Here is a 139,598-nt window from a genome sequence, read left to right on the forward strand (position 1 = left end):
TCCGACATCACTTTTGCAATATTTTGAGGTTCGTAGCAACACTTACTACATGACTGTCAGCATCACTTTGAGGTTATTCGAAACTTTCACTCCATTACTGTTAGCATCATTTTGAGTTCATTAGCAATTCTTACTACATCACTGTCGCATCAGTTTGAGATCATTAACAATTCTTTTGACATCACTGTCGCATTATTTTGAGGTTCGAAGCAACTCTTACTACATTACTGTCAGCATCACTTTGAGTTCATTAGCAACTATCACTGCATTACTTTTAGCATCATTTTGAGGTTAGAAGCAACTCTCACTACATGACTGTCAGCATCACTTTAAGTTTATTAGCAACTATCCCTACATTACTGTTACCATCATTTTGAGTTCATGAGCAATTCTCACGACATCACTGCAGCATTGAATTGAGTTCATTAGCAACTCTTACTAAATGACTGTCAGCATCACTTTGAGGTTGTTCGAAACTCTTACTACATTACTCTAAGCATCACTGAGTTGATTAGCAACTATCACTACATTACTGTTAGCATCATTTTGAGTTCATTAGCAATTCTTCCGACATCACTGTCGCAATATTTTGAGGTTCGTAGCAACTTTTACTACATTACTGTCGCATTATTTTGAGGTTCGTACCAACTCTTAGTACATGACTGTCAGCATCACTTTGAGGTTTTTCGAAACTTTCACTCCATTACTGTTAGCATCATTTTGAGTTCATTAGCAATTCTTACTACATCACTGTCACATCATTTTGAGATCATTCGCAATTCTTCCGACATCACTGTCGCATCATTTTGAGGTTCGTAGCAACTCTAAGTACAAGACTGTCAGCATCACTTTGAGGTTATTCGAAACAGTTACATCACTGTAAGCATCACTGAGTTGATTAGCAACTATCACTACATTACTGTTAGCATCATTTTGAGTTCATTAGCAATTCTTCCGACATCACTGTCGCAATATTTTGAGGTTCGTAGCAACTTTTACTACATTACTGTCGCATTATTTTGAGGTTCGTAGCAACTCTTACTACATGACTGTCAGCATCACTTTGAGGTTATTCGAAACTTTCACTCCATTACTGTTAGCATCATTTTGAGTTCATTAGCAATTCTTACTACATCACTGTCGCATCATTTTGAGATCTTTAGCAATTCTTCTTACATCACTGTCGCATTATTTTGAGGTTCGTAGCAACTCTTACTACATGACTGTCAGCATCACTTTGAGGTTCTTCGAAACACTTACTACATTACTGTAAGCATTACTGACTTGATTAGCAACTATCACTACATTACTGTTAGCATCATTTTGAATTCTTTTGCAATTCTTCCGACATCACTGTCGCAATATTTTTAGGTTCGTAGCAACTTTTACTACATAACTGTCGCATTATTTTGAGGTTCGTAGCAACTCTTAGTACATGACTGACAGCATCACTTTGAGGTTATTCGAAACTTTCACTCCATTACTGTTAGCATCATTTTGAGTTCATTAGCAATTCTTACTACATCACTGTCAAATCATTTTGAGATCATTAGCAATTCTTACTACATCACTGTCGCATCATGTTGAGGTTCGTAGCAACTCTTACTACATTACTGTCATCATCACTTTGAGTTTATTAGCAACTATCACTTCATTACTGTTAGCATCACTTTGAGGTTGTTCGAAACTCTTACTAAATGACTGTCAACATCACTTTGAAGTTGTTCGAAACACTTACTACATGACTGTCAGTATCACTTTGAGGTTGTTCGAAACTCTTACTACATTACTGTAAGCATCACTGAGTTTATTAGCAACTATCACTACATTACTGTTAGCATCATCTTGAGTTCATTGGCAATTCTTACGACATCACTGTCGCATTATTTTGAGATCATTAGCTATTCTTCTGACATCACTGTCGCATTTTTTTGAGGTTCGTAGCAACTATTACTACATTACTGTCAGCATCACTTTAAGGTTGTTAGAAACGTTCACTCCATTACTGTTAGCATCATTTTGAGTTCATTAGCAATTCTTACTAAATCAATGTCGCATCATTTTGAGATCTTTAGCAATTCATCTGACATCTCTGTCGCAATATTTTGAGGTTCGTAGCAACTTTTACTACATTACTGTCGCATTATTTTGAGGTTCGTAGCAACTCTTACTACATGACCGTCAGCATCACTTTGAGGTTATTCGAAACTTTCACTCCATTACTGTTAGCATCATTTTGAGTTCATTAGCAATTCTTCCGACATCACTGTCGCATTATTTTGAGGTTCGTAGAAACTCTTCCTACATGACTGTCAGCATCACTTTGAGGTTATTTGAAACGTTCACTCCATTACTGTTAGCATCATTTTGAGATCATTAGCAATTCTTACTAAATCACTGTCGCATCATTTTGAGATCTTTAGCAATTCTTCCGACATCACTGTCGCATTATTTTGAGGTTCGTAGCAACTCTTACTACATGACTGTCAGCATCACTTTGAGGTTCTTCGAAACACTTACTACATTACTGTAAGCATTACTGACTTGATTAGCAACTATCACTACATTACTGTTAGCATCATTTTGAATTCATTAGCAATTCTTCCGACATCACTGTCGCAATATTTTGAGGTTCGTAGCAACTTTTACTATATAACTGTCGCATTATTTTGAGGTTCGTAGCAACTCTTAGTACATGACTGTCAGCATCACTTTGAGGTTATTCGAAACATTCACTCCATTACTGTTAGCATCATTTTGAGTTCATTAGCAATTCTTACTAAATCAATGTCGCATCATTTTGAGATCTTTAGCAATTCATCTGACATCTCTGTCGCAATATTTTGAGGTTCGTAGCAACTTTTTCTACATTACTGTCGCATTATTTTGAGGTTCGTAGCAACTCTTACTACATTATTGTTGCATTATTTTAAGGTTCGTAGCAACTCTTACTACATTACTGTCATCATCACTTTGAGTTTATTAGCAACTATCACTACATTACTGTTAGCATCACTTTGAGGTTGTTCGAAACTCTTACTACTTGACTGTCAGCATCACTTTGAAGTTGTTCGAAACACTTACTACATGACTGTCAGCATCACTTTGAGGTTGTTCGAAACTCTTACTACATTACTGTAAGCATCACTGAGTCTATTAGCAACTATCACTACATTACTGTTAGCATCATCTTGAGTTCATTGGCAATTCTTACGACATCACTGTCGCATGATTTTGAGATCATTAGCTATTCTTCTGACATCACTGTCGCATTTTTTTGAGGTTCGTAGCAACTATTACTACATTACTGTCAGCATCACTTTGAGGTTATTTGAAACGTTCACTCCATTACTGTTAGCATCATTTTGAGTTCATTAGCAATTCTTACTAAATCAATGTCGCATCATTTTGAGATCTTTAGCAATTCATCTGACATCACTGTCGCAATATTTTGAGGTTCGTAGCAACTTTTTCTACATTACTGTCGCATTATTTTGAGGTTCATAGCAACTCTTACTACATGACCTTCAGCATCACTTTGAGGTTATTCGAAACTTTCACTCCATTACTGTTAGCATCATTTTGAGTTCATTAGCAATTCTTCCGACATCACTGTCGCATTATTTTGAGGTTCGTAGAAACTCTTACTACATGACTGTCAGCATCACTTTGAGGTTATTCGAAACTTTCACTCCATCACTGTTAGGATCATTTTGAGTTCATTAGCAATTGTTACTAAATCACTGTCGCATCATTTTGAGATCATTAGCAATTCTTCCGACATCACTGTCGCATTATTTTGAGGTTCGTAGAAACTCTTACTACATGAGGTTGAGGTTATTTGAAACGTTCACTCCATTACTATTAGCATCATTTTGAGTTCATTAGCAATTCTTACGACATCACTGTCGCTTCATTTTGAGATCATTAGCAATTCTTCCGACATCACTGTCGCATTATTTTGAGGTTCGTAGAAACTCTTACTGCATGACTTTCAGCATCACTTTGAGGTTGTTCGAAACACTTAGTACATTACTGTAAGCATCACTGAGTTGATTAGCAACTATCACTACATTACTGTTAGCATCATTTTGAGTTCATTAGCAATTCTTCCGACATCACTGTCGCAATATTTTGAGGTTCGTATTAACTCTTACTACATGACTGTCAGCATCACTTTGAGGTTATTCGAAACTTTCACTCCATGAATGTTAGCATAATTTGAGTTCATTAGCAATTCTTACTAAATCACAGTCGCATCATTTTGAGATCATTAGCAATTCTTCTGACATCACTGTTGCATTATTTTGAGGTTCGTAGCAACTCTTACTACATCACTGTAGCATTATTTTGAGGTTCATAGCAACTCTTACTACATGACTGTCAGCATCACTTTGAGGTTGTTCGAAACACTTACTACATTACTGTAAGCATCACTGAGTTGATTAGCAACTATCACTACATTACTGTTAGCATCATCTTGAGTTCATTAAAAATTCCTCCGACCTCACTGTCGAAATATTTTGAGGTTCGTAGCAACTTTTACTACATTACTGTCGCATTATTTTGAGGTTCGTTGCAACTCTTACGACATGACTGTCAGCATCACTTTGAGGTTATTTGAAACGTTCACTCCATTACTGTACGCATCATTTTGAGTTCATTAGCAATTCTTACTACGTAACTGTCGCATCATTTTGAGATCATTAGCAATTCTTCCGACATCACTGTTGCATTATTTTGAGGTTCGTAGCAACTCTTACTACATGACTGTCAGCATCACTTTGAGGTTATTCGAAACTTTCACTCCATTACTGTTAGCATCATTTTGAGTTCATTAGCAATTCTTACTACATCACTGTCGCATCATTTTGAGATCTATAGCAATTCTTCTTACATCACTGTCGCATTATTTTGAGGTTCGTAGCAACTCTTACTACATGACTGTCAGCATCACTTTGAGGTTCTTCGAAACACTTACTACATTACTGTAAGCATTACTGACTTGATTAGCAACTATCACTACATTACTGTTAGCATCATTTTGAATTCTTTTGCAATTCTTCCGACATCACTGTCGCAATATTTTTAGGTTCGTAGCAACTTTTACTACATAACTGTCGCATTATTTTGAGGTTCGTAGCAACTCTTAGTACATGACTGACAGCATCACTTTGAGGTTATTCGAAACTTTCACTCCATTACTGTTAGCATCATTTTGAGTTCATTAGCAATTCTTACTACATCACTGTCAAATCATTTTGAGATCATTAGCAATTCTTACTACATCACTGTCGCATCATGTTGAGGTTCGTAGCAACTCTTACTACATTACTGTCATCATCACTTTGAGTTTATTAGCAACTATCACTTCATTACTGTTAGCATCACTTTGAGGTTGTTCGAAACTCTTACTAAATGACTGTCAACATCACTTTGAAGTTGTTCGAAACACTTACTACATGACTGTCAGTATCACTTTGAGGTTGTTCGAAACTCTTACTACATTACTGTAAGCATCACTGAGTTTATTAGCAACTATCACTACATTACTGTTAGCATCATCTTGAGTTCATTGGCAATTCTTACGACATCACTGTCGCATTATTTTGAGATCATTAGCTATTCTTCTGACATCACTGTCGCATTTTTTTGAGGTTCGTAGCAACTATTACTACATTACTGTCAGCATCACTTTAAGGTTGTTAGAAACGTTCACTCCATTACTGTTAGCATCATTTTGAGTTCATTAGCAATTCTTACTAAATCAATGTCGCATCATTTTGAGATCTTTAGCAATTCATCTGACATCTCTGTCGCAATATTTTGAGGTTCGTAGCAACTTTTACTACATTACTGTCGCATTATTTTGAGGTTCGTAGCAACTCTTACTACATGACCGTCAGCATCACTTTGAGGTTATTCGAAACTTTCACTCCATTACTGTTAGCATCATTTTGAGTTCATTAGCAATTCTTCCGACATCACTGTCGCATTATTTTGAGGTTCGTAGAAACTCTTCCTACATGACTGTCAGCATCACTTTGAGGTTATTTGAAACGTTCACTCCATTACTGTTAGCATCATTTTGAGATCATTAGCAATTCTTACTAAATCACTGTCGCATCATTTTGAGATCTTTAGCAATTCTTCCGACATCACTGTCGCATTATTTTGAGGTTCGTAGCAACTCTTACTACATGACTGTCAGCATCACTTTGAGGTTCTTCGAAACACTTACTACATTACTGTAAGCATTACTGACTTGATTAGCAACTATCACTACATTACTGTTAGCATCATTTTGAATTCATTAGCAATTCTTCCGACATCACTGTCGCAATATTTTGAGGTTCGTAGCAACTTTTACTATATAACTGTCGCATTATTTTGAGGTTCGTAGCAACTCTTAGTACATGACTGTCAGCATCACTTTGAGGTTATTCGAAACATTCACTCCATTACTGTTAGCATCATTTTGAGTTCATTGGCAATTCTTACGACATCACTGTCGCATGATTTTGAGATCATTAGCTATTCTTCTGACATCACTGTCGCATTTTTTTGAGGTTCGTAGCAACTATTACTACATTACTGTCAGCATCACTTTGAGGTTATTTGAAACGTTCACTCCATTACTGTTAGCATCATTTTGAGTTCATTAGCAATTCTTACTAAATCAATGTCGCATCATTTTGAGATCTTTAGCAATTCATCTGACATCACTGTCGCAATATTTTGAGGTTCGTAGCAACTTTTTCTACATTACTGTCGCATTATTTTGAGGTTCATAGCAACTCTTACTACATGACCTTCAGCATCACTTTGAGGTTATTCGAAACTTTCACTCCATTACTGTTAGCATCATTTTGAGTTCATTAGCAATTCTTCCGACATCACTGTCGCATTATTTTGAGGTTCGTAGAAACTCTTACTACATGACTGTCAGCATCACTTTGAGGTTATTCGAAACTTTCACTCCATCACTGTTAGGATCATTTTGAGTTCATTAGCAATTGTTACTAAATCACTGTCGCATCATTTTGAGATCATTAGCAATTCTTCCGACATCACTGTCGCATTATTTTGAGGTTCGTAGAAACTCTTACTACATGAGGTTGAGGTTATTTGAAACGTTCACTCCATTACTATTAGCATCATTTTGAGTTCATTAGCAATTCTTACGACATCACTGTCGCTTCATTTTGAGATCATTAGCAATTCTTCCGACATCACTGTCGCATTATTTTGAGGTTCGTAGAAACTCTTACTGCATGACTTTCAGCATCACTTTGAGGTTGTTCGAAACACTTAGTACATTACTGTAAGCATCACTGAGTTGATTAGCAACTATCACTACATTACTGTTAGCATCATTTTGAGTTCATTAGCAATTCTTCCGACATCACTGTCGCAATATTTTGAGGTTCGTATTAACTCTTACTACATGACTGTCAGCATCACTTTGAGGTTATTCGAAACTTTCACTCCATGAATGTTAGCATAATTTGAGTTCATTAGCAATTCTTACTAAATCACAGTCGCATCATTTTGAGATCATTAGCAATTCTTCTGACATCACTGTTGCATTATTTTGAGGTTCGTAGCAACTCTTACTACATCACTGTAGCATTATTTTGAGGTTCATAGCAACTCTTACTACATGACTGTCAGCATCACTTTGAGGTTGTTCGAAACACTTACTACATTACTGTAAGCATCACTGAGTTGATTAGCAACTATCACTACATTACTGTTAGCATCATCTTGAGTTCATTAAAAATTCCTCCGACCTCACTGTCGAAATATTTTGAGGTTCGTAGCAACTTTTACTACATTACTGTCGCATTATTTTGAGGTTCGTTGCAACTCTTACGACATGACTGTCAGCATCACTTTGAGGTTATTTGAAACGTTCACTCCATTACTGTACGCATCATTTTGAGTTCATTAGCAATTCTTACTACGTAACTGTCGCATCATTTTGAGATCATTAGCAATTCTTCCGACATCACTGTTGCATTATTTTGAGGTTCGTAGAAACTCTTACTACATGACTGTCAATATCACTTTGAGGTTATTTGAAACGTTCACTCCATTACTGTTAGCATCATTATGAGTTCATTAGCAATTCTTACGACATCACTGTCGCATCATTTTGAGATCTTTAGCAATTCATCTGACATCACTGTCGCAATATTTTGAGGTTCGTAGCAACTTTTTCTACATTACTGTCGCATTATTTTGAGGTTCATAGCAACTCTTACTACATGACCTTCAGCATCACTTTGAGGTTATTCGAAACTTTCACTCCATTACTGTCACATCATTTTGAGATCATTAGCAATTCTTCCGACATCACTGTCGCATTATTTTGAGGTTCGTAGCAACTCTTACTACATGACTGTCAGCATCACTTTTAGGTTGTTGGAAACAGATACTACATTACTGTAAGCATCACTGAGTTGATTAGCAACTATCACTACATTACTTTTAGCATCATTTTGAGTTCATTAGCAATTCTTACTACATCACTGTCGCATCATTTTGAGTTAATTAGCAATTCTTATGACATCACTGTCGCATTATGTTGAGGTTCGTAGCAACTTTTACTACATTACTGTTGCATTATTTAAAGGTTCGTAGCAACTCTTACTACATTACTGTAAGCATCACTTGAGTTTATTGCAACTATCACTACATGACTGTTATCATCATTTTGAGTTCATTAGCAATTCTTACAACATCACCGTCGCATCATTTTGAGATCTTTAGCAATTCTTCTGACATCACTGTCGGATTATTTTGAGGTTCGTAGTAACTCTTACTACATGACCGTCAGCATCATTTTGAGGTTATTCGAAACTTTCACTCCATTACTGTTAGCATCATTTTGAGTTCATTAGCAATTCTTACTACATCACTGTCGCATCATTTTGAGATCATTAGCAATTCTTCTGACATCACTGTCGCATTATTTTGAGGTTTGTAGCAACTCTTACTACATGACTGTCAGCATTACTTTGAGGTTATTCGAAATGTTCACTCCATTACTGTTAGCATCATTTTGAGTTCATGTGCAATTCTTACTACATCACTGTTGCATCATTTTGAGATCATTAGCAATTCTTCCGACATCACTTTCGCATTATTTTGAGGTTCGTAGCAACTCTTACTACATGACCGTCAGCATTACTTTGAGGTTATTCGAAACTTTCACTCCATTACTGTTAGCATCATTTTGAGTTCATTAGCAATTCTTACTACATGACTGTCGCATCATTTTGACATCATTAGCAATTCTTCTGACATCACTGTGGCATTATTTTGAGGTTCGTAGCAACTTTTACTACATCACTGTCGCATCATTTTGAGATCATTAGCAATTCTTCCGACATCACTGTCGCATTATTTTGAGGTTCGTAGCAACTCTTACTACATGACCGTCAGCATTACTTTGAGGTTATTCGAAACTTTCACTCCATTACTGTTAGCATCATTTTGAATTCATGAGCAATTCTTACTACATGACTGTCGCATCATTTTGACATCATGAGCAATTCTTCTGACATCACTGTCGCATTATTTTGAGGTTCGTCGCAACTTTTACTACATTACTGTTTCATTATTTAAAGGTTCGTAGCAACTCTTACTACATGACTGTCAGCATCACTCTGAGGTTTTTCCAAATACTTACTACATTACTTTACGCATCACTGAGTTGATTAGCAATTATCACTACATTACTTTTAGCATAATTTTGATTTCATTAGAAATTCTTCCGACATCAGTGTCGCAATATTTTGAGGTTCGTAGCCACTTTTACTACATCACTGTCGCATTATTTTGAGGTTCGTAGCAACTCTTACTACATGACCGTCAGCATCACTTTGAGGTTATTAGCAACTATCACTACATTACTGTTAGCATCATTTTGAGTTTATTAGCAATTCATAGACATCACTGTAGCATTAAATTGAGGTTAGTAACAACCCTTACTACATGACTGTCATAATCACTTTGAGGTTATTCGAAACTTTCACTCCATTACTGTTTGCACCTTTTTGAGTTCATTAGCACATCTTACTAAATCACTGTCACATCATTTTGAGATCATTGGCAATTCTTCCGACATCACTGTCGCATAATTTTGAGGTTCATAGCAACTCTTACTACATGACTGTCAGCATCTTTTTGAGGTTATTCGAAACTTTCACTCCATTACTGTTAGCATCATTTTGAGTTCATTCGCAATTCTTCCGACATCACTGTCGCATTATTTTGAGGTTCGTAGCAACTCTTCCTACATGACTGTCAGCATCACTTTTAGGTTGTTCGAAACAGATACTACATTACTGTAAGCATCACTGAGTTGATTAGCAACTATCACTACATTACTTTTAGCATCATTTTGAGTTCATTAGCAATTCTTACTACATCACTGTCGCATCATTTTGAGTTAATTAGCAATTCTTATGACATCACTGTCGCATTATGTTGAGGTTCGTAGCAACTTTTACTACATTACTGTTGCATTATTTAAAGGTTCGTAGCAACTCTTACTTCATTACTGTAAGCATCACTTGAGTTTATTGCAACTATCACTACATGACTGTTATCATCATTTTGAGTTCATTAGCAATTCTTACAACATCACCGTCGCATCATTTTGAGATCTTTAGCAATTCTTCTGACATCACTGTCGGATTATTTTGAGGTTCGTAGTAACTCTTACTACATGACCGTCAGCATCATTTTGAGGTTATTCGAAACTTTCACTCCATTACTGTTAGCATCATTTTGAGTTCATTAGCAATTCTTACTACATCACTGTCGCATCATTTTGAGATCATTAGCAATTCTTCTGACATCACTGTCACATTATTTTGAGGTTCGGAGCAACTTTTACTACATCACTGTCGCATTATTTTGAGGTTCATAGCAACTCTTACTACATGACTGTCAGCATCACTTTGAGGTTATTCGAAACACTTAGTACATTACTGTAAGCATCACTGACTTGATTAGCAACTATCACTACATTACTGTTAGCATCATTTTGAGTTCATTAGCAATTCTTCCGACATCACTGTCGCATTATTTTGAGGTTCGTAGCAACTCTTAGTACATGACTGTCAGCAACACTTTGAGGTTATTCGAAACGTTCACTCCATTACTGTCAGCATCATTTTGAGTTCATTAGCAATTCTTTCTAAATCACTGTCGCATCATTTTGAGATCATTAGCAATTCTTCCGACATCACTGTCGCAATATTTTGAGGTTCGTAGCAACTTTTACTTCATTACTTTCGCATTATTTTGAGGTTTGTAGCAACACTTACTACATGACTGTCAGCATCACTTTGAGGTTATTCGAAAGTTTCACTCCATTACTGTTAGCATCATTTTGAGTTCATTAGCAATTCTTACTACATCACTGTCGCATCATTTTGAGATCATTAGCAATTCTTCCGACATCACTGTCGCATTATTTTGAGGTTCGTAGCAACTCTTAGTACATGACTGTCAGCATCACTTTGAGGTTATTCAAAACATGTTCCACATTACTCTCAGCATCACTTTGAGTTTATTAGCAACTATCACTACATTACTGTTCGCATCATTTTTGAGTTAATTAACAATTTATCCTACCTCACTGTAGCATTATTTTGAGGTTATTAGCAGCTCTTACTACATCACTGTCAGCATCATTTTTAGGTTACTCGCATCTCGAACCACATGACTGTCAGCATCACTTTGAGGTCATTCGAAACTTTCACTCCATTACTGTTAGCATCATTTTGAGTTCATTAGCAATTCTTACGACATCACTGTCACATCATTTTGAGATCAATAGAAATTCTTCCTTCATCACTGTAGCATTATTTTGAGGGTTATTAGCAGCTCTTACTAGATTACTGTTGCATTATTTTGAGGTTCGTAGCAACTCTCACTACATGACTGTCAGCATCACTTTGAGGTTGTTCGAAACACTTACTACATTACTGTTAGCATCCTTTTGAGATGATTAGCAATTCTTACGACATCACTGTCGCATCATTTTGAGATCAATACCAATTTTTCCGACATCACTGTCGCATTATTTTGAGCTTCGTAGCAACTCTTACTACATTACTGTCAGCATCATTTTTAGGTGACTCGCAACTTTAATCACATGACTATCAGCCTCACTTTGAGGTTGTTCGAAACACTTAGTACATTACTGAAAGCATCACTGATTTTATTAGCAGCTATCACTACATTACTCTTAGCATCATTTTGAGTTCATTAGCAATTCTTACAAAATAACTGTGGCATTATTTTTAGGTTCGTAGCAACTCTTACTACATGACTGTCAGCATCACTTTGAGGATATTTGCAACTTTCACTACATTACTGTTAGCATTATTTTGAGTGCATAAGCAATTTTTACTCCATCACTGTCGAATCATTTTGAGATGATTATCAATTCTTCCGACATTACAGTCGCATTATTTTAAGGTTCGTAGCAACTCTAACCACATGACTGTCAGCATCACTGAGTTTATTAGCAACTGTCACAAAATTACTGTAAGCATCATTTTGAGATCATTAGCAATTCTTACGACATCACTGTAGCATTATTTTGAGGTTATTAGCAACTCTTACTACAGTACTGTCAGCATCATTTTTAGGTTATTCGCAACTTTCACTACATTACTGTTAGAATCATTTTGAGTTCATTAGCAATTCTTACTACATCACTGTCGCATCATTTTGAGATCATTTGCCATTCTTCCGACATCACTGTCGCATTTTTTTGAGGTTCGTATCAACTCTTACTAAATTACTTTTGCATTAGTTTGAGGTGAGTAGTAACTCTTACTACATGACTGTCAGCATCACTTTGAGGTTGTTCGAAACACTTACTACATTACTGTAAGCATCACTGAGTTCATTAGTAACCATCACTACATTACTGTTAGCATCATTTTGAATTCATGAGCAATTCTTACTACATCACTGTCGCATTATTTTTAGCTTCGTAGCAACTCTTTCTACAAAACTGTCAGCATCATTTTTAGGTGACTCGCAACTTTAATCGCATGACTGTCAGCCTCACTTTGAGGTTGTTCGAAACACTTTGTACATTACTGAAAGCATCACTGATTTTATTAGCAGCTATCACTACATTACTCTTCGCATCATTTTGAGTTCATTAGCAATTCTTACGAAATAACTGTGGCATTATTTTGAGGTTCGTTGCAACTCTTACTACATGACTGTCAGCATCACTCTGAGGTAGTTCAAAACACTTACTACATTACTGTAAGCATCACTGAGTTTATTATCAACTATCACTACGTTACTGTTCGCATCATTTTGAGTTTAATAGTATTTCTTACGACATCACTGTCAGCTTCATTTTTAGGTTATTAGAAACTTTCACTCCATTATTGTTAGCATCATTTTGAGTTCATTAGAAATTCATGCGACATCACTGTCACATTATTTTGAGGTTCGTAGCAACTCTTACTACATTATTGTTGCATTATTTTAAGGTTCGTAGCAACTCTTACTACATTACTGTCATCATCACTTTGAGGTTGTTCGAAACAGTTACTACATTACTGTCAGCATCACTGAGTTTTTTAGCAACTATCACTACATCACTGTTAGCATCATTTTGAGTTCATTCGCAATTCTTACGACATCACTGTAGCATTATTTTGAGGTTTGTAGCAACTCTTACTACATGACTGTCAGCATCACTTTGAGGTTGTTTGAAACACTTACTACATTACTGTAAGCATCACTGAGTTTATTAGCAACTCTCACTACATTACTGTTAGCATCATTTTGAGTTCATTAGCAATTCTTACGACTTCACTGTAGCATTATTTTGAGGTTTGTAGCAACTCTTACTACATCACTGTAGCATTATTTTGAGGTTTGTAGCAACTCTTTCTACATGACTGTCAGCATCACTTTGAGGTTGTTTGAAACACTTACTACATTACTGAAAGCATCACTGAGTTTATTAGCAACTATCACTACGTTACTGTTAGCATCTTTTTGAGTTTCATAGCAGTTCTTAAGACATCACTGTCAGCATCATTTTTAGGTTACTTGCAACTCCAACAGCATGACTGTCAGCATCACTTTGAGGTTATTCGAAACTTTCACTCCATTATTATTCGCATCATTTTGAGTACATTAGCAATTCTTACTACATCACTGTCGCATCATTTTGAGATCATTAGCAATTCTTCCGACATCACTGTCGCATTATTTTGAGGTTCGTAGCAACTCTTACTACATCACTGTAGCATTATTTTGAGGTTATTAGCAACTCTTACTACATCACTGTCAGCATCATTTTTAGGTTACTTGCAACTCCAACAGCATGACTGTCAGCATCACTTTGAGGTTATTCGAAACTTTCACTCCATTATTATTCGCATCATTTTGAGTACATTAGCAATTCTTACTACATCACTGTCGCATCATTTTGAGATCATTAGAAATTCTTCCGACATCACTGTCGCATTATTTTGAGGTTCGTAGCAACTCTTACTACATCACTATAGCATTATTTTAAGGTTTGTAGCAACTCTTACTACATGACTGTCAGCATCACTTTGAGGTTATTCGAAACTTTCACTACATTACAGTTAGCATCCTTTTGAGATGATAAGCAATTCTTACGACATCACTGTCGCATCATTTTGAGATCATTTCCAATTCTTCTGACATCACTGTCGCATTATTTTGATATTCATAGCAACTCTTAATACGTTACTGTTGCATTATTTTAAGGTTCGTAGCAACTCTAACCACATTACTGTCAGCATCACTTTGAGGTTGTTCGAAACAGTTACTACATGACTTTCAGCATCACTGAGTTTATGAGCAACTCTCACTACATTACTGTTAGCATCATTTTGAGTTCATGAGCAATTCTTACGACTTCACTGTAGCATTATTTTGAGGTTTGTAGCAACTCTTACTACATCACTGTAGCATTATTTTGAGGTTTGTAGCAACTCTTACTACATGACTGTCAGCATCACTTTGAGGTTGTTTGAAACACTTACTACATTACTGTAAGCATCACTGAGTTTATTAGCAACTATCACTACGTTACTGTTAGCATCTTTTTGAGTTTAATAGCAGTTCTTAAGACATCACTGTCAGCATCATTTTTAGGTTATTCGAAACTTTCACTCCATTATTATTCGCATCATTTTGAGTACATTAGCAATTCTTACTACATCACTGTCGCATCATTTTGAGATCATTAGCAATTCTTCCGACATCACTGTCGCATTATTTTGAGGTTCGTAGCAACTCTTACTACATCACTGTAGCATTATTTTGAGGTTATTAGCAACTCTTACAACATCACTGTCAGCATCATTTTTAGGTTACTCGCAACTCAAACCACATGACTGTCAGCATCACTTTGAGGTTATTCGAAACTTTCACTCCATTACTGTTAGCATCATTTTGAGTTCATTAGCAATATTTACTACATCACTGTCGCATCATTTAGGGATCATGAACAATTCTTCCGACATCACTGTCGCATTATTTTAAGGTTCGTAGCAACTCTAACCACATGACTGTCAGCATCACTTTGAGGTTGTTTTGAAACACTTACTGCATTACTGTAAGCATCACTGAGTTTTTTAGCAACTATCACTTCGTTACTGTTAGCATCATTTTGAGTTCATTAACAATTCTTACTACATCACTGTCGCATCATTTTGAGATCATTAGCAATTCTTCTGACATCACTTTCGCATTTTTTGAGGTTCGTAGCAACTCTTACTACATTACTGTTGCATTATTTTGAGTTTAGTAGCATCTCTTACTACATCACTGTCAGCATCACTTTGAGGTTGTTAGAAACACTACATTATTGTAAGCATCACTGAGTTCATTAGCAATTCTTTCGACATCACTGTCGCATCATTTTGAGGTCATTCGCAATTCTTACGACATCACTGTAGCATCATTTTGAGATCATTTCCAATTTTTCCGATGTCACTTTCGCATTATTTTGAGGTTCGTAGCAACTCTTACTACATGACTTTCAGCATCACTTTGAGGTTATTCGAAACTTTCACTCCATTACTGTTGGCATCATTTTGAGTTCATTAGTAATTCTTACTAGATCACTGTCGCATCATTTTGAGATCATTAGCAATTCTTAAGACATCACTGTAGCATTATTTTGAGGTTATTAGCAACTCTTACTATATTACTGTCAGCATCATTTTTAGGTTACTCGCAACTCTAACCGCATGAGTGTCAACATCACTTTGAGGTTATTAAAAACTTTCACTACATTACTGTTAGCATCATTTTGAGCTCATTAGCAATTCTTCTGACATCACTGTCGCATTATTTTGATATTCGTAGCAACTCTTACTACATTATTGTTGCATTATTTTAAGGTTCGTACCAACTCTTACTACGTGACTGTCAGCATCACTTTGAGGTTGTTGTAAACACTTACTACATTACTGTAAGCATCCCTGAGTTTATTAGCAACTCTCACTACATTACTTTTAGCCTCATTTTTAGTTCATTAGCAATTCTTACGACATCACTGTTGCATTATTTTGAGATTGGTATCAATTCTTACTACATCACTGTCGCATCATTTTGAGAGCTTTAGCAATTCTTCCGACATCACTGTCGCATTATTTTGAGGTTCGTAGCAACTCTTACTACATGACTGTCAGCATCACTTTGAGGTTGTTCGAAACACTTACTACATTACTGTAAGCATCACTGAGTTTATTAGCAACTATCACTACATTACCGTCAGTACCATTTTGAGTTTATTAGCAAGTCTTAAGAATATCACTGTCACCTCATTTTGAGATCATTAGCAATTCTTCTGACATCACTGTCGCATTATTTTTAGGTTCGTAGCAACTCTTACCACATTACTGTGTCATTATTTTAAGGTTTGTTGCAACCCTTACTACATTACTATCAGCATCACTGAGTTTATTAGCAACTATCACTCCATTACTGTTCGCATCATTTTGAGATCATTAGCAATTCTTCCCAAATCACTGTCGCATTTTTAGGTTTGTATCAACTCTTACTACATTACATTCAGCATCACTGAGTTTATTAGCAACTATCACTACATTACTGTTAGCATCATTTTGAGTTCATTAGCAATTCTTACGACATCACTGTCAGCATCATTTTTAGGTTACTCGCAACTCTAACCACATGACTGTCAACATCACTTTGAGGTTATTCGAAACTTTCACTACATTACTGTTAGCATCATTTTGAGATCATTAGCAATTCTTCCGACATCACTGTCGCATTATTTTGACGTTAGTAGCAACTCTCACTACATGACTGTCGCATTATTTTGAGGTTCGTAGCAACTCTTAATACAATACTGTTGCATTATTTTAAGTTTAGTAGAAACTCTCACTACATCACTGTAGCATCATTTTGAGGTTTGTAGCAACTCTCACTACATCACTGTAGCGTAATTTTATCCTTGAGATTGGGGACCAATAATTTTATTTTCCATTTTTGGGACATGTACTGTACACAGACACACAGATTTATGAAAGTCACTTTCAGGTGCCTGAAATTCCTTTGGGGACTAAAGTCTAGAAAAGTAATTTGAACATTTGTGTGTACTTTGTTTTGTGATGATAAGATTTACACCGACCAAGTCAGCCATATTGGCACCAAAATCCAATTGGCATGTCAATAAACATCACCCAATAAACCAAGGTCTTCTGTCTAAATGTATGTCACTGAAACATACTGTATTGTATTGCCTCACACTTACAGCATACAAGGATGCATGGCGTGGGTGGAACTGCCCGAATCTCTTCTGCAATGGAAGTTTGGTCAACCGTGTGGAACATTCCTGCACGATCCCCTTTGAGTGGGAAAGTAGCATCAACACAGCACCACGTGGTCCACCAGCAGCTTGGATTTCTGCTCCTTGTCTTGTAGTTCCACTTGACTTCTCCAAGGGAAGAGACTGCAAATAGTCAAGAACTCTGGGAAATTTGGTGGCTGTGGCCTCCTCAAATTCCACATTGATGTGGACACCAGTTCAAAGTTTGAAGTGCAGTTATCAACTCTGCACTGAAGTTGTTTCGTTAAAGGATAAATGATTTCCATTGTCCAATGATTATTTTACATTCCAATCCTCTAAAGTGATGGACTGATACTGTAATTATGTAGAAATTCTCTATTGTTCAAAGTACAGATTCTGTGTTTATACATTGTTGTAGTTTTTATACTTGGAGAAACCAGAATCTAACAGGAAATCACTGTAGAAAGTTGGCTCAGTTTCATAAAGTAACAACTAAATAGCTTCAATTGACAGTGATTGACCTTAAACTTGGCAATTTTAATCACTATGCTTGCTTTTCCACTGTCAAATGAACTTTTTAATGGGAAATTCCTGCTCATAGACTGGTTTGTTTCATACATGAACCAGTAAGAGCCCTGAACTTAGAGAAGAACCTGAAAGGTCCTTGTTCTTCATGTGTTTTTACGTGATGGGCCTTTTTTCCTGCAGTTTAATTCACATTTATCAACAATTAAAGGGCACCTAGAATGAAAATCATTGTTTTTGTGTTTTTGGTGTTTCTTCAACGTCCCCCAGCTGTGGGGAACACACACCAAGTGTGAGGCAGTGTCATAACCTCTGTTTGAAGGATCTCCCCTTTTTTGAATCGCTGTGGGAAAATGGACCAATGCGATTTTGGCTGAAGTGTTACGTCACAGTTCAGTCAGTGCCCCCCCCCCCACTCACACACACCCCTTTGACATATTTCGGGGGGGGGGGGGGCGATTATGCGAGCGAGCCGAGTGAGTGCAGCGCTCTTGTGTCGCAACTGGAGCCTGCAGCAGCAGCACTGACTGAGCAGATTGATTGAAGGAATGGCCTCGATACAATTGACACCTTTGTTTTATCTGCGCTGTGTGTCGCTAGCTGGCCTGGCCTGGCTTGAGGGGGAAGGAATCTCGCCAGCCAGGCAGGCTACCAAGGGGCCAGGCCACCAGGAAAACTCCCAGTTGTCCCGACGGTCACCCCGCCGCTGCATATACGGCTGGATCTGCGAATGGGCCGTGGCTACTTGGTATCTTATCTTACGAATGTTGTTGTATGATATGGAATGTTGTCAATTGACAGTAGCCGTCACACTTAGCACTGGCGACAGTTAGCCGAGAAAGTGGGAGTACTTTCTTTTCAGTGACAGTGAGGGCAGCCAATCACCGAGTAGTAGTTAAATGAGGTTGCCAGATAAACAACTGCAACTGATCTCCGTCAACTCATGCACTTGCATAAATAATGAGGTTGCCAGATGAGGTCAGAAACGACCCCAATAGGGACAAATGAGGCATTCTAAACCCAACATGGTAACATAGCGGTTTCAGAGAGCCTTTTAGGAAGCTTCTGAGCCATCACAGACCCAACCATTTTTTGTGGGGTTACATATCACACCACAGAACAAGAATTAATATCCCTTCAACCTCTCTATGGCACCTTTTAATGTACTGTAATTTAATGAGTTGGGACTGTGAAAGCTGCTGTGTATTTTTACAGTTTATTCCATGTAATTTTGTGGAACAGTTCATCACTGTAATTTGACGGTATTCGTCTGGAAACTCTGCTGCCAGACTTTTTACCGTTTTTTTATAGTTTTTTTTCTTGACAGTGTACACAGAGGTCTCGTGGTTGAGCCGGGGCACACAGAGTCCCGCCCCCACACAGCTGAGAAACGCAGCTCTGAGCAGCTGCCTCAGTCACACAGAAGATAGACGCGTTTCCTGGTTGGCGAGTGCAGACACAACTTCTCTGAGTGCAGGGTTCACTTCTCTCATTGCTGTTTGTTCACTGTTGAGGTTTTATTCCTCCACCAACCTGCTTCTGTCTGGAAAGAAACAAATAACTGGAGTGCTGCACATCAACAGACTTGGTGTTTGGACACGGACGAATGAAGTTTGGCTTTTTGTTTCTTCCATCAGATCAGAGCTGATAGGAAAAACAATCAGGTGGTTTTATTAAACCAGCAGTGAGCTGGACTTCAGCCCAGGTCCTCAGTCCCACTGTCAGTTCACTTCAACATGGACGAACAAAATCCAACCCTCACCTGGCCTGGAAATCAATAACAATTACATAACAACTCCTTTATTTCTCTCCTGTTCAGGTCCAGTTGGACTCCATCCATCATCATCTTCCGCTTATTCCTTACTATTAAGGGTCGCGGGGGGGCTGGAGCCTATCCCAGCATCTACGGGCAAGAGGCGGGGTACACCCTGGACAGGTCGCCAGTCCCAGTTGGACTCATTCATCTCTATTTGTTAGGATTTCACTTCATGAGTTCAGAAGCATCTTCACATGAGATGCTGGTTCCTCAAATTGATTGATCGTTGAATTCTGTGTTTGATGTCTGAATTCTGTCTTTGATCTCTGGGTTCTGTGCATTGAATTCCTGCTCCAGTCTTTGATCTCTGACTGATTCTAAACTCATCAAAGGATCACATCAGCATCTTGGTCCAGACTCCAGATGGTGATTTTACCAAGTGCACCACAGTCCTTGTTGCTGTCTGCTGTTGGGTCACAGCAAAGTAAGGAAACAGCCTGACGGTCCTCAGGAGGAAATTCAACAACCTCCAAAGATGGAGGTGAATCTAGACCCTCTCATGTTGGCCATCCTTGATGAACTTGGGCGGTACTCTGGTGCAGGGATGAGGTCATGGAGCGTATCTGGGAGCAGTCCTGATGTTAAATGCTGTGATGAAGGACAGTGTGGAGGCAAAATGGACAAAATGTGTCAACATCAAATAAAGTTGTAAACCTGTTTGAAGTCTTATTTTGTGTCTGATGGCCATTTTTAAAATCACTAATGATTTTTTGACTGAACGTCCTGGATCCTGTGGTGCCTGATGAGGAGACAACTTGAGTACAGAGTTGGAGAAGAGGGTTTTTGGAGGGGAGATGATTTTTGCAGTGCTACAAGTCAATAAAATGTCATCATTTTTCAAAATGTCCTCACTAAGATGGTTATTAATTCTCTCTCTCCCTCATTCTCAGCTGCTACAGCCTTTAAAGAAAACCTTTGACTGGTGGATCTAACAAAGATCAGATGTTGTCTCCTCTAGAACATCAACAGCTTAACGTTGTGGGCAGGACTCCTACCTGAGCAGGGAGACCCCAATGGATTTCTAGTCCTGATAGGGAGAGGGAGCCTCCTGGGTCACGGAGTGGGGAACCTGATAGGGAGTGGGATGACCCGCCCATTGTGGGTGATTGACAGGGCAGGTTTGATCTATGTTTTAATTTTCAAAAGTAATTTTGAATATTTGTGGAAAGTTAGCCCAACTTGAACATGGAGAAGATGTCTTCTGATAGTGAATCGACTGTTGTCACATTTAAGGATCACTTGAGCTGATAAGATGAAGGCTACACAGGACCAGCTGGAGATGCCAGGGATTGAACCCAGGGCCTCATACATGCTCAGCATGCGCTCTACCACTGAGCTACACCCCCTCTGGTAGAGTCACTGTTTAACTGATGCAGGAACACAAACACAGACACAACATTTATTTTCTTCATTTTAGGGATGTCTGTGTAGGTTCTCATTCATCCAGGTCATCGTAGATCGAAGCGAAGTAAAATCTGGTCAAATGGACGTAAGTTTATCTTGAAGACGTTTCACCTCTCATCCGAGAGGCTTCTTCAGTTCTAGTGAAGAGTGTGGAAACTCCAGCTTATAAACCTATGTGGGAGTGGTCAGTGCTATTGTGGTGGAAACGACCCTCCCGAGACTCACCTGGCCTCCCCAAACGACAGTCGTTGTGCGGTGTCAGGGAGTTTCACCGACCACTCAGATGCTAATGGACTGTGCTGGCAGCAGCAACTCAGTCGCGTTTTAAGGTCTCATATGTGTGAATGTCACTGAGAAGAGAACTGATCTTGTCCTGGTAGTCAGTTGTGTCAAGGACCACCATGCATCTTCCTTTGTCAGCCGGAAGGATGGTGATGTTCTCATCTTTGCTCAGTGCATTCAAGGCCTTCCTTTCCTGGACCGAGAGGTTGGCAGAGGGGACCTTCGCTTCGGAGAGGGCCGCTGTGACCTTGAGTCGTAGTTCATCTGCTTTTGTGGTGGAGAGGTTGTTCTTCTTGATGGCGGATTCTGTGGCAGTGATGAGGTCCACCGTCGGGAGATGTTTCGGGGTGACAGCAAAGTTCATTCCTTTGGCAAGGACGCGTTTCTCAGGACTGGTGAGCTCCCTGTTGGATAAGTTCCTTATCCACCTGTCCTGTGAGTCCGCTGGGGTTGGGCCTTCTGCTTCTCGTTCCCGGTCGAGGCGAGACTGGAGGCGAGCGAATGTCCTTTTCTGCCTCTCCTTGCTCTTCTGATGTTGAGATAGTTGGGCTGTCCCAACGAAGGAGGTGACCTTGTCCAAGATGGCGGGTGGCAAAAATGGCGATAACTCTTGATTAAGGTGATCTAGCTTGGTCTTTAGTCCCTCGATGGTGAAATGGACCTGTCTCACTCTCTCGTTGAGAAGCTGATTTTGTGCCCGTTCCAAAATCTTGCTGGCCCTGTGGCCCCTCACGGTGGATCCCAGTAGTAGGCTAGTGGGAATGAGGTTGTGTTGGCGGCATCGGAGGTTGGAACGTAGATGGTTCCTGTAGTCTGCGATTTTCCTTGCAGTCCTTTCGCATTCCCGCACCACACTAAGGATGTCCTTCCCATAGTGTTCGGCAAGATGTCTGTGTAGGTTCTCATTCATCCAGGTCATCGTAGATCGAAGCGAAGTAAAATCTGGTCAACTGGACGTAACTGAGCCTGTGATCTCAAAGGCTCTGTGATCTCTGTCATTTCACTGTGATGTCAGCCCTCACAGTCTGAAGGCGTGTTCACATCAATCGTGACACAAATTTTCGTGCAACAAGTTCACATGTAAAGTCCATGTAGAGAGCTGAACTGGTGTGTGTACTCGCCGGCAACGTGAGTGACGCGTATTCATGCATTTGAAAGTATTCAACTTTTGTGACAAATTCTCATGACAAGGAGTCCAGAGAGCCTGTCAGCGTTGAGATTCCCCTGGCGTCAGGGAAGTCATGTGAACGGTCCTGGAGCCTGGAGTTGGTGTTGGACCTTGATATCCTGGCACCGATCCTCACAAACAGGTCATCGAACAGGAACCTCGTCAGCCTGAAGTATCGCTGGAAACGGCCGTCGTCCAGGCGCAGTTCTTGGAGAAAGAGAGTTAAGAAGTTTAGAGGTCCAAGAAGCTTCTTCAGTTCAAAACTTGCCTTTAACCTTCAGTCTAACGCTGTTCCAGCATTGGATGAAAGAGACTGGTGCTCTTATCTTCTTCAACACTGACTTGTTCTACCAGGACAAGAGAATCTGAGCTTGGATGTCATTTAGCAGTCAAAGGCTTGTTAAACTGGTCAACATCAGCTGGTGTTCACTCTGATGATGTAGCGATGGTCTGGATTCTTCCTTCTGGAGCACCAAGCTGCTGGGAAGAAGCCTGATGATGTCAGAGTTGTGTTCAGTGGCTCCTGCTGGGTCCACCACCTACTGAATTGGATGATAAAATGCATTTGTTGGACTTTTGGTTTTTGGTGACAGCGCCACCTATCGAATTAGATTATAGCAAAATACTACTTTCTAACTGTAGTATTAAAGGTTTATTCCACCAAAATACTACTTCCTGTCCTTTAATTTCTAACTACTGTATAAAAGGTTTATTCCAATTCCTCCAAAATACTTTCTAATTTATAGTTTTAAAGGTTCATTCCACCAAAATACTTTCTAATTTATAGTTTTAAAGGTTCGTTCCACCAAAATACTTTCTAATTTATAGTTTTAAAGGTTCATTCCACCAAAATGCTTTCTAATTTATAGTTTTAAAGGTTCATTCCACCAAAATACTTTCTAATTTATAGTTTTAAAGGTTCGTTCCACCAAAATACTTTCTAATTTATAGTTTTAAAGGTTCCTTCAGTTGAGGGCTCCTGGTTCTGTGTGAGGGGTTGAGGGTCGATATGGGATGATGAGGAAGATTTCATGTCACGATGGTCCTGCTAAAGTAACTGTGAGTCATGAAATCAAACAATGTCATCAAAATACGCTTGAACTCTTAAAATGGCAATAAAATCAACTGACTCATTTTACCACAAACACTTTTATTGTGTTTTTGTGAGCATCATTTTTCAAACATTATAACATAAACTTTAAAAAGGGTCCATTCACTAACACTCTTACTTGAAGGTAGTCACTGATATCAGTAAACAGCTGATAAAGATTTGTGTTCATGTTTTAATTCTCTACTCTGACCTGTGCTGAGACACTGGACCAGAGAGGAAGACCTGCTCAGCCTCCTGCATGGACCAGTTCTGCAGCTCAGTGATGACGACGAGGGATTCAGCATTGAGTTCATTTTTAAACTTTTTGAGGAAACAACTGTAAATTAACCAGCAGTTACTGGTGATGCTTCACAGTTTCCAAGCTCAAACGGCCTCCTGCTTGTTGGACTCACAATTTCCAAAAAATGTAGACATCAAAAGTCAAATCATGTTTTTGTTTGGTTTTGTGTTGTTTTGTTTTTTACTGGAGGAAAACTTCAAATTGTGATGATGTGTCTGACTTAGAAACTGAACCCCCAAAAATCAAAAAAGTCTCCTTCTTCTGTGCCGTGATCTCAGAGCTGATCATGATTGATCTCATCAATAATCCTTGGCAGCCGACCAGTCACACACAGCCCCCCCACACACACACACACTGAGACATGCAGCAGCTCACAGTAACTGCCTCCGTCACACAGCAGATAGACTCCTTTCTATAACAAGATAAGCAGTAGAAAATGGATGGAAGTGATGATGAACTGATGAACAGGTGATTTGTCCAAAAGTCAACATCAGATTCATTTGCAATCTGTGGAAGCAGTTTCATCTTGAGGTTCCAGGTAAGAACAGCCAGCTGTGGGCTGACACACATCTCTTCAGGAGCACTTCTATGCTCCAAACTTGCCAGGTTGAATTGTGTCTGTATTCTGAGGGCAGCAGGAGGACGGAGGAGTGAGGACACACATTTGGAACTGAGAGCAGCTGTGTGTGGGATTTCCCCTCCAAAGATGAAACCAGCTCCTTCATGCTGGCTATGAAGGCTCACAGTCACACTGACCCAGCTACAAATACTTTGATATGCAACAGACTGGTTTCTCTTCTGGTAGTTTGTTATCAACTGTTGTCACATTTAAGGATCAATTTAGCTGATAAGATGAAGGCTCCAAAGGACCAGCTGGAGATGCCAGGGATTGAACCCGGGGCCTCATACATGCAAAGCATGCGCTCTACCACTGAGCTACACCCCCTCTGTCAGAGTCACTGTTTAACTGATGCAGCAACACAAACACAGACACAACATTTTTATTCTTCATTTTAGGGATAAAAAGGAAGTCAGCCTGTGATCTCAAAGGCTCTGTGATCTCAGTAGTTTCACTGTGATGTCAGCCCACACAACCTTAGACCACAGAGGCAAGTCAGGCTCCAGGAAGCTGAGGCTGCTCCGTTCTCAGTCCAGTCCAGAGTGAAGGTTTTCCTCTCAGAAGCTTTCCAATCCAGCCCAGATCCTCTCTGACTAGCAGGAGTCTTTGACCAGGAAATGAGAATTATATTGAACGTCTGCTCATCCTCAGAATGAAGTAAAAGTATTTGTGTTCCTAAAATAATCTCCAGATGCTAAGATCAGTTATTAACATTGATTGACAGCTCTAAACTGAGCCACCATCACTATACAGTTGCAACTGAAATATTTAGAAATATTTCAAGGAAGCAGCAGGCCCTCATCCGCCCCGGTCCACCCGACTGTGTCCCCTGAGACAGATGACAGCTCACTTCTGGCAGAGGCAGTTAGGTTGAGGACCGTTGCTGATGTCATCAACTGATGTCTCCATCACCAAAGGTGACAGACAGGATGGTCATGGACATAAAACAGAGGTCGAAGAATGAGAAAGAATGGTTGTCCTGACTGAAGTTTAGCTTGAGCTTTTTAATTTGTTACAAAAGAAAGTATTGGTACAAGTAAAGGCAGGCGAACTTTCCACAAATATTCAGAATTAACTTTGACAACCAAAACATGAACCAAGACGACAAAATAGTGAACATGAAAAAGGAACCAGTCCCACCTTCTTGTGTGTTCCTGCTGAAGTAAATGTTTATGAAGATTTGTTGTGTTCTTTTTCCAAAGGTCCAGCCAGCATTGCAGGTCTCAGGAGGAGGAGCCACTTCAGCAGGATCTGTGGGACAAATCCCCCCACGGTGAGACCTGTCCAGCTCCCTGCAGCTCTGCAAGTGTTACCAACTCTTCATTCCAGCTGTTTGGTTGAATCCCATTTTTTCACCTTTGAACCTTTTGAACACTGATGAGGAGGTGAGGCTGGAGGCAAAACCACAACCTCACGTCATCTCACAGGATGAACCAAAATGCCAGACACTTCCTGTCACTGCTCCAGCACCACCTGTCTCCCCTCCATGTCTTTACCATCTGTGCAGCTTCCTGCTGTCCCTGGACCCTCACAGGTGATCGCTCCACCTGGAGCCTCACAGATGGGTTCAAACCTCCCAATACCTGCAGCCCAGCCTCGACCCACTCAGACACAGTCACCCGTTCAAGCTGGGCCTGGTACCACACTCCAGTACAGACAGAGAGAAAGAAGACACACGGGATCCTTTGAAGAAAATGTAATAAAGACAGGAAGCCCCCATCACATTGTCAGTGTTTCAGTGACTGGCATTGGGAAGAGACTGAGACAAAGTCAGTTATGAATGGAGGGCTGAGTTGGAGCAGAGGGGGACAGGATCCTTGGGGTGGACTGTCTTTAGGAGGCTGAGGTGTCTGGTGGTCTTGGTGGACCCTCTGCATCTCAAGCTGAGACAACAGAGTCCTGTGTTCTTGAGTCATTGTCTATAGTCTCTGTTGTTGGAGAGCTCAGTGTGGTCCCTGGTGGTCTAGTGGCTAGGATTCGGCGCTTTCACCGCCGCAGCCCGGGTTCGATTCCCGGTCAGGGAATGAGTTATTTAGAGGTTGAAGGAGAGGTGATCAGGTGGTCCACATGATGGTGGAGGTGATGAACTGTGAATCCATCATGGCTCCACTCTCACCCCCATTGTAGTGTTCTTGGTTCACTCCGCCATGGCCCCATGTTGAAGGGTGACTGTCTCATTCAGGTTCAACCCTTTGTTAGACTCTATTAAGTCACTGACTCCCAAACTCTGTAATCCTCCTTAGTAGCTTTGGTTCCTTGCAGCACAGAAAGTCTGTTCACTGATGTAGGAACTGAAAATCTTAGAGCTCCGGTCCTTCGTTCCTTCCTCCACTGAGCAGAAGAAACACAGAATAGTGGGCAGTTCCTCCTACAGTTCTCAGAAAGTCTGAGGGCACCAAAGAAAGGAGGGAAATGCAATCAATGTTGAATTATTTTACATTTCTTATATTTGATCAAAGATAGAACTTAATAAGCGTCCATCAACCTGCAGGACAAACTCCTTCACTGTGTGGGAGGTTCAGAGTCCCTGGTTTGATTGCAGCTTTGACCTGAGCAGGTGTTCATCCTCATCTCAGTAACAGGGGACACTTTATCACAGCAGTGGACAAACATCAGCATTCATCACCCAGCAGCTCCTCTGATCAACAGAACAAGCTGAAGTATTCTGAGAATGAGGGCATGGATCCCGGTACCTCCCACATGCTAAGCTAGCACTCTACCATTGGAGCTAAGTCCCCTTTTGAGCTTCCATTTGAGTTTTCTGTTCCCATCTCTATGGTAACGGTCAGTTTTGACCCACATCTTCAATCAGCTGTAAAATTCACTAAAAACAATTTTCTATCATCCAAGTTGTTTCCATCTCTTGGTTTCCTTGTTAGGCTTCCTTATCCATGGAAATATTGGTTTGAATATTTTGTTGTGGGCCTCTGGACCTTTTTTTAGTCAGTAAACCCTCGATTTCAATTAAAAAAATGATAAAATGAACCTTTGGGTTTGGCATAAAAGTCTTTTTTTCAGCAACAGAACTTTAATATAAACACAAAATGAAAAGCAGAACAGGCCAGAACACAAACTCTGCTCTGCCGTCCTTCCTGGTTACTGGGCATGGACTGCTGGAAGGGGCATTTTCCTCAGAAAGGGACAAGACGTTCATCCACTCTCACCTCTGGCCCTGGGATGAATGTTGGTGCAAGGAGCTGCACCCATCTTTCCCAGACATCCCCAATGGGGGCAAGCTTGTCAGTTCTTGCTCCGGTGTCTCTGTCGTCAAATCTGAGGACTCTTGATGTTCGTTGAAAGTTCTGAAGTGGCCTTGTGGCCCGGAAAATATTTCTGCCTGTCGATGCGTCCCAGAGACGATCAGTGGCCTCACTGCAGGATCTGAACACTCCAGGAAGAAGAAGAACACCAACAGAAGCATCCAGGTGTCCCTCATCAATGTCTTTCCACTTGTCACCATGGACTTTTTTTCCTTTGAGGTTTGTCACAGCAATGCTGACTCTTTTTAGTGACAGTGGCATGAACAGAACCATCAACCATAAACAGCTCCAAACATGTCTTGATGTCACTGCCTCTCGTCACAGCAAACCTTGTGATTCCAGGGCTCATTTTGATGACATCAGCAGCAGCTGCCCTGCCATGTACATCAGGAGACACTGAGCTCCAGCCAATGTTCCCTGTAGTTTTTCATGTGTCTGGTTATCCTCACAAGCTCCCTGAGCTCACTGAGGACCACTGTGAGCACTGAAACTGGGAGACGGTTCCACAGGAGGGGAGCCTGATAGCTGAAGGCTCTGGCTCCATTCTACTTCTAGAACTCTAGGAACCAACAGTAACCCTGCATCCTGGGAGCGAAGGGTTCTAGCTGGATAATAGGGGACAAGGAGCTCTGTCAGGTAGGAAGGAGCCTGACTGTTGAGGACTTTGATGGTAGAAGGAGAATTTAGAATTCTATTCTGAATGTGACAGGGAGCCATGCAGAGAAGCCAGTACAGGAGAGACATGGTCTCTTCTACCAGTTCTAGTCAACACACGGGCAGCAGTGTTCTGGACCAGCTGGAGAGTTTTCAGGACCTACTTCTTCTTTTGGTCACAGGTTTGAAGATACCTGTGGAAGTGAAAGGAAAGGCTGCGAGAGACCTGCCACACCTCTCCTGTGACCTGGGACATGATGGCAGTGGTGGGATTTGAACCCACACCTCCTCAGAGACTGGAGCCTTAATCCAGCGCCTTAGACCACTCGGCCACACTACCTCACTGTGCTGTTCTCTGAGTTGGTCTGCTAAAGGCATGTTGAAGAGGAAGTAACAATGATATCAAACTGATTCTGAAGGGGGACCCCTTTCCTCCCACGGTCACAGGAAGTGACGACAGCGCTGCTAGAGGCAGGAAAGAAATGGTAAAAGGACTCAGTTTGTACAGAGCCTTTCTACCTCAGCAGCACTCAAGGAGCTGAACAATGTCCTCTCATTCACACACACTCACACACTGATGCTGAAGGCTGCCATGCAAGGAGCCAACCTACTCATCAGAAGTATTTAGGGGTTCAGTATCTCACTCAAGGACACTTTGACATGGTCACTGGAGAAAGTGAGGATCAAACCAGCCACCCTTTGGTTGCCAGACGGCCACGCTAATCCTGAGTCATGTGACCTGGATAAGATGGTGAACTACAGCTGATCGCCACGCTAGCAAACCTCTTTTGTTTGGTTTGGTTGTTGTTTAGTGACTGTGGATGAATACACAGGAGAAGTTGAGCATAAATTTGTGTTCCCTGTTCACTTGAATATATGCAGGAGTGTGAGGTGGAAATACTACTTGGAGGAGAATGAGAGTTAAGTCTCAGCGCTATGACCTGTGCTGACACTAAAACATGTCAGCCCACAGAACAAAGATGGCAGTCCTCTGGGAAAGCAGGTACACCACACATACATGAAGAAACCCTACAGGAAACAAATATGTTGCCAGAGACTTTTACTCTGTTTTTGTTGTTTACCAAAGTACAGGATTGGAAGGAGACTGATGGTCGCTGTTTGGGTCATGTGACTGAAGTCATCCAGTCACGTGACTGAAGTCATCCATTCATGTCAGTGATGTCACTTGACAGGACTCTCATTACCAAATCGGCTGCTCTGCAGCACAAGACACAATCATTAGCTCAGTGCTACGTGAGCCAAGAGCAGCAGGTGAGCAGACAAGCCGCGTTACCTGTCCGAAGCAAAACATCCGGCGCGGAAATGACGTCACCCGTCAGGAGCAGCGAGAGAGAGACAGAGAGAGAGATGGGGCAGGGAGGGAATCGCCCCTCTTATGAGTGAGGGCGCCTCCGGTGGTTGGCTGTGCAATTGCCAATTAGGCATGACAGCTCACAGCTGTCTGTGCTGCCACACACCGATTCAGGCCTGGGCTCCTGTCTCGCTGCCAAACTCCGCCTGACTCCGTAGAGCTGGTCAGCCTCCACTCAGTCCTCTTCATTTGTTTGGAGGTCACCATCGTTCATCCTACACACCTTTCCACCTGCCTCTTAGCCGTCTACTTGAAGCTCAGATAAATCCAGGCTAATTCATACCTGCTACTCAATATGGGCCTTAATTACTCTGCTGGAATTATCACTCTGTCTTAAGGGTTTTCTTAATTGTATTAAATCCTCTTTAATTTCCAAGAAGTCTTCCAACTCATTCATTCATGCAAGCCACTGATCCACAAGACCTCATTGATGAGCTTCAACCTGAGACTGAGTGTTTCTCGTTGGACGAGACACCCATTAAATGAGACTCATTGTCAGTCCATTGAAATCTACTGGTGTTCCTGGTGAGTTGATTTAACAACATGAGCTGACAGAATCTACGTTCAGGTAGGAACCACCACATCCAGGGGTCTGGACCTTTGAGCAGGCAGAGCCATCAAAGTAGCAGACTAAGCTAGCAGACATTAGCATTGAGAAGAAACTGATACCTGAGCCTACTTTTGGGTCTGGTCAGGTGATGACACAATAATATGAGATCATTGTCAGACTGACGCCTGCTCAACACTGACCAAACACTATGGCATTGTGGGAAATTTCTGCTTGGCTCGCGCCCATCAATACATATGAAGAAATTTCTCCAGAATCAGAATTGACAGTGGATACAATTGAGTCCACACTGGTTTTTTCATTCTGAGTCGGGTGCAGGTGTGGACCTTCAGACACAGTCTGTGTTTGTGTTGTTCATTCAGTGATTTTTCTTACAATTCCAATCAAAGCCCCACAGCTGCAGAAAGTGAGAGGACAAGCAGGGATGTTCAAGATGAACGCCCAACGTGTGGCTTGAACCCACGACCCTGAGATTAAGAGTCTCATGCTCTACCGACTGAGCTAGTCAGGCAACATCTGAGTAGCTTCAATAGCCTGAACTGATCAGAGTGAGAGACGCTACAAGCTCTCCATCAGACTCACAGTCACATGAGCCATCACATGATTGATGAATGACCACAAACACCTTCATCTTTGACAAAGAAGTCAAATAAAAGGTGAACCACAGATGAGACACCAGTGGTAAAAACACTAAAGTGCTGTCAAGGAGAAACAGGATACGAGCAAACACACACACAAGTTACAGAGAGAGAACTCTCCCAGAGGGAACCACTCAAAGGAGAACCATAGAGATCATCAGGCTGGATGACCTCATCAACATGAGACAGGTGGATAGGAAACAAGCTCAGAGATGTCAGGAACATGAGATCCAAGTGGTGAGAGAGCAAGAACTGGTGAGGTTCCAGAACCAGGAGTGAGGTGAAGCCTGCATCACCTACTGGGAGCTTTTAGTCTAAGGTTCAACTTGGACTTGAATGATTTCTGCAGAGACAACGTGCAGGGAGGGAATTTGGAGATGAAGAACAAGTTCCTCTCAGGCTTTCATGGAGTTTTCAGGAGTCAAACAGACCCTCCTCTGATTGGTTGTCAGATGTGTTCTCATTGCACCACAGCCTCCAGGTTGAGGGTTCTGATCCTAGTCAGACACATTGACTCTGATGCTGCTGAGCCTGAAGGGAGGATGAAGAAAGGAGTGTCTGAGAGAGCTTCACCAGACAAACTGTCCAGTTGAACAACAAACACTAGTCAGTAGGAATGTTGCTGCTGGGACCCTGATTCAAACCAGGGTTGCTGCAGCCACAACACAGAGGACTGACCACTGGAGGATCAGGGCCTCCTGGAGGCTGAGGTTGGAGCTGCTCTGTCTTTGTCTCACTGAGAGATCAGAGACAATTGGAGTCCACAAAGAAATCATTGAGAAATCAAGGAGAGATCAAAGAAAGAATTCTAAGATTAAAAATAGAACTCTGAGATCAAAGGTTGAAGTTCCCCAAGGTTCAGTTTTAGCTCAGACCCTCTTTAATATCTCTGTACTGCCACTTGTCGTCAGGAGACTCAGTATAAACCTCCACAGTCCTGCTGATGTCACTCAGCTGGACATCGCCGTGTCTCCTGGTGACTCAGGACCAGTTGATGTCCATTAACCTGTCATGGAGGCAGAGAACAAAACTGAGGTCTTAATTAAAGCTGGAGGCAGTGTTGTTAGGGCCTGAGCCTCCTTCTGTCCACTGCAGACAAGTAGCAGGAGTCGTCCTGAATCCAAGGATGTATTTTATGAGAGCGGTGGGACTTGTAGTTTAGGAGGTAGAAGCCTCAGTGTGACACCAAGTGAGAATCAGAGCTGAGCTTCTCAGAGCCCCTCCCCCGCTGCTCTCTGTCAGAGTGGAGAGGAGAGAGGATTTTTGGAGAGTTTGTTGTTTGAAAAAGGCTCATCAATCCCCAGATTGTGGTCAAAAGTTGAATGTAACATATTTTAGTAGGCATTTTTGTCAGGAATGTAGTGAAGTTATTTGTGAAGTGGAGAGAGTTACAGTGTAGACGAGAGAAGCGTCAGTTTGAGGCTATGTGTGTCTGAGGAGACAGCCTCCCATTGGTTTACATTGTAGGGTGAAAAGTGGGTCCTGGACTTTGTCATGACTCAAACAATTTGTAGTTGGTTTCTGTTGGTTTGGTTTGCTTGACTGGTTGTTGTTTGTTGACCTTGCAAATCCATATTTTGGGTTCTGGCTTGTTCTGCTTTTCATTTTGTGTTTGTATTAAAGTTCTGTTGCTGAAAAAATAAATCCAGGGTTTAGTGACTAAAAAAAGGTCCAGAGGCCCACAACTAAATATTCAAGCCAATATTTCCATGGATAAGGAAGCCTAACAAGGTCACCAAGAGATGGAAACAACTTGGAGGATAGAAAACTGTTTTAGTTTATTTGACAGCTGATTGAAGACGTGGGTCAAAACTGACCGTTACCATGGAGATGGGAACAGAAAGCTGACACAAGAGGAAGGTTCCAGCTCTAAAAAAGGAGTTTGATCAAAATCTTGAACTGCCAGTAGAAATATCCTTTTGTATGTTGACCTTTGTTGACAGAAGTCACTTTAGTTTGGCAGTGAAAAGAACGGCTGCTAGCTTGACAAAGAACTGCACAAACCAGGTTCAAGCTGGACTTTGGACCCTGGTATCTGCAACGACTCCATCAACTCCTAATCTAGCAGCTCTGCTGGGTCCAACTATTTTACAGAACATTTGACAGACCTGTGGAGCAGTGAGGACACACATGAGTGGACCTTTGCTATCTGGGTGTCCTCCAGTCACGTGACTGAAGTCATCCATTCATGTCAGTGATGTCACTTGGCAGGACTCTCATTGCCGTCTCATTCCAGAAAAGAATCCAGACTCCACCTGTGGCTCCATGATAACTGATGGACCTCTGGTTGGAGGCTGGACGATGATGTTTGGACTGGAAGGAAAACTCCTTGTCCAAATTCCATGGTGTTCAAGTTTAAAGTCCCACAATAAGAAGTAGCTGAATCTGACAGGTGGAGGTTTGGAACTACAAGATGGTGATGTTTTCTTGACTTGATGCTCTGACTGTCAGGGTGGATGACAGCTTCTTCTGTTGCTGCATCTGAGTGGCTAGGATTGGAGGTTTTACCTCCCAATGTTGTTTGGTTCCAGGGGAAATTTTAAAATTCCAGTCCCCAACCTGGGCTGTTCTGAAACTCTTCTCCTGAATCACTCCTGAGCTGCAGCAAGAACAAATACCAGTGCCAACCAGATCAACTTCATGGCTGCTAACAGCCTCAGACACTTGATTTCCATCAATCTGGAGCCAAGAAGGCCCTCACCTGTGGTTCTCCTCCAGGAGGGTCCAGGTTCTGCCATTGTGGCTCCTGGTGCCACTGCCAGAGAGCCTCAGCTGCACACTGCAACATTTCAACAGGAGATTGACATTCCTTCAAATGTCCTGACATCTGATTCCAATGGTTCTGTTCCATGTTTATATTTCAAATAAATCACACAATGAAAGCTGCCTCAGCTGGTTTAAGAGAGAGAACAAGCTAAGAGGTCTGAAACCAGTAAAATATGCTTTTCTGTGTGCAAACTAGTGAGGGGCATGGAAGGATATTTTACCACCAATACAGAACCCAGACTTTAGTCATGTGATGAGATGGCGACTCTGATTATGAAGTTAATGGACAAAATGTGACTTGAAAGAAAACACATTAAAAAATACTAACTAAACTAAATAAATGAATAAAGAAGCAGCACAAATAACGTTTTCTTCTGCACAAATTTACTGGAATTAGACTGTATTTTTGGTCAATGAGTAGATGAAAGAGTGTCACATATATTTTATATACATGTGATACATGAACATGGCTTTGGACAAAAGCTCAGTGAAACTGTAGGATTGTAGAATTATTTAAACGTTCCAAGTGGACTATTTCAGGTTTCTAGAAGACGCTTCAGCTCTCATCCAAGAGGTGTCTTCAGTTTTCTTCACTGATGGGAGGATTTATGGCTCTAAGGGGGCGGGACCTTCTCCAGAGGTGATTGACACATGTGAGCTCTGGGTGTCAGAGTTGTTTTGGTCAGGATGTGAAAGGGAAGTTGACTCAACTGGTATCTGTGTCAGTTGAAAGCCTCACAGTTCAGAGTCTTTCCATAATCTAGGAGTAGAAACCAAAGTCTCCTGCGATACGGATGGGATTGGAACCCACGCCTGCAGAGCACAATAGATTAGCAGTCCATCGCCTTAACCACTCGGCCACCTCATCTGCTAACAGCAACCCTGACCTTTGAAACAGCTGAACTCTTTGGAGCCCATTTGTCAGAAATGGACCCAGCAGGAGCCACTGAACACAACTCTGACATCATCAGGCTTCTTCCCAGCAGCTTGGTGCTCCAGAGGGAAGAATCCAGACCATCGCTACATCATCAGAGTGAACACCAGCTGATGCTGACCAGTTTAGGTCAAGGAGGTGAAGCCCACATCAAGGAAACAAGCCTCCTATCACTGTCCTGTGCTGAGTTTCTTTAAAAAATGTGAGACAACCTCAAGAGTTTCTGTTTCCTGTGTTGGACTTTGGCTCAGAGAATCAGAGCCAATCAGAAGCTTGTTGGTCTTGGATGCTGGTCATCAGGGGCAATGAGGGGCTCAGTGTCTTGCTCAAGGACACTTCAACATGGTCACCAGCTGAAGTGAGAACTGAACCAGCAACTCTGCTAGACGGCCACTCTGCCTCCAGGCCGTGCTCCCCTAACCTGAATCATCATGATGTCATTATTTGTTGCTTTAATTCACCAAATGTGTGACGTGGTGAGTTTGTCAGGAGTTTAAAGACCAAAGTTGTGAACACACAGAGAAGTAAACCTGTCAAAGCTGCTTCACTTGATGAGTGAAACTGAGGAACTGATAGAAGAGCAACAAAGAAAATGGAGTCAGAAGGTCGTCTTCTTCACTGCTCAGTCACAACACACACACACACACACACACACACACACACACACACACACACACACAAATAGTTTGTCTTTGAGACAGGACAAAAAATATTTGACTGTGCCGACATGAACTTTCATTGTCTAATTTCAGTCTCCTACAAATGTGTGTGAATGTGGTCGTTGTGGCCGAGTGGTGAAGGCGATGGAATAGAAATCCATTGGGGTCTCTCTGCTCAGGCTGGAGTCCTGCCAACAATGTTAAACTGTTGACAATTTAAATTTGACTCATTTTTCCTCCACACTGTCCTTCATCACAGCATTTAACATCAGGACTGCTCCCAGATCAGCTCCATGACCTCATCCCTGCACCAGAGTACCGCCCAAGTTCATCAAAAACGGCCAAGAATAAATATATAATATGTATATAATGTGAACACACCTGTACAGGTGCGTTAACGTGCTTAATAATAGAGAATGAGTGAAGGGTGCGTTCAGAGTGGAGTGCAGTACCACAGTCAGGCCAGCAGGTGGGGCTTTCGTTGGTGCTGTCTACCTAATTGCGGTATCTGTGCTCTGCCAGCAGAGGTTGTGCTTCACCACCAATCTTCTAGGGTGTCTGAGTGGTGCCGCCATGTTTAGGTTGTAGCAGGAGGCTGTAGCTGTAGGTCGTAGCAGGAGGACGTAGGTTGGTACTTGACAATTTGGATGTAGCGAAAGTCACGTGATGAATGGAGGGCTGAGTTGGAGCAGAGGGGGGCAGGATCCTGGGGGTGGACTGTCTTTAGGGGGCTGAGGTGTCTGGTGGTCTTGGTGGACCCTCTGCATCTCAAGCTGAGACCACAGAGTCCTGTGTTCTTGAGTCATTGTCTATAGTCTCTGTTGTTGGATGTTGTTGTTATTTAGAGGTTGAGGGAGAGGTGATCAGGTGGTCCACATGATGGTGGAGGTGATGAACTGTGAGTCCATCATGGCTCCACTCTCACCCCCATTGTAGTGTTCTTGGTTCACTCTGCCATGGCCCCATGTTGAAGGGTGACTGTCTCATTCAGGTTCAACCCTTTGTTAGACTCTATTAAGTCACTGACTCCTGCAAGGACAAACTCTGTAAAATATATCCATGGTGAGGCCTCACTCAGGAACTAGAACACCAAAGATGAACTGCACTTCATCCGTCAAGCTCAGTTGTGTTGGTGTTCTATGAAGTACTGCCTTCAGAAAGGCACCAAGGATGTCCTGTTGGTCCTCACTGTCCAGGTAGACAGGCTCAGGAAGAGGATCACACAACGAAAATACAGTACAAATAAATACATCCATCAATCCATTGTCTTCCGCTCATTCCTACACATTAAGGGTCACGGGGGGGTGGAGCCTATCCCAGCGTCAACGGGCTGAACCCTGAACAGGTCGCCAGTCCATCGGTGGGCCAACATAGAGAAACGAACAACTATTCACACTCACATTCATACCTACGGTCAATTTAGAGTAGTCAAAGTACAAATACATATTTATTTTTAAGAATCAATGTGTTACAAGTACGTTCAGGAAAAAACTAACCAAAATGTTCTTAAAAAAACAAAAAAAAATGTTCTTAAAAAAACAAAAAAAAATGTTCTTAAAAAAACAAAACAAAATGTTCTTAGCAAAAACCTCTTCACCGTGTGTGTACCGCACATCTGTAAAGTGAGTGTGTGAGAGTGTGTGAGCGTAAGTGTGTAACAGTCAGTGAGCGTGACAAGAACTCCTGAAACGCTTCATCAAAGTGCTTTCAAATCTTGTTCAACTGCAACATCGTCCATTCAAACCTGACCTCATCGGTTTGGCATTGTGAAGTTTGTCACTTCAAATCTTCATTCAAGACAATTTCACCTTTAATGCGTGGACTTTGGGGGACAGTTGAAGTCCATCCAGATCCAAGAGAAGTTTTTGAAACACTTCAGAAGTGTAGCACAGTCGTGGGGGGCATGCAAGGTTGAGGGCACCCATCAGTCCCATTAGCAGTGCACAGGCCTGGGCAGCATTCCTGCATGTAGGCAAAGTCAGAGTAGTCAAAAAAGTACATCCAACTCTGTAGCGCCACCTAAGTAGAATACCAATGTTTGAGATCCTGCTTGTTCAGCATGAATGTTCCAGCAGTGGTCACCTACCTGTGTACTTTCCAATAGTCATCAGTCGCTCTTGGTGCCACCCCTGCTTGCGCCAGTGTCTCCAACAGTGTCTCAGCAGCGCCCGTGATCTTAGCAGGACTGATGAGCCTGTGGTTCAGGAACAGGTCCTTTCTAATTGTGCAGATGAGGTTTCTGTTCCAAAGCCTGCATTGTATGTTTTCATGCAAGAAGACACATCACCTCCAGCTGAGACCTGCCAGGTGGTCCTGCTTCATTCAACTCTGCTGCCTCTGCCACTGCCCTGACTGGTGAGGCTGACAGCAGGTTCTCTCTCATCTAAACTCTCTGTTTACAATGGAGGCTGAAATCCTTGTGATTGGTGGTTCAATCATCAGGTCTGTTGAACTCCCAGGTGCCAAATTTGTGGACATTATTGAACGTCTCCAGGACTCATCGATCTCCACCCCTCCTGCAGGTTCTCCCTGTCTCTGTGTGGGTTCTCTCTGGTACTCCAGCTTCCTCCCACAGTCCAAAGACATCAAGAGGGTAGTGGTTACCTGAACACTCTAAATGACTGTGAGTGTGAATGGTTGTCTGTCTGTGTGTGTTGGTCCTGGGATGGACTGGCGACCCATCAAGGGTGAACCCCCTCCTCACCTGATGTCAGCTGTGATAGGCTCCACCCCCACCAACCATTGCAGACAATCAGCATAGAAATGGAAATTTAGCTGCTATGTTGAATCACTAAAACCTTCTGAAGTCTACTTTTGCTTCAGTGGTAAAGTAGAATGTTATTAACTCTCTCAATGGTTTGAATTCTGATTTCCACCTCTTTTTATCAGATCCACATTTCAAAACAACCAGGTTTATTTGGCTCCTTTCTTTGAGCAGAGGACAGTTTTGATCCATCAACCTCTGGTTCTGGTCCCAGCTCTCTTCCTCTGCTCCTCTCTGCTCTACCATTTATTGAACAGGTCTTGATTTAGGAGAGCAGGACTGAGACAAGAACAGGAATGTGAGAGTTGAAGGTTCACAATTTGGCTCTGAAGCCTCAGCAGGTAAAGATTCATCTCTTATTTCAGAGGTGATTTGAAGAATTCATTGTTGCTGAACTGTTGATGCTTCAGTCTCTGGACGTTCACTGGTGGAATGTTTGAGGGTCAGAGGTGAAAAGAGGACAAGTGCACCTGTTGTGTGTGATGGGGCACCAGCATGGAGGAAGTTGTCAAACATTTCCAGGAAATAGAGTGAAACTTCAAGTAAAGAATTAAAATGATTTAATTCTGTGTTTAACTCCCAGGCCTCTGGAATAAAACCCAAGGAACAACTGACCACCTCACCATGACTTCACACTGATAACCAGGAGGTAACCTGGTAGTCAGAGCAGCGGTGCTCAGGTCTGTGGACTCAGATGAGGGTTCTTCTTCTGGTCCTGGGTTTGAAGACATCAGCAGCCTTGTTGGAGTCAACTGGGATGTTCCTCTCAATAGACAGCAGCATTAAATCAGAGAGCCTGTCTGCTCCATGGCTCCTCCTGAGCTGGTCCTGGATCAGCTTCAGTTTGGAGAGTCTCCGTTACACTGGAGCAGAGGTCACTGGCAGTGCTGCATATACTGGGAGGAGCCTGTGGCTCTGGGTACACTGTGCCCATGTTGTTGGCTTGAAGGCAGCTCAGCGTTACTGCACATTGTTGTTTTGGAGAGTTCAAGATGAGGAGAACACTTCAAGTTCAGGACATTTTCTTCCCAGAGTGATAAAAGCAGCCAACACCTCCAGCACAGAGAGGCTGGGAGAGACCTGACACACCTCTCCAGAGACCTGGGACATGACAGCAGTGGTGGGATTTGAACCCACACCTCCTCAGAGACTGAAGCCTAAATCCAGCACCTTAGACCACTCAGCCACACTACCTCACTGAGCTATTCACTGAGTTGGTCTGCTAAAGGCATGTTGAAGAGGAAGTAACAATGATTTCAAACTTATTCTGAAGGGGGACCCCTTCCCTCCCATGGTCACAGGAAGTGACGACAGCACTGCTTGAAGAAGCCGGGGAAAAAATGGTAAAAGGACCCAATTTAAACAGAGCCTCTCTACCTCAGCAGCCATGCTAGCAAACCCCCTTTGTTTGGTTGTTGTTGTTTAGTGGCTGTGGATGAACACACAGGAGAAGTTGAGCATGAATCTGTGTTCCTGTTCACTTGAATACATGCAGGAGCAGCAGGTGGAAATACTACTGTTTATTGTTGTTCTGATTTCAGAACTGTTGACAAAACGGTGTCAGATTAAAGCATCTCCACCTTCCAGATGCTGGTCTCCTTCTGGGGTCCTGACTGACCTCCATCTTGTGTTCTGGATCCACCTGAACCCAGCAGCTCCAGATCCCTGAACTCCTTACAGGGATAGAAAATGGCTGCTGGATGGAAGTCCCCCAACTGTGGTTGTTCTGAAACTCTTCTCCTCAGTCACTCCTGAGTTGACACTGAGATGGAAACTCTGAGTATCAGGTTCAGAACAGCTGATCTGAGTTGGTCCAATCAGCTGTGAGTGTGTTCACCTTGAGTGTCACACGTGCACATCCACGACAAAATGACATCATCAAAGGAGCCCCGATACCACGAGTCACCATGACAACCAAGAACAAAATAACAAGTTACTTTGAAACAAGACCTTCATATATTTATGATGATATCACCAATATGAGCCTTCCCAGTCTGTCAGGTGGTAGAATTCAGTCAGCACCAATAACAGGAGAGTCAGAGTTTAGACATCAAAGACAGACATTAAAGTCTCTGATAAAACAAAAATATAGTGTAGTACACTGGAAAAGAATATTGCAATATATTAAATATGATGTTTCCATGGAGGGGCAGTTTAACATTTTTATTCTTGGATGCATTTATATTTTAGAATCAGAAAGGCAGTGACAATGACATCATCAAGACAAAACGTGGTGTTACAAAGGTGAGGTGAGCAATTTTAACAATCAATCCAAAATTTAGGCCTGAAGTTAGAAAATAATATTCGCTAGCCAGCAATGTTAGCTAGTTAATGTTAGCAAGCTGGCAATATTTAGCACCACCAACTAGTTAAACAAGGTCAACAGCTGTTATGATGATGGTCACATGATTTAACCTTCCTCCTGTGTGACTTGTTGGAGGTTTTAAATGCAGCAAAGAACCACATCAATTTGTTGACTGCATCAAGGCTTTCTGACTTTGTCAAGAACCTCTAGTTCAACCAAATCAAACCAACAAATGTTGTTCACTGAATGATCAAATAGTGAGGGTCTGTCTGGACCAGTTATCAAAATAAGATGATAAAGCAACAATCAGAGCCAAACCTGAAGTCAGAAGTGCACTGTCAGCAACACTGCCAGCAGCTCCTCTCCCAGTCATGGGAGCTTCAGGGACTCTCATCAGCCTCGTTCTCCCATCGACCTGCACAACAACACAACAAACAAAGACGGCAGGTCCAGTGTGGTCCTGATAAGACCACTGGACTGCAGGGTCCCAGTATCACTGGTGACAGTGGTTTTACCAGCTGGGACCTTGGACAAGAACTTCTCAGAGGAAACTCATCATGGTGGCACAGAGAAGAGAACTAGACCTGAGCTGCCTGCTGGAACCTAGCAGGTGAAGGACAGAGCTCCACCTCTTTGGAGACACCACCACTGTGGGCTCATGTTGGCAAAAGAAGTGGGTCAGTTTTTGACACACACACACACACACACACACACACACACACACACACACACACACACACACACACACACACACACATGCATGTTCTTACACACAGAGACTTTTCCTCTGTTTTTGTTTTTTACTGGTTTTGAACCAGTCAGTGGTTTCTGTTGGTTTGATTTGCTTGACTGGTTGTTGTTTGTTGACCTTCCAAATCCATATTTTGGGTTCTGGCTTGTTCTGCTTTTCATTTTGTGTTTGTATGAAAGTTCTGTTGCTGAAAAAAAGACTTTTTTGCCTTTTTCTTGAAATAAATTTATGAGGGTCTAAACTGACCCATAACACCATGGATGTTCCAATAGTGAATGATATTAAAATGAATACTAAATCAAACCAGTCCATGTCAGAGATGTGTTCTAACACCCTCAGTAACGATCAGGAAACACAACAACCTTTGGTTCATTTCTAGGATTTTCTTGAGGTTCATTTTACCATTTTTTAAACTGAAATTGAGGGTTTAGTGACTAAAAAAAGGTCCAGAGGCCCACAACTAAATATTCAAACCAATATTTCCATGGATAAGGAAGCCTAACAAGGAAACAAGAGATGGAAACAACTTGGAGGATAGAAAATTGTTTTAGTTTATTTTACAGCTGATTGAAGACGTGGATCAAAACTGACCGTTAACATAGAGATGGGAACAGAAAGCTGACACAAGAGGAAGGTTCCAGCTCTGAAAAAGGAGTTTGATCAAAATCTTGAACTGCCAGTAGAAATATCCTTTTGTGTGTTTACCTTTGTTGACAGAAGTCACTTTAGCTTGGCAGTGAAAAGAATGGCTGCTAGCTTGACAAAGAACTGCACAAACCAGGTTCAAGCTGGACTTTGGACCCTGGTATCTGCAACGACTCCATCAACTCCTAATCTAGCAGCTCTGCTGGGTCCAACTATTTTGCAGAACATTTGACAGACCTGTGGAACAGTGAGGACACACATGAGTTGATCACATGATCCACTGAAGCACCATTTTACCTGCCACTGAGGTCACCAACATGAACTGGCGTTGGGACTCTTGAACTGAACCTGGTATCACAGCGACACCTGCTGCTGCAAAATGGAACAGCAACACTGAACCAAGTACAGGATTTGAGGGAGACTGATGGTCGCTGTTTGGGTTTTTGAAGAACAAGGAGGGCGTGGCTTCAAGCTGGATTCTCAGAGACTATTTCCCCAACCTCTACATTGGCATCTACACTGTCCTCCAGTCATGTGACTGAAGTCATCCAGTCATGTGACTGAAGTCATCAGTCATGTCAGTGATGTCACTCTGCAGGACTGTCACTGCCATCACATTATAGAAAAGAACCCAGACTCCACATTTATGGGGCAGTTTTGGTCTTTAAACACTTCACAGTTCCAGGTGATTTAGTCTGGCTCAAGATCTTCAGATCAACCCAGGACAGAAGGCTATGACTCCATTGGATTGTATCGTTGGAGCATTCAGAGATCTGGTGGATCTCAGTAGGAGCTGTATTTATCCACTGAATGATCCTGGTCAATGTGATCCTGCTCCTTCATCTCTAAGGCTGACAGAGCAGGAGGACCTGACTGAGAAGAAAGCTCCCCTTGAGCAGCTTCAGTCTCTGTGTGACAACACACAGGCAGAAAACCAGAATTTGAGGGAACAAGTTTCTACTCTTGAAAGTGAGAATAAAAGAGCAATCCAGGAGCTCCAGAACCTCACTGCTGTGGTGGCCAACCTCAAAATGGACCAGGACAAGAACCAGACTCAGATAGAAGATCTGATCGCAACAGTCCACAGTCTTCAGTGTGAGGGGAGGAGGGTTGATGGAGAGAACAATGAGCTCAGAAAAGAGCTGACCCACGTTCAGTCTCTGAGGGAGAGTGAACAGGTGGAGATGAAATGTCTTGAGGAAGACCTGACTGAGAAGAAAAGTGCTCTTGATCAGCTTCAGTCTCTGTGTGACAAGAGATGGACAGAAAACCAGAATTTGTGGGGACAGGTTTCTAGTCTTGGACAAGAGAAGATCATTGCATATCAGCTGGTAGAGAACATGTCTGCCATGGTGGGCAACCTTGAATCTGTGAGGGAGGAGAACCAGACTCAGATCAGAGACCTGAACACACAAGTCCACAGTCTTCAGCATGAGGTGAAGATAGTTTACAAGGAGAAGTGTGACCTCAAGTGTGAGCTCAACTCCATCCAGGCAGAGAAGAACAAAATGAGAGAAGAACTCACTGAGAAGAAGACGACTCTTGAACAGCTGAGGTCCCAGAGTGAGGAGAGAGAGGCAGAAAATGGATGTTTGAGGAGACGAGTTTCTACTGCATCTCAGGAGACAGAGACCTTCACTGCTGAGTTGGCCCACCTTGAATCAAGGAAGGACCAGGACCCCACAAAGACTGGCAGTCTGAAAGGTGAAGTTCAGAGTCTTCTATGTGCAGTGAGAACACAAAAGAAGAAAAGGAGCAGTGCTCATTGGGAAATCCTGGGAAATCTTCATGATTTAAAAAGCTGTTTGAAAGAGGAAAATCATGGCCTTCAAGCGAAGGTTCAGCGAACTTCTGAAGACCAAACAGACTCTCCCCTACATCCAGCCAGAGAAGAGCAAACAGACACTCCCCTACGTCCAGCCAGGGAAGAGCAAACAGACACTCCCCTACGTCCAGCCAGGGAAGAGCAAACAGACTCTCCCCTACGTCCAGCCAGAGAAGAGCAAACAGACTCTCCCCTACGTCCAGCCAGAGGAGAGCAAGCAGACTCTCCCCTACGTCCAGCCAGGGAAGAGCAAGCAGACTCTCCCCTACGTCCAGCCAGGGAAGAGCAAACAGACTCTCCCCTACGTCCAGCCAGAGAAGAGCAAGCAGACTCTCCCCTACGTCCAGCCAGAGAAGAGCAAGCAGACTCTCCCCTACGTCCAGCCAGAGAAGAGCAAACAGACTCTCCCCTACGTCCAGCCAGAGAAGAGCAAGCAGACGCTCTCACATGTTCTTCTGCAGAGGAGCGACGGCATTCTGCTGCATGTCCTGCAACTGAAAAGCAGAATGATGGGGGCACCCTGGAGACTGGACCTGCTAAGGGTCAAACCAGAGGTCTACTGAGCCGTGTGACATCTGGTGTAGAAGATGCTCTGTTCATGTTCATAGTTTTTTCTTTGTGTGCTTTTCCTCAACTTTGTTTTCTTTGTTTGTTATATATGATGATACCTTGATCACCACAGCAGTTGATCCCAGCTTGATTAGCTGAGTGCTTTGCAGTCTAAAGCACTTTAGTGATACCTGTGGGGTCCCTTATCCTCCCTGACCACAGGGATTCAGCCTCACTGAAGGAGAGTGAACCTTCCAGGTTGCAGCTCCTAGAATCTGGAACGCTCTCCCACTGGACATGAGGACGCTGTGGACACCTTCAGAAAGAAGCTAAAGACCCATTTGTTTAGTAATATTATTGTTCATGATGGAATCGTGCCTCCTAACCTGCCCACACAGGTCAAGAGGTCAAATGATTCCCTGTTTAAAACAGCTCTTCCATCACATGGATGTGCATCCCAACAGTCAGAGCTCACCAATGCTCCTATTCCCTCCGGTGTGAGGCACTAGGAGTGACTGATGAGGGTCAGGGGGGTCAGGCTAGTCCAGATAGTGGGTCTGTATGAGGATGTTAGGGAGGGATAAGGTAGTGGCAGAGTTCAGGCTGTAGTTGTGCTCCAACAGTTAAGACAGGGCAGACAAAAAATGACCTCCTGATGGCGTTAGGAGTGACTCTTACAAGAACCAATCAGTGACAGTGGGTGGTGACCTGCTCATGTGACGCTTGTGTTGATGATTACTGGGTCTCCTCCATGCTCATTTATCATGAATGAATCCCTCTGAGTAAAACACCTGATGTCTCCTGAGTTGTTTCACAAAATGTGTGTGTGTGTGTGTGTGTGTGTGTGTGTGTGTGTGTGTGTGTGTGTGTGTGTGTGTGTGTGTGTGTGTGTGTGTGTGTGTGTGTGTGGGCAATAACTACAAGTTATCTATGTATAAATCAAACAATTATTCATCAGTTGGATACATTGACAGTGGAAGTTCAGGTTTCCTGTAATTCAGTTTGCAGACGACACAGAAAACTGCCCCTGACCCCTCCCCTCATTCTGGAGGCTTTAACATGAAAATGAAAATGCTGACAGACACAAATGCAAATCAGGGTATCTGACCAGAGGTGACATATCTTTTCATACTTTTCTTTTTATATTTGTTATATATGTTCTGTATGGTTATATTTGTTATGGTTGTTATGGAGTTGATGGTTATTATCTCTGTTTCTTGTGTCTTTGTCTTTGTTGTCCTCCCCTTCGTCTGTCCTGGATTTTAGACCTTGGTTGCAGGAAGTGTGTGACCTCAACTCCTTTTTCTGTGTTGCTGAACGTAGAGCCTTGCTTCATTGTGCTCGCTAAAGTGTGATCCTCCCTGCTAATTCCTTATTTCGTTGACTAATTACCCACCAAAAATTAATACCTACTTGCTTTATTTGGCTCAAGTTTAAAAGACCATCATTCTGGTAGCAACAGTCTTTCTGCCTTATAAATTTTGCACTCTAAGTTAACGATGGCTTCTCCCTCTTGTTCTCCTCTCTCCTGCTCAGAGTGCCACATGTTTTCTTCCTCCTCTGCCTCCTTTAGTGATACTGATAAGTGTGTTAAATGTAGTTTTTTGTTGTGTTGGAGGTGAGGCTTAGCGATGTTGAATTGGACCTGCAGCGGCTCTGCACCAAAAGCTGCGAGAGCTAGCCAACCCTCACTAGCTGGTGCAGACCATCTTAGCTTAGCTCCTGGCTTAGGCCCAACTAGCGCTCCCCCAGAAGCTCCCAAGCATCTGGGAGAGCGCCAAGAAAAGTTGGGCCTAAGCTAGGATGTGCTTGCTCATGAAGAATAGTTGGGTGTAAATTCATTTAAGGAGTGTGGAACTGGACCTGTTCTACTTGTAAAGTGTAACTTTTGTTATTTGGTGCTTTACAGGGTGATGACTTGACTTCATTGCAGCTTTGACCTGAGCAGGTGTTCATTCACATCTCAGTAACAGGGGACACTTTATCACACCAGTGGACAAACATCAGCATTCATCGCCCAGCAGCTCCTCTGATCAACAGAACAAGTTAAAGTATTCTGGAGAATGAGGGCATCGATCCCTCTACCTCTCACATGCTAAGCTAGCGCTCTACCATTTGAGCTAATTCCCTGCTAATGAGCAGCAGATGATGCAGGTTGACCTTCATGCAGGGTTGAATGAGCGTCACCAGTTGAAGCTTCTCTGGTTGACCAATGTAATGGAGACCAAGGGTTCCATGACATCAATGATTAATTGAAGGTAACATTTGTCTTGGTATTAACAGTTTATGTAAATTAGAGGCACACACACATGTTAATGGTCAGGTTTATTGAATCAGCAAACATGTGAAACATTTTATATGCCATGTGTTCCAGGGAGGGACCTGGGAAGCACAGGGGGACCGGCCATCCTGCCTGTGGAAAATGAAGACCCCAGTGTCAGTCAGTGGGAATCACTGTGCAAGGCCTGGTATTTTGTGTTTGTCAAGTTTGTCTCATGTAAATGTGGCAGTTTCAGTCGTCACGGTCAGTCCTCACCTCTTCCTGGTGGTTTCCTTAAAGGGGGTGGAGCCAAAAGGGGAGAGTGGCCCAAGGAAGCTCCTTAGGAGCTGTAGGTGCAAACCTTTGGTCCCAGATTGGGGGGGGGGGGGGTACTGATTGTAGAGCCTGGTTGTGGTTTGTTTTATTTGTTCTTTCAGCAGAGGATGGTTTCAATCCATTGACCTCTGGGTTCTGGGCCCAGCTCTCTTCTGCTGAGCCACTCTGCTGGAGCAGGATTGTGAAAAGAAGAGGGATCTGAATTTCAAATGTTTTACATTGATAGGCTCCAGCCCACCCCCACCCCCCTCGATAAGTGGAAGAAAATGGATGTTTCCCAGTTTGGTCATGTCATTCCCTTTTTTTAACCTGTCCTGCAGGAAATGGAAATGGAAATTTAGCTGCCATGTTGAAAAAGAAAAACCTTTTGAAGTCTACTTTTGCTTCAGTCAGAAAGTGGACTGTTGTTAACTCTCACAATCATTGGTGATTGTGGAGGAAGAAAAAATCCTTATGAACCTCTTTTTAACAGACACACATTTCTAAAGACACTGGTTCATTTTATTTTTCTTCTTTTAGCAGAGGATGGTTTTGATCCATCGACCTCTGGGTTCTGGGCCCAGCACGCTTCCTCTGCACCACTCTGCTCTACCATTGACTGAACAGTCCTTGTTTTAGGACAGCATTCTCTGTCTTTGTCTCTGCCCTGCTCTCCTGCTCTCTTTCCCCCCACCCGGTCAAAGCAGAAGGCCGTCCCCACTGATCCTGGATCTGCTCCACGTTCCTGCCTGTTAAAAGGAAGGTGTTCATCACCACTGTTGCAGGATGTGCTGCTGGTGGAGAATTGTTGGTGTAGATTCATTGAAGCAGTTTGGTGCTGGACCTGCTCTACTAGTAAAGAGTCATGAGAGAACTTTGTTGTGACTTAACACACACACACACACACACACACACACACACACACACACACACACACAATCCTAAACAGGATAAGTGGAAGAAAATGGATGGATGGATGTTTCCCAGTGTGGCTCTGCAGCAGGAGGTCTTGTAGAAACAGGGACTGACCTGACACCAGCTCCCTCTGGAACAATGGTTCATTCATTCATCGGTGCCAGGAGGCCTAAAAACACAAAACACCAATTCAATCCAGGACCTTGGAGCCTAAACTGAAACTCCATCACACGGTGGCTCTGCTGGGGCTCCCACAGGTGAGTGAGGCTGAGCTCCAGTCTGCTCTGAGGAGGCAGCAGACATCTGCACCACTCAGAGGTTTGGTTGGTGGCTTTGACAAAATCCCAACAAACTAAAATCCTGTTGAATCAGGAAGTTCTAGTTGAACTCTCATCCACATCACATGACCAAGAAAACCTCCACTTTCATTCAGACCAGAACAGACAAACATAGAAACATTGACACGACAGGTGGGCACCGTCAACTTAAAGCACGTTAAAATGGCAAAATATGAGGCCATGCATGCATTTATTATGCAAAATATTTAATACTTTATTGATAATAAGGATTCCAAGAAACTTTCTAAAACCAGGCCGACCTGTGCCGTGTGCTAGCCTATGAAAACAAACAGACCCAGAATCAGATATAGAGGTTCAGGTTCTGGATGGTTCTGGTTGGTTCCTGCAGTAATTGAAGCAGTTAAAGGCATGTATATCCAAGTGTGTGTGTATGTGTGTGTCAAAAACTGACCCACTTCTTTTGCCAACATGAGCCCACAGTGGTGGTGTCTCTAAAGAGGTGGAGCTCTGTCCTTCACCTGCTAGGTTCCAGCAGGCAGCTCAGGTCTAGTTTTCTTCACTGAGCCTCCATGATGAGTTTCCTCTGAGAAGTTCTTGTCCAAGGTCCCAGCTGGTAAAACCATTGTCACCAGTGATACTGGGACCCTGCAGTCCAGTGGTCTTATCAGGACCACACTGGACCTGCCGTCTTTGTTTGTTGTGTTGTTGTGCAATGTGAGAGAACGTGACAGACCATTTTATACCAAAGAAAGGCTGCGTGTGTGTGTGTGTGTGTAACCATGTTAAACTCTTTTAAATAAATGTTTCAACCTGCTATTATTTGGATGCTGTATGATTCCTGCAACCCCAGACTAACTCAGGTGTTCGTACTGCAACCTAAAGTATGGTGATGAGGAGAATGATGAACAATCCACAAGGTGATCAGAAAATAAGAAATGGATTCAGGAACAACAAACCCATCTCTGAACATGTGATTGAAACATGTGAGTGGGACTGGCAGAACCTGGCTTTACCTCAAAGTGTCTCATCCAGAGATCTGTGACAGGCGTCTGCTGTGGAGGGTCAGTCTGTCCGTCCACATTCAGATCATCGATGCAGCGACTCTGCTAGGATCAAACTACTCAGGATGAAACAGACCAATGTTGACATCAAGTAGCAACTCAGCAGCTGATCAACAGAGTCCTCAGCACCAGTAGAGCCTGGTCCTGGTCCCTGGGGGGCTCCAACCACCAGCCTCTCTGTTAACAGCCGAGCGCCACAGAGACTCTGAGTCTCCTGCTGTTCATGAAGAGTTTTCAGGCTAAATTCAGTGTGTGAGGTCCACACTGCACATTTGAGGGACCATGAAGGACAGAGGAGAGTCTGACTGTCATGGTGAAAGCCTTCAGCACTAGAACTGAAACAGCCCCACCATCTTAACCCCCCCAGACCAAACATCATCGTCCAGCCTCCAACCAGAGGTCCCTCAGTTATCATGGAGCCACAGGTGGAGTCTGGATTCTTTTCTAGAATGAGACGGCAGTGACAGTCCTGCAGAGTGACATCACTGACATGAATGGATGACTTCAGTCACGTGACTGGATGACTTCAGTCACATGACTGGATGACTTCAGTCATGACTGGATGACTTCAGTCATGACTGGATGACTTCAGTCACGTGACTTCAGTGCCAAACAGTGCACACTGGTGCCTACCAGTCAAAACCACCTCAGACTGTATCATTCTATATGCTTGGCTGTAGTGTGTGTGTGTGTGTGTGTGTGTTTTTAAAAAAGCAAAAAAGTCTTTTTTTCAGCAACAGAACTTTAATACAAACACAAAATGAAAAGCAGAACAAGCCAGAACCCAAAATATGGATTTACAGAGGAAGCGTGCTGGGCTCAGAACCCAGAGGTGGATGGATCAAAACCATCCTCTGCTGAAAGAAGGGAACAAAATAAACCTGGTTGTTTTGAAATGTGAATCTGTTGAAGAGGGTGGAAATGGTGAGGGAGTCAGTTGTTCCTTTTGTTTTATGACAGAGACCTCATTGTTAACTAAATCATTTTAATTCTTTACTTGAAGATTCACGCTTTTTCACTCAAAATGTTTGACAACTTCCTCCATGCTGGTGCCCCATCACACACAACAGGTGCACTTGTCCTCTTTTCTCCTCTGACCCTCAAACATTCACAGTCTTCCAGTGAACGTCCAACTATCCTCTGAAATAAGACATGAATCTTTCCCTGCTGAGACTCCTGATCTCTGACTGTCACTAGCATGTGCTAGCAGAATACAGCACTCCTTCTTCATGATCTGTCTTTGTCTCTGACCAGCTCTCCTGCTCTCTTTCCTCCTACCAGTCAAAGCAGACATCTTCACCTACTGATCTTGGATCTGCTGCCCGTTCCTGCCTGGTAAAAGAAGGAACCAGCACCTGGTTCTCCAGGCTGAATGAACTCCAGGACGTTGGCCAGCCGTGTCAGTTGAAACCTTATTTGTCCAAATAGAGAAAAAATAAGTCTGATTGTTGATGAAAGATGTCATCATGGCTTTGAAACTGTGGTTGGGGAGCAGCCAACATGAGCACATTCATGGAAGAATAGCAGTAAAAACAGGAAGTGTCAGTTAGCAAGTACTCACCAGTCTGTCACTATCATACTTGATTCTAGTGGAACAAAATGGCTGCTGCTGACTGTGCTGCCTGGTGGAGGATCACTCTTCACCATCCTCTCAGGCCTTGATGGAACCAAAAAGGCCAGTTCCTGGAGAAGATCTTCTAGGGGTCCAGGTTAAAGCGGTGCCCCAGCTGGCACCAGGCGCTGACCCAGGTCCTGCATGGGAGATACTGTCAGTTCTGTTCTGCACTGCTCACAACCACAGGCTGGTGTTGAGGCCTGCAGCAACCAGGGCCCCAGTCACCAAGAGTATAAAGGCTGGTCATTGTGGCAGTGGGAGGAGTCAAAATGAAGACAGACCAATGAGAGCAGGACGTTCCTGGAGAAGTCAGAAGAACTTGACCATGTTTCCTACAGTACCCAGGAGGCCTGGTAGTTGTTGAAGGAAGCTCCAAAAGCAAAGAGCAGACAGCAGGACATCAAAAGAAAAGATCCAGACACTAAAACTACAAGTAGAAACAAGAAGAAATACTAAAAGCTTTGGAAAGATACTACAAGGTTGTATATACATTATTATATACACTACTATTCTCATTGACTCCTAAAGAGGGACAGGAAACATTAGAATGTGGATCAGATCAGCTGATTTCAGTGTTGAGTCCATCCCTCCATCCACTTTCTGTTCTTAACCTTTAAGGGTCGGGGGGGGGGCGATCCCAGGTGACGTTGTTCAAGAGGCAGGGTTCACCCTGGACAGGTCACCAGTCCATCAGGAGAGATGAGGTGGTCGGTGTCATGCAACCTAAACTAAAACATTAGTCAGGTCAAATTCAGATTAAAGCAAGAGTCTCCAGATCAAAGTCAGAATTCCTGATGATGTCATCAGGGCTTTGACAGGAGCTAGAATTCTGTCTTTGATCTCAGGAGGACATGAAAGAAACACAACTGAGGAAAGTAGAGGAGAACATTCAGCTTCATTAGAAACACTTGAACTGTTGAACAGTAGAATTTGTTTGAAACAGTTTACAACACTGAGTGACAGGATTGAAGAGGGAAGGTTTTCTGCTTTAAAATTAATTCTAACTTAAAAGTCAAGTCAAGTCAATTTTAATTATAAAGTGCCTAACTAATCCTAACCCTTTCATCTACTGATTAACCACAAAATGCAGTCAAATGCCAGTAAATTCTGAGTATTTATTCATTATTCATGATTATTTATTATTTTTGAATCCATTTTCATTGTCACTCTTCTGTTCATTTTCAGTTTGATTCATAAAAATGAACAAACTTTGACGTGTTTTCTTCTCTTGTGTGTCAACAACTTTGGATTGGGAATCTCCTGACAAACAGACCACATGACCAGGAGGAAGTGTTGTTGGTGAGTTAGGCCCCTGAGCTCAAGACAGTTGGGACCAATAAAGGACAGCTTCAAATGCAGCTGTGAAGCCTCATTGTCAGCTGGGAGGAACGACAGGTGTCTCCCTCTAGTGGCTCCTCACAGCAACACCAGCCTCATTTCAAACACATGCATCCACCACCTCACTACCAAAGGCCAGTTGGGCCTGGACAGACAGGTGAGTTTCAAGTGTTGGACAAAGGTCTTTAAGATGTTCTTATTAATTCTATAACATCTGAGATTAAAATCTATGGAATTACAACCAACAAGCAGCCAAACACCTGATCAGATGCTCCCTCATCAGGCTGAGAAGAATCAATCTAAACTGGGATGAAGAAAATTAACTGAGAGCAGAAACCTCCTGATTGGATGACATGGACCCACCTGATCCATGTCAGCCTTGTTGGAGCAGAAAGAGGTGGATCAGAGGAATCAGTGGATCAAGACTCAGGTGGCAGATGAAGAATCTCTGTATTCACAATGGAGTCAGAGAAATCTTCCAACGTGAGAGAACGTGACAGACCATTTTATACTGAAGACAGGCTGTGTGTGTGTGTGTGTGTGTGTGTGTGTGTGTGTGTGTGTGTGTGTGTGTGTGTGTGTGCGCGTGCATATGTACCATAAATGACAAATTAGTAGCAAAATCGATGTGGACCCCAGGCGTTTAAAAGAGACCAGGCGTCTCTTGGTAACAGGCTTTTATTTTGGCGCTGGCCAGCACTGGGCCACTATTATTATTTTTTTAGCAATAGGTATACAAGGTATAACAATATACTGAAGTACTTTAAAGAACAGTAGTGCAAATATCAAGATTGTCCAGAGAACACTTTACACAAGAACACTTTATTAGTAAGAAAAGGGGCGTGACAACTTGAGGCCCGTATCCTTCCACTTCCACGACAGTCTCATGCAGCCAAAATAGCAGATCTACACATTCACAATGACGCGTTACCACCTTGAAGATCTTTTTTTTTGCATGGAACCGTGAGCTTGAAGATTTGCTGTCTGCGGTGCACTGACATCATGAGACATAAATTACTGGGAAGTAAAAATAAATTGCAAAATCTTACATGAAACCAAGTTAAGATAACATTGATCTCAAATAACGGCCCCCAGGCGTTTAAACAAGCCTGGCGTTTATTTGAGACAGGCGTCTACTTTACAAAATGAGGTCGGACCCTCGGCCATCAAATGAGACCCGGCGGAACTTTGACACCAGGCTGTTAATTGGTGATTTACGGTATTTATTTTACTGACTACTTCATTGACAGGTGGTAAAAATGTCTGGTGTTTCCTGAACTTAACTGAGTGCTGCTCAGTAAAGTTGCCATGACTTGAGATTCTCTTCCTGCTGGGTCCATTTCAACATTCTTATCCTTCCTATCACTGGAGATAAAGTATCAGTCAGAGCTGTACTTGATTAGTACTGCATATAGTACACATCAGTCACTGCCATTACACAGTGGAATGGTAGTTGAAGTACTGTTTAGCAGCAAGCTGAAAACTGTTGTGGTCTTTGACAGTTCTCTTGTTTCTGAATGAAAATCCTGTGAAGGAGAATCATGGAGACATCCTAAAAATGGCTGAGGTCTCTGAGCTGCAGCAGGTCTGAGCTGCTTTTGATGCCCAGATGATGAGGAGGCAGTGAATGGTGGGTTTGGTGGAGCTGGAAAAGGCTGCAGGTGGTGAGGGGTCTGCTGGTATCAGGACTTCCTCTCCAGGTCTGAGGGCTTCTCCCTGCAGTTCCCACAAACACCACAACAGTCCTGGAACCCCTGCAGATGGTGGAGGACCATGATGACCCTGATGCACCATCAGGCCATCAACCAGTCCTGATGATCAAAAAGGTCCCTCCACTCATCCAGGCTCAACTCTAGAAGAAGCTTCTGGAACAGATGAGCAAACACTCTCAACTAGAAATCCTGATGTAAACACACTGGCAAACCAACGTTTACCACAATGTTGATTTTTACAATTTCCTTCAATGTTTGAAAAACATCAAAGTGGACAGAAGCCCAGATGGTCCAAACCTGTTTCCTGTCTCCTGCCATTGTGGAGAGCCTCTGTTCTGTCCTGCTGCTGTCCAGTTGTCTCTACTGAGCACCTCTGCTGGTTCCACCTTGAAGAGGGTCTGAGCTAAAACTGAACCTTGGGGAACTTCAACCTTTGATCTCAGAGTTTTGTGTTTGATCTTAGAAGTCTTTGTTCTCTCAATGTCAAGTTTTTTACTCTTTTTGCTGTTTTCCCCACACTTGAAGGAGAGTTGTACCAATCAAGATCATCAGGCAGGAATGCACTCCAAACCAAACTGCTTTTTCTCGTTTTTATTTTTTCTTCATTTTTTCATCCACACCTACTGATCTTGGATCTGCTGCCCGTTCCTGCCTGGTAAAAGAAGGAGCCAGCACCTGGTTCTCCAGGCTGAATGAACTCCAGGACGTTGGCCAGCTGGCACCAGGCGCTGACCCAGGTCCTGCATGGGAGATACTGTCAGTTCTGTTCTGCCCTGCTCACAACCACAGGCTGGTGTTGAGGCCTGCAGCAACCAGGGCCCCAGTCACCAAGAGTATAAAGGCTGGTCATTGTGGCAGTGGGAGGAGTCAAAATGAAGACAGACCAATGAGAGCAGGACGTTACTGGAGAAGTTAGAAGAACTTGACCATGTTTCCGACAGTACCCAGGAGGCCTGGTAGTTGTTGAAGGAAGCTCCAAAAGCAAAGAGCAGACAGCAGGACATCAAAAGAAAAGATCCAGACATAATCCTCCTCTGAGTCCACAGACCTGAGCACCGCTGCTCTGACTACCAGGTTACCTCCTGGTTATCAGTGTGAAGTCAATAAAATAATTAATAATAATAATAAAAGAAATAAATAATACTAAATCAAGGCCTGTTTAATAGATGGTAGAGCAGAGAGGAGCAGAGAGGAGCAGAGGAAGAGAGCTGGGACCAGAACCCAGAGGTTGATGGATCAAAACCATCCTCTGCTAAAAGAAAGGAGCCAAATAAACCTGGTTGTTTTGAAATGTGGATCTGATAAAAAGAGGTGGAAGTCAGAATTCAAATCATTGAGAGAGTTAATAACATTCTACTTTTCCACTGAAGCAAAAGAAGTCTTCAGAAGGTTTTAGTGATTCAACATAGCAGCTAAGTTTCCATTTCTATACTGATTGTCTGCAATGGTACATGGGGGTGGAGCCTATCACAGCTGACAATGGGTGAGGAGGGGGTTCACCCTTGATGGGTCGCCAGTCCATCCCAGGACCAGCACACACAGACAGACAACCATTCACACTCAGTCATTTAGAGTGTCCAGGTAACCACTACCCTCTTGATGTCTTTGGACTGTGGGAGGAAGCTGGAGAACCAGAGAGAACCCACACAGAGACAGGGAGAACCTGCAGGAGGGGTGGAGGTCGATGAGTCCTGGAGACGTTCAATAATGTCCACAAATTTGGCACCAGGAAGACAGCAGGTGATGGCACCTGGGAGTTCAACAGACCTGATGATTGAACCACCAATCACAAGGATTTCAGCCTCCATTGTAAACAGAGAGTTTAGATGAGAGAGAACCTGCTGTCAGCCTCACCAGTCAGGGCAGTGGCAGAGGCAGCAGAGTTGAATGAAGCAGGACCACCTGGCAGGTCTCAGCTGGAGGTGATGACATCACTGGCCTCAGTCCTCACCAGTGCTCTGCCTAGCAACAGGGACGATGGAGAGAAACCAGTAGAAGCACTCTGAGAGTTGGAGACAGCAGGAGAGAGACCACGACAGAGTCACCCATGGGAAACTGTTGGATCCACTCAGGACTGGCTGGACAGACACAGATCAAAGTCAGAATTGAGTCCAGAGAGGTGGAGGCACCTGGAGCCACTGGATCAGTTTGATCTTTGAGCAGCACAAAGTAGTTTGACACATGAAGGTCGTCTGGAGAGAAGAGAGGAAGAGAAATCCATCTCCCTTCTCCTCAACAGATGAACACAGGAGAGGACGGACATCAGATGGACAGAGAGCAACACTGCTGGACTCTCAGAGCTGTTAAGGCGTCCAGGTGCAGCCAGGAGACAAACAGGGACGCTGCTTGAGGACATCATCCAGGAGGCTCTCCATGGTGTGGAGCTGGGGTCTCAGACTGGAAGCTCTGGCTGCTGAGTTGTCCAACCAGCCGTCACATCACCTCCTGAGCTCTCAGCCTCCTCTTGACCAGGTTCTGGATGCTGACTCAGCAGGAGACAGGAAAGGAATCAATGTTGAAGGAATTCCAAAGCGTCCATCAACCTGCAGGACAAACTCCTTCACTGTGTGGGAGGTTCAGAGTCCCTGGTTTGATTGCAGCTTTGACCTGAGCAGGTGTTCATCCACATCTCAGTAACAGGGGGACACTTTATCACACCAGTGGACAAACATCAGCATTCATCACCCTGCAGCTCCTCTGATCAACAGAACAAGCTGAAGTATTCTGAGAAGGAGGGCATGGATCCCTCTCCCTCTCACATGCTAAGCTAGCACTCCACCATTGGAGCTAAGTCCCTGCTAATGAGCAGCAGATGATGGAGGTTGACCTTCATGCAGGGTTGGATGACCTTCACCAGTTGGAGCTTCTCTGGTTGACCAACATGTGGAATCTCTGTCAATACTCTAGTGGTGTTTAAGTGGTGACAATATGGGTTAGTGACTGGGAGTGTGTGTGTGTGTGTGTGTGTGTGTGTGTGTGTGTGTGTGTGTGTCTGTGTCTGTGTGTGTCTGTGTGTCTGTGTGTTTATATGCAAATCTTTCCATGGAACAACGGTTTTTATTTGAAGCAAGAGCCTCCAGATCAAAGAGAGAATTGATGATGATGTCATCAGGGGGCTTTGATAGTGTATTTATTTGTACCTAGAATTCTGTCTTTGATCTCAGGAGGACATGAAAGAAACTCAACTTTAAAAAGTATATGAGAGCATTCAGCTTGGTTAGAAAACATTTTGACTGTTCAACAGTAGAGTTTGTTAGAAACAGTTTACAACACTCAGAATTAAATTGAAGACAAAAACCTTCCACACTTAAATCCTGTCTCTAACTTCAAACTGGGGATGAACATTTTTATAATCAATCTGTCTCTATGTGTTGGCCCTGCCATGGACTGGTGACCTGTCCAGGATAAACCCCGCCCCTCACCTGAGGGCTGCTGGGATAGGCTCCACCCCCCACGAACCATTGCAGATCATCAATAACCAAAGCTACTAAGGAGGATTACAGTTTGTCCTTGCAGGAGTCAGTGACTTAATAGAGTCTAACAAAGGGTTGAACCTGAATGAGACAGTCACCCTTCAACATGGGGCCATGGCAGAGTGAACCAAGAACACTACAATGGGGGTGAGAGTGGAGCCATGATGGATTCACAGTTCATCACCTTCACCATCACGTGGACCACCTGATCACCTCTCCCTCAACCTCTAAATAACTCATTCCCTGACCGGGAATCGAACCCGGGCCGCGGCGGTGAGAGCGCCGAATCCTAGCCACTAGACCATCAGGGACCACACTGAGCTCTCCAACAACAGAGACTATACACAATGACTCAAGAACACAGGACTCTGTGGTCTCAGCTTGAGATGCAGAGGGTCCACCAAGACCACCAGACACCTCAGCCCCCGAAAGACAGTCCACCCCCAGGATCCTGTCCCCCCTCTGCTCCAACTCAGCCCTCCATTCAAAACTGACTTTCGCTACGTCCGAACTGCCAAGTACCAACCTACGTCCTCCTGCTACGACCTAAACATGGCGGCACCACTCAGACACCCGAGAAGATTGGTGGTGAAGCACGACCTCTGCTGGCAGAGCACAGATACTGCAGTTAGGTCGACAGCACCAACGAAAGCCCCACCTGCTGGCCTGACTGTGGTACTGCACTCCACTCTGAACAAACCCTTCACTCATTCTCTATTATTAAGCACATTAACGCACCTGTAAAGGTGTGTTCACATTATATACATATTATATATTTATGTTTGGCCGTTTTTGATGAACTTGGGTGGGACTCTGGTGCAGGGATGAGGTCATGGAGCTGATCTGGGAGCAGTCCTGATGTTAAATGCTGTGATGAAGGACAGTGTGGAGGAAAAATGAGTCAAATTTAAATTGTCAACAGTTCAACGTTGTTGGCAGGACTCCAACCTGAGCAGGGAGACCCCAATGGATTTCTAGTCCATCGCCTTCACCACTCGGCCACAACGACCACATTCACACACTTTTGTAGGAGACTGAAATTCAAAAATTCATCTTAATGTCAGCACAGTCAAATATTTTTTTGTCCTCTCTCAAAGACAAACTATTTGTGTGTGTGTGTTTTTAAAAAGGAAAAAAAGTATTTTTTTCAGCAACAGAACTTTAATACAAACACAAAATGAAAAGCAGAACAAGCCAGAACCCAAAATATGGATTTACAGAGGAAGCGTGCTGGGCCCAGAACCCAGAGTTGGATGGATCAAAACCATCCTCTGCTAAAAGAAGGGAACAAAATAAACCTGGTTGTTTTGAAATGTGAATCTGTTGAAGAGGGTGGAAATGGTGAGGGAGTCAGTTGTTCCTTTTGTTTTATGACAGAGACCTCATTGTTAACTAAATCATTTTAATTCTTTACTTGAAGATTCACGCTTTTTCACTCAAAATGTTTGACAACTTCCTCCATGCTGGTGCCCCATCACACACAACAGGTGCACTTGTCCTCTTTTCACCTCTGACCCTCAAACATTCACTGTCTTCCAGTGAACGTCCAATTGTCCTCTGAAATAAGAGATGAATCTTTCCCTGCTGAGACTCCTGATCTCTGACTGTCACTAGCATGTGCTAGCAGAATACAGCACTCCTTCTTCATGATCTGTCTTTGTCTCTGACCAGCTCTCCTGCTCTCTTTCCTCCTACCAGTCAAGCAGACATCTGCACCTACTGATCTTGGATCTGCTGCCCGTTCCTGCCTGGTAAAAGAAGGAACCAGCACCTGGTTCTCCAGGCTGAATGAACTCCAGGACGTTGGCCAGCTGTGTCAGTTGAAACCTTATTTGTCCAAATAGAGAAAATATAAGTCTGATTGTTGATGAAAGATGTCATCATGGCTTTGAAACTGTGGTTGGGGACCAGCCAACATGAGCACATTCATGGAAGAATAGCAGTAAAAACAGGAAGTGTCAGTTAGCAAGTACTCACCAGTCTGTCACTATCATACTTGATTCTAGTGGAACAAAATGGCTGCTGCTGACTGTGCTGCCTGGTGGAGGATCACTCTTCACCATCCTCTCAGGCCTTGATGGAACCAAAAAGGCCAGTTCCTGGAGAAGATCTTCTAGGGGTCCAGGTTAAAGCGGTGCCCCAGCTGGCACCAGGCGCTGACCCAGGTCCTGCATGGGAGATACTGTCAGTTCTGTTCTGCACTGCTCACAACCACAGGCTGGTGTTGAGGCCTGCAGCAACCAGGGCCCCAGTCACCAAGAGTATAAAGGCTGGTCATTGTGGCAGTGGGAGGAGTCAAAATGAAGACAGACCAATGTGAGCAGGACGTTACTGGAGAAGTCAGAAGAACTTGACCATGTTTCCTACAGTACCCAGGAGGCCTGGTAGTTGTTGGGAAGGAAGCTCCAAAAGCAAAGAGCAGACAGCAGGATATCAAAAGAAAAGATCCAGACACTAAAACTACAAGTAGAAACAAGAAGAAATACTCAAAGCTTTGGAAAGATACTACAAGGTTGGATATACATTATTATATACACTACTATTCTCACTGACTCCTAAAGAGGGACAGGAAACATTAGAATGTGGATCAGATCAGCTGATTTCAGTGTTGAGTCCATCCCTCCATCCACTTTCTGTTCTTATCCTTTAAGGGTCACGGGGGGGGGGGGTGATCCCAGGTGACATTGTTCAAGAGGCAGGGTTCACCCTGGACAGGTCACCAGTCCATCAGGAGAAATGAGGTGGTCGGTATCATGCAACCTAAACTAAAACATTAGTCAGATCAAATTAAGATTAAAGCAAGAGTCTCCAGATCAAAGTCAGAATTCCTGACGATGTCATCAGGGCTTTGACAGTAACTAGAATTCTGTCTTTGATCTCAGGAGGACATGAAAGAAACACAATTGAGGAAAGTAGAGGAGAATATTCAGCTTCATTACAAACACTTGAACTGTTGAACAGTAGAATTTGTTTGAAACAGTTTACAACACTGAGTGACAGGATTGAAGAGGGAAGAGTTCTCTGCTTTAAAATTAATTCTAACCTAAAAGTCAAGTCAAGTCACCAAATCACAACAGAAGTTATTTCATGACACAGTTTTGTCAGAGTTCAATAAAAGGAAATTAAGGGTCATCCAAGTTTTTTATCTCCTTTAGACAGGCCTCCAGTTTAGTCAGCTCATTTATTTCATGTGGATCATTGATAAGTACAGCTGTGTGTCGTCAGCATAGCAGGGAAAATTAATTGAGTGTTTCCTAATAATGTGACCGAGAGGAAGCAGATAAAGGGTGAAGAGGATTGGTCCAAGCTCAGAGCCTTGAGGAACACAATAAGAGACTGCAGTGGTTTCCGAGGGTTTATCATTAGTCAGTACAAACTGAGATGACCTAGTAAATAGGACCTGAACCAGTTAAGTGCAGTTCCTTCAATGCCAATGACATGTTCCAGTCTCCGTAGAAGGATATGGTGATCAATGGTATCAAAAGCTGCACTAAGATCTAATAAGACCAGCACAGAGACCAGTCCCTCATCTGATGCTAGTAGGAGGTCATTGGTAACTTTGACTAGTCCTGTTTCTGTGCTAGGATGAATCCTGAACCCTGACTGGAAATCCTCTCATAGGCTGTTGCTATGGAGAAGTCACAGAGCTGTTTAGCAACTGCTTTCTCCAGAATTTTGGTGAGAAAAGGAAGATTTGATGTTGGTCTGAAGTTGGCCAAAACTTCTGGATCCAGGGTTGCTTTTTGAGGAGGGGTCTAATTACTGCCACTTTAAAGGACTGTGGGACGTAACCAGATACTAGACACATTGATCATATCTAAGAGGGAGGTGCTAACGAAGGGTAGAGAGTCCTTAAGTAGCTTGGTTGGGATGGGGTCTAGAAGACAGGTGGATAGTTTAGAGGAGGAAATTATTGAACTGAGCTCATCAAGGCTCACGGTACAAAAACTATCAAGTGTACGTCTGGTCCTCCAGCAGCCTCTAAGGCTTCTGAGGCTATAGGTGCCATGTTGTCAGCTGATGGCAGGAGGAGGTGAATTTTCTCTCTAATAAGGACAATTTTGTCATTAAAGAAGTCCATGAAAGAAGAGGAACCTGGGTTGTTCTTGTGTTCCTCTATTAGTGCTGAGTAGTAGGCTGCTCTCGCTATACGAAGGGCTTTCTTATAGCTTTTAAGGCTGTCTTGCCAGACTAAATGAGACTCCTCCAGTTGGGGCAGCGCCATATTCTCTTGAACTTCTGGGTTTTTTGTTGAAGCTGTCTGGTTTCTGAATTGTACCAAGGTGCTTGTTTCCTTGGATTTATAGATTTAGTTTTTAGTGGGGCAAATGAGTCCAGAGTTGATCCTAAGGTGCCTGTTGCTCTATTGATAAAACTATCAATTTGGGAGGGACTAAGGTTGACAACAGTGTCCTCTGTAACAATGGGACACGACACTGAATTTAGCACCACTGGAATCGCTTCCTTAAATCCAGGTGTGGCCTGATCAGACAAACATCTGGAAACCACTGTTTTCCTGAGTGGACTGTAGTTGATCAGTCCAAATTCCAAAGTGATTGATTGGTGGTCTGATAAAAGCGTTCTGTGGAAACACAACTAGATGTTCAGCTTCAGTTCCACATGTTAGGAGGAGGTGGAGGTGTGGTTGTGACAGTGAGGGCGTTCATGGACAGACTGATGGACACCAGTTGAGTCTAGAAGAGAGAGAAATGCAGCACCAGACTGTCGACACTCTTCTGAGACCTGCTTCCTGTCTTCAAGCGTCATCAAGACGTCCCAGCCTCAGATTTTCTGATTGGAGACAATGATGACCACAAGTACAACGAAAAAAAGAGCAGACAAAACAAACGCAAAATCCATCCAAATCCATTGATTGATTGATTGATTGATTGATGCTGCAGTTCTAATGTGGAGTTTCAAACTCAGAGAACAGCTGCCGTAAAACACAGAAGAGGAAGAAGGATTTTTACCCGGAACTGAGATAAAAATGGAAAAGTTCAAAATAACATGAAAAATGGCAAATTATGTGTTGTTGTTTGTTGCCTTCAATCATTGCAGGAACAACATGAGATGGAAAAACAAGTCTTTCATCTATTTAAAGTAGAAAGATGTCTGTAGATAACATCCACTCCAAATAGTCAAACACAAGGGTGGTGATCAAGTAGAGCCTCTACATGGAAACAAAAGCACTGACGACTTTAAAAGAGAACAGAAAGTTTATGAAAAGACAAGTTTATAAGGACATTTAAAGGTGTGTAGACTGCTGTTTACACTTTAATTCAGCTGTAGAAGAAGAAGACCTTCACTGTGAAAACTCATCCTGTGTTACAGCCGCCCCTCCAGGACGGTCAGGGACCAACTTCAGTCCTGGTCCTGATACACCGGAAATCCAAGCAATCCCTCCCATAGGAACCATGTATTTGTTAAAGCAGCGCTCGCTGTGTCTGTGTAGGAGCCGGTACTGAGCGTATACTGCATGTGTACTACTACTAAAGGTACTTCACCGGAGGCTCCAGCTTATGCCACATATTTCTCAAACAGCTGGATGACATCACTGATATCAGAGACTCCACCCACTCATTTATTTTCACACATCTCAAAGACAATTCAGTGTTTGATCAGGGATCAATACTTCATTATAAAGATCAGTACTTGGTGCCAAGTGGATCTTTGATGGTGACCTCAGAGAAATCAGATCAGCCCTCACACCCTCCTGTCCAATGGTGGCTCCATGATTTCAGCTTCATCCTGTCTCTTTCCTGCTGTGTTTTCCCTTCTGCTTTCAAAAACTCTTTACACCCACAACCCTCAAGTCTGGCCTCCACCACCATGATTAGTTTCAGTTTCTCCTCAGCTTCAGTCACACAACACAGGATGGACAAAGGAAGTCTCTCTGTTGCGTCGTCTCATCTTTTCCTTTGTTAACTAACTCAGCAAGACTGATGTCTCTCAGCTGTGTGTTCTCATCATTGTTCTCCATGTAGACACGTTGTCTACACTGACCATAATCCACTCACCTTCCTTCATTCGTTGCAGTGTCCCAACCAGAGACCAGTCAGGTGGTCTCTGTTCCTGCAGTTATACTGCCTGGATATTTACTATGTGAAGGGGACGACAACATGGTGGTGGACGTTTTGTCTCGAGTTGCCTCTCTTCCTCCTCATCCATCGTCTCCTCCTTACACCTCCCTAACACTCACACACAACCACAACCATAGACTTCACTGACAGTGACATCGCTCACTGAGTTCATCTTTGATGTATCATTGGTTTAAATAAAGTCATTATTTGGCCTTCAACCTACATCTCCCACTCTTGTCTGCTTCAGAGCTGTCAAGACAAGAGGTTCCACCCCAGTGTGCATTCTCATGTGTTTTTTCAGAGATCCCTTTTCTGAAAATCTTGTGCCACAAACTGAGCATGAGAATGGTTTCTCCCCAGTGTGTGTTCTCATGTGTCTTATCAGACATGTCTTTTCTGGGAACCTTTTGTCACAAACTGAGCAGGGAAATGGTTTCTCCCCAGTGTGTGTTTTCATGTGTCTCGTCAGACAAACCTTAACAGAGAATCTTTTGCCACAAACTGAGCAGGGGAATGGTTTCTCCCCAGTGTGTGTTCTCATGTGTAATTCTAGACGTTCCTTAACTGAAAATCTTATGCCACAAACTGAGCAGGGGAACGGTTTCTCCCCAGTGTGTTTTCTCATGTGTGTTGTCAGATGTCCCTTCACAGAGAATCTTTTGCCACAAACTGAGCAGGGGAATGGTTTCTCCCCACTGTGTGTTCTCATGTGTGTACCTAAACCACTTCTATATCTAAAACCTTTACTGCACTTTGAGCACCTAAATGGACGCTCATCCTCACTGACTTCTGTCTCAGATTCAGAAGGACCAAAGTTCACGTTCCTGATGATTTCTGATTCTCTTTCAGTCTTTACTTCTTGCTCTTTTGAGCTGCAATGAGTCACTTCCTGTCCTGGGCTCAGTTTCTGAAGCAAATTCCTCCTTGAGCCAAAGGGTTCCTTGTGCTCAGAGGAGGCCGTGTTATCAGGTCTGACCCAATCATCCTCACTGACTTCAGTCTCAGCTTCAGAAGAGTCTGACATCTGGTCTTCAGTCTGGGGTTGTACAAGTGGATCTGGATCTACCTTGCTGGCTGGTTCTGGTTCTGGTCCTCCACTCTCTTCTCCATCAGCTTCTGTTTTCAGAGGATGAACTGGGCTGCTGCTCAGAGACTCTTCTTTCAAGTTCTCCTCAGTTAGACTCTGGTGAAGCTGTGGGAACTGAGGTTTCTCTTCGTCCCCTTCACTCTTCACAGGGAACAGAGTGAAGGGGAACGTGGTGATATCAGCCTCCTCCTGTCCTTGAAGCTGCCCTCCCTCCTCACTGGTCCAGAGCTCCTCCCACTCCTCTTTAATGTGGGGGGGCTCTGGGTCCTGCAGCTCAGGGGGAACCTCTTCTTTAATCACCAGCAGCTGCTCCACATCTGCAGGACACAAACAGCAACATCAGAAATCTCTTCATTTGACTCTGAAACAGCGGAGCAACAGACAGAAACAGAAATCAACTCAATGAAAAGAGACGTCCTGCTACTGACGACCAGTCAGCAAACTGGGAACAGAAACGCTGGCTTCAGATGCTTGGATCAACGTTGTGTCACCCAGGTCAAAGGTCATAGGTCCCCTCTGCTGAATGGTTTTGTCCATTCATCATCACATCTGCTAGTCAGAATGTTCATTTCTAGAATGAGACCCTGTAGGAGAATGAGAGTTCAGTCCCTAGAACCAGAGGGAACCTGTACCGATGCTAAACATGTCAGCCCACCTGCACTCACAGCCAGGGAGGTGCTGGCCACTGGGAGAAGTGGAATGATTCCCTAATGGCCGGTCCAGCCCAGGCCAACCGGGCAGTGGAGAAAAAAAGGTTGTTTTTAATGGGCTGATATAATTTCCAGTCTACAGGATCATCTTTTAACAAGGTAGCACCGTAGCAGCCTACAGAAGAACGACACAAGGACACCAACATGCACAGCATGCTGGGCCAGCCTGTCACACACGACTCAGTTAGCAGGAGTTAGCAACACAGTGTGAATGTCTCCTCAGCTTGGTCTTGTCTTGGTTCAGTTCAATGGTAACATGCTTCTGATGCCTGTCAATGGGAGTGTTCTTCACATTGACCACTGACAGTGACTCACACCTCAGGTTCCAGCCCTGGAATGACGATTCCTGAGATCCACTGATGCGTCAGGTCTTTGTTTCTTTCACTTCATGATCCTCATGGCGCCATCAAAAAATAACACAACACAAAAAACACCTACACAGGAAATACTTAGCTCTCTGGCACACATAACGTCTGGGCCAATATTAATATTAATATTTATATATAAAAAAGAATAAATGGCACACAAACAAGCAACCGGCGGCGCTCCCACGCCCCGGGTGCCTCCCTGGATTTTAACTACATTCTAGTCATCCACACCATCACATCTACACTCCCACGCACAACACACACCCTGCACCCATGTTGGGATGGGGGGGCAGCTGGGGCGGGGAGTGGGTCCATTGCTGCCCCTTTTGCTAACTGCACCAGCGCGGGCCTGGGGGCCTGGGGGGGGGGGGGGGGGGTTCCTGGGGCTCCCTGTGTTCAGGGGGTTTCTGGGTGCCCTGGTGGTTTGGTCCTGACCTGCCTGCTATCCTGGACTGGGGGTGTGATGTTCTGGTCCCCCACATCAGCTACAGTCAGCTACCCACAGCATCCAAGACAAACCGTAGCACACACACACACACACACACACACACACACACACACACACACACACACACACACGCACACACACACCTGGTCTCAAAATACACGCCTCTCTGGCTACAAAGACAGGTCAGTGAGAGTTTTTCTCGACTGATAACTTCTGTTGTTCTGTGTTGTAGAACTGTAATACTCTGAGAAGAAATACCTGCTGGCTCTACTCTCTCTCTCTCTCTCTCTGGTCTATTTTTATAGTTTGTCTCTTGGTGACCAGTAGAATTTCAGATCGAATCCTCGATAAATCTCTGTTGTTATTGTTGTTACTGTTTTTGTTTGTTTGTTTTTCTCCTATTGTTGCCCCCCCCCCTTGTCCTCCCTGTCCTGTCCCTGCTCTCTCTTCCTGTCCTGTCCCTGCTCTCTCTTCCTGTCCTCTCCTGAGTCTCAGTCCGGTAGCTTCATCAATGAACCAACACATTCCTAATAAAGTTCAACACAGAAGGTGATAGGAGGAGTTTATCAGGTTCCTCCTTAGCAGAGTAGAACTGCTTCAGTCCAACATGGCACCAGGAACATGGATGCTGCTGCTGAACAGGACAGGGTAAAAACTACAAAAGAAGGCTGGACAACAATCCACAGAAAAACTAGTTTACCCTTTGATTTTGACCTTTGAATTTTTACATTTTACCTTTCAGACGTTCACACACAACCCGGAAATGGCTTTTTACACCTAAAATCCCCTAAAATGCTCTCTGAGGGCCTCTGCAGCTCCACTTCCTGGCTGAATTCGGGGCCCAGCAGGTCCCTGCGGGACTCACCTGCTCTGTCCAGCCTGACTCGGGGCTTCACCACGGCATCGAGCAGCAACCTCTGCCGGCGGTTCTCCCGGTCGTACTCCGCCACGGTTTCCTCCAGCAGAGCCACGATCTGCTCCGCGGCCGCCGCCAGCCGCTCGGTGAGCAGCGCTCTCAGCACCGGGACTCCAGCCGCTGAGTCTCCTTCTCCCAGCTGCAGCAGGAAGTCTTCAGCGGCGGCGAGGATCCGCTCCTGGACCGACACCCGCAGCAGCTGCGCGGCGCACATGTTGAGGTTCTACCGGCGCCACTCAGCCTTCAGGAGACAAAGACCGAGGCCGGGGGTTCACGGACTTCTCCTTCTTTCCTTGTTGTGTTCAAAGCTTCCCGCGTCTTCGTCTCGTTCTGTGAAGCGCGTATTGATGACGTATGTGGTGACGTCCGAAGCCTCGCCAGCCAGCAGTGACCATGTGACTGATTCAGGACCTGCTTCTCCGGCTTGGCGTGAGATTCTAAATGTAAAGCAGTGAAACGCCGTGGTTTCCTCCCTCTGGTCCGCGCGTCTGTTGCAGCTTCGTTTCCATCACAGCTCTCTCAGCCCCATCAGCCATGTTGTTCATCATCGTGTTGGTTTTTGGAAATTGTACTAAAAGGACGGTTTGTTTGTTTGTTTGTTTTTTCTTTAAATGACCTGTGGCAGCACTTGGATGATGAAGTGCGGAGACTTGGAAGAAGTGGAACTCCAGCGAGTACATCAAGTACAGCGAGTACATCAAGTACAGCGAGTACATCAAGTACAGCGAGTACATCAAGTACAGCAAGTACAGCGATACTAGCAGATACTGGACGGACTCAAGATCCTCTGGTGCACTGAAGAGCCAGCAGACTGCCTGTCCCAGCCTCTTCCTGCTGGCCACAGACTTCCTGTGCAGGCCGTCATCATCAGGGCCATGTGAGCGTGTGTTCTCCACGGCAGGAGAAATCGCTTCAAGAAACCCAACAGACTTGATTTGAAAACGTTGGAAAAACTTCTTTTTTATTAAAAATTTGTAAAAACAAAGCGTCCTCATTCCCATCACTTTCACTGAGACTTTCACATCATGGTCCCATTGTTCAAAGACATGGAACGATCCAGTATGAACGCAAAGACTTCAATGATCTCATTGTGTTCACGGGTCATCAAATCAGTGTCAGTTCAGTCGGTCAAGCCTGCAGGGAAGTTTACAGTCCAGCAGGTGTCAGTATTCAGTGACAGTAACACAGTGTCATGGCGTCCACAGGCTTCATGACGCCTCATCCACCCTTCACCACTTCTCCTGTCTGTCCACCAGTCTCTTCACTTCTCTCTCTCTTTATCTCTGTCCCTCTCTTTCCTTCTGTATATCTGTCTTCCTCCATTCTCTGTCTTTGTCTCTGCCCCGCTCTCCTGCTCTCTTTCCCCCCATCCGGTCAAAGCAAACATCCCTTTCTACTGATCCTGGATCTGCTCCACGTTCCTGCCTGTTAAAAGGAAGGTTTTCATCACCACTGTTGCAGGATGTGCTGCTGGTGGAGAATTGTTGGGTGGAGGTTCATTGAAGGAGTTTGGTGCTGGACCTGCTCTACTAGTAAAGAGTCATGAGAGAACTTTGTTGTTTGGCGCAATACAAATAAAACTGACTTGACCAGTGTCATTTGTAGTCTTTTGTTAATTGCATGCCACATGAAATTATTGTTGGTCAGTTTTCTAGCGACTGTCTCACAGTGGCAAGACAAGAACACTTCTACTTTTGATGATGACAGTTTGTTCAACACTAAACTTCATCCAGTACCATGTTGTCAAACACTGGAACCTCCACAGCACCTGAACAGGGACTTGAACCCTGGACCCTCACATTAAAAGTCTGATGCTCTACCGTCTGAGCTCCTCAGGCTCTTTCTACAGCATTGAGACAGGAACAGAAACACCTGTGAAGGTCAAACTGATGCTTTCTTGACTTGTTCAGTCCTCCATGTTGAAGTCCACCAGGCTTTTGATTGGCTCTGATTCTCTGTGGCAAAATCCAACAAGAGGCTCCAAAAATGTCCTGAATGTCACAAGAATGCACAGGACAAGATGTTAGTTTCCTTCATGTCTGCAGTTCCTCCACTGGAAAGTAAAGTCAATGCTGCTCCTCTGCTGAAACCTGGGATCGGACCAGGGACCTTTAGATCTTCAGTCTAAGGCTCTCCCAACTGAGCTGGTTCAGTTCTGAGTGAGGGCCCTGCTTCTCTCATTTATAATCTCTTCCACTCTCACTGGACCTTAGAGAGGATTGGAGCTTCTGAAGTCCTGACACAAATCAAACCAGGGACTTTAAACTACACAGTGAAGGAGTTGGTCATCAAGGTTGATGGCAGCTTATTAAGTTCTAGCTTTGATCAAATATAAGAAATGTAAATGAATTCAACATTGATTGCATTTCCCTCCTTTCTTTGGTGCCCTCAGACTTTCTGAGAACTGTAGGAGGAACTGCTCTCTGTTCTGTGTTTGTTCTGCTCAATGGAGGAAGGAATGGAGCTCTAAGTTTTCCAGTTCCTACATCAGTGAATGGACTTTCTGTGCTGCAAGGAACCAAAGCTACTAAGGAGGATTACAGAGTTTGTCCTTGCAGGAGTCAGTGGCTTAATAGAGTCTAACAAAGGGTTGAACCTGAATGAGACAGTCACCCTTCAACATGGGGCCATGGCAGAGTGAACCAAGGACACTACAATGGGGGTGAGAGTGGAGCCATGATGGATTCACAGTTCATCACCTCCACCATCATGTGGACCACCTGATCACCTCTCCCTCAACCTCTAAATAACTCATTCCCTGACCGGGAATCGAACCCGGGCCGCAGCGGTGAAAGCGCCAAATCCTAGCCACTAGACCATCAGGGACCACACTGAGCTCTCCAACAACAGAGACTATAGACAATGACTCAAGAACACAGGACTCTGTGGTCTCAGTTTGAGATGCAGAGGGTCCACCAAGACCACCAGACACCTCAGCCCCCTAAAGACAGTCCACCCGCAGGATCAGCTTCTATCACACAGTGGTCCAGAACCATTATGAAGCCTGATCAGGAATGTGAGCAAAGCTCTTGGAACAGGCCTGCTGCCACCACAACTAAGATCCTTTAACTGTCAACATTGGTTTGTCTCATTGGAACATTTTCAAACCCTCGTTGCTCAGATTTTACATGAATTTGATCATGACTTTAGACACATGTTCTGTTTATTAATTAAATAATCATTCAGTTATGAATTTAGTGAGTCAACTCGACTTGGTCAATGATAAAAGTTAGTCTGGTTATTATTCAGTCACACACACACACACACACACACACACACACACACGCACACACACACAGCCTGTCTTCAGAAAGATCTGATATCTTTGATAAATCGCCAGCTGAATAGGATAAATGTTGCTCCGCTGTTTCAGAGTCAAATGAAGAGATTTCTGATGTTGCTGTTTGTGTCCTGCAGATGTGGAGCAGCTGCTGGTGATCAAAGAAGAGGTTCCCCCTGAGCTGCAGGACCCAGAGCCCCCCCACATTAAAGAGGAGTGGGAGGAGCTCTGGACCAGTGAGGAGGGAGGGCAGCTTCAAGGGCAGCAGGAGGCTGATATCACCACGTTCCCCTTCACTCTGGTCCCTGTGAAGAGTGAAGGGGACGAAGAGAAACCTCAGTTCCCACAGCTTCATCAGAGTCTAACTGAGGAGAACTTGAAAGAAGAGTCTCTGAGCAGCAGCCCAGTTCATCCTCTGAAAACAGAAGCTGATGAAGAAGAGAGTGGAGGACCAGAACCAGAACCAGCCAGCAAGGTAGATCCAGATCCACTTGTACAACCCCAGACTGAAGACCAGATGTCAGACTCTTCTGAAGCTGAGACTGAAGTCAGTGAGGATGATTGGGTCAGACCTGATAACACGGCCTCCTCTGAGCACAAGGAACCCTTTGGCTCAAGGAGGAATTTGCTTCAGAAACTGAGACCAGGACAGGAAGTGACTCATTGCAGCTCAAAAGAGCAAAAACTACAGACTGAAAGAGAATCAAAGATCATCGGGAATGTGAACTTTGGTCCTTCTGAATCTGAGACTGAAGTCAGTGAGGATGAGCGTCCCTTTAGGTGCTCAACATGCAGTAAAGGTTTTAGTTACAGAAGTAGTTTGGATACTCACATGAGAACACACACTGGGGAGAAACCATTCCCCTGCTCAGTTTGTGGCAAAAGATTCTCAAAGGGAAATCTGAAAAGACATATGAGAATACACACTGGGGAGAAACCATTCCCCTGCCCATTTTGTGGCAAAGAATTCTCAGAAAATGAACATATGAAAATGCACATGAGAACGCATTCTGGGGAGAAACCATTCCCCTGCTCATTTTGCGGAACAAGATTCAAAGGAAAGCAACATCTGAAAACACACATGAGAACGCATACTGGGGAGAAACCATTCTCCTGCCCGTTTTGTGGCAAAGGATTCCGAGTTAACGGGAATCTGGAATCACACATGAGCGTACACACTGGGGAGAAACCGTTCCTCTGCTCAATATGTGGCAAGAGTTTCTCAAAATGGAATCGAAAAAGACACGTGAGAATGCATGCTGGAGAGAAACCATTCTCCTGCATGGTTTGTGGCAAAAAAATTCTCAGTTAAGGAAAGTCTGAAATCCCACATGAGAATGCACAATGGGGAGTAATTGTTCCCCTCCCCAGTATGTGACTAGATTGTCAGATACAGTTGCCCAATAAATGTGAGTGTTCTGCTGTAAAGCAAGTGGTTTAAAGCTGGTGCAGTTCTACATTATGATGTAACAGATGGCATCACCCACATTGCAACAGACAAGTAAATACTGACTTGGTTACATGCAAAAACATGAAGATCCCTCACATTGTGTGAACACATTATCACAAGTGTTCTAAAAAGAACATTTCATTAGTATTAGTTAATGGGGAAAAAGCAAGGCTACTGCAAACAAGCGGCATGGCTCAGGGGTAGAGGTCGAGCAACCAAAGGTTCGATCCCCGACCCCGGTGACCATGTCCAAGTGTCCTTGAGCAAGATACTGAACCCATAATTGCTCCTGATGAGTAGGTTGGCGCCTTGCATGGCAGCCTCCACCATCATTGTGTGTGTGAATGGGTGAATGAGACGACTGTGTTAAGATTGTTAGTTAGATAGTTGCTGATGATGGATGCACTGTGTTAATAAATATATTTTTATTATAAGAGAGGAGTCGTAGTGTCTTTTGTGTACCAACTTGTGGTCACGTGTCTCAGCAATAGCAGTGCTCTGATCTCATCCTCCAACATCAGAGCTGTCCCTTGGTCGTTAATGTTACAGAATATTGACTGTTAGTAGATAAACTCTGTTAGAGACTGGTAACTGTTACAAGTTTGGTCGTTTTTTAGTTTCCCTGAACTCTTCAGGGTGGTGCCCCGTATAATTAATATTTAATATTAATTAGTTATTTATTAGAGCTGGTCAGAGACAAAGACAGATCATGAAGAAGGAGTGCTGTATTCTGCTAGCACATGCTAGTGACAGTCAGAGATCAGGAGTCTCAGCAGGGAAAGATTCATCTCTTATTTCAGAAGATAATTGGACGTTCACTGGTGGAATGTTTGAGGGTCAGAGGAGAAAAGAGGACAAGTGCACCTGTTGTGTGTGATGGGGCACCAGCATGGAGGAAGTTGTCATACATTTCCAGCTAAACAGCAAGAAACTTCAAGTAAAGAATTAAAATGATTTAATTCAGTGTTTAACTACCAGGCCTCTGTCATAAAACACCAGGAACAACTGACCACCTCACCATGACTTCACACTGATAACCAGGAGGTAACCTGGTAGTCAGAGCAGCGGTGCTCAGGTCTGTGGACTCAGAGGAGGGTTCTTCTTCTGGTCCTGGGTTTGAAGACATCAGCAGCCTTATTGGAGTCAACTGGGATGTTCCTCTCAATAGACAGCAGCATTAAATCAGAGAGCCTGTCTTCTCCATGGCTCCTCCTGAGCTGGTCCTGGATCAGCTTCAGTTTGGAGAGTCACCGGCAGTGCTGCATATACTGGGAGGAGCCTGTGGCTCTGGGTACACTGTGCCCATGTTGTTGACTTGAAGGCAGCTCAGCGTTACTGCACATTGTTGTTTTGGAGTGCTCAAGATGAGGAGAACACCTCAAGTTCAGGACATTTTCTTCCCAGAGTGATAAAAGCAGCCAACACCTCCAGCACAGAGTGGTTGGGAGAGACCTGCCACACCTCTCCAGAGACATGATGGCAGTGGTGGGATTTGAACCCACACCTCCTCAGAGACTGGAGCCTTAATCCAGCACCTTAGACCGCTCGGCCACACTACCTCACTGAGCCAGTCAGTGAGTTGGTCTGCTAAAGGCATGTTGAAGAGGAAGTAACAATGATAAAAAACGTATTCTGAAGGGGGACCCCTTCCATCCTGCGGTCACAGGAAGTGACGACAGCGCTACTAGAAGCAGGAAAGAAATGGTAAAAGGACTCAGTTTGTACAGAGCCTTTCTACCTCCTACCCCCCTTTGTTTGGTTGTTGTTGTTTAGTGACTGTGGATGAACACACAGGAGAAGTTGAGCATGAATCTGTGTTCCTGTTCACTTGAATACATGCAGGAGCAGCAGGTGGAAATACTACTGTTTATTTTTGTTCTGATTTCAGAACTGTTGACACAACGGTGTCAGATTAAAGCATCTCCACCTTCCAGATGCTGGTCTCCTTCTGGGGTCCTGACTGACCTCCATCTTGTGTTCTGGATCCACCTGAACCCAGCAGCTCCAGATCCCTTAACTCCTTACAGGGATAGAAAATGGCTGCTGGATGGAAGTCCCCCAACTGTGGCTGTTCTGAAACTCTTCTCCTCAGTCACTCCTGAGTTGACACTGAGATGGAAACTCTGAGTATCAGGTTCAGAACAGCTGATCTGAGTTGGTCCAATCAGCTGTGAGTGTGTTCACCTTGAGTGTCACACGTGCACAACCACGACAAAATGCCATCATCAATGGAGCCCCGACACCCTGAGTCACCATGACAACCACAAACAAAATAACGAGTTATTTCACTTCAATTCATTGAAACAAGACCTTCATATATTTATGATGACATCACCAATATGAGCCTTCCCAGTCTGTCAGGTGGTAGAATTCAGTCACCACCAATGACATCAGAGTCATAGTTCAGAGATCAAAGACAGACATTAAAGTCTCTCTGATAAAACAAAAATATAGTGTAGTACACTGGAAAAGAATAATGCAGTATGTTAAATATCATGTTTCCATGGAGGGGCAGTTTGACATTTTTATTCTTGGATGCATTTATATTTTAGAATCAGAAAGGCAGTTACAATGACATCATCAAGAAAAAACCTGGTGTTACAAAGGTGAGGTGAACAATTTTAACAGTCAATCCAAATTTTAGGCCTGAAGTTAGAAAATAATATTAGCTAGCTAGCAACATTAGCTAGTTAACTTTAGCTAGCTGGTGATATTTAGCACCACCAACTAGTTAAACAAGGTCAACAGCTGTTATGATGATGGTCACATGATTTAACCTTCCTCCTGTGTGACTTGTTGGAGGTTCTAAATGCATCAAAGAAGCACATCAACTTGTTGACTGCATCAAGGCTTTCTGACTTTGTCAGGAACCTCTAGTTCAACAAAATAAAACAGAAAATGTTTTTCACTGAATTATAAAATCATAAGGATTGGTTTAGACCCAGTTATCAAAATAAGATGATAAAGCAACAATCAGAGCCAAACCTGAAGTCAGAAGTGCACTGTCAGCAACACTGCCAGCAGCTCCTCTCCCAGTCATGGGAGCTTCAGGGACTCTCATCAGCCTCGTTCTCCCATCGACCTGCACAACAACACAACAAACAAAGACGGCAGGTCCAGTGTGGTCCTGATAAGACCACTGGACTGCAGGGTCCCAGTATCACTGGTGACAGTGGTTTTACCAGCTGGGACCTTGGACAAGAACTTCTCAGAGGAAACTCATCATGGTGGCTCAGTGAAGAAAACTAGACCTGAGCTGCCTGCTGGAACCTAGCAGGTGAAGGACAGAGCTCCACCTCTTTAGAGACACCACCACTGTGGGCTCATGTTGGCAAAAGAAGTGGGTCAGTTTTTGACACACACACACACACACACACACACACACACACACACACACACACACACACACACACACACATGCATGTTCTTACACACAGAGACTTTTCCTCTGTTTTTGTTTTTTACTGGTTTTGAACCAGTAACTGGTTTCTGTTGGTTTGGTTTGCTTGACTGGTTGTTGTTTGTTGACCTTCCAAATCCATATTTTGGGTTCTGGCTTGTTCTGCTTTTCATTTTGTGTTTGTATTAAAGTTCTGTTGATGAAAAAGAGACTTTTTTCTCTTTTTCTTGAAGTAAATATGAGGGTCTAAACTGACCCATAACACCATGGATGTTCCAATAGTTAATGATTTTAAAATGAATACTAAATCAAACCAGTCCATGTCAGAGATGTGTTCTAACACCCTCAGTAACGGTCAGGAAACACAACAACCTTTGGTTTATTTCTAGGATTTTCTTGAGGTTCTTTTTACCATTTTTTTTAACTGAAATTGAAGATTTAGTGACTAAAAAAAGGTCCAGAGGCCCACAACTAAATATTCAAACCAATATTTCCATGGATAAGGAAGCCTAACAAGGTCACCAAGAGATGGAAACAACTTGGAGGATAGAAAATTGTTTTAGTGTATTTGACAGCTGATTGAAGACGTGGGTCAAAACTTACCGTTACCATAGAGATGGGAACAGGAAGCTGACACAAGAGGAAGGTTCCAGCTCTGAAAAAGGAGTTTGATCAAAATCTTGAACTGCCAGTAGAAATATCCTTTTGTATGTTGACCTTTGTTGACAGAAGTCACTTTAGCTTGGCAGTGACAAGAATGGCTGCTAGCTTGACAAAGAACTGCACAAACCAGGTTCAAGCTGGACTTTGGACCCTGGTATCTGCAACGACTCCATCAACTCCTAATCTAGCAGCTCTGCTGGGTCCAACTATTTTACAGAACATTTGACAGACCTGTGGAGCAGTGAGGACACACATGAGTTGATCACATGATCCACTGAAGCACCATTTTACCTGCCACTGAGGTCACCAACATGAGCTGGAGTTGGGAATCTTGAACTGAACCTGGTATCACAGCGACACCTGCAGCTGAAAAATGGAACAGCAACACTGAACCCAAGTACAGGATTGCAGGGAGACTTTTTGAAGAACAAGGAGGGCGTGGCTTCAAGCTGGATTCTCAGAGACTATTTCCCAAACCTCTACATTGGCATCTACACTGTCATCCAGTCACGTGACTGAAGTCATCCAGTCACGTGACTGAAGTCATCCAGTCATGTGACTGAAGTCATCCATTCATGTCAGTGATGTCACTTGGCAGGACTGTCACTGCCGTCTCATTCTAGAAAAGAATCCAGACTCCACCTGTGGCTCCATGATAACTGATGGACCTCTGGTTGGAGGCTGGACGATGATGTTTGGACTGGAAGGAAAACTCCTTGTCCAAATTCCATTGTGTTCAAGTTTAAAGTCCCACAATAAGAAGTAGCTGAATCTGACAGGTGGAGGTTTGGAACTACAAGATGGTGATGTTTCCTTGACTTGATGCTCTGACTATCAGGGTAGATGACAGCTTCTTCTGCTGCTGCATCTGAGTGGCTATGATTGGAGGTTTTACCCTCCAAGGTTGTTTGGTTCCAGGGGAAATTTTAGAATTCCAGTCCCCAACCTTGGCTGTTCTGAAACTCTTCTCCTGAATCACTCCTGAGCTGCAGCAAGAACAAATACCAGTGCCAACCAGATCAACTTAATGGCTGCTAACAGCCTCAGACACTTGATTTCCATCAATCTGGAGCCAAGAAGGCCCTCACCTGTGGTTCTCCTCCAGGAGGGTCCAGGTTCTGCCATTGGGGCTCCTGGTGCCACTGCCAGAGAGCCTCAGCTGAACACTGCAACATTTCAACAGGAGATTGACATTCCTTCAAATGTCCTGACATCTGATTCCAATGGTTCTGTTCCATATTTATATTTTAAAATCAATCACACAATGAAAGCTGCCTCAGCAGGTTTAAGAGAGAGAACAAGCTAAGAGATCTGAAACCAGTAAAATATGCTTTTCTGTGTGCAAACTAGTGAGGGGCATGGAAGGATATTTTACCACCAATACAGAACCCAGACTTTAGTCATGTGATGAGATGGAGACTCTGATTATGAAGTTAATGGACAAAATGTGACTTGAAAGAAAACACATTAAAAAATACTAACTAAACTAAATAAATGAATAAAGAAGCAGCACAAATAACGTTTTCTTCTGCACAAATTTACTGGAATTAGACTGCATTTTTGTTAATGAGTAGATGAAAGAGTGTCACATATATATTATATACATGTGATACATGAACATGGCTTTGGACAAAAGCTCAGTGAAACTGTAGGATTGTAGAATTATTTAAATGTGTCAAGTGGACTGTTTCAGGTTTCTAGAAGACGCTTCAGCTCTCATCCAAGAGGTGTCTTCAGTTTTCTTCACTGATGGGAGGATTTTTGCTCTAAGGGGGCGGGACCTTCTCCAGAGGTGATTGACACATGCAAGCTCTGGGTGTCAGAGTTGTTTTGGTCAGGATGTGAAAGGGAAGTTGAGTCAGCTGGTATCTGTGTCAGTTAAAAGCCTCACAGTAATTCCATAATCTAGGAGAAGAAAGTCTCCTACGACGGGATTCGAACCCACGCGTGAAGCGCACAATGGATCAGCAGTCCATCACCTTAACGACTCGGCCACCTCGTCTCCTGACCACCATGATGTGCTGCTTTCTCTGAGCCTTTGAAACAGCTGAACTCTTTGGAGCCCATTTGTCAGAAATGGACCCAGCAGGAGCCACTGAACACAACTCTGACATCATCAGGCTTCTTCCCAGCAGCTTGGTGCTCCAGAAGGAAGAATCCAGACCATCGCTACATCATCAGAGTGAACACCAGCTGATGTTGACCAGTTTAACAAGCCTTTGACTGCTAAATGACATCCAAGCTCAGATTCTCTTGTCCTGGTAGAACAAGTCAATGTTGAAGAAGATGAGAGCACCAGTCTCTTTCATCAAGGAAACAAGCCTCCTGTCACTGTCCTATGCAGTTTCTTTAAAAAAAAAAGTGAGACAACCTCAAGATTTTCTGTTTCCTCTTGTAGGATTTTGCCACAGAGAATCAGAGACAATCAAAAGCTTGTTGGACTTTAACGTTGGAGGACTGAACAAGTCATGACATCATCAGTTTTACCTTCACAGGTGCTCCATTTACTTTACTTTCAATTTTACAGAGGTAGAACCTGAAATCAAAGCTGTCTGTCCAAAGAAGTGAAAGCTTCCCAGGTTGTGATGTTCTTGTCTACAGACTCTGTCTTGTATGGAGCTTCAGTCTTTAATGAAAAGACTCCTCCATTAATAACATCACTGTGCCTCTGCAGTGAATCAGTCACTCCATCCATTTTCTATACCACTGATTTGTTAAAGGTTATGGGGGGGGGGGTGACATTTGGTGAGAGCAGGGTTCACCCTGAACAGGTCACCAGTCCTCAGGTCCACTGAACAGGTCCCCCATGTGGGATGATGGCGTTGAAGCAGAGGAGAAGTCCAGGAAGAAAAGGCGGACATAGGAGTTCCTGCTCTCCAGATGGGTGAGGGCTGCGTGGACCACTAGTGAAATGGCGTCATCAGTGGAGCGGTGTTGCCTGTAGGCGTACTGGTGGGGGTCCACAGAGACGTCGATGGAGAGCTCTATGTGGGCCTTGACCAGCCTCTCAAAGTACTTCATGACTACTGGGGTGAGTGCAATGGGTCGGTAGTCATTTAGGCCTGTCACTGTGGAGCACTTGGGGACAGGGACAATAGTGGCAGTCTTTAGGCAGGTGGGGACAGATGACAGCGCCAGTAAGGTGTTGAAGATGTCCGCCAGCACCTCGGACAGCTGTTGTGCTCAGTCCTCACCCTGGGATGTTGTCAGGGCCTGCAGCTTTGCGAGGGTTGATTCCCTGAAAGGTCTTCCTCACGTCTGCTGTGGTCACACTGAGGGGCGTGTCGTCAGGTGGTGGTGTGAGTCTGGTGCTGGGGGGGGGGGGTGTCAGGGTCCTCGAAGCAGAGAAGAAACTCATTGAATGAGTGAGGCGCTGGACCTGCTCTACTTGTGAAGTGTCATGAGATAACATTTGTTGTGATTTGGCGCTGTACAAATAAAACTTACGACTTAAATGGAAACTGTCTGGGGGGGGTGTAGCCTCCATCGGGGATGTGTTTGATGTCTGAATTCTGTCTTTGATGTCTGAATTCTGTTCATTGATCTCCTGCTTCAGTCTTTGATCTCTGACTGATCCTAAACTCATCAAAGGATCACATCACCTTCACAATCTGTAAAGAACCTGGGCGTCATTTTTGACTCTGAGCTGAATTTCATTCCACATGTCAAGAACATAACTAAGAGAGGTTTTTATCATCTTAAGAACAGAGCCAGAGTCGCCCGTTCCTCTCAGGCCAACACGGAGGTGCTGATGCATGCTTTTATTTCCAGTCCTTCAGATTCTTGTAGTGCCCTGCTGCTCTCTGGTCTCCCCAAAACAACCATCTATAATCTACAATGACTCCAGAATTCTGCAGCACGTGTGCTGACGAGGACCAGAGGGCGGGAGCTCATTACACCAGTTTTAATGTCGCTGCATCGGCTCCCCGTGTGTTTCAGGATCGATTTTAAGGTTCTTTTAGTAGTTTTTAAGTGTCTTAATGGTCTTGGCCCACCTTATTTATCTGAACTGCTTTTATCATATCAACCATCGCGGACCCTGAGGTCCTCTGGCACCGGCCTTTTAGTCGTTCCAAGAGTCAGAACTAAAACCCACGGGGAGGCTGCATCCAGCCATTATGGCCCAAAGTTCTGGAACAGCCTGCCAGAGAACATCAGGACCGCAGAGACTGTTGATGTTTTCAAAAGGAGGCTCAAGACTCCCCTTTTTAGCTTAGCTTTTAACTGACTTAGTCTCTCTTAGCCTTTAATTTTATCACGATATCTTATTGTTACTTTTGTCTTTTAATTATTTTATTCTACTTTTTTATTAGCTCTTAAAACTTTTAGATTTTATATATATTTTATGTCATTCTGATATTTTAATATCATTGTAATTTCTGTTCTTTCCTATTCTACCTTCTTTGAGTCTTTTAGTTTTTAGCTCCAGTGTTTCCTGGTGGGGGCCCTCCACACTGGGAGGTGTGTCTGGTCCGCCCACAGGGGCGTCGTCCTTGGGATCGTCCAGGCCCGGAGAGCTGGGGGGCTCTGCATTATATGTGGAGTGTACCCGTCTGTCCGGGTCGGGGGGTCTGGGTGGCGGCGCTCCCTGTGGTTGTTGGCTGTGGCACCTCCTGGTGAGGATGGCCCCCCATAGGTGGTCTTTCCTCACTAGGATTTTCAGTGCCCTGCCATGTTCCTACTGACAGTCAGTGTGTGGTTGTGTGTGTGTGTGTGTGTGGGAGGGGGGGGGTGGTGTGTGCATGTATGAGGTCATGTGGGTTGGGAAGGCCGGGTTCTTAACATGTATTTATTGTATTGTTTTATATTTTATTGAATGTTGCCTGTTTTCTCTCAGTTCTGTGAAGCACTTTGTGTTGCAGTCTCTGGATGAAAAGTGCTGTACAAATATAAATAAAGTAAACTAAAGCAGACGGACGACTCGAGAATGAGAGAGGAAAGAGTAAACAAAGCAGACTCTTTTGAGGTTTTCTCCTTGGTCCCTTCATTTTTTGAGAAGACACTGGACTCAACTGCTGTCCATGATTCTGGATTTTGTTGATTGCGTTGTGAACGAGGATTTGGCCAGGTTTTGTAGGCGGGATCACTGGTGTGCAAACACACCTGACGCTGTGGAGAAAAGATGGCGAGCCACCCACAGGAGAGAGAGAGTCGGAGTGGAAAATGGCGCTGCAAACCTCACCCACCCAGGTGACACTGACCCTGACGGTGGGATTGTGGTAGGACAGAACTGACAGGTTTCACAGAGACACCTTGAATTTCTTTTGGACTGATAACGGACTGAACGAAAAGACTGGTGCTGAAAGGGAGAGACTCTGATTATTGATTTGTGAGATTGAGTTGTAAATTGAAATACTTTGGCACTGAGTTTTATTTTTATAACTTTGTTTTGTTCACGTTTCCTGATTGTGTGCCAAATCGGTGTTACATGAGTGGGTTGTTGAAAGGGAGTTCAAGCTTGGATAGAGCCGGTGAAACAACCCAACAGGAAGAGGGAACGTAGAACTAAAACTCATCAATAGGCTGAACCAAGATCAAATGAGAACCTAGACTGAGGAAACTCAAATAGACACCGTGAAGTAAACAAACAATCATAGAAATCCAGCCACCAAATTAAACCTCAACTCAAATAAGTCGGGTTAACTTCAAATAAGACTCAAAAGAGGTCAATAACCTGATTCTCCTGAGGTTTGGTTTCTGTCTGTTGGTTGGAGGGAGACTCCTTTATTGAATGTGTGTGGATGTAAAGGGTTTGGAACCAATAGTTTTTGTTTTTCTGACATTTTCTGTCTATAAAGAAGTCGGCAGTTTTATTCACTGACTAGTCTGTGGTCTGTTATTCTTACATTAGATCAACCACTCACATGAGCCTAAAATCTCTGGTCCTCCACCTGAAGTGAGACACATGGGAACTTTGACCCTCATCAACCATGCAGGGAGGAGTTCTCAGAGTTTGATTGTGCTGATGAATCATCAGAACTCTCCATCACGCCGTGACGAGGACATCTCAGTGTCAAATCTGTCATTTCCTGCTGCCAGTAGGTGGCGCTGTGGTCACTACTGACCTATAGATGTGTTCAGACTGGGATGTTGATCAAACCTGGAAGTTTCAAACAGATCTGACAGGTGGAGAGGATTCAGAAGAGTTGAAGCTTCATTTTAGTTGGAGCCTGAAAATGAGGTGAGACTGAGGGCTCCCAGGAGTTGCAGGTAGGTGCTGCCCCCTAGTGACTCAATGGAGAACAACATGTAATGACATGAACGTTCTCCATTTTTCCAGTTCTTGACTTCATTCATCCTCCAACTTCTTCAAGCTGGAAGAGAGTGAGATCATTTAAAGTAGAGAGTCAATAATCAGCATCTCATCACTCATTTGTTCTCTGGTGGTGACCTCACGACTCAGCAGTGTGACATCACACATTTCGCTGATGTCATCCTCAAGTGTGTCACTCAGTTCATGCAGCCTTCATTGTTTTATTTTATTATTTCCTTTCACTTTGATCTTCACAAAGACAAAGTGCGTCTGATGGAGGCACCGCTGACAGAGTGGAATGTTTCCATGTTGCCATGACAACGTGAGGCCCCTCACCTCCTCTGTTCCTTCTGCCGGTCGGCGTCAGAAGAGCAAGATGGCTGCTTCTCCATCTGGGTGGATGAGCAGCTCCTCCCATCTCAGGCAGACGCTCCCTGGCTGCATGTCAGCAGCTCCTCAAAGCTCCTTCTGGTTTCTTTGCTCTCCTGATGCTGCGCTGGTGGATTTGTCCACCTCTCATTCTCCAGGGTTCTCAGCCTCATGTTCTCCCCCTCCTGTTCCAGCTCCTCCAAGTTTCCAGTGGAAGTTTGGCTTTTGTTTGCTACTTTGTCTTTTCTCCTCTGTTGGTGCTTTGAATTCCTTTGTTGTTCTTTGTCTTTTCATCATTCAAGCCTCCTTTTGTTGAACGCTCCTCTCCCCCGTCTGTATTTGGGTCCTGTTCTCCTCCACTTTGGCCAAGAAGGCGGCCCAACAAGAGTCACCAGTGATGTCACAGCTCCTGGGTGCCCCGCCCCTTCATCTCGTGCAGGTCGTGTGATGTCACTGAATCCCACTCAGACCAAACCAGTCAGAGATCAGTGTGTTTGTGTCAGTGATGTCATCGCTGCTGACATCACAGCCCTCCATCCAGACACGCCAGACTGAGGTGGAGGAGGTGATGTTGGGGTTTTCAAGGTCTTCGTCATGAGTGGGAGGGGCTGAGCTGGTGAATGATCAGCTGACCAGGTCTGGGCTCAGTTCAGATGTTGAGCCACTGCTGACTGCCATTTGCCTGAGGAAGACCCAACGTTCCCCTCAAGAAATGGAGGGCAGTTTTTAGTGCAGCGTTCATTCTGGTTGGAGTTTTCCTTTCCTTTGCCCTGCACCTCTCTGGTGGGGAGGTGCTCCCTGTTGACAAGGACTCAGTGGAGAAGACTGGACCAGGACCTTCACTGGTTCAAGGAGCACCGAGGCAAAGGGAGGCCCAGACCAGCAGCCAGGGTGACCAGTTTGAAAAGCTGCTCCTCTTCCATGCTGACTTGTTGGTGTCTCCTCTTTTATTCCTGAGTGATTTTAATCTCAGCTCTCTGAACCTGAATGGAGCAGAACCAGGAAATCATTGCAGGAAATCATGGAGGAGAAATGAATGAATGAGACTTCCAGTCAAACTGAGACAAACGTCCAGGTTTGGTCATCAAAGATATCTGACATTCATCAGTAGACTGACAAAGATGCTCATTATTATTGCAGCAGATGAAACTAGAGAATAAAGAGGGTCTCACTTTGGAAAAAAATATTGCAGTATATTTTTGTTTTATCAGAGAGGCTTTAATGTCTGTCTTTGATGTCTAAACTCTGACTCTGATGTCATTGGTGGTGACTGAATTCTACCCCCTGACAGACTGAAGGCTCATATTGGCGATGCAGGCAGGTGCTGCCCCCTAGTGACCCAATGGAGAACGACATGTAATGACATGAAGATTCTACATTTTTCCACTTGTGAGATAAAAATACCTCACAGCAAGAAGGTTCCAGGTTCCAGTCCCGGCTGGAGCACAGGATCTTTCTGTGTGGAGTCTCCATGTTCTCCTGTTCCTGCGTGGGTTCTCTCTGGTTCTCCAGCTTCCTCCCACAGTCCAAAGACATCAAGAGGGGACGAGGCTGATTGATACTCTAAATTGACTGTAGGTGTGACTGTGAGAGTGAATGGTTGTCTGTCTCTATGTGTTGGTCCTGTGATGGACTGGTGACCTGTCCAGGGTGAACCCCGCCTCTCGCCTGTAGAATCTGGGATAGGCTCCAGCCCCATGACCCTTAACAGGAATAAGAGGAAGACAATGGATGGATGGATGTTGGAAACTACTGCAATACAGTGTATAAATATTTTAGTTCCATACATGGGAACCTGGTTCTTCTGCCCTTTAACATCCTCCAATAGGAATGGACCGTCTATGACAAAGTATCAATAAATCTATCAAGGAGGAAGAAGAATTCTGATCAAAGAACTGAAGTCAATCTGGAGATCAGTTGATCTCTGGAAGGAGGAGGAGGAGGCATCCCGTGCTTTTATCTCTCTGTTCATGTTTCCTGCTGTGTGTGTGTGTGTGTGTGTGTGTGTGTGTGTGTGTGTGTGTGTGTGTGTGTGTGTGTGTGTGTCCCAGCTGCAGCAGTCAGTTCAGGTTCCTTCAGTGTGACTGAGGGAGGTTTCTGTCCGATGGTTTCACCCAGTGTGAACACAGCCTGACTGCTGATGCTGTGCCGACTCTGACAGTGGTTCAGTTTTTCTCAGTGGCTTTGTTGCTGCTCTCACATCAGAATGAAAGTTCTCTCAACTCTGAGTTCAGCCTCCACAACATGGAGTCACTTGTTTCTCCTTCCTTTGATCAAATAGCGAACGCTTTTGGACGAGGAGGGAGGAAACCACGGCGTTTCACTGCTTTACATTTAGAATCTCACGCCAAGCCGGAGAAGCAGGGCCTGAATCAGTCACGTGGTCACTGCCGGCTGAAGAGGCTTCGGACGTCACCATATACGTCATCAATACGCGCTTCACAAAACGAGAAGAAGAAGCGGGAAGCTTTGAACACAACGAGGAAAGAAGGAGAAGTCCGTGAACCCCCGGCCTCGGTCTTTGTCTCCTGAAGGCTGAGTGGCGCCGGTAGAACATCAACATGTGCGCCGCGCAGCTGCTGCGGGTGTCGGTCCAGGAGCGGATCCTCGCCGCCGCTGAAGACTTCCTGCTGCAGCTGGGAGAAGGAGACTCAGCGGCTGGAGTACCGGTGCTGAGAGCGCTGCTCACCGAGCGGCTGGCGGCGGCCGCGGAGCAGATCGTGGCTCTGCTGGAGGAAACCGTGGCGGAGTACGAGCGGTAGAACCGCCGGCAGAGGTTGCTGCTCGATGCCGTGGTGAAGCCCCGAGTCAGGCTGGACAGAGCAGGTGAGTCCCCGCAGGGACCTGCTGCATTGTTCCCAACATAAAGGGAGGTTTTAGTAGCTCAGAAACAAAGTCCAGGAATTCTAGCTGGAGCTTCATCAGACCAAGTGGTCCAGACCAGCTGGAAAAACCCCTGAGACAAAGTCAAAGAGCAGGCAGCACAATGTTGGTGGGACTCAGGCAGCACACACACACACACACACACACACACACACACACACACACACACACACACACACACGTGTCAGCAGTCTCTCTGTCTCCTGCAGCAAGTCACATGATATCCAAATGAGTCCCGTCAGAATTCTCTAAAGTTACAGCAGCTTCAGTGGACAAACTACAAAGGTAGAACTCCTGCAGACACCAGTGAAGCTCTGTTGATCATTTTAATGCAGTTTCAGTCCAGATCCAGAGACCAGATCCAACTTTGCTCAGCTCCAACCCAGACTGTCACTGTCAGGATTGTTGTGTCAGAAAGAGGTGGAGGAGAGGAATCAGTGATGGAGACTCAGGGATCGATGGAGAACCTCTTGATTCACAGCAGCCCTGCTAACAACACAGTCAGAGATGTCTTCCAACGAGACAGAACACAGCTTTATACTGAAGACAGGCTGTGTGTGTGTGTGTGTGTGTGTGTGTGTGTGTGTGTGTGTGTGTGTGTGTGTGTGTGTGTGTGTGTGTGTGTGTGTGTGTGTTTGGCTTGATGATCTACCAGGAAGGGATGGTCATTCCCAGATTGTTCTTATCTTGGATCCTGGCTGACTTGGCTGTTTGGGTGTGCAGGGACGTGCTGGGCCCCTAATTCAGTCCAGGAAGTTCAACTCCTGAGGCCCTCAGCCGCGCGCCAGCGAGAGCATTTTAGGAGACTTGAGGTGTGAGTCACTGTCAGTGGTCAATGTTAAGAACACTCCCATTGACAGGCATCAAAAGCATGTTACCATTGAACTGAACCAAGACAAGATCAAGCTGAGGGGACATTCACACTGTGTTGCTAACTCCTGCTAACTGAGTCGTGTGTGACAGGCTGGCCCAGCATGCTGTGCATGTTTGTGTCCTTGTGTCGTTCTTCTGGAGGCTGCTACGGTGCTACCTTGTTAAAAGATGATCCTGTAGACTGGAAATTATAACAGCCCATTAAAAACAACCTTTTTTTCTCCACTGCCCGGTTGGCCTGGGCTGGACCGGCCATTAGGGAATCATTCCACTTCTCCCAGTGGCCAGCACCTCCCTGGCTGTGAGTGTAGGTGGACTGACATGTTTAGCATCGGTACAGGTTCCCTCTGGTTCTAGGGACTGAACTCTCATTCTCCTACAGGGTCTCATTCTAGAAATGAACATTCTGACTAGCAGATGTGATCATGAATGGACCAAAACCATTCAGCAGAGGGGACCTATGACCTTTGACCTGGGTGACACAACGTTGATCCAAGCATCTGAAGCCAGTGTTTCTGTTCCCAGTTTGCTGACTGGTCGTCAGTAGCAGGACGTCTCTTTTCATTGAGTTGAGTTCTGTTTCTGTCTGTTGCTCCGCTGTTTCAGAGTCAAATGAAGAGATTTCTGATGTTGCTGTTTGTGTCCTGCAGATGTGGAGCAGCTGCTGGTGATTAAAGAAGAGGTTCCCCCTGAGCTGCAGGACCCAGAGCCCCCCCACATTAAAGAGGAGTGGGAGGAGCTCAGGATCAGTGAGGAGGGAGGGCAGCTTCAAGGGCAGGAGGAGGCTGATATCACCACGTTCCCCTTCACTCTGGTCCCTGTGAAGAGTGAAGGGGACGAAGAGAAACCTCAGTTCCCACAGCTTCACCAGAGTCTAACTGAGGAGAACTTGAAAGAAGAGTCTCTGAGCAGCAGCCCAGTTCATCCTCTGAAAACAGAAGCTGATGGAGAAGAGAGTGGAGAACCAGAACCAGAACCAGCCAGCAAGGTAGATCCAGATGCACTTGTACAACCCCAGACTGAAGACCAGATGTCAGACTCTTCTGAAGCTGAGCCTGAAGTCAGTGAGGATGAGTGTCCCTTTAGGTGCTCAACATGCAGTAAAGGTTTTCGAAACAGAAGGCGTTTGGATGTACACATGAGAACACACACTGGGGAGAAACTGTTCCCATGCTCAGTTTGTGGAGGAAGGTTTTCAGAAGAGGGATATCTGAAAAGACACAGGAGAACATACACAGGGGAGAAACCATTCCCCTGCTCAGTTTGTGGCACAAGATTTTCAGAAAAGGGGCATCTGAAAAGACACATGAGAACGCACACTGGGGAGAAACCATTCCCATGCTCAGTTTGTGGCACAAGATTCTCAGTTAAGGAACATCTAGAATCACACATGAGAATGCACACAGGGGAAAAAACATATCCCTGCTCAGTTTGTGGCACAAGATTTTCAGAAAGGGGGCATCTGAAAAGACACATGAGAACACACACTGGGGAGAAACCATATCCCTGTTCAGTTTGTGGCAAAAGATTCTCAGTTAAGGGAGATCTGAAAACACACATGAGAACACACACTGGGGAGAAACCATTTCCCTGCTCAGTTTGTGGCGGAAGGTTTTCAGAAAAGGGATATCTGAATAGACACATGAGAACACACACTGGGGAGAAACCATTTCCCTGCTCTATTTGTGGCATAAGATTTTCAGAAAAGGGGCATCTGAAAAGACACATGAGAACTCACACTGGGGAGAAACCATATCCCTGCTCACTTTGTGGCAAAAGATTCTCAGTTCAGGGAGATCTGAAAACACATGAGAACTCATACTGGGGAGAAACCATTTCCCTGCTCAGTTTGTGGTAAAAGATTCTCAGAAAAGGGACATCTGAAAAGACACATGAGAACGCACACTGGGAAGAAACCACCTTTGCAAGACGTGGCTTTGAAGCGTGACAAGAGTGGGAGACGCAGGTTGACGGCCAAAAAATGAATTTATTTCATGAAAAAACACAACGATGAACCAAAATTGAACTCAGACAACAATGTGATGTGATCGTCAGTACAGTTGGTGGTGTGGGTTCATGTGTGCATGTGTGTAAGGGAGGTGGAAAGAAGAGATGTTGTCTGCTGAAAATCAAAGTGACAATGGATGAGGAGGAAGAGAGGCTCCCGGCCAGCAAGGCGGGTTCTGTATGTAGAGAGCACCGGGCCCAGGAGCTTCAACTAGGAGGAACGAACAGCCCCCCACCCTCCAGATACCTGCTGCAACACAAGGAACAGCATGAAAGGCACCAGCCACGGGACCTTTATACCCCCCCCCCCCCCACACACACACACACACCCTCAAGAAAGGGGTCCAGAAGCAAGTCACAGCACCAAAGTACCTGAAATGCATTTTTTTTAAAAGCCGAAATGATAATGAACCAAACCCCCTCAAACCATGTACATCACCCATTGTTCTGTACAGATGAGGTAAACCTATCAGGAGGTGAACCAGTGGCTGCTCTGGTGGTCCAGCATCTCTTGTCCCAAGGTACCGCATTGACCAGTGCACCCAGAAAGCAATGATGTAGGAGGCTAGGAAAAGACAAGAGGAGAACCAGAGACAGGAAAACAGTTCACTATCAATTTCCACACTGAAGGAACTCTGGACAACGCGTCCACCACCACTTTGTTGGTCCCCTTCACACAGGAACTATCCAGTGTGACTGCAGGAACAGAGACAAAGAGAGGAGAAAACTCAGCAGGACAGAGACAGGATGAAGCTGAAATCATGGAGCCACCATTGGACAGGAGGGTGTGAGGTCTGATCTGATTTCTCTGAGGTCACCATCAAAGATCCACTTGGCACCAATTACTGATCTTTATATTGATGTATTGATCCTGATCAAACACTGAATTGTCTTTGAGATGTGTGAAAATAAATGAGTGGGCGGAGTCTCTGATATCATTGATGTCATCCAGCTGATGGAGAAATATGTGACATCAGCTGGAGCCTCCGGTGAAGTACCTTTAGTAGTAGTACACATGCAGTATACGCTCAGTACCGGCTCCTACACAGACACAGCGAGCGCTGCTTTAACAAATACATGGTTCCTATGTGAGGGATTGCTTGGATTTCCGGTGTATCAGGACCAGGACTGAAGTTGGTCCCTGACCGTCCTGGAGGGGCGGCTGTAACACAGGATGAGTTTTCACAGTGAAGGTCTTCTTCTTCTACAGCTGAATTAAAGTGTAAACAGTCGTCTACACACCTTTAAATGTCCTTATAAACTTGTCTTTTCATAAACTTTCTGTCCTCTTTTAAAGTTGTCAGTGCTTTTGTTTCCATGTAGAGGCTCTACTTGATCACCACCCTTGTGTTTGACTGTTTGGAGTGGATGTTGTCTACAGACATCTTTCTACTTTAAATAGATGAAAGACTTGTTTTTCCATCTCATGTTGTTCCTGCAATGATTGAAGGCAACAAACAACAACACATTATTTGCCATTTTTCATGTTATTTTGAACTTTTCAATTTTTATCTTAGTTATGGATAAAAATCCTTCTTCTTCCTCTTCTGTGTTTTACGGCAGTGGTTCTCTGAGTTTGAAACTCCACATTAGAACTGCAGCAATCAATCAGTCAATCAATCAATCAATCAATCAATGGATTTGGATGGACTTTGCATTTGTTTTGTCTTCTCTTTTTTTCGTTGTACTTGTGGTCATCATTGTCTCCAATCAGAAAATCTGAGGCTGGGATGTCTTGATGACGCTTGAAGAAAGGAAGCAGGTCTCAGAGGAGTGTGGACAGTGCAGTCCTCAGCTTTCTAGTTCCTGGTCTCCAGCCCTTCTCTCTTGTTGAGCAGCCAGCGTCTCAGAGCCTTGTCCAAGACCTGCAGCCAAACTGCACCGTCTGCACCACATTCACCTTTAAAAACTGAGTAGATGTCATCAGGGAGGGAAAATGCTGGAGTTCCTTGTCCTTTGCTTGGATTTGTTTGATTTTTTTATTGAGTTTGACTCGCTGGAAGAAGACTTGTTGATCCAGGAATGAAGCTGGATTCTTCTGTGCAGAGCATTCATTGAGTTGAAGTGTGGCTGTACATTCAATGATCAGTGTTATGGTTTCCTTTCCTGTGTTAAGTTGTTGCTCACACACACACACACACACACACACACACACACACACACACACACACACACACACACTGCTGTGTCTGAACACTGAAGCTGAGGAGAGAGACTAATGTGCACCATCTTTTGGGGTTTCTATCTCTTTCCACACACAAATGCAGGCTGGCTCCTGAGTGGTTGACAGCTTTTATGAAGGCGTGCGCTTTGTTGCCATGGAGACCAGAGCTTCAACAGGGGGATGAGTTCTTGAAAGCAGAGTTGGAGTTTGTTTGTGGACTGAACAGTAAACTCCTTTCTTTTGTGGGACGTTTGAATAAAACATTGAAATGAAAATCACTCTCCTTATCGTTTTTGATGCTGCAGTTTTTATGTTTCTGTAGACGTTCAGATTCAAGGATTCAAGGATCTTGATTGTCAAACCACTCACATTTCCATGTTGGTGGTACGAAAATTGAACTCTGGTCCTGGGGTAGCAAGAGATAGCATAATAAAGAGTGGAGAACAGAAATAAGGATTTACAGACAGAAAAGATATTTACAGAAGGATTTTTATATATATATATATCCATCCATCCATTGTATATATATATATATATATATATATATATATATATGTGTGTGTTATATGATGATTCAATATATGTTGAATTATATATATATATATAAAATTATATATATATAATTCAACACAGTTCAAGTGTTTCTAATGAAGCTGAATGTTCTCCTCTACTTTCCTCAGTTGGGTTTCTTTCATGTCCTCCTGAGATCAAAGAGAGAATTCTAGGTACAAATAAATACACTATCAAAGCCCCCTGATGACATCATCATCAATTCTGACTTTGATCTGGAGGCTCTTGCTTCAAATAAAATCCGTTGTTCCAGGCAAAAATCTGCATACAAACACAAAAACAAACACACACACATACACACACACAAACACACACACACACACACACACACACACTCCCATTCACACTCACATTCATACCTACGGTCAATTTAGAGAATCCAATCAGCCTAGTCCAATCCAAGACTCCCAGTCACTAACCCATACTGTCATCACTTAAACACCACTGGAGTATTGACAGAGATTCCACATGTTGGTCAACCAGAGAAGCTCCAACTGGTGAAGGTCATTCAACCCTGCATGAAGGTCAACCTCCATCATCTGCTGCTCATTAGCAGGGACTTAGCTCCAATGGTAGAGTGCTAGCTTAGCATGTGAGAGGTAGAGGGATCCATGCCCTCCTTCTCAGAATACTTGAACTTGTTCTGTTGATCAGAGGAGCTGCTGGGTGATGAATGCTGATGTTTGTCCACTGGTGTGATAAAGTGTCCCCTGTTACTGAGATGAGGATGAACACCTGCTCAGGTCAAAGCTGCAATCAAACCAGGGACTCTGAACCACACACAGTGAAGGAGTTTGTCCTGCAGGTTGATGGACACTTATTAAGTTCTATCTTTGATCAAATATAAGAAATGTAAAATAATTCAACATTGATTGCATTTCCCTCCTTTCTTTGGTGCCCTCAGTCTTTCTGAGAACTGTAGGAGGAACTGCTCTCTGTTCTGTGTTTGTTCTGCTCAGTGGAGGAAGGAACGAAGGACTGGAGCTCTAAGTTTTCCAGTTCCGACATCAGTGAACAGACTTTCTGTGCTGCAAGGAACCAAAGCTACTAAGGAGGATTACAGAGTTTGGGAGTCAGTGACTTAATAGAGTCTAACAAAGGGTTGAACCTGAATGTTGAACCCTTCAACATGGGGCCATGGCAGAGTGAACCAAGAACACTACAATGGGGGTGAGAGTGGAGCCATGATGGACTCACAGTTCATCACCTCCACCATCATGTGGACCACCTGATCACCTCTCCCTCAACCTCTAAATAACTCATTCCCTGACCGGGAATCGAACCTGGGCCACATCGGTGAGAGCGCTGAATCCTAGCCACTAGACCATCAGGGACCACACTGAGCTCTCCAACAACAGAGACTATAGACAATGACTCAAGAACACAGGACTCTGTGGTCTCAGCTTGAGATGCAGAGACACCTCAGCCCCCTAAAGACAGTCCACCCCCAGGATCCTGCCCCCTCTGCTCCAACTCAGCCCTCCATTCATAACTGACTTTGTCTCAGTCTCTTCACAATGCCAGTCACTGAAACACTGACAATGTGATGGGGGCTTCCTGTCTTTACTGCATTTTCTTCAAAGGATCCCGTGTGTCTTCTTTCTCTCTGTCTGTACTGGAGTGTGGTACCAGGCCCAGCTTGAACGGGTGACTGTGTCTGAGTGGGTCGAGGCTGGGCTGCAGGTATTGGGAGGTTAGAACCCATCTGTGAGGCTCCAGGTGGAGCGATCACCTGTGAGGGTCCAGGGACAGCAGGAAGCTGCACAGATGGTAAAGACATGGAGGGGAGACAGGTGGTGCTGGAGCAGTGACAGGAAGTGTCTGGCATTTTGGTTCATCCTGTGAGATGACGTGAGGTTGTGGTTTTGCCTCCAGCCTCACCTCCTCATCAGTGTTCAAAAGGTTCCAAGGTGAAAAAATGGGATTCAACCAAACAGCTGGAATGAAGAGTTGGTAACACTTGCAGAGCTGCAGGGAGCTGGACAGGTCTCACCGTGGGGGGATTTGTCCCACAGATCCTGCTGAAGTGGCTCCTTCTCCTGAGACCTGCAATGCTGGCTGGACCTTTGGAAAAAGAACACAACAAATCTTCATAAACATTTACTTCAGCAGGAACACACAAGAAGGTGGGACTGGTTCCTTTTTCATGTTCACTATTTTGTCGTCTTGGTTCATGTTTTGGTTGTCAAAGTCAATTCTGAATATTTGTGGAAAGTTCGCCTGCCTTTACTTGTACCAATACTTTCTTTAGTAACAAATTAAAAAGCTCAAGCTAAACTTCAGTCAGGACAACCATTCTTTCTCATTCTTCGACCTCTGTTTTATGTCCATGACCATCCTGTCTGTCACCTTTGGTGATGGAGACATCAGTTGATGACATCAGCAACGGTCCTCAACCTAACTGCCTCTGCCAGAAGTGAGCTGTCATCTGTCTCAGGGGACACAGTCGAGTGGACCGGGGCGGATGAGGGCCTGCTGCTTCCTTGAAATATTTCTAAATATTTCAGTTGCAACTGTATAGTGATGGTGGCTCAGTTTAGAGCTGTCAATCAATGTTAATAATTGATCTTAGCATCTGGAGATTATTTTAGGAACACAAATACTTTTACTTCATTCTGAGGATGAGCAGACGTTCAATATAATTCTCATTTCCTGGTTAAAGACTCCTGCTAGTCAGAGAGGATCTGGGCTGGATTGGAAAGCTTCTGAGAGGGAAACCTTCACTCTGGACTGGACTGAGAACGGAGCAGCCTCAGCTTCCTGGAGCCTGACTTGCCTCTGTGGTCTAAGGTTGTGTGGGCTGACATCACAGTGAAACTCCTGAGATCACAGAGCCTTTGAGATCACAGGCTGACTTCCTTTTTATCCCTAAAATTTGTGTTTGATCAGTTAAACAGTGACTCTACCAGAGGGGATGTAGCTCAGTGGTAGAGCGCATGCTTCGCATGTATGAGGCCCCGGGTTCAATCCCCGGCATCTCCAGCTGGTCCTTTGGAGCCTTCATCTTGTCAGCTAAATTGATCATTAAATGTGACAACAGTTGATAACAAACTACCAGAAGAGAAACCAGTCTGTTGCATATCAAAGTATTTGTAGCTGGGTCAGTGTGACTGTGAGCCTTCATAGCCAGCATGAAGGAGCTGGTTTTATCTTTGCTGAGGAAATCCCACACACAGCTGCTCTCAGTTCCAAATGTGTGTGTCCTCACTCCTCCGTCCTCCTGCTGCCCTCAGAATACAGACACAATTCAACCTGGCAAGTTTGGAGCATAGAAGTGCTCCTGAAGAGATGTGTGTCAGCCCACAGCTGGCTGTTCTTACCTGGAACCTCAAGATGAAACTGCTTCCACAGATTGGAAATGAATCTGATGTTGACTTTTGGACAAATCACCTGTTCATCAGTTCATCATCACTTCCATCCATTTCTACTGCTTATCTTGTTATAGAAAGGAGTCTATCTGCTGTGTGACTGAGGCAGTTACTGTGAGCTGCTGCATGTCTCAGTGTGTGTGTGTGGGGGGGCTGTGTGTGACTGGTCGGCTGCCAAGGATTATTGATGAGATCAATCATGATCAGCTCAGAGATCACGGCACAGAAGAAGGAGACTTTTTGATTTTTGGGGGTTCAGTTTCTAAGTCAGACACATCATCACAATTTGAAGTTTTCCTCCAGTAAAAAACAAAACAACACAAAACCAAACAAAAACATGATTTGACTTTTGATGTCTACCTTTTTTGGAAATTGTGAGTCCAACAAGCAGGAGGCCGTTTGAGCTTGGAAACTGTGAAGCATCACCAGTAACTGCTGGTTAATTTACAGTTGTTTCCTCCAAAAAGTTTAAAATGAACTCAATGCTGAGTCCCTCGTCGTCATCACTGAGCTGCAGAATTGGTCCATGCAGGAGGCTGAGCAGGTCTTCCTCTCTGGTCCAGTGTCTCAGCACAGGTCAGAGTAGAGAATTAAAACATGAACACAAATCTTTATCAGCTGTTTACTGATATCAGTGACTACCTTCAAGTAAGAGTGTTAGTGAATGGACCCTTTTTAAAGTTTATGTTATAATGTTTGAAAAATGATGCTCACAAAAACACAATAAAAGTGTTTGTGGTAAAATGATTCCAGTAGATTTTATTGCCATTTTAAGAGTTCAAGCATATTTTGATGACATTGTTTGATATCATGACTCTCAGTTACTTTAGCAGGACCATCGGGACATGAAATCTTCCTCATCATCCCATATCGACCCTCAACCCCTCACACAGAACCAGGAGCCCTCAACTGAAGGAACCTTTAAAACTGAGAAGTTGGACAGAAAGCAGTATTTTGGTGGAACGAACCTTTAAAACTATAAATTAGAAAGTATTTTGGTGGAACGAACCTTTAAAACTATAAATTAGAAAGTATTTTGGTGGAATAAACCTTTAAAACTATAACTTGTTTGAAAGTATTTTGGAGAAATTGGAATAATCCTTTTATACAGTTGTCAGAAATTAAAGGACAGGAAGTAGTATTTTGGTGGAATAAACCTTTAATACTGCAGTTCGAAAGGAGTAATTTGCTATCATCTAATTCGATAGGTGGCGCTGTCACCAAAAAACAGAAGTCCCAGAACTGCATTTTATCATCCAATTCAGTAGGTGGTGCTGTGGGGTCCTGGAACTGCAGCTCTCTGGTGCTGCAGGATCTCCTCTTGAAAAGCCTCACAGTTCAGAGTCGTTCCAGAATCTAGGAGCAGAAACCAAAGTCTCCTACGACGAGGATGGGATTGGAACCCACGCCTGCAGAGCTCAATGGATCAGCAGTCCATCACCTTAACCACTCAGCCACCTCGTCTCCTGACCACCATGATGTGCTGCTTTCTCTGAGCCTTTTAAACAGCTGAACTCTTTGGAGCCCATTTGTCAGAAATGGACCCAGCAGGAGCCACTGAACACAACTCTGACATCATCAGGCTTCTTCCCAGCAGCTTGGTGCTCCAGAAGGAAGAATCCAGACCATCGCTACATCATCAGAGTGAACACCAGCTGATGTTGACCAGTTTAACAAGCCTTTGACTGCTAAATGACATCCAAGCTCAGATTCTCTTGTCCTGGTAGAACAAGTCAATGTTGAAGAAGATGAGAGCACCAGTCTCTTTCATCCAATGCTGGAACAGCGTTAGACTGAAGGTCTGAAGGTCCCTGGTCTGGTCCAGGTTTCAACAGGGGACCAGCATCAGCCAGCATTTAAATGTGGACAGCAGTGGAGGTGAAGCCCACATCAAGGAAACAAGCCTCCTATCACTGTCCTGTGCTGAGTTTCTTTAAAAAATGTGAGACAACCTCAAGAGTTTCTGTTTCCTGTGTTGGACTTTGCCTCAGAGAATCAGAGCCAATCAGAAGCTTGTTGGTCTTGGATGCTGGTCATCAGGAGCAATGAGGGGCTCAGTGTCTTGCTCAAGGACACTTCAACATGGTCACCAGCTGAAGTGAGAACTGAACCAGCAACTCTGCTAGACGGCCACTCTTCCTCCAGGCCGTGCCCCCCGAACCTGAATCATCATGATGTCATTATTTGTTGCTTTAATTCACCAAATGTGTGACGTGGTGAGTTTGTCAGGAGTTTAAAGACCAAAGTTGTGAACACACAGAGAAGTAAACCTGTCAAAGCTGCTTCACTTGATGAGAGAAACTGAGGAACTGATAGAAGAGCAACAAAGAAAATGGAGTCAGAAGGTCGTCTTCTTCACTGCTCAGTCACAACACTGACACACACACACACACACACACACACACACACACACACAAATAGTTTGTCTTTGAGAGAGGACAAAAAAATATTTCACTGTGCCGACATGAACTTTCATTGTTGAATTTCAGTCTCCTACAAAAGTGTGTGAATGTGGTCGTTGTGGCCGAGTGGTGAAGGCGATGGACTAGAAATCCATTGGGGTCTCCCTGCTCAGGTTGGAGTCCTGCCAACAACGTTGAACTGTTGACAATTTAAATTTGACTCATTTTTCCTCCACACTGTCCTTCATCACAGCATTTAACATCAGGACTGCTCCCAGATCAGCTCCATGACCTCATCCCTGCACCAGAGTCCCGCCCAAGTTCATCAAAAACGGCCAAGCATAAATATATAATATGTATATAATGTGAACACACCTGTACAGGTGCGTTAACGTGCTTAATAATAGAGAATGAATGAAGGGTTTGTTCAGAGTGGAGTGCAGTACCACAGTCAGGCCAGCAGGTGGGGCTTTCGTTGGTGCTGTCTACCTAATTGCGGTGTCTGTGCTCTGCCAGCAGAGGTCGTGCTTCCCCACCAATCTTCTAGGGTGTCTGAGTGGTGCCGCCATGTTTAGATCGTAGCAGGAGGACGTAGGTTGGTACTTGGCAGTTCGGATGTAGCGAAAGTCACGTTATGAATGGAGGGCTGAGTTGGAGCAGAGGGGGCAGGATCCTGGGGGTGGACTGTCTTTAGGGGGCTGAGGTGTCTGGTGGTCTTGGTGGACCCTCTGCATCTCAAGCTGAGACCACAGAGTCCTGTGTTCTTGAGTCATTGTCTATAGTCTCTGTTGTTGGAGAGCTCAGTGTGGTCCCTGATGGTCTAGTGGCTAGGATTCGGTGCTTTCACCGCCGAGGACCGGGTTCGATTCCCGGTCAGGGAATGAGTTATTTAGAGGTTGAGGGAGAGGTGATCAGGTGGTCCACATGATGGTGGAGGTGATGAACTGTGAATCCATCATGGCTCCACTCTCACCCCCATTGTAGTGTTCTTGGTTCACTCTGCCATGGCCCCATGTTGAAGGGTGACTGTCTCATTCAGGTTCAACCCTTTGTTAGACTCTATTAAGTCACTGACTCCTGCAAGGACAAACTGTAATCCTCCTTAGTAGCTTTGGTTATTGATGATCTGCAATGGTTCGTGGGGGTGGAGCCTATCCCAGCAGCCCTCAGGTGAGGGGCGGGGTTTATCCTGGACAGGTCACCAGTCCATGGCAGGGCCAACACATAGAGACAGATTGATTAAAAAAATGTTCATCCCCAGTTTGAAGTTAGAGACAGGATTTAAGTGTGGAAGGTTTTTGTATCTTCAATTTAATTCTGAGTGTTGTAAACTGTTTCTAACAAACTCTACTGTTGAACAGTCAAAATGTTTTCTAACCAAGCTGAATGCTCTCATATACTTTTTAAAGTTGAGTTTCTCTCACGTCCTCCTGAGATCAAAGACAGAATTCTAGGTACAAATAAATACACTATCAAAGCCCTGATGACATCATCATCAATTCTGACTTTGATCTGGAGGCTCTTGCTTTCTTGCTTCAAATAAAAAACGTTGTTCCAGGGAAAAGTCTGCACATAAACACACACACACACACACACACACACACACAGCCTGTCTTTGGTATAAAATGGTCTGTCACGTTCTCTCACGTTGGAAGATTTCTCTGACTCCATTGTGAATACAGAGACTCTTCATCTGCCACCTGAGTCTTGATCCACTGATTCCTCTGATCCACCTCTTTCTGCTCCAACAAGGCTGACATGGATCAGGTGGGTCCATGTCAGCCAATCAGGAGGTTTCTCCTCTAAGTTAATTTTCTTCATCCCAGTTTAGATTGATTCTTCTCAGCCTGATGAAGGAGCATCTGATCAGGTGTTTGGCTGCTTGTTGGTTGTAATTCCATAGATTTTAATCTCAGATGTTACAGAATTAATAAGAACATCTTAAAGACCTTTGTCCAACACTTGAAACTCACCTGTCTGTGGAGGCCCAACTGGCCTTTAGTAGTGAGGTGGTGGATGCATGTGAATGAAATGAGGCTGGTGTTGCTGTGAGGAGCCACTAGAGGGAGACACCTGTCGTTCCTCCCAGCTGACAATGAGGCTTCACAGCTGCATTTGAAGCTGTCCTTTATTGGTCCCAACTGTCTTGAGCTCAGGGGCCAAACTCACCAACAACACTTCCTCCTGGTCATGTGGTCTGTTTGTCAGGAGATTCAATCCAAAGTTGTTGACACACAAGAGAAGAAAACACGTCAAAGTTTGTTCATTTTTATGAATCAAACTGAAAATGAACAGAAGAGTGACAGTGAAAATGGATTCAAAAATAATAAATAATCATGAATAATGAATAAATACTCAGAATTTACTGGCATTTGACTGCATTTTGTGGTTAATCAGTAGATGAAAGAGGAACATATATATTCTATACATGTGATGTACGTACGTGGCTGTGGACAAAAGCGTCTGCTCAATGAAATTGTAGGATTGTAGAATTCTATAAATGTAGAATATAATTGTAGAAATGCTCTCTCTCACCACCCCCAACGTCTGTGCCAGGGTCTCTGGCCAGTGGTCAATGGCTCATATCACCTGCCCAGGATGGATCCAGCTTGCTTGTCTTTGTAATTCTGCACTTATTAGAGACTTGGAAACAAAGGAATGCTGAAAAAGAGAAAATAGGACCTCACACAAATGGGCTTGTGACAGAAATTAAGATCATTTTGTGGATATCCATCCTCTTCAAATGTGTGTGTGAATGTGGTCGTTGTGGCCGAGTGGTGAAGGCGATGGACTAGAAATCCATTGGGGTGTCCCTGCTCAGGTTGGAGTCCTGCCAGCAACGTTAAGCTGTTGATGTTCCATGTCAGGGTGAACGTCCTACCTGTGCCTGATTCAGTGTGGTGGCTCACACCTGAATTTATCCAAACAAGCTAACTTCTTAACGCCAATCTACACAGTTTGAATCATCAAAACCTCAAACTGCAGTAAGAATTTTCAATTCTCTCATCCACAACAATCCTCATCAATAAAATCTGGAAGAAGGAACCGCAGAAAGTCTGCAGGAGAACGTAGACGAGTGCTGCCACCGACCCGTCGTGGGGAGGACCGGAAACGTGGCGACCCCACTTCCCAAAAGAAGCCGACCGTCCAGCGCACCCTCATCACCCAATAAGGACCTCGGGGACATCCTGGACTCAATTGACAGGAAACTAACAAGTTTCGATGCTGGACTCTCGTGGAAATCCTCCACAAAGAGCCTCCATGAGTCTCTGGGACTCAGCCAGCAAAAGGTGGCTTCACTGGCCGCTAAAAATCAAGCCCTTCAAGCCTCCAGCCTCCCATCACTGTTTCCTCCCTCTCAAATATGTATCCTGAAATATGGATTTGAGTCTTTAGATGCTGTAACGTCCAAAGATCATATTGTTATTGACCCTCCCCCTTCTTTGTTCCACCATGGAGAGAGGAGAACTCTATTCTAGTTTAGTGGATGAACATAGAGGAACTACACCTGGATCTCTGTATTTAACAAACAATTGAGTTAAACATCAGGAGTCGTGAGTTTGCTCAAAACTACTGACTTGGACTGAGTTCAATGAGTTCATAGCCAACAATTCTCCATCAGCCAGCACATCCTGCAAAAGCAATGATGACAATTTTCCTTTTAAAAAGCAGGAACGTTGCGCAGATCCAGGATCAGCGGGAACGGCTGTTTGCTTTAAATGGTTGGGGAAAGAGTCGATTTATTGTCGAGTCAATGTTATTTATATTGTGCCACATCACAACAAAAGTTCTCTCAAGACACTTGACAGGTAGAGCAGGTCCAGAACCACACTCCTTCAATGAATTCACGTATGTGAAGATATTCAACTGATGTGACAAATTCTCATGACAATGAGTCCAGAGAGCCTGTCAGCATTGACATTCCCCTGGTGTCAGGGAAGTCATGTCAACGGACCTGGGGCCTGTAGTTGGTGTCCATCCTTGATATCCTCACAAACAGGTCATCAAACTTGGCCCTCGTCAGCTTGAAGGACAGCTGGAAACGGCCTTCGTCCAGGCACAGTTTTTGGAGAAAGTGAGTTAAGAAGTTTAGAGTTCCAAGAAGCTTCTTCAGTTCGTTCAGTTTGGTCCTGGAGAACTGTTCAATGTGTCAGGACTTCAGAAGCTCCAATCCTCTCTAAGGTCCAGTGAGAGTGGAAGAGATTATAAATGAGAGAAGCAGGGCCCTCCCTCAGAACTGAACCAGCTCAGTTGGGAGAGCCTTAGACTGAAGATCTAAAGGTCCCTGGTCCGATCCCAGGTTTCAGCAGAGGAGCAGCATTGACTTTACTTTCCAGTGGAGGAACTGCAGACATGAAGGAAACTAACATCTTGTCCTGTGCATTCTTGTGACATTCAGGACATTTTTGGAGCCTCTTGTTTGATTTTGCCACAGAGAATCAGAGCCAATCAAAAGCATGGAGGACTTCAACATGGAGGACTGAACAAGTCAAGAAAGCATCAGTTTGACCTTCACAGGTGTTTCTGTTCCTGTCTCAATGCTGTAGAAAGAGCCTGAGGAGCTCAGACGGTAGAGCATCAGACTTTTAATGTGAGGGTCCAGGGTTCAAGTCCCTGTTCAGGTGCTGTGGAGGTTCCAGTGTTTGACAACATGGTACTGGATGAAGTTTAGTGTTGAACAAACTGTCATCATTAAAAGTAGAAGTGTTCTTGTCTTGCCACTGTGAGGATGTTGCTAGGAAAGTGACCAACAATAATTTAATGTGACACGCAATTAACAAAAGACCACAAATAACACTGGTCAAGTTAATTTTATTTGTTTTGCACCAAATCACAACAAAGTTCTCTCATGACTCTTCATAAGTAGAGCAGGTCCAGCACCAAACTCCTTCAATGAACCTCCACCCAACAATTCTCCATCAGCAGCACATCCTGCAACAGTGGTGATGAAAACCTTCCTTTTAAAAGGCAGGAACGTCGAGCAGATCCAGGATCAGTGGGGACGAGGTTAAAAACAAAGGTACCTCAAAATCTCAAAATAATGCTACAGTGATGTCAGAAGAATTGCTCATGATCTCAAAATGATGCGACAGTAATGGAGGAAGAGTTGCTAATAACCTCAAAATAATGCTACAATTATGTTGTAAAAATTGCTAATGAACTCAAAATGATGCTAACAGTAATGTAGTGATAGTTGCTAATAAACTCAAAGTGATGCTGACAGTCATGTAGTAAGAGTTGCTACTAACCTCAAAATAATGCGACAGTGATGGAGTAAAAGTTGCTACGAACCTCAAAATATTGCTACAGTGATGTCGGAAGAATACCTAATGATCTCAAAATGATGTGACAGTGATGTCATAAGAATTGCTAATGAACTCAAAATGATGCTAACAGTAATGTAGTGATAGTTGCTAATAAACTCAAAGTGATGCTGACAGTCATGTACTAAGAGTTGCTACCAACCTCAAAATAATGCGACAGTGATGTGAGAAAAATTGCTAATGATCTCAAAATGATGCGACAGTGATTTAGTAAGAATTGCTAATGAACTAAAAAAGATGCTAAATGTAATGTAGAAAGTGTTTCGAACAACCTCAAAGTGATGCTGACAGTCATGTAGTAAGAGTTGCTACTAACCACAAAATAATGATACAGTGATGTCGGAAGAATTGCTAATGAACTCAAAATGATGCTAATAATAATGTAGTGAAAGTTTCGAATAACCTCAAAATAATGCGACAGTGATGGAGTAAGAATTGCTAATAAACTCAAAACGATGCTAACAGTAATGTAGTGATAGTTGCTATAAACTCATTGATTCTTTCAGTAATGAAGTGAAAGTTTCGAACAACCTCAAAGTGATGCTGACAGTCATGTAGTAAGAGTTGCTACGAACCTCCAAAAAATGCGACAGTGATGTCGGAAGAATTGCTAATGATCTCAAAATGATGCTAACAGAAATGTAGTGATAGTTGCTAATAAACTCAGTGAGGCTTACAGTAATGTCGTAAGTGTTTCGAACAACCTCAAAGTGATGCTGACAGTCATGTAGTAAAAGTTGCGACGAACCTCAAAATATTGTGATAGTGATGTCGTAAGAATTGCTAATGAACTCAAAATGATGCTAACAGTAATGTAGTGAGAGTTGCTAATAAACTCAGTGATGCTGACAGTAATGTAGTAAGAGTTGCTACTACCCTCAAAATAATGCTACAGTGATGTCGTAGGAATTGCTAATGAACTCAAAATGATGCTAACAGTAATGTAGTGATAGTTGCTAATAAAATCAGTGATGCTTTCAGTAATGAAGTGAAAGTTTCGAATAACCTCAAAGTGATGCTGACAGTCATGTAGTGAGAGTTGCTTCGAACCTCAAAATAATGCGACAGTGATGTTGGAAGAATTGCTAATGATCTCAAAATGTTGCGACAGTGATGGAGTAAGAATTGCTAATAAACTCAAAATGATGCTAACAGTAATGTAGTGATAGTTGCTCAATATCTCAAAGTGATGCTGACAGAAATGTAGTAAGTGTTTCGAACAACCTCAAAGTGATGCTGACAGTCGTGTAGTAAGAGTTGCTACGAACCTCAAAATAATGCGACAGTAATGTAGTAAAAGTTGCTACGAACCTCAAAATATTGCGACAGTGATGTCGGAAGAATTGCTAATGAACTCAATTTAATGCTACAGTGATGTCGTGAGAATTGCTCAACAACTCAAAATGATGCTAACAGTAATGTAGTGATAGTTGCTAATAAACTCAAAGTGATGCTGACAGTAATGTAGTAAGAGTTGCTAGGAACCTTAAAATAATGCAACAGTAATGTAGTATGAGTTGCTACGAACCTCAAAATATTGCGACAGTGATGTCGGAAGAATTGCTAATGATCTCAAAATGATGTGACAGTGATGTAGTAAGAATTGCTAATGAACTCAAAATGATGCTAACAGTAATGGAATGAAACTTTCGAATAACCTCAAAGTGATGCTGACAGTCATGTAGTAAGTGTTGCTACGAATCTCAAAATAATGCGACAGTGATGTAGTAAGAGTTGCTACGAACCTAAAAATATTGCGTCAGTGATGTCGGAAGAATTGCTAATGAACTCAAGATGATGCTAACAGTAATGTAGTGATAGTTGCTAAGAAACTCAGTGATGCTTACAGTCATGTAGTAAGTGTTGCTTCGAACAACCTAAAGGTGATGCTGACAATCATTTAGTAAGAGTTGCTATTGAACTCAATTCAATGCTACAGTGATGTCGTGAGAATTGCTGATAAACTCAAAATGATGCTAACAGTAATGTAGTGATAGTTGGTAATAAACTCAGTGATGCTTACAGTCATGAAGTAAGAGTTGCTACGAACCTTAAAATAATGCAACAATAATGTAGTAAGAGTCGCTACAAACCTCAAAATAATGTGACAGTGATGTCAGAAGAATTGCTAATGATCTCAAAATGATGAGACAGTGATTTAGTAAGAATTGCTAATGAACTCAAAATGATGCTAATAGTAATGGAGTGAACGTTTCGAATAACCTCAAAGTGATGCTGACAGTCATGTAGTAAGTGTTGCTACGAACCTCAAAATAATGCGACAGTAATGTAGTTAAAGTTGCTACGAACCTAAAAATAAATACGACAGTGATGTCGGATGAATTGCTAATGAACTCAAGATGATGCTAACAGTCATGAAGTGATAGTTGCTAAGAAACTCAGTGATGCTTACAGTAATGTAGTAAGAGTTTCGAACAACCTCAAAGTGATGCTGACTGTCATGTAGTAAAAGTTGCTACGAACCTCAAAATAATGGGACAGTGATGTCAGAAGAATTGCTAATGAACTCAAAATGATGCTAACAGTAATGTCGTGATAGTAGCTAAGAAACTCAGTGATGCATACAGTAATGTAGTAAGAGTTTCGAACAACCTCAAAGTGATGCTGACAGTCAATTAGTAAGAGTTGCTAATTAACTCAATTCAATGCTACAGTGATGTCGGAAGAATTGCTAATGAACTCAAAATGATGCTAACAGTAATGTAGTGATAGTTGCTAATAAACTCAAAGTGATGTTGACAGTAATGTAGTAAGAGTTGCTACGAACCTTAAAATAATGCAAAAATAATGTAGTAAGAGTTGCTAGGAACCTCAAAATAATGTGACAGTGATGTCAGAAGAATTGCTCATGATCTCAAAATGATGCGACAGTGATTTAGTAAGAATTGCTAATGAACTCAAAATGATGCTAACAGTAATGGAGTGAACGTTTCGAATAACCTCAAAGTGATGCTGACAGTCATGTAGTAAGAGTTGCTACGAACCTCAAAATAATGTGATAGTGATGTCAGAAGAATTGCTAATGATCTCAAAATGATGCGACAGTGATTTAGTAAGAATTGCTAATGAACTCAAAATGATGCTAACAGTAATGGAGTGAAACTTTCGAATAACCTCAAAGTGATGCTGACAGTCATGTAGTAAGTGTTGCTACGAACCTCAAAATAATGCGACAGTAATGTAGTAAAAGTTGCTACGAACCTCAAAATATTGCGACAGTGATGTCGGAAGAATTGCTAATGAACTAAAAATGATGCTAACAGTAATGTAGTGATAGTTGCTAATCAAGTCAGTGATGCTTACAGTAATGTAGTAAGTGTTTCGAATAACCTCAAAGTGAAACTTACAGTAATGTAGTAAAAGTTGCTACGAACCTCAAAATATTGCGACAGTGATGTCGGAAGAATTGCTAATGAACTCAAAATGATGCTAACAGTAATGTAGTGATAGTTGCTAATCAACTCAGTCATGCTTACAGTAATGTAGTAAGTGTTTCGAATAACCTCAAAGTGATGCTGACAGTCATGCAGTAAGTGTTGCTACGAACCTCAAAATAATGCGACAGTAATGTAGTAAAAGTTGCTACGAACCTCAAAATATTGCGACAGTGATGTCGGAAGGATTGCTAATGAACTCAAGATGATGCTAACAGTAATGTAGTGATAGTTGCTAAGAAACTCAGTGATGCTTAAAGTAATGTAGTCAGAGTTTCGAACAACCTCAAAGTGATGCTGACAGTCATTTAGTAAGAGTTGCTAATGAACTCAGTTCAATGCTACAGTGATGTCGTGAGAATTGCTCAACAACTCAAAATGATGCTAACAGTAATGGAGTGAAACTTTCGAATAACCTCAAAGTGATGCTGACAGTCATGTCGTAAGTGTTGCTACGAACCTCAAAATAATGCAACAGTAATGTAGTAAATGTTGCTACGAACCTCAAAATATTGCGACAGTGATGTCGTAAGAATTGCTAATGAACTCAAGATGATGCTAACAGTAATGTAGTGATACTTGCTAAGAAACTCAGTGATGCTTACAGTAATGTAGTAAGAGTTTTGAACAACCTCAAAGTGATGCTGACAGTCATTTAGTAAGAGTTGCTAATGAACTCAATTCAATGCTACAGTGATGTCGTGAGAATTGCTGATAAACTCTAAATGATGCAAACAGTAATGTAGTGATTGTTGCTAATAAACTCAAAATGATGCTGACAGTAAAGTAGTAAGAGTTGCTACGAACCTTAAAATAACGAAACAATAATGTAGTAAGAGTTGCTACGAACCTCAAAATATTGCGACAGTGATGTCGGAAGAATTGCTAATGAACTCAAGATGATGCTAACAGTAATGGAGTGAAACTTTCGAATAACTTCAAAGTGATGCTGACAGTCATGTAGTAAGAGTTGCTTCAAACCTCAAAATATTGTGACAGTAATGTAGTAAAAGTTGCTTCTAACCTCAAAATATTGCGACAGTGATGTCGGAAGAATTGCTAATGAACTCAAGATGATGCTAACAGTAATGGAGTGAAACTTTCGAATAACTTCAAAGTGATGCTGACAGTCATGTAGTAAGAGTTGCTTCAAACCTCAAAATATTGTGACAGTAATGTAGTAAAAGTTGCTACTAACCTCAAAATATTGCGACAGTGATGTCGGAAGAATTGCTAATGAACTTAAAATGATGCTAACAGTAATGTAGTGATAGTTGCTAAGAAACTCAGTGATGCTTACAGTAATGTAGTAAGTGTTTCGAATAACCTCAAAGTGATGCTGACAGTCATGTACTAAGAGTTGCTACGAATCTCAAAATAATGTGACAGTGATGTCAGAAGAATTGCTAAAGATCTCAAATTGATGCAACAGTGATGTAGTAAGAATTGCTAATGAACTCAAAATTATGCTAACAGTAATGGAGTGAAACTTTCGAATAACCTCAAAGTGATGCTTACAGTCATGTAGTCAGAGTTGCTACGAACCTCAAAATATTGCGAAAGTAATGTAGTAAAAGTTGCTACGAACCTCAAAATATTGCGACAGTGATGTCGGAAGAATTGCTAATGAACTCAAAATGATGATAACAGTAATGTAGTGATAGTTGCTAATCAACTCAGTCATGCTTACAGTAATGTAGTAAGCGTTTCGAATAACCTCAAAGTGATGCTGACAGTAATGTAGTAAGAGTTGCTACGAACCTCAAAATAATGCCAAAGTAATGTAGTAAAAGTTGCTACGAACCTCAAAATATTGCGACAGTGATGTCGGAAGAATTGCAAATGAACTCAAGATGATGCTAACAGTAATGTAGTGGTAGTTGCTAATCAAGTCAGTGATGCTTACAGTAATGTAGTAAGTGTTTCGAACAACCTCAAAGTGATGCTGACAGTCATGTAGTAAAAGTTGCTACGAACCTCAAAATATTGCGACAGTGATGTCGGAAGAATTGCAAATGAACTCAAGATGATGCTAACAGTAATGTAGTGATACTTGCTAAGAAACTCAGTGATGCTTTCAGTAATGTAGTAAGAGTTTCGAACAACCTCAAAGTGATGCTGATAGTCATTTAGTAAGAGTTGCAAATGAACTCAATTCAATGCTACAGTGATGTCGTGAGAATTGCTGATAAACTCAAAATGATGCAAACAGTAATGTAGTGATAGTTGCTAATAAACTCAAAGTGATGCTGAAAGTAATGTAGTAAGAGTTGCTACGAACCTTAAAATAATGAAACAATAATGTAGTAAGAGTTGCTACGAACCTCAAAATAATGTGACAGTGATGTCAGAAGAATTGCTAATGATCTCAAAATGATGCGACAGTGATTTAGTAAGAATTGCTAATGAACTCAAAATGATGCTAAATGTAATGGAGTGAACGTTTCGAATAACCTCAAAGTGATGCTGACAGTCATGTAGTAAGAGTTGCTACGAAACTCAAAATAATGCGACAGTGATGTCGGAAGAATTGCTAATGAACTCAAAATGATGCTAACAGTAATGTAGTGATAGTTGCTAAAAAACTCAAAGTGATGCTGACAGTAATGTAGTAAGAGTCGCTACGAACCTTAAAATAATGCAACAATTATGTAGTAAGAGTTGCTACGAACCTCAAAATAATGCGACAGTGATGTTGGAAGAATTGCTAATGAACTCAAAATGATGCTAACAGTAATGTAGTGATAGTTGCTAATCAAGTCAGTAATGCTGACAGTAATGTAGTAAGAGTTGCTATGAACCTCAAAATAATGTGACAGTGATGTCAGAAGAATTGCTAATGATCTCAAAATGATGCGACAGTGATTTAGTAAGAATTGCAAATGAACTCAAAATGATGCTAACAGTAATGGAGTGAACGTTTCGAATAATCTCAAAGTGATGCTGACAGTCATGTACTAAGAGTTGCTACGAACCTCAAAATAATGCGAAAGTAATGTAGTAAAAGTTGCTACGAACCTCAAAATATTGCGACAGTGATGTCGGAAGAATTGCTAATGAACTCAAGATGATGCTAAAAGTAATGGAGTGAAACTTTCGAATAACTTCAAAGTGATGCTGACAGTCATGTAGTAAGAGTTGCTTCAAACCTCAAAATATTGTGACAGTAATGTAGTAAAAGTTGCTTCTAACCTCAAAATATTGCGACAGTGATGTCGGAAGAATTGCTAATGAACTCAAGATGATGCTAACAGTAATGGAGTGAAACTTTCGAATAACTTCAAAGTGATGCTGACAGTCATGTAGTAAGAGTTGCTTCAAACCTCAAAATATTGTGACAGTAATGTAGTAAAAGTTGCTACTAACCTCAAAATATTGCGACAGTGATGTCGGAAGAATTGCTAATGAACTTAAAATGATGCTAACAGTAATGTAGTGATAGTTGCTAAGAAACTCAGTGATGCTTACAGTAATGTAGTAAGTGTTTCGAATAACCTCAAAGTGATGCTGACAGTCATGTACTAAGAGTTGCTACGAACCTCAAAATAATGTGACAGTGATGTCAGAAGAATTGCTAAAGATCTCAAATTGATGCAACAGTGATGTAGTAAGAATTGCTAATGAACTCAAAATTATGCTAACAGTAATGGAGTGAAACTTTCGAATAACCTCAAAGTGATGCTTACAGTCATGTAGTCAGAGTTGCTACGAACCTCAAAATATTGCGAAAGTAATGTAGTAAAAGTTGCTACGAACCTCAAAATATTGCGACAGTGATGTCGGAAGAATTGCAAATGAACTCAAGATGATGCTAACAGTAATGTAGTGGTAGTTGCTAATCAAGTCAGTGATGCTTACAGTAATGTAGTAAGTGTTTCGAACAACCTCAAAGTGATGCTGACAGTCATGTAGTAAGAGTTGCTACGAACCTCAAAATAATGCGACAGTGATGTCGGAAGAATTGCTAATAAACTCAAAATGATGCTAACAGTAATGTAGTGATAGTTGCTAAAAAAACTCAAAGTGATGCTGACAGTCATGTAGTAAGAGTTGCAAATGAACTCAATTCAATGCTACAGTGATGTCGTGAGAATTGCTGATGAACTCAAAATGATGCAAACAGTAATGTAGTGATAGTTGCTAATAAACTCAAAGTGATGCTGAAAGTAATGTAGTAAGAGTTGCTACGAACCTTAAAATAATGAAACAATAATGTAGTAAGAGTTGCTACGAACCTCAAAATAATGTGACAGTGATGTCAGAAGAATTGCTAATGAACTCAAAATGATGCTAAATGTAATGGAGTGAACGTTTCGAATAACCTCAAAGTGATGCTGACAGTCATGTAGTAAGAGTTGCTACGAAACTCAAAATAATGCGACAGTGATGTCGGAAGAATTGCTAATGAACTCAAAATGATGCTAACAGTAATGTAGTGATAGTTGCTAAAAAACTCAAAGTGATGCTGACAGTAATGTAGTAAGAGTCGCTACGAACCTTAAAATAATGCAACAATTATGTAGTAAGAGTTGCTACGAACCTCAAAATAATGCGACAGTGATGTTGGAAGAATTGCTAATGAACTCAAAATGATGCTAACAGTAATGTAGTGATAGTTGCTAATCAAGTCAGTAATGCTGACAGTAATGTAGTAAGAGTTGCTATGAACCTCAAAATAATGTGACAGTGATGTCAGAAGAATTGCTAATGATCTCAAAATGATGCGACAGTGATTTAGTAAGAATTGCTAATGAACTCAAAATGATGCTAACAGTAATGGAGTGAACGTTTCGAATAATCTCAAAGTGATGCTGACAGTCATGTACTAAGAGTTGCTACGAACCTCAAAATAATGCGAAAGTAATGTAGTAAAAGTTGCTACGAACCTCAAAATATTGCGACAGTGATGTCGGAAGAATTGCTAATGAACTCAAAATGATGCGACAGTGATTTAGTAAGAATTGCTAATGAACTCAAAATGATGCTAACAGTAATGGAGTGAACGTTTCGAATAACCTCAAAGTGATGCTGACAGTCTTGTAGTAAGAGTTGCTACGAACCTCAAAATAATGCGACAGTGATGTTGGAAGAATTGCTAATGATCTCAAAATGATGCGACAGTGATGTCGTAAGAATTGCTAATGAACTCAAAATGATGCTAATAGTAATGAAGTGAACGTTTCGAATAACCTCAAAGTGATGCTGACAGTCTTGTACTAAGAGTTGCTACGAACCTCAAAATAATGCGACAGTGATGTCGGAAGAATTGCTAAAGATCTCAAAATGATGCGACTGTGAGTTCAGAAGAATTGGTAATGATCTCAAAATGATGCTAACAGTAATGGAGTGAACGTTTCGAATAACCTCAAAGTGATGCTGACAGTCATGTACTAAAAGTTGCTACGAACCTCAAAATATTGCGACAGTGATGTCGGAAGAATTGCTAATGAACTTAAAATGATGCGAACAGTAGTGTAGTGATAGTTGCTAATCAACTCAGTGATGCTTACAGTAATGTAGTAAGTGTTTCGAATAACCTCAAAGTGATGCTGACAGTCATGTACTAAGAGTTGCTACGAACCTCAAAATAATGTGACAGTGATGTCAGAAGAATTGCTAATGATCTCAAATTGATGCAACAGTGATGTAGTAAGAATTGCTAATGAACTCAAAATTATGCTAACAGTAATGGAGTGAAACTTTCGAATAACCTCAAAGTGATGCTTACAGTCATGTAGTCAGAGTTGCTACGAACCTCAAAATATTGCGAAAGTAATGTAGTAAAAGTTGCTACGAACCTCAAAATATTGCGACAGTGATGTCGGAAGAATTGCTAATTAACTCAAAATGATGATAACAGTAATGTAGTGATAGTTGCTAATCAACTCAGTCATGCTTACAGTAATGTAGTAAGCGTTTCGAATAACCTCAAAGTGATGCTGACAGTAATGTAGTAAGAGTTGCTACGAACCTCAAAATAATGCGAAAGTAATGTAGTAAAAGTTGCTACGAACCTCAAAATATTGCGACAGTGATGTCGGAAGAATTGCAAATGAACTCAAGATGATGCTAACAGTAATGTAGTGGTAGTTGCTAATCAAGTCAGTGATGCTTACAGTAATGTAGTAAGTGTTTCGAACAACCTCAAAGTGATGCTGACAGTCATGTAGTAAGAGTTGCTACGAACCTCAAAATAATGCGACAGTGATGTCGGAAGAATTGCTAATAAACTCAAAATGATGCTAACAGTAATGTAGTGATAGTTGCTAAAAAAACTCAAAGTGATGCTGACAGTCATGTAGTAAGAGTCGCTACGAACCTTAAAATAATGCAACAATTATGTAGTAAGAGTTGCTACGAACCTCAAAATATTTCGACAGTGATGTCGGAAGAATTGCTAATGAACTCAAGATGATGCTAACAGTAATGTAGTGATACTTGCTAAGAAACTCAGTGATGCTTTCAGTAATGTAGTAAGAGTTTCGAACAACCTCAAAGTGATGCTGATAGTCATTTAGTAAGAGTTGCAAATGAACTCAATTCAATGCTACAGTGATGTCGTGAGAATTGCTGATAAACTCAAAATGATGCAAACAGTAATGTAGTGATAGTTGCTAATAAACTCAAAGTGATGCTGAAAGTAATGTAGTAAGAGTTGCTACGAACCTTAAAATAATGAAACAATAATGTAGTAAGAGTTGCTACGAACCTCAAAATAATGTGACAGTGATGTCAGAAGAATTGCTAATGATCTCAAAATGATGCGACAGTGATTTAGTAAGAATTGCTAATGAACTCAAAATGATGCTAAATGTAATGGAGTGAACGTTTCGAATAACCTCAAAGTGATGCTGACAGTCATGTAGTAAGAGTTGCTACGAAACTCAAAATAATGCGACAGTGATGTCGGAAGAATTGCTAATGAACTCAAAATGATGCTAACAGTAATGTAGTGATAGTTGCTAAAAAACTCAAAGTGATGCTGACAGTAATGTAGTAAGAGTCGCTACGAACCTTAAAATAATGCAACAATTATGTAGTAAGAGTTGCTACGAACCTCAAAATAATGCGACAGTGATGTTGGAAGAATTGCTAATGAACTCAAAATGATGCTAACAGTAATGTAGTGATAGTTGCTAATCAAGTCAGTAATGCTGACAGTAATGTAGTAAGAGTTGCTATGAACCTCAAAATAATGTGACAGTGATGTCAGAAGAATTGCTAATGATCTCAAAATGATGCGACAGTGATTTAGTAAGAATTGCTAATGAACTCAAAATGATGCTAACAGTAATGGAGTGAACGTTTCGAATAATCTCAAAGTGATGCTGACAGTCATGTACTAAGAGTTGCTACGAACCTCAAAATAATGCGAAAGTAATGTAGTAAATGTTGCTACGAACCTCAAAATATTGCGACAGTGATGTCGGAAGAATTGCTAATGAACTCAAAATGATGCGACAGTGATTTAGTAAGAATTGCTAATGAACTCAAAATGATGCTGACAGTAATGGAGTGAACGTTTCGAATAACCTCAAAGTGATGCTGACAGTCTTGTAGTAAGAGTTGCTACGAACCTCAAAATAATGCGACAGTGATGTTGGAAGAATTGCTAATGATCTCAAAATGATGCGACAGTGATGTCGTAAGAATTGCTAATGAACTCAAAATGATGCTAATAGTAATGAAGTGAACGTTTCGAATAACCTCAAAGTGATGCTGACAGTCTTGTACTAAGAGTTGCTACGAACCTCAAAATAATGCGACAGTGATGTCGGAAGAATTGCTAAAGATCTCAAAATGATGCGACTGTGAGTTCAGAAGAATTGGTAATGATCTCAAAATGATGCTAACAGTAATGGAGTGAACGTTTCGAATAACCTCAAAGTGATGCTGACAGTCATGTACTAAAAGTTGCTACGAACCTCAAAATATTGCGACAGTGATGTCGGAAGAATTGCTAATGAACTTAAAATGATGCGAACAGTAGTGTAGTGATAGTTGCTAATCAACTCAGTGATGCTTACAGTAATGTAGTAAGTGTTTCGAATAACCTCAAAGTGATGCTGACAGTCATGTACTAAGAGTTGCTACGAACCTCAAAATAATGTGACAGTGATGTCAGAAGAATTGCTAATGATCTCAAATTGATGCAACAGTGATGTAGTAAGAATTGCTAATGAACTCAAAATTATGCTAACAGTAATGGAGTGAAACTTTCGAATAACCTCAAAGTGATGCTTACAGTCATGTAGTCAGAGTTGCTACGAACCTCAAAATATTGCGAAAGTAATGTAGTAAAAGTTGCTACGAACCTCAAAATATTGCGACAGTGATGTCGGAAGAATTGCTAATTAACTCAAAATGATGATAACAGTAATGTAGTGATAGTTGCTAATCAACTCAGTCATGCTTACAGTAATGTAGTAAGCGTTTCGAATAACCTCAAAGTGATGCTGACAGTAATGTAGTAAGAGTTGCTACGAACCTCAAAATAATGCGAAAGTAATGTAGTAAAAGTTGCTACGAACCTCAAAATATTGCGACAGTGATGTCGGAAGAATTGCAAATGAACTCAAGATGATGCTAACAGTAATGTAGTGGTAGTTGCTAATCAAGTCAGTGATGCTTACAGTAATGTAGTAAGTGTTTCGAACAACCTCAAAGTGATGCTGACAGTCATGTAGTAAGAGTTGCTACAAACCTCAAAATAATGCGACAGTGATGTCGGAAGAATTGCTAATAAACTCAAAATGATGCTAACAGTAATGTAGTGATAGTTGCTAAAAAAACTCAAAGTGATGCTGACAGTCATGTAGTAAGAGTCGCTACGAACCTTAAAATAATGCAACAATTATGTAGTAAGAGTTGCTACGAACCTCAAAATATTTCGACAGTGATGTCGGAAGAATTGCTAATGAACTCAAGATGATGCTAACAGTAATGTAGTGATACTTGCTAAGAAACTCAGTGATGCTTTCAGTAATGTAGTAAGAGTTTCGAACAACCTCAAAGTGATGCTGATAGTCATTTAGTAAGAGTTGCAAATGAACTCAATTCAATGCTACAGTGATGTCGTGAGAATTGCTGATAAACTCAAAATGATGCAAACAGTAATGTAGTGATAGTTGCTAATAAACTCAAAGTGATGCTGAAAGTAATGTAGTAAGAGTTTCTACGAACCTTAAAATAATGAAACAATAATGTAGTAAGAGTTGCTACGAACCTCAAAATAATGTGACAGTGATGTCAGAAGAATTGCTAATGATCTCAAAATGATGCGACAGTGATTTAGTAAGAATTGCTAATGAACTCAAAATGATGCTAAATGTAATGGAGTGAACGTTTCGAATAACCTCAAAGTGATGCTGACAGTCATGTAGTAAGAGTTGCTACGAAACTCAAAATAATGCGACAGTGATGTCGGAAGAATTGCTAATGAACTCAAAATGATGCTAACAGTAATGTAGTGATAGTTGCTAAAAAACTCAAAGTGATGCTGACAGTAATGTAGTAAGAGTCGCTACGAACCTTAAAATAATGCAACAATTATGTAGTAAGAGTTGCTACGAACCTCAAAATAATGCGACAGTGATGTTGGAAGAATTGCTAATGAACTCAAAATGATGCTAACAGTAATGTAGTGATAGTTGCTAATCAAGTCAGTAATGCTGACAGTAATGTAGTAAGAGTTGCTATGAACCTCAAAATAATGTGACAGTGATGTCAGAAGAATTGCTAATGATCTCAAAATGATGCGACAGTGATTTAGTAAGAATTGCTAATGAACTCAAAATGATGCTAACAGTAATGGAGTGAACGTTTCGAATAATCTCAAAGTGATGCTGACAGTCATGTACTAAGAGTTGCTACGAACCTCAAAATAATGCGAAAGTAATGTAGTAAATGTTGCTACGAACCTCAAAATATTGCGACAGTGATGTCGGAAGAATTGCTAATGAACTCAAAATGATGCGACAGTGATTTAGTAAGAATTGCTAATGAACTCAAAATGATGCTGACAGTAATGGAGTGAACGTTTCGAATAACCTCAAAGTGATGCTGACAGTCTTGTAGTAAGAGTTGCTACGAACCTCAAAATAATGCGACAGTGATGTTGGAAGAATTGCTAATGATCTCAAAATGATGCGACAGTGATGTCGTAAGAATTGCTAATGAACTCAAAATGATGCTAATAGTAATGAAGTGAACGTTTCGAATAACCTCAAAGTGATGCTGACAGTCTTGTACTAAGAGTTGCTACGAACCTCAAAATAATGCGACAGTGATGTCGGAAGAATTGCTAAAGATCTCAAAATGATGCGACTGTGAGTTCAGAAGAATTGGTAATGATCTCAAAATGATGCTAACAGTAATGGAGTGAACGTTTCGAATAACCTCAAAGTGATGCTGACAGTCATGTACTAAAAGTTGCTACGAACCTCAAAATATTGCGACAGTGATGTCGGAAGAATTGCTAATGAACTTAAAATGATGCGAACAGTAGTGTAGTGATAGTTGCTAATCAACTCAGTGATGCTTACAGTAATGTAGTAAGTGTTTCGAATAACCTCAAAGTGATGCTGACAGTCATGTACTAAGAGTTGCTACGAACCTCAAAATAATGTGACAGTGATGTCAGAAGAATTGCTAATGATCTCAAATTGATGCAACAGTGATGTAGTAAGAATTGCTAATGAACTCAAAATTATGCTAACAGTAATGGAGTGAAACTTTCGAATAACCTCAAAGTGATGCTTACAGTCATGTAGTCAGAGTTGCTACGAACCTCAAAATATTGCGAAAGTAATGTAGTAAAAGTTGCTACGAACCTCAAAATATTGCGACAGTGATGTCGGAAGAATTGCTAATTAACTCAAAATGATGATAACAGTAATGTAGTGATAGTTGCTAATCAACTCAGTCATGCTTACAGTAATGTAGTAAGCGTTTCGAATAACCTCAAAGTGATGCTGACAGTAATGTAGTAAGAGTTGCTACGAACCTCAAAATAATGCGAAAGTAATGTAGTAAAAGTTGCTACGAACCTCAAAATATTGCGACAGTGATGTCGGAAGAATTGCAAATGAACTCAAGATGATGCTAACAGTAATGTAGTGGTAGTTGCTAATCAAGTCAGTGATGCTTACAGTAATGTAGTAAGTGTTTCGAACAACCTCAAAGTGATGCTGACAGTCATGTAGTAAGAGTTGCTACGAACCTCAAAATAATGCGACAGTGATGTCGGAAGAATTGCTAATAAACTCAAAATGATGCTAACAGTAATGTAGTGATAGTTGCTAAAAAAACTCAAAGTGATGCTGACAGTCATGTAGTAAGAGTCGCTACGAACCTTAAAATAATGCAACAATTATGTAGTAAGAGTTGCTACGAACCTCAAAATATTTCGACAGTGATGTCGGAAGAATTGCTAATGAACTCAAGATGATGCTAACAGTAATGTAGTGATACTTGCTAAGAAACTCAGTGATGCTTTCAGTAATGTAGTAAGAGTTTCGAACAACCTCAAAGTGATGCTGATAGTCATTTAGTAAGAGTTGCAAATGAACTCAATTCAATGCTACAGTGATGTCGTGAGAATTGCTGATAAACTCAAAATGATGCAAACAGTAATGTAGTGATAGTTGCTAATAAACTCAAAGTGATGCTGAAAGTAATGTAGTAAGAGTTGCTACGAACCTTAAAATAATGAAACAATAATGTAGTAAGAGTTGCTACGAACCTCAAAATAATGTGACAGTGATGTCAGAAGAATTGCTAATGATCTCAAAATGATGCGACAGTGATTTAGTAAGAATTGCTAATGAACTCAAAATGATGCTAAATGTAATGGAGTGAACGTTTCGAATAACCTCAAAGTGATGCTGACAGTCATGTAGTAAGAGTTGCTACGAAACTCAAAATAATGCGACAGTGATGTCGGAAGAATTGCTAATGAACTCAAAATGATGCTAACAGTAATGTAGTGATAGTTGCTAAAAAACTCAAAGTGATGCTGACAGTAATGTAGTAAGAGTCGCTACGAACCTTAAAATAATGCAACAATTATGTAGTAAGAGTTGCTACGAACCTCAAAATAATGCGACAGTGATGTTGGAAGAATTGCTAATGAACTCAAAATGATGCTAACAGTAATGTAGTGATAGTTGCTAATCAAGTCAGTAATGCTGACAGTAATGTAGTAAGAGTTGCTATGAACCTCAAAATAATGTGACAGTGATGTCAGAAGAATTGCTAATGATCTCAAAATGATGCGACAGTGATTTAGTAAGAATTGCTAATGAACTCAAAATGATGCTAACAGTAATGGAGTGAACGTTTCGAATAATCTCAAAGTGATGCTGACAGTCATGTACTAAGAGTTGCTACGAACCTCAAAATAATGCGAAAGTAATGTAGTAAATGTTGCTACGAACCTCAAAATATTGCGACAGTGATGTCGGAAGAATTGCTAATGAACTCAAAATGATGCGACAGTGATTTAGTAAGAATTGCTAATGAACTCAAAATGATGCTGACAGTAATGGAGTGAACGTTTCGAATAACCTCAAAGTGATGCTGACAGTCTTGTAGTAAGAGTTGCTACGAACCTCAAAATAATGCGACAGTGATGTTGGAAGAATTGCTAATGATCTCAAAATGATGCGACAGTGATGTCGTAAGAATTGCTAATGAACTCAAAATGATGCTAATAGTAATGAAGTGAACGTTTCGAATAACCTCAAAGTGATGCTGACAGTCTTGTACTAAGAGTTGCTACGAACCTCAAAATAATGCGACAGTGATGTCGGAAGAATTGCTAAAGATCTCAAAATGATGCGACTGTGAGTTCAGAAGAATTGGTAATGATCTCAAAATGATGCTAACAGTAATGGAGTGAACGTTTCGAATAACCTCAAAGTGATGCTGACAGTCATGTACTAAAAGTTGCTACGAACCTCAAAATATTGCGACAGTGATGTCGGAAGAATTGCTAATGAACTTAAAATGATGCGAACAGTAGTGTAGTGATAGTTGCTAATCAACTCAGTGATGCTTACAGTAATGTAGTAAGTGTTTCGAATAACCTCAAAGTGATGCTGACAGTCATGTACTAAGAGTTGCTACGAACCTCAAAATAATGTGACAGTGATGTCAGAAGAATTGCTAATGATCTCAAATTGATGCAACAGTGATGTAGTAAGAATTGCTAATGAACTCAAAATTATGCTAACAGTAATGGAGTGAAACTTTCGAATAACCTCAAAGTGATGCTTACAGTCATGTAGTCAGAGTTGCTACGAACCTCAAAATATTGCGAAAGTAATGTAGTAAAAGTTGCTACGAACCTCAAAATATTGCGACAGTGATGTCGGAAGAATTGCTAATTAACTCAAAATGATGATAACAGTAATGTAGTGATAGTTGCTAATCAACTCAGTCATGCTTACAGTAATGTAGTAAGCGTTTCGAATAACCTCAAAGTGATGCTGACAGTAATGTAGTAAGAGTTGCTACGAACCTCAAAATAATGCGAAAGTAATGTAGTAAAAGTTGCTACGAACCTCAAAATATTGCGACAGTGATGTCGGAAGAATTGCAAATGAACTCAAGATGATGCTAACAGTAATGTAGTGGTAGTTGCTAATCAAGTCAGTGATGCTTACAGTAATGTAGTAAGTGTTTCGAACAACCTCAAAGTGATGCTGACAGTCATGTAGTAAGAGTTGCTACAAACCTCAAAATAATGCGACAGTGATGTCGGAAGAATTGCTAATAAACTCAAAATGATGCTAACAGTAATGTAGTGATAGTTGCTAAAAAAACTCAAAGTGATGCTGACAGTCATGTAGTAAGAGTCGCTACGAACCTTAAAATAATGCAACAATTATGTAGTAAGAGTTGCTACGAACCTCAAAATATTTCGACAGTGATGTCGGAAGAATTGCTAATGAACTCAAGATGATGCTAACAGTAATGTAGTGATACTTGCTAAGAAACTCAGTGATGCTTTCAGTAATGTAGTAAGAGTTTCGAACAACCTCAAAGTGATGCTGATAGTCATTTAGTAAGAGTTGCAAATGAACTCAATTCAATGCTACAGTGATGTCGTGAGAATTGCTGATAAACTCAAAATGATGCAAACAGTAATGTAGTGATAGTTGCTAATAAACTCAAAGTGATGCTGAAAGTAATGTAGTAAGAGTTTCTACGAACCTTAAAATAATGAAACAATAATGTAGTAAGAGTTGCTACGAACCTCAAAATAATGTGACAGTGATGTCAGAAGAATTGCTAATGATCTCAAAATGATGCGACAGTGATTTAGTAAGAATTGCTAATGAACTCAAAATGATGCTAAATGTAATGGAGTGAACGTTTCGAATAACCTCAAAGTGATGCTGACAGTCATGTAGTAAGAGTTGCTACGAAACTCAAAATAATGCGACAGTGATGTCGGAAGAATTGCTAATGAACTCAAAATGATGCTAACAGTAATGTAGTGATAGTTGCTAAAAAACTCAAAGTGATGCTGACAGTAATGTAGTAAGAGTCGCTACGAACCTTAAAATAATGCAACAATTATGTAGTAAGAGTTGCTACGAACCTCAAAATAATGCGACAGTGATGTTGGAAGAATTGCTAATGAACTCAAAATGATGCTAACAGTAATGTAGTGATAGTTGCTAATCAAGTCAGTAATGCTGACAGTAATGTAGTAAGAGTTGCTATGAACCTCAAAATAATGTGACAGTGATGTCAGAAGAATTGCTAATGATCTCAAAATGATGCGACAGTGATTTAGTAAGAATTGCTAATGAACTCAAAATGATGCTAACAGTAATGGAGTGAACGTTTCGAATAATCTCAAAGTGATGCTGACAGTCATGTACTAAGAGTTGCTACGAACCTCAAAATAATGCGAAAGTAATGTAGTAAATGTTGCTACGAACCTCAAAATATTGCGACAGTGATGTCGGAAGAATTGCTAATGAACTCAAAATGATGCGACAGTGATTTAGTAAGAATTGCTAATGAACTCAAAATGATGCTGACAGTAATGGAGTGAACGTTTCGAATAACCTCAAAGTGATGCTGACAGTCTTGTAGTAAGAGTTGCTACGAACCTCAAAATAATGCGACAGTGATGTTGGAAGAATTGCTAATGATCTCAAAATGATGCGACAGTGATGTCGTAAGAATTGCTAATGAACTCAAAATGATGCTAATAGTAATGAAGTGAACGTTTCGAATAACCTCAAAGTGATGCTGACAGTCTTGTACTAAGAGTTGCTACGAACCTCAAAATAATGCGACAGTGATGTCGGAAGAATTGCTAAAGATCTCAAAATGATGCGACTGTGAGTTCAGAAGAATTGGTAATGATCTCAAAATGATGCTAACAGTAATGGAGTGAACGTTTCGAATAACCTCAAAGTGATGCTGACAGTCATGTACTAAAAGTTGCTACGAACCTCAAAATATTGCGACAGTGATGTCGGAAGAATTGCTAATGAACTTAAAATGATGCGAACAGTAGTGTAGTGATAGTTGCTAATCAACTCAGTGATGCTTACAGTAATGTAGTAAGTGTTTCGAATAACCTCAAAGTGATGCTGACAGTCATGTACTAAGAGTTGCTACGAACCTCAAAATAATGTGACAGTGATGTCAGAAGAATTGCTAATGATCTCAAATTGATGCAACAGTGATGTAGTAAGAATTGCTAATGAACTCAAAATTATGCTAACAGTAATGGAGTGAAACTTTCGAATAACCTCAAAGTGATGCTTACAGTCATGTAGTCAGAGTTGCTACGAACCTCAAAATATTGCGAAAGTAATGTAGTAAAAGTTGCTACGAACCTCAAAATATTGCGACAGTGATGTCGGAAGAATTGCTAATTAACTCAAAATGATGATAACAGTAATGTAGTGATAGTTGCTAATCAACTCAGTCATGCTTACAGTAATGTAGTAAGCGTTTCGAATAACCTCAAAGTGATGCTGACAGTAATGTAGTAAGAGTTGCTACGAACCTCAAAATAATGCGAAAGTAATGTAGTAAAAGTTGCTACGAACCTCAAAATATTGCGACAGTGATGTCGGAAGAATTGCAAATGAACTCAAGATGATGCTAACAGTAATGTAGTGGTAGTTGCTAATCAAGTCAGTGATGCTTACAGTAATGTAGTAAGTGTTTCGAACAACCTCAAAGTGATGCTGACAGTCATGTAGTAAGAGTTGCTACGAACCTCAAAATAATGCGACAGTGATGTCGGAAGAATTGCTAATAAACTCAAAATGATGCTAACAGTAATGTAGTGATAGTTGCTAAAAAAACTCAAAGTGATGCTGACAGTCATGTAGTAAGAGTCGCTACGAACCTTAAAATAATGCAACAATTATGTAGTAAGAGTTGCTACGAACCTCAAAATATTTCGACAGTGATGTCGGAAGAATTGCTAATGAACTCAAGATGATGCTAACAGTAATGTAGTGATACTTGCTAAGAAACTCAGTGATGCTTTCAGTAATGTAGTAAGAGTTTCGAACAACCTCAAAGTGATGCTGATAGTCATTTAGTAAGAGTTGCAAATGAACTCAATTCAATGCTACAGTGATGTCGTGAGAATTGCTGATAAACTCAAAATGATGCAAACAGTAATGTAGTGATAGTTGCTAATAAACTCAAAGTGATGCTGAAAGTAATGTAGTAAGAGTTGCTACGAACCTTAAAATAATGAAACAATAATGTAGTAAGAGTTGCTACGAACCTCAAAATAATGTGACAGTGATGTCAGAAGAATTGCTAATGATCTCAAAATGATGCGACAGTGATTTAGTAAGAATTGCTAATGAACTCAAAATGATGCTAAATGTAATGGAGTGAACGTTTCGAATAACCTCAAAGTGATGCTGACAGTCATGTAGTAAGAGTTGCTACGAAACTCAAAATAATGCGACAGTGATGTCGGAAGAATTGCTAATGAACTCAAAATGATGCTAACAGTAATGTAGTGATAGTTGCTAAAAAACTCAAAGTGATGCTGACAGTAATGTAGTAAGAGTCGCTACGAACCTTAAAATAATGCAACAATTATGTAGTAAGAGTTGCTACGAACCTCAAAATAATGCGACAGTGATGTTGGAAGAATTGCTAATGAACTCAAAATGATGCTAACAGTAATGTAGTGATAGTTGCTAATCAAGTCAGTAATGCTGACAGTAATGTAGTAAGAGTTGCTATGAACCTCAAAATAATGTGACAGTGATGTCAGAAGAATTGCTAATGATCTCAAAATGATGCGACAGTGATTTAGTAAGAATTGCTAATGAACTCAAAATGATGCTAACAGTAATGGAGTGAACGTTTCGAATAATCTCAAAGTGATGCTGACAGTCATGTACTAAGAGTTGCTACGAACCTCAAAATAATGCGAAAGTAATGTAGTAAATGTTGCTACGAACCTCAAAATATTGCGACAGTGATGTCGGAAGAATTGCTAATGAACTCAAAATGATGCGACAGTGATTTAGTAAGAATTGCTAATGAACTCAAAATGATGCTGACAGTAATGGAGTGAACGTTTCGAATAACCTCAAAGTGATGCTGACAGTCTTGTAGTAAGAGTTGCTACGAACCTCAAAATAATGCGACAGTGATGTTGGAAGAATTGCTAATGATCTCAAAATGATGCGACAGTGATGTCGTAAGAATTGCTAATGAACTCAAAATGATGCTAATAGTAATGAAGTGAACGTTTCGAATAACCTCAAAGTGATGCTGACAGTCTTGTACTAAGAGTTGCTACGAACCTCAAAATAATGCGACAGTGATGTCGGAAGAATTGCTAAAGATCTCAAAATGATGCGACTGTGAGTTCAGAAGAATTGCTAATGATCTCAAAATGATGCGACAGTGATGTCGTAAGAATTGCTAATGAACTCAAAATGATGCTAATAGTAATGAAGTGAACGTTTCGAATAACCTCAAAGTGATGCTGACAGTCTTGTACTAAAAGTTGCTACGAACCTCAAAATATTGCGACAGTGATGTCGGAAGAATTGCTAATGAACTTAAAATGATGCGAACAGTAGTGTAGTGATAGTTGCTAATCAACTCAGTGATGCTTACAGTAATGTAGTAAGAGTTTCGAATAACTTAAAAAGTGATGGTGACAGTCATGTAGGAAGAGTTGCTACGAACCTCAAAATAATGCGACAGTGATGTCAGAAGAATTGCTAATGATCTCAAAATGATGCGACAGTGATTTAGTAAGAATTGCGAATGAACTCAAAATGATGCTAACAGTAATGGAGTGAACGTTTCGAATAAACTCAAAGTGATGCTGACAGTCATGTACTAAGAGTTGCTACGAACCTCAAAATAATGCGACAGTGATGTCGGAAGAATTGCTAAAGATCTCAAAATGATGCGACTGTGAGTTCAGAAGAATTGGTAATGATCTCAAAATGATGCTAACAGTAATGGAGTGAACGTTTCGAATAACCTCAAAGTGATGCTGACAGTCATGTACTAAGAGTTGCTACGAATCTCAAAATAATGCGACAGTAATGTAGTAAAAGTTGCTACGAACCTCAAAATATTGCGACAGTGATGTCGGAAGAATTGCTATTGAACTCAAGATGATGCTAACAGTAATGAAGTGAAACTTTCGAATAACCTCAAAGTGATGCTGACAGTCATGTAGGAAGAGTTGCTACGAACCTCAAAATAATGCGACAGTGATGTCAGAAGAATTGCTAATGATCTCAAAATGATGCGACAGTGATTTAGTAAGAATTGCTAATGAACTCAAAATGATGCTAACAGTAATGGAGTGAACGTTTCGAATAACCTCAAAGTGATGCTGACAGTCATGTACTAAGAGTTGCTACGAATCTCAAAATAATGCAACAGTAATGTAGTAAAAGTTGCTACGAACCTCAAAATATTGCGACAGTGATGTCGGAAGAATTGCTATTGAACTCAAGATGATGCTAACAGTAATGAAGTGAAACTTTCGAATAACCTCAAAGTGATGCTGACAGTCATGTAGTAAGTGTTGCTACAAACCTCAAAATAATGCGACAGTAATGTAGTAAAAGTTCCTACGAACCTAAAAATATATTGCGACAGTGATGTCGGAAGAATTGCTAATGAACTCAAGATGATGCTAACAGTAATGTAGTGATAGTTGCTAAGAAACTCAGTGATGCTTACAGTAATGTAGTAAGACTTTCGAACAACCTCAAAGTGATGCTGACAGTCATGTAGTAAGTGTTGCTAAGAACCTCAAAATAATGCGACAGTAATGTAGTAAACGTTGCGACGAACCTCAAAATATTGCAACAGTGATGTCGGAAGAATTGCTAATGAACTCAAGAGGATTCTAACAGTAATGTAGTGGTAGTTGCTAATCAAGTCAGTGAGGCTTACAGTAATGTAGTAAGAGTTTCGAACAACCTCAAAGTGATGCTGACAGTCATGTAGTAAGAGTTGCGACGATCCTCAAAATAATGGGACAGTGATGTCGGAAGAATTGCTAATAAACTCAAAATGATGCTAACAGTAATGTAGTGATAGTTGCTAAGAAACTCAGTGATGCTTACAGTAATGTAGTAAGAGTTTCGAACAACCTCAAAGTGATGCTGACAGTCATTTAGTAAGAGTTGCTAATGAACTCAATTTACGAATACAGTGATGTCGTGAGAATTGCTCAACAACTCAAAAAGATGCTAACAGTAATGTAGTGATAGTTGCTAATAAACTCAAAGTGATGCTGACAGTGATTTCGTAAGAGTTGCTACGAACCTTAAAATAATGCAACAGTAATGTAGTAAGAGTTGCTACGAACCTCAAAATATTGCGACAGTGATGTCAGAAGAATTGCTAATGATCTCAAAATGATGCTAAAAGTAATGGAGTGAACGTTTCGAATAACCTCAAAGTGATGCTGACAGTCATGTAGTAAGTGTTGCTACGAACCTCAAAATATTGCGACAGTGATGTCGGAAGAATTGCTAATGAACTTAAAATGATGCTAACAGTAGTGTAGTGATAGTTGCTAATCAACTCAGTGATGCTTACAGTAATGTAGTAAGTGTTTTGAATAACCTCAAAGTGATGCTGACAGTCATGTAGTAAGAGTTGCTACGAACCTCAAGATAATGCGACAGTGATGTCAGAAGAATTGCTCATGATCTCAAAATGATGCGACAGTGATTTAGTAAGAATTGCCAATGAACTCAAAATGATGCTAACAGTAATGGAGTGAACGTTTCGAATAACCTCAAAGTGATGCTGACAGTCTTGTAGTAAGAGTGGCTACGAACCTCAAAATAATGCGACAGTGATGTCGGAAGAATTGCGAATGATCTCAAAATGATGCGACAGTGATGTCGTAAGAATTGCTAATGAACTCAAAATGATGCTAATAGTAATGAAGTGAACGTTTCGAATAACCTCAAAGTGATGCTGACAGTCTTGTACTAAGAGTTGCTACGAACCTCAAAATAATGCGACAGTGATGTCGGAAGAATTGCTAAAGATCTCAAAATGATGCGACTGTGAGTTCAGAAGAATTGGTAATGATCTCAAAATGATGCTAACAGTAATGTAGTGGTAGTTGCTAATAAAGTCAGTGATGCTTACAGTAATGTAATAAGTGTTTCGAACAACCTCAAAGTGATGCTGACAGTCATGTTGTAAAAGTTGCTACGAACCTCAAAATAATGTGACAGTGATGTCAGAAGAATTGCTAATGATCTCAAAATGATGCGACAGTGATTTAGTAAGAATTGCTAATGAACTCAAAATGATGCTAACAGTAATGGAGTGAACGTTTCGAATAACCTCAAAGTGATGCTGACAGTCATGTAGTAAGTGTTGCTACGAACCTCAAAATAATGCGACAGTAATGTAGTAAAAGTTGCTACGAACCTCAAATATTGCGACAGTGATGTCGGAAGAATTGCTTATGAACTCAAGATGATGCTAACAGTAATGTAGTGGTAGTTGCTAATAAAGTCAGTGATGCTTACAGTAATGTAATAAGTGTTTCGAACAACCTCAAAGTGATGCTGACAGTCATGTTGTAAAAGTTGCTACGAACCTCAAAATAATGTGACAGTGATGTAGTAAAAGTTGCTACGAACCTCAAAATATTGCGACAGTGATGTCAGAAGAATTGCTAATGAACTTAAAATGATGCTAACAGTAATGTAGTGATAGTTGCTAATCAACTCAGTGATGTTTACAGTAATGTACTAAGTGTTTCGAATAACCTCAAAGTGATGGTGGGAGTCATTAGGAAGAGTTGCTACGAACCTCAAAATAATGTGACATTGATGTCAGAAGAATTGCTAATAATCTCAAAATGATGCTAACAGTAATGTAGTGATAGTTGCTAATCAACTCAGTGATGCTTACAGTAATGTAGTAAGTGTTTCGAATAACCTCAAAGTGATGCTTACAGTCATGTAGTAAGAGTTGCTAAGAACCTCAATATAATGCGACAGTAATGTTGTAAAAGTCGCTACGAACCTCAAAATATTACGAAAGTGATGTCGGAAGAATTGCTAATGAACTTAAAATGATGCTAAGAGTAATGTAGTGATAGTTGCTAATCAACTCAGTGATGCTTACAGTAATGTAGTAAGTGTTTCGAATAACCTCAAAGTGATGGTGACAGTCATTAGGAAGAGTTGCTACGAACCTCAAAATAATGTGACAGTGATGTCAGAAGAATTGCTAATGATCTCAAAATGATGCGACAGTGATTTAGTAAGAATTGCTAATGAACTCAAAATGATGCTAACAGTAATGGAGTGAACGTTTCGAATAACCTCAAAGTGATGCTGACAGTCATTGAGTAAGAGTTGCTAATGAACTCAATTCAATGCTACAGTGATGTCGTGAGAATTGCTCATAAACTCAAAATGATGCTTACAGTGATGTAGTGATAGTTGCTAATAAACTCAAAGTGATGCTGACAGTAATGTAGTAAGAGTTGCTACGAACCTTAAAATAATGCAACAATAATGTAGTAAAAGTTGCTACGGACCTCAAAATAATGTGACAGTGATGTCAGAAGAATTGCTAATGATCTCAAAATGATGCGACAGTGATGTAGTAAGAATTGCTAATGAACTCAAAATGATGCTAAAAGTAATGGAGTGAACGTTTCGAATAACCTCAAAGTAATGCTGACAGTCATGTACGAAGAGTTACTACGAACCTAAAAATAATGCGAAAGTAATGTAGTAAAAGTTGCTACGAACCTCAAAATAATGTGACAGTGATGTCAGAAGAATTGCTAATGATCTCAAAATGATGCTAACAGTAATGTAGTGATAGTTGCTAATCAACTCAGTGATGCTTACAGAAATGGAGTAAGTGTTTCGAATAACCTCAAAGTGATGCTGACAGTCATTTAGTAAGATTTGCAAATGAACTCAATTTAATGCTACAGTGATGTCGTGAGAATTGCTCATAAACTCAAAATGATGCGAACAGTAATGTAGTGATAGTTGCAAATAAACTCAAAGTGATTCTGACAGTCATGTAGTAAGAGTTGCTAATCAACTTAGTGATGCTTAAAGTAATATAGTAAGTGTTTCGAATAACCTCAAAGTGATGCTGACAGTCATGTAGTAAGAGTTGCTACGAACCTCAATATAATGCGACAGTAATGTAGTAAAAGTCGCTACGAACCTCAAAATATTGCGAAAGTGATGTCGGAAGAATTGCTAATGAACTCAAAATGATGCGACAGTGATGTAATAAGAATTGCTAATGAACTCAAAATGATGCTAACAGTAATGTAGTGAAACTTTCGAAAAACCTCAAAGTGATGCTGACAGTCATGTAGTAAGTGTTGCTACAAACCTCAAAATAATGCGAAAGTAATGTAGTAAAAGTTGCTACGAACCTCAAAATATTGCGACAGTGATGTCGGAAGAATTGCAAATGAACTTAAAATGATGCTAACAGTAATGTAGTGGTAGTTGCTAATCAACTCAGTGATGCTTACAGTAATATAGTAAGTGTTTCGAATAACCTCAAATTGATGCTGACAGTCATGTAGGAAGAGTTGCTACGAACCTCAAAATAATGCGACAGTGATGTCGGAAGAATTGCTAATGATCTCAAAATGATGCGACAGTGATGTAATAAGAATTGCTAATGAACTCAAAATGATGCTAACAGTAATGTAGTGAAACTTTCGAAAAACCTCAAAGTGATGCTGACAGTCATGTAGTAAGTGTTGCTACAAACCTCAAAATAATGCGAAAGTAATGTAGTAAAAGTTGCTACGAACCTCAAAATATTGCGACAGTGATGTCGGAAGAATTGCTAATGAACTTAAAATGATGCTAACAGTAATGTAGTGGTAGTTGCTAATCAACTCAGTGATGCTTACAGTAATATAGTAAGTGTTTCGAATAACCTCAAATTGATGCTGACAGTCATGTAGGAAGAGTTGCTACGAACCTCAAAATAATGCGACAGTGATGTCGGAAGAATATCAAATGATCTCAAAATGATGCGACAGTGATGTAATAAGAATTGCTAATGAACTCAAAATGATGCTAACAGTAATGGAGTGAAACTTTCGAATAACCTCAAAGTGATGTTGACAGTCATGTAGTAAGTGTTGCAACAAACCTCAAAATAATGCGAAAATAATGTAGTAAAAGTTGCTACGAACCTCAAAATATTGTGACAGTGATGTCGGAAGAATTGCTAATGAACTCAAGATGATGCTAACAGCAATGTAGTGATAGTTGCTAAGAAACTCAGTGATGCTTACAGTAATGTAGTGAGAGTTTCGAACAACCTCAAAGTGATGCTGACAGTCATTGAGAAAGAGTTGCTAATGAACTCAATTCAATGCTACAGTGATGTCGTGAGAATTGCTCATAAACTCAAAATGATGCTAACAGTAATGTAGTGATAGTTTCTAATAAACTCAAAGTGATGCCGACAGTAATGTAGCAAGAGTTGCTACGAACCTTAAAATAATGCAACAATAATGTAGTAAGAGTTGCTACGAACCTCAAAATATTGCGACAGTGATGTCGGAAGAATTGCTAATGAACTCAAAATGATGCTAACAGTGATGTAGTAAGAATTGCTAATGAACTCAAAATGACGCTAACAGTAATGGAGTGAAACTTTCGAATAACCTCAAAGTGATGCTGACAGTCATGTAGTAAGTGTTGCTACAAACCTCAAAATAATGCGAAAGTAATGTAGTAAAAGTTGCTACGAACCTCAAAATATTGCGACAGTGATGTCGGAAGAATTGCTAATGAACTTAAAATGATGCTAACAGTCATGTAGTGGTAGTTGCTAATCAACTCAGTGATGCTTACAGTAATATAGTAAGTGTTTCGAATAACCTCAAATTGATGCTGACAGTCATGTAGGAAGAGTTGCTACGAACCTCAAAATAATGCGACAGTGATGTCGGAAGAATTGCAAATGATCTCAAAATGATGCGACAGTGATGTAATAAGAATTGCTAATGAACTCAAAATGATGCTAACAGTAATGGAGTGAAACTTTCGAATAACCTCAAAGTGATGTTGACAGTCATGTAGTAAGTGTTGCAACAAACCTCAAAATAATGCGAAAATAATGTAGTAAAAGTTGCTACGAACCTCAAAATATTGTGACAGTGATGTCTGAAGAATTGCTAATGAACTCAAGATGATGCTAACAGCAATGTAGTGATAGTTGCTAAGAAACTCAGTGATGCTTACAGTAATGTAGTGAGAGTTTCGAACAACCTCAAAGTGATGCTGACAGTCATTGAGAAAGAGTTGCTAATGAAGTCAATTCAATGCTACAGTGATGTCGTGAGAATTGCTCATAAACTCAAAATGATGCTAACAGTAATGTAGTGATAGTTTCTAATAAACTCAAAGTGATGCCGACAGTAATGTAGCAAGAGTTGCTACGAACCTTAAAATAATGCAACAATAATGTAGTAAGAGTTGCTACGAACCTCAAAATATTGCGACAGTGATGTCGGAAGAATTGCTAATGAACTCAAAATTATGCTAACAGTGATGTAGTAAGAATTGCTAATGAACTCAAAATGACGCTAACAGTAATGGAGTGAAACTTTCGAATAACCTCAAAGTGATGCTGACAGTCATGTAGTAAGTTTTGCTACGAACCTCAAAATATTGCGACAGTGATGTAGTAAGAATTGCTAATGAACTCAAAATGATGAGAACAGTAATGGAGTGATAGTTGCTAAAAAACTCAGTGATGCTTACAGTAATGTAGTAAGTGTTTTGAACAACCTCAAAGTGATGCTGACAGTCATGTAGTAAGAGTTGCTACGAACCTCAAAATAATGCGACAGTGATGTCGGAGGAATTGCTAAAGATCTCAAAATGATGCGACAGTGATGTAGTAAGAATTGCTAATGAACTCAAAATGATGCTAACAGTAATGGAGTGATAGCTGCTAATAAACTCAAAGTGATGCTGACAGTAATGTAGTAAGAGTTGCTACGAACCTTAAAATAATGCAACAATAATGTAGTAAGAGTTGCTACGAACCTTAAAATAATGCAACAATAATGTAGTAAGAGTTGCTACGAACCTCAAAATATTGCGACAGTGATGTCAGAAGAATTGCGAATGATCTCAAAATGATGTGACAGTGATTGAGTAAGAATTGCTAATGAACTCAAAATGATGCTAAAAGTAATGGAGTGAACGTTTCGAATAACCTCAAAGTAATGCTGACAGTCATGTACTAAGAGTTGCTACGACCCTACAAATAATGCGACAGTAATGTAGTAAAAGTCGCTACGAACCTCCAAAATATTGCGAAAGTGATGTCGGAAGAATTGCCAATGAACTCAAAATGATGCAAACAGTAATGGATTGAAACGTTCGAATAACCTCAAAGTGATGCTGACAGTCATGTACTAAGAGTTGCTACGAACCTCAAAATAATGTGACAGTGATGTCAGAAGAATTGCTAATGATCTCAAAATGATGCGACAGTGATGTAGTAAGAATTGCTAATAAACTCAAAATGATGCTAACAGTAATGTAGTGATAGTTGCTAAGAAACTCAGTGATGCTTACAGTAATGTAGTAAGAGTTTCGAACAACCTCAAAGTGATGCTGACAGTCATTTAGTAAGAGTTGCTAATGAACTCAATTTACGGCTACAGTGATGTCGTGAGAATTGCTCAACAACTCAAAAAGATGCTAACAGTAATGTAGTGATAGTTGCTAATAAACTCAAAGTGATGCTGACAGTGATTTCGTAAGAGTTGCTACGAACCTTAAAATAATGCAACAGTAATGTAGTAAGAGTTGCTACGAACCTCAAAATATTGCGACAGTGATGTCAGAAGAATTGCTAATGATCTCAAAATGATGCTAAAAGTAATGGAGTGAACGTTTCGAATAACCTCAAAGTGATGCTGACAGTCATGTAGTAAGTGTTGCTACGAACCTCAAAATATTGCGACAGTGATGTCGGAAGAATTGCTAATGAACTTAAAATGATGCTAACAGTAGTGTAGTGATAGTTGCTAATCAACTCAGTGATGCTTACAGTAATGTAGTAAGTGTTTTGAATAACCTCAAAGTGATGCTGACAGTCATGTAGTAAGAGTTGCTACGAACCTCAAGATAATGCGACAGTGATGTCAGAAGAATTGCTCATGATCTCAAAATGATGCGACAGTGATTTAGTAAGAATTGCCAATGAACTCAAAATGATGCTAACAGTAATGGAGTGAACGTTTCGAATAACCTCAAAGTGATGCTGACAGTCTTGTAGTAAGAGTTGCTACGAACCTCAAAATAATGCGACAGTGATGTCGGAAGAATTGCGAATGATCTCAAAATGATGCGACAGTGATGTCGTAAGAATTGCTAATGAACTCAAAATGATGCTAATAGTAATGAAGTGAACGTTTCGAATAACCTCAAAGTGATGCTGACAGTCTTGTACTAAGAGTTGCTACGAACCTCAAAATAATGCGACAGTGATGTCGGAAGAATTGCTAAAGATCTCAAAATGATGCGACTGTGAGTTCAGAAGAATTGGTAATGATCTCAAAATGATGCTAACAGTAATGGAGTGAACGTTTCGAATAACCTCAAAGTGATGCTGACAGTCATGTAGTAAGAGTTGCTACGAACCTCAATATAATGCGACAGTAATGTAGTAAAAGTCGCTACGAACCTCAAAATATTGCAAAAGTGATGTCGGAAGAATTGCTAATGAACTCAAAATGATGCGACAGTGATGTAATAAGAATTGCTAATGAACTCAAAATGATGCTAACAGTAATGTAGTGAAACTTTCGAAAAACCTCAAAGTGATGCTGACAGTCGTGTAGTAAGTGTTGCTACAAACCTCAATATAATGCGACAGTGATGTCGGAAGAATTGCTAATGATCTCAAAATGATGCGACAGTGATGTAGTAAGAATTGCTAATGAACTCAAAATGATGCTAAAAGTAATGGAGTGAACGTTTCGAATAACCTCAAAGTAATGCTGACAGTCATGTACTCAGAGTTGCTACGAACCTAAAAATAATGCGACAGTAATGTCGTAAAAGTTGCTACGAACCTCAAAATATTGCGACAGTGATGTCGGAAGAATTGCTAATGAACTCAAGATGATGCTAACAGTAATGTAGTGGTAGTTGCTAATAAAGTCAGTGATGCTTACAGTAATGTAATAAGTGTTTCGAACAACCTCAAAGTGATGCTGACAGTCATGTTGTAAAAGTTGCTACGAACCTCAAAATAATGTGACAGTGATGTCAGAAGAATTGCTAATGATCTCAAAATGATGCGACAGTGATTTAGTAAGAATTGCTAATGAACTCAAAATGATGCTAACAGTAATGGAGTGAACGTTTCGAATAACCTCAAAGTGATGCTGACAGTCATGTAGTAAGTGTTGCTACGAACCTCAAAATAATGCGACAGTAATGTAGTAAAAGTTGCTACGAACCTCAAATATTGCGACAGTGATGTCGGAAGAATTGCTTATGAACTCAAGATGATGCTAACAGTAATGTAGTGGTAGTTGCTAATAAAGTCAGTGATGCTTACAGTAATGTAATAAGTGTTTCGAACAACCTCAAAGTGATGCTGACAGTCATGTTGTAAAAGTTGCTACGAACCTCAAAATAATGTGACAGTGATGTAGTAAAAGTTGCTACGAACCTCAAAATATTGCGACAGTGATGTCAGAAGAATTGCTAATGAACTTAAAATGATGCTAACAGTAATGTAGTGATAGTTGCTAATCAACTCAGTGATGTTTACAGTAATGTACTAAGTGTTTCGAATAACCTCAAAGTGATGGTGGGAGTCATTAGGAAGAGTTGCTACGAACCTCAAAATAATGTGACATTGATGTCAGAAGAATTGCTAATAATCTCAAAATGATGCTAACAGTAATGTAGTGATAGTTGCTAATCAACTCAGTGATGCTTACAGTAATGTAGTAAGTGTTTCGAATCACCTCAAAGTGATGCTTACAGTCATGTAGTAAGAGTTGCTAAGAACCTCAATATAATGCGACAGTAATGTTGTAAAAGTCGCTACGAACCTCAAAATATTACGAAAGTGATGTCGGAAGAATTGCTAATGAACTTAAAATGATGCTAAGAGTAATGTAGTGATAGTTGCTAATCAACTCAGTGATGCTTACAGTAATGTAGTAAGTGTTTCGAATAACCTCAAAGTGATGGTGACAGTCATTAGGAAGAGTTGCTACGAACCTCAAAATAATGTGACAGTGATGTCAGAAGAATTGCTAATGATCTCAAAATGATGCGACAGTGATTTAGTAAGAATTGCTAATGAACTCAAAATGATGCTAACAGTAATGGAGTGAACGTTTCGAATAACCTCAAAGTGATGCTGACAGTCATTGAGTAAGAGTTGCTAATGAACTCAATTCAATGCTACAGTGATGTCGTGAGAATTGCTCATAAACTCAAAATGATGCTTACAGTGATGTAGTGATAGTTGCTAATAAACTCAAAGTGATGCTGACAGTAATGTAGTAAGAGTTGCTACGAACCTTAAAATAATGCAACAATAATGTAGTAAAAGTTGCTACGGACCTCAAAATAATGTGACAGTGATGTCAGAAGAATTGCTAATGATCTCAAAATGATGCGACAGTGATGTAGTAAGAATTGCTAATGAACTCAAAATGATGCTAAAAGTAATGGAGTGAACGTTTCGAATAACCTCAAAGTAATGCTGACAGTCATGTACTAAGAGTTACTACGAACCTAAAAATAATGCGAAAGTAATGTAGTAAAAGTTGCTACGAACCTCAAAATAATGTGACAGTGATGTCAGAAGAATTGCTAATGATCTCAAAATGATGCTAACAGTAATGTAGTGATAGTTGCTAATCAACTCAGTGATGCTTACAGAAATGGAGTAAGTGTTTCGAATAACCTCAAAGTGATGCTGACAGTCATTTAGTAAGATTTGCAAATGAACTCAATTTAATGCTACAGTGATGTCGTGAGAATTGCTCATAAACTCAAAATGATGCGAACAGTAATGTAGTGATAGTTGCTAATAAACTCAAAGTGATTCTGACAGTCATGTAGTAAGAGTTGCTAATCAACTTAGTGATGCTTAAAGTAATATAGTAAGTGTTTCGAATAACCTCAAAGTGATGCTGACAGTCATGTAGTAAGAGTTGCTACGAACCTCAATATAATGCGACAGTAATGTAGTAAAAGTCGCTACGAACCTCAAAATATTGCGAAAGTGATGTCGGAAGAATTGCTAATGAACTCAAAATGATGCGACAGTGATGTAATAAGAATTGCTAATGAACTCAAAATGATGCTAACAGTAATGTCGTGAAACTTTCGAAAAACCTCAAAGTGATGCTGACAGTCATGTAGTAAGTGTTGCTACAAACCTCAAAATAATGCGAAAGTAATGTAGTAAAAGTTGCTACGAACCTCAAAATATTGCGACAGTGATGTCGGAAGAATTGCAAATGAACTTAAAATGATGCTAACAGTAATGTAGTGGTAGTTGCTAATCAACTCAGTGATGCTTACAGTAATATAGTAAGTGTTTCGAATAACCTCAAATTGATGCTGACAGTCATGTAGGAAGAGTTGCTACGAACCTCAAAATAATGCGACAGTGATGTCGGAAGAATTGCTAATGATCTCAAAATGATGCGACAGTGATGTAATAAGAATTGCTAATGAACTCAAAATGATGCTAACAGTAATGTAGTGAAACTTTCGAAAAACCTCAAAGTGATGCTGACAGTCATGTAGTAAGTGTTGCTACAAACCTCAAAATAATGCGAAAGTAATGTAGTAAAAGTTGCTACGAACCTCAAAATATTGCGACAGTGATGTCGGAAGAATTGCTAATGAACTTAAAATGATGCTAACAGTAATGTAGTGGTAGTTGCTAATCAACTCAGTGATGCTTACAGTAATATAGTAAGTGTTTCGAATAACCTCAAATTGATGCTGACAGTCATGTAGGAAGAGTTGCTACGAACCTCAAAATAATGCGACAGTGATGTCGGAAGAATATCAAATGATCTCAAAATGATGCGACAGTGATGTAATAAGAATTGCTAATGAACTCAAAATGATGCTAACAGTAATGGAGTGAAACTTTCGAATAACCTCAAAGTGATGTTGACAGTCATGTAGTAAGTGTTGCAACAAACCTCAAAATAATGCGAAAATAATGTAGTAAAAGTTGCTACGAACCTCAAAATATTGTGACAGTGATGTCGGAAGAATTGCTAATGAACTCAAGATGATGCTAACAGCAATGTAGTGATAGTTGCTAAGAAACTCAGTGATGCTTACAGTAATGTAGTGAGAGTTTCGAACAACCTCAAAGTGATGCTGACAGTCATTGAGAAAGAGTTGCTAATGAACTCAATTCAATGCTACAGTGATGTCGTGAGAATTGCTCATAAACTCAAAATGATGCTAACAGTAATGTAGTGATAGTTTCTAATAAACTCAAAGTGATGCCGACAGTAATGTAGCAAGAGTTGCTACGAACCTTAAAATAATGCAACAATAATGTAGTAAGAGTTGCTACGAACCTCAAAATATTGCGACAGTGATGTCGGAAGAATTGCTAATGAACTCAAAATGATGCTAACAGTGATGTAGTAAGAATTGCTAATGAACTCAAAATGACGCTAACAGTAATGGAGTGAAACTTTCGAATAACCTCAAAGTGATGCTGACAGTCATGTAGTAAGTGTTGCTACAAACCTCAAAATAATGCGAAAGTAATGTAGTAAAAGTTGCTACGAACCTCAAAATATTGCGACAGTGATGTCGGAAGAATTGCTAATGAACTTAAAATGATGCTAACAGTCATGTAGTGGTAGTTGCTAATCAACTCAGTGATGCTTACAGTAATATAGTAAGTGTTTCGAATAACCTCAAATTGATGCTGACAGTCATGTAGGAAGAGTTGCTACGAACCTCAAAATAATGCGACAGTGATGTCGGAAGAATTGCAAATGATCTCAAAATGATGCGACAGTGATGTAATAAGAATTGCTAATGAACTCAAAATGATGCTAACAGTAATGGAGTGAAACTTTCGAATAACCTCAAAGTGATGTTGACAGTCATGTAGTAAGTGTTGCAACAAACCTCAAAATAATGCGAAAATAATGTAGTAAAAGTTGCTACGAACCTCAAAATATTGTGACAGTGATGTCGGAAGAATTGCTAATGAACTCAAGATGATGCTAACAGCAATGTAGTGATAGTTGCTAAGAAACTCAGTGATGCTTACAGTAATGTAGTGAGAGTTTCGAACAACCTCAAAGTGATGCTGACAGTCATTGAGAAAGAGTTGCTAATGAAGTCAATTCAATGCTACAGTGATGTCGTGAGAATTGCTCATAAACTCAAAATGATGCTAACAGTAATGTAGTGATAGTTTCTAATAAACTCAAAGTGATGCCGACAGTAATGTAGCAAGAGTTGCTACGAACCTTAAAATAATGCAACAATAATGTAGTAAGAGTTGCTACGAACCTCAAAATATTGCGACAGTGATGTCGGAAGAATTGCTAATGAACTCAAAATTATGCTAACAGTGATGTAGTAAGAATTGCTAATGAACTCAAAATGACGCTAACAGTAATGGAGTGAAACTTTCGAATAACCTCAAAGTGATGCTGACAGTCATGTAGTAAGTGTTGCTACGAACCTCAAAATATTGCGACAGTGATGTAGTAAGAATTGCTAATGAACTCAAAATGATGCGAACAGTAATGGAGTGATAGTTGCTAAAAAACTCAGTGATGCTTACAGTAATGTAGTAAGTGTTTTGAACAACCTCAAAGTGATGCTGACAGTCATGTAGTAAGAGTTGCTACGAACCTCAAAATAATGCGACAGTGATGTCGGAGGAATTGCTAAAGATCTCAAAATGATGCGACAGTGATGTAGTAAGAATTGCTAATGAACTCAAAATGATGCTAACAGTAATGGAGTGATAGCTGCTAATAAACTCAAAGTGATGCTGACAGTAATGTAGTAAGAGTTGCTACGAACCTTAAAATAATGCAACAATAATGTAGTAAGAGTTGCTACGAACCTTAAAATAATGCAACAATAATGTAGTAAGAGTTGCTACGAACCTCAAAATATTGCGACAGTGATGTCAGAAGAATTGCGAATGATCTCAAAATGATGCGACAGTGATTGAGTAAGAATTGCTAATGAACTCAAAATGATGCTAAAAGTAATGGAGTGAACGTTTCGAATAACCTCAAAGTAATGCTGACAGTCATGTACTAAGAGTTGCTACGACCCTACAAATAATGCGACAGTAATGTAGTAAAAGTCGCTACGAACCTCCAAAATATTGCGAAAGTGATGTCGGAAGAATTGCCAATGAACTCAAAATGATGCAAACAGTAATCGATTGAAACGTTCGAATAACCTCAAAGTGATGCTGACAGTCATGTACTAAGAGTTGCTACGAACCTCAAAATAATGTGACAGTGATGTCAGAAGAATTGCTAATGATCTCAAAATGATGCGACAGTGATGTAGTAAGAATTGCTAATGAACTCAAAATGATGCTAAAAGTAATGGAGTGAACGTTTCGAATAACCTCAAAGTAATGCTGACAGTCATGTACTAAGAGTTGCTACGAACCTAAAAATAATGCGACAGTAATGTAGTAAAAGTTGCTACGAACCTCAAAATAATGTGACAGTGATGTCAGAAGAATTGCTAATGATCTCAAAATGATGCTAACAGTAATGTAGTGATAGTTGCTAATCAACTCAGTGATGCTTACAGTAATGTAGTAAGTGTTTCGAATAACCTCAAAGTGATGCTGACAGTCATGTAGTAAGAGTTGCTACGAACCTCAAAATATTGCGACAGTGATGTCAGAAGAATTGCTAATGATCTCAAAATGATGCTAAAAGTAATGGAGTGAACGTTTCGAATAACCTCAAAGTGATGCTGACAGTCATGTAGTAAGTGTTGCTACGAACCTCAAAATATTGCGACAGTGATGTCGGAAGAATTGCTAATGAACTTAAAATGATGCTAACAGTAGTGTAGTGATAGTTGCTAATCAACTCAGTGATGCTTACAGTAATGTAGTAAGTGTTTTGAATAACCTCAAAGTGATGCTGACAGTCATGTAGTAAGAGTTGCTACGAACCTCAAGATAATGCGACAGTGATGTCAGAAGAATTGCTCATGATCTCAAAA

At 41.9% G+C, this 139,598-nt stretch overlaps 1 protein-coding gene, 9 non-coding genes and 1 pseudogene across 10 annotated transcripts; 5 read left to right on the forward strand and 6 right to left on the reverse strand.

Moving 5' to 3' along the window:
* Nucleotides 1–21,472: 21,472 nt before the first annotated feature.
* Nucleotides 21,473–21,544, reverse strand: trnaa-agc (transfer RNA alanine (anticodon AGC)). Its single transcript has one exon. It is a non-coding gene; the product is annotated as a tRNA-Ala (tRNA).
* Nucleotides 21,545–25,317: 3,773 nt separating this feature from the next.
* Nucleotides 25,318–25,389, reverse strand: trnaa-ugc (transfer RNA alanine (anticodon UGC)). The gene has a single exon. It is a non-coding gene; the product is annotated as a tRNA-Ala (tRNA).
* Nucleotides 25,390–27,014: 1,625 nt separating this feature from the next.
* Nucleotides 27,015–27,086, forward strand: trnae-uuc (transfer RNA glutamic acid (anticodon UUC)). The gene has a single exon. It is a non-coding gene; the product is annotated as a tRNA-Glu (tRNA).
* A 2,148-nt stretch (nt 27,087–29,234) lies between these two features.
* Nucleotides 29,235–29,316, reverse strand: trnal-aag (transfer RNA leucine (anticodon AAG)). The gene has a single exon. It is a non-coding gene; the product is annotated as a tRNA-Leu (tRNA).
* An 839-nt stretch (nt 29,317–30,155) lies between these two features.
* On the forward strand, nt 30,156–71,941 carry LOC147270577 (uncharacterized). Its single transcript, XM_086205257.1, has 2 exons — nt 30,156–30,248; nt 71,378–71,941. Exons 1-2 carry the CDS (start codon nt 30,156–30,158, stop codon nt 71,939–71,941), a joined length of 657 nt encoding a protein of 218 aa, XP_086061383.1.
* On the reverse strand, nt 31,355–31,427 carry trnak-cuu (transfer RNA lysine (anticodon CUU)). The gene has a single exon. It is a non-coding gene; the product is annotated as a tRNA-Lys (tRNA).
* trnae-cuc (transfer RNA glutamic acid (anticodon CUC)) lies at nt 57,980–58,051 on the reverse strand. Its single transcript has one exon. It is a non-coding gene; the product is annotated as a tRNA-Glu (tRNA).
* trnae-uuc (transfer RNA glutamic acid (anticodon UUC)) lies at nt 70,104–70,175 on the reverse strand. Its single transcript has one exon. It is a non-coding gene; the product is annotated as a tRNA-Glu (tRNA).
* A 327-nt stretch (nt 71,942–72,268) lies between the features above and the next one.
* On the forward strand, nt 72,269–88,505 carry LOC147270581 (uncharacterized; annotated as a pseudogene).
* A 5,666-nt stretch (nt 88,506–94,171) lies between these two features.
* On the forward strand, nt 94,172–94,243 carry trnaa-cgc (transfer RNA alanine (anticodon CGC)). Its single transcript has one exon. It is a non-coding gene; the product is annotated as a tRNA-Ala (tRNA).
* Nucleotides 94,244–97,840: 3,597 nt separating this feature from the next.
* Nucleotides 97,841–97,912, forward strand: trnae-uuc (transfer RNA glutamic acid (anticodon UUC)). Its single transcript has one exon. It is a non-coding gene; the product is annotated as a tRNA-Glu (tRNA).
* The last annotated feature ends 41,686 nt before the right edge of the window (nt 97,913–139,598 follow it).

This window comes from Aulostomus chinensis, chromosome 1 (genome assembly GCF_037954235.1).
Source record: "Aulostomus chinensis isolate RoL2024-O1b breed Wild chromosome 1, RoL_Achi_v1.0, whole genome shotgun sequence".
Taxonomy (NCBI): domain Eukaryota; kingdom Metazoa; phylum Chordata; class Actinopteri; order Syngnathiformes; family Aulostomidae; genus Aulostomus; species Aulostomus chinensis.

What these genes read in the sequence shown, in the direction of transcription:
- LOC147270577 (XM_086205257.1), top strand. Translation starts at nt 30,156, where the DNA reads ATGTCACTTGACAGGACTCTCATTACCAAATCGGCTGCTCTGCAGCAC. An exon ending in ACGTGAGCCAAGAGCAGCAG is followed by an intron (nt 30,249 to 71,377) that starts GTGAGCAGACAA and finishes TCTGAATCTGAG; the next exon opens with ACTGAAGTCAGTGAGGATGA.